This window comes from Aptenodytes patagonicus, chromosome 10, assembly GCF_965638725.1.
Source record: "Aptenodytes patagonicus chromosome 10, bAptPat1.pri.cur, whole genome shotgun sequence".
NCBI classification, from domain to species: Eukaryota; Metazoa; Chordata; class Aves; order Sphenisciformes; family Spheniscidae; genus Aptenodytes; species Aptenodytes patagonicus.
Genome location: NC_134958.1, coordinates 4,314,573 through 4,420,939, shown reverse-complemented (window position 1 = coordinate 4,420,939; position 106,367 = coordinate 4,314,573). Strand labels below are relative to the sequence as shown.

General features: G+C 42.6%; 4 protein-coding genes across 8 annotated transcripts; 3 read left to right on the top strand and 1 right to left on the bottom strand.

The window, feature by feature from the left end:
- The first annotated feature begins 8,525 nt into the window (after positions 1 to 8,525).
- HDGFL3 (HDGF like 3) lies at positions 8,526 to 48,177 on the top strand. Its single transcript, XM_076347879.1, has 6 exons — positions 8,526 to 8,652; positions 31,566 to 31,642; positions 34,948 to 35,086; positions 36,402 to 36,560; positions 38,159 to 38,305; positions 45,823 to 48,177. Exons 1-6 carry the CDS (start codon positions 8,569 to 8,571, stop codon positions 45,826 to 45,828), a joined length of 612 nt encoding a protein of 203 aa, XP_076203994.1. The 5' UTR covers positions 8,526 to 8,568; the 3' UTR covers positions 45,829 to 48,177.
- A 237-nt stretch (positions 48,178 to 48,414) lies between these two features.
- Positions 48,415 to 70,168, bottom strand: TM6SF1 (transmembrane 6 superfamily member 1). Of its 2 annotated transcripts, XM_076347877.1 has the most exons (10): positions 70,044 to 70,168; positions 67,661 to 67,764; positions 66,202 to 66,299; positions 65,129 to 65,232; positions 64,161 to 64,243; positions 62,643 to 62,764; positions 57,854 to 57,958; positions 55,656 to 55,748; positions 54,508 to 54,627; positions 48,415 to 48,791 (listed from the first exon to the last, which is right to left on the bottom strand). In XM_076347877.1, exons 1-10 carry the CDS (start codon positions 70,133 to 70,135, stop codon positions 48,600 to 48,602), a joined length of 1,113 nt encoding a protein of 370 aa, XP_076203992.1. In that variant the 5' UTR covers positions 70,136 to 70,168; the 3' UTR covers positions 48,415 to 48,599. The 2 variants fall into 2 exon arrangements, with proteins under 2 accessions (XP_076203992.1, XP_076203993.1); XM_076347878.1 differs by lacking the exon at positions 54,508 to 54,627.
- Positions 70,169 to 79,167: 8,999 nt separating this feature from the next.
- On the top strand, positions 79,168 to 96,635 carry BTBD1 (BTB domain containing 1). The gene is made up of 8 exons (XM_076347876.1): positions 79,168 to 79,547; positions 86,133 to 86,289; positions 87,053 to 87,158; positions 88,839 to 89,036; positions 89,299 to 89,491; positions 90,054 to 90,141; positions 94,348 to 94,494; positions 95,533 to 96,635. Exons 1-8 carry the CDS (start codon positions 79,168 to 79,170, stop codon positions 95,689 to 95,691), a joined length of 1,428 nt encoding a protein of 475 aa, XP_076203991.1. The 3' UTR covers positions 95,692 to 96,635.
- Positions 96,636 to 96,813: 178 nt separating this feature from the next.
- C10H15orf40 (chromosome 10 C15orf40 homolog) lies at positions 96,814 to 101,576 on the top strand. Of its 4 annotated transcripts, none has more exons than XM_076347874.1 (4): positions 96,814 to 96,909; positions 97,001 to 97,127; positions 98,272 to 98,399; positions 100,728 to 101,576. In XM_076347874.1, the coding sequence occupies exons 1-4, from the start codon at positions 96,835 to 96,837 to the stop codon at positions 100,818 to 100,820; spliced, it is 423 nt and encodes a 140-aa protein (XP_076203989.1). In that variant the 5' UTR covers positions 96,814 to 96,834; the 3' UTR covers positions 100,821 to 101,576. The 4 variants fall into 4 exon arrangements, with proteins under 4 accessions (XP_076203989.1, XP_076203986.1, XP_076203988.1 ...); XM_076347871.1 differs by lacking the exon at positions 96,814 to 96,909 and adding an exon at positions 97,434 to 98,047 and having other exon boundaries at positions 97,062 to 97,127; XM_076347873.1 differs by lacking the exons at positions 96,814 to 96,909; positions 97,001 to 97,127 and adding an exon at positions 97,228 to 98,047 and having other exon boundaries at positions 100,728 to 100,857; positions 101,360 to 101,576.
- Positions 101,577 to 106,367: the final 4,791 nt, after the last annotated feature.

Below are 106,367 nucleotides of genomic sequence, written 5' to 3'. Positions count from 1 at the left end.
CCTCGCTCATTAGAGATGTGGTAGACCTAATCAGCTGTCCTGGGTGCCTGGGAGGGATGGAGTTTTGGGGAAGGAATTCAAAAGAAATGAGGTTGTGATTCTTGAGAAGCAGGATATGAAGGACATGTCACGAGCAGGGAGTATAGGCTGGAGCTCTCTGAGAGACAAATAGGTGAGCAGGATATTGGGTTTGGCATGGTTAATGGGGAAACGATCGACATGTGGCTGCCACATGACAAGATGTAAGTAGGAAGGGGCAGTCTTGCAGGCCATCGCAAGAAACATGATCTGGAGGTAGTGGGTATGTGGAATGTGTGAAGAAATGTGCTTTTAAGAAGCTCTCATGGGAGCCAGCTGGAACCAGTTCTTGTGTTGCGCAGTGTGGTGTGCTGATCTTTCAGAGTACACCAGAAAGCTTAAGTGATAGCATTTCAGACCAAGTGTGGTGGTGGTGGATTCGGCAGCTTCAGTCCCTCTCTTCCAGCTTCCCTTCACTCCCTGGAGGGGAAAGGAGCGGCTGCCCAGAGAGCTGGGTCCTTCTTTGTTGGGAATGAGAGAGGGACTTGCCACATTTTCTGCCTGGCCAGTGATGACTTACTTCCCCTGCAACCCATCAGGCGCAGTATCATCCATATCCACTTCCCCAAGCACTTCCTCATGCCCATTTTCATCCTGGCATCCATCATGGTCATCACCCTCAGCATCACCATGGCCACACAGCCTCTGAGGACTCTCCTCAATGCCTTCAACTCCACTAATATCTCAGTCCTTACCCCCAAGTCCCTTTGAGCACTAGTATCATCCAGGAGCCAGGGGGATGAGGCAGCAGGTCTGGGCAGGATGAGGGAGGGAAGGTGAGAAAAAATGTACTGGTTTTGGCTGGGATGGAGTTAATTTTCTTCACAGTAGCTGGTATGGGGCTGTGTTTTGGATTTGTGCTGGAAACGGTGTTGATAACCCAGGGATGTTTCCGTTATTGCTGAGCAGTGCTGACACAGAGTCAAGGCCTTTTCTGCCTCTTACCCCACCCCACCAGCAAGCAGGCTGGGGGGCACAAGGAGTTGGGAGGGGACACAGCCGGGACAGCTGACCCCAACTGACCCAAGGGATATCCCACACCATATGACGTCATGCTCAGCATAGAAAGCTGGGGGAAGAAGGAGAAAAGGGGGGACGTTCAGAGTGATGGCGTTTGTCTTCCCAAGTCACCGTTAGGCGTGATGGAGCCCTGCTGTCCTGGGGATGGCTGAACACCTGCCTGCCCAGGGGAAGGAGTGAAGGAATGCCTTGTTTTGCTTTGCTTGCGTGCGCGGCTTTTGCTTTACTGCTATTAAACTGTCTTTATCTCAACCCACGAGTTTTCACTTTTACCCTTACGACTCTCTTCCCCATCCCACTGCGGGGCGGGGGAGGGACACGGTGAGCAGGTGGCTGTGTGGGACTTAGCTGCCTACTGGGGTTAACCCACAGCAAAGAAGCAGCAGGATGCTCAGTCCAGTGAAGCCAATGTGTAAAACACAGGTATGGCAGGAAGAAGTTGTTTCCAAGTGACTCCTGAGCAAAGCAAAGTGATTATAAAGAATTGCCATATCCTCAAAGGTACTGCTTCACATGGACTGGAGAAAGAGGGTATGTGGATGGGAGAGGGCAAGAAAGAATGTGTAGTGGTGATATCTGGAGAAAAGTGTCTTCACGGAGAAGAAAAATGCTCATGGAAAAAGAAAGGTAGTAAGATTTGGATGTGGCCTGGGTAAAAGAGGTGGAGGAAGATAAGACCCATTTTATAGGTTTGAATCACTGAGAGTTTGGTGATGTTGACGATGGGAATAGCGGAGGATGATCTGAAGAAAGCTTGTGACATCATGGGAAAAATGCTGAGAGTTTTTCTACTGATTTCAACAGAGTTGGGATGACATTCCAGTCATTCAGTTTGCATTCTGTTAAACTCTTGTTGATGCCAAGCTAACCAGGAAGAAACTCCTGACCAAATTACTGATTAATTCCTTGTTTTTCCTGTGATAACACCTATGCATCACACTGCACTACAACAGATAAGATTCAGAGCTTGGGTTGTGGAGCTGTGAATTCTAGAGCAACAGGTAACATCCCAACATTAAACCACTGCCCCTGAGAGGGGTTTTATGGTACAAAACAGTCACAATCTCAAGAGGTTGCATGCTAGCCACATTATTTCTTTCTGTTCCCCAGCTTCTGGCACTGTCATTCAGGTGACACAAAAGTGAAGTTACAAAGCTCCTTAAATAAATATGTTCTCTTGTCCATGTCGGGATGTAATTATTCATTAAGTCACATTCCAAAAGGCACTTTGATGAATGTACCAGAGGGCATATGAGAGAAAGCCTTTTCTCCAGTATTTATGAGGGGAAACTATGATGGGGTAAGTGTCATGAATCTGGCACTAAATTTATTGTTCCTGTCAACTCTCAACATATTTCTCACCCAATAAATTTCTGAGGCTTTAGATGACACATTTAAAATATTTCTCCAGAGGAGAAATGTCTGTTGCAGGTTTTCTTTCCTATGTCTTTATAGCTTTAGATATGGAGTTTCTCACCTGGCCATTTGAAGAGGCATTTTATGGATTAGTGTATCAAATGGAGATGAGAAGTCATTAGTTTCATTGTAATGAATGATGTCTCTACCAAACACTTAAAATTATGGAAACGGCAAAGTAGACTGTGCAACTTCTGTCTGACAAGATAATCTTCATATCACGGATAATGTTTACTGCATATTAGTGGAAGTACTAGATTTTGATGAGTGTTTCTCAACAAATGGCTGCTAGAACATCTCACATGCCACAAGAGAAAATTCAAAGAACACTGAAATTGCAAAGTCAGGTAGTCAAATGTTGGGAAATACTTGGGCTCAGGTTGCTGGTGCAACTTTAATTCTGCTGTCTTCTTGCAAGGTTTGTGATACAATCTTTAGTAATCTCTTTCCTGGTCGGTTTGTTTGTTTTTTCCCCCCCATAGAAAACCTCAGGCTGGTTACCACTTAGGGACTCTAGTAGGTCATAGAGGCCAACACCTTTGAATGCAATGTCAAGATTTCCACGTAAGCTGATGAGTTAACTGGTGGCATAGTAACAGATCGTTAGTCTTTGCATGGAGAAGTTACCAGCACAGAGTGAGACGTACTGGGCCACAGAATTTTTTAGACAACGTGTGGGTTTTCTTGATGTATTCTAAGATATTCTGAAATCTTTGTGTTTTTACACTCGTGACTGCTTTCACCCCTGTATCCTAATCCTTTTCTGCTTTTCTCACGTCTTTCCCAGGCTTTAGCTCCGGCTCCCCTTCCAGCTTTTCCCAGTTCTCTCTGCATGCAGGTCTGGTCACTCCACTCTGGTATACTATCTAGGCACTCGTATGAGACAGCCACGTTTTCCTCTCATGAGCTTTGCTTCCGCAGTCATCTCTGGTCATGAGCTGAATCACATTCACTTTAGCCTAGAGTGTGTTTAGTCCAGACAGAACACCTGAGACTTGTTTATCAACCCCTATTGAGCACATGTGAATGCTTTTCAGAGTCTTGCAGCTTGGCTACATTTTTATGGATATTCTTAGGATAACAAAAGGTACCTGGCAATTTGGTAATTTTACAGTTATTTCTTCTACTGTCATTGTCAGAAGAGTTTTGATTTTTAGCCACACAATCATCATGGAAAATTTAAATTCTAATGGTTAAATTATGAAAAATATACCAGAAACTGAAAACAAACGTTTGAATTGGAAATTGTTAAGCAGCATTAACTGTAGGCATCTTTTGTCTGCTGTAGCTTTAGTGGAAACGCCTGTAGAGAAAAGGAATGGCAGCAATGCATACTGGCTAATAGCATTTCCATCCCATACAAACCTTTCCAGCTAATAGTGGAAGGCTCCCAACCAGAGAGGAAGTTAATTTTGAAGTGCTCTGATCTTTTCTGCCTCTAGGATATGCGTTCACACCTCTGCAACATGTAAAGCAATCACCTTAAAGATTGTCTAATTTAATATGATTAGGAGGTTGCTGCAGTGTATAACATAAGAAGATTCATGAAACTGAGTATAGATAACTTGCTCCAGCTATGGTACACACCCTTCTCCCTTCTAAGCTTATTACAGAGGTGGCTTGAGATCCCCTGGTGAGCTTCTTATCTCCAGTAATTAAGAATATCCTAATGGGCATGGCAAGTGCCCTTCTGTGCGTGTTGGGATGGACATACAACATCATGGCCTCTTTCTGCCTGACATGAAGTAGCTCTGTGATTGCAGACAGTGCTCTCAGACATTTCTTGCACAGGGGAATGGCTCAGCTGTGACTCAGAACAATTTCCTATTAAAATATTTAACAGACAAGCACTAGCTTACTGTGGACATAAGCAAAATACTAATCATCATTATCATTGCCGACACATTTTTACATGCAGGAAAAGGAAATGCAGAAGGAAAGAAAATTATATCAGCTATAGATAGATAAGTAAAAATAAATCATTTTATTTCAGTATCTTACAGTAAAGTTGATTGTACAAATGGCTATGCTGCAGAGCATTTATAGCCTGATCTCAGAAGGGATTTGAGCGGGGAAAGCAAAATTTGTAAGGTGGCCAGGGACAGAATTTCAGAGGCAAATACAATAATATGTGTGGCTTCTACAGACACAATATAGGCAGCATCTCACAAAATGGCAAGTGCAAGATAGCAGCATGAATAGGATCCATATACAAGACAGTTCGCATACAAATGCCCAATATGTGTGTGCAAAACTATGACCATGGAGTATTCCATGCAAAACTGACGTATGTTTAAAAATTTATTCATGACTTTGGAGGGTGCTTTTGAAATTAGGCCTTTTATGTCCACATACTCTTTTCTTAAAGAGTGATCCACACTTCTGAATCAATGGAATTCTTTCTCAATGAAAATTTCCAACCAGGAATGTAGCTATTTTTCTCCTCATATGAATAGGGAGGAAATGATCAGGGCAGGCTCAAAGTTTCTCAATAGCTTAAGAACACTGTTTCCCGGGAATTATTGGGAAAGCAAAATTCAGTAGTGTGGTAGCAGCTTCAGAACAGTTACCTCAGACACCATCTGTCCTGGGTGACTCACAGTTTCACTACTGACCACACTCCTGGCCCTGCCACCTCTCTGCATGGTCCTGCTGGGCCACTGCCTTTACTCCCTTCCCCTGCTCATACTTGTATGTACTGCCCTGCTCTGGAAACGTAACACCTGTCTGGTAGGATGAGAAGTGAGAGGGAACTTGGTCTTATCGTTTTGGGGAGCTAAGGGAGAAGGAGAGAGCCATCCCTGCTGCAGATCTCCCTTGCTCAGTAAGGACATGGTGTTGCTGCCTCTGTGACCTGCTGCTCTTTGTCTGTGCCTAAAGCAGACTCAGCTGTTGACTTCTGTAGACTTAGGACCTGGCCTATATACATGTAGCGTATACATTAGCAAGCCTGCGCACCCCTCCGTTCATGCTTGTGATCTGAAGCCGCTCTTCAAGTGTTTGGAAGAAACTCTTTTCACTCCCCTTTCCCACTTCTGTGTAGAAGGGGTAGATGAACTCCTCTTTGTAATAGAAGGGAAAGGAACAGAATACAGGTGACACAGCAGAAGATCTCAGACTTTGTACGCTGTGATGAGTGGCTGATGGGGTTATGCACACTAAGAAACTCCTTTGCTGTTTGTGCTGAGGTGGTTTTCTGTGCTGTTAATGTGTGGAACGTTTGGTTTGGTTTTTCATTTATCAGCAGGGAAATTTGCTTTTTCTTCCCCATCCTTTCCCAGCATCTTAACCATGGCTTAATGGAGGAACTGTCTGCAAACTGTGTTTAAGAGTTTGCATCTGGTCAAAGCTGAGCAGAGTTCTTACCTTGGCAACTCACTTATCCTTTGCAGCCTATACACAAGAGAAAGAGAGCTGCATCCTTGCACGTCCATGGGATGAGTTTTCTTTGGAGCTCTAGTATGTGGTTATCTTCACTGCAGACTAGAAACTTTATTCACTCACTGCATCCTCTGCAGACACCAATGCTGGGACAAAAGGAAGTAAAAAAGTGGACATTTCAATTAGATGTTTCAGTTTAGTATCTAGTCACTTTGAATTTTGCTATTCTGACATTAGCAATACATTATTGCATGGATGTGTATGTAATGCGTACAGTTTCCTTTTGGAAGAAATTGGCATACATCCTGCTCCTTTCTGATTTAAGGTCACTAAATAAGTTACTAGAAAGAGCTATTAATATCTGTAGATGAAAAGCAAATAATGTATTAAAAAAAAAAAGCAGCTCCATCTCTCTAGTAAGCATTCTGGAGATAAGGCTGGTTTGGGGAGATAATAGAGGTATGGGAGGTAAGACACAACACATAGGATTATTCTGGACAGACCCGGATCAGAGTCCACAGCTCCTGTACTCAGAGATTTTATATAACTGAAATGAGGTATCAATTTAAAAGGATGCAAAATCCTATCTGATGTGAAAGTGAAAGTGAGCTGTTTGGCCACATGTCTATACTGAAGGTGGCTGCGTTGGCAACCCTGTCACTGATCTTGGTACTTCAGGAACAGATAACAGCATTGAGCACAGTGCAGGCTAATCATCTAAATGTTTATCCAGCTTCTTGGATTTTTTTTTTCCATTGTTAGTCTGCTACTGATACCTGAGCTAATGATTTTACAGCAGTGCTTCTCCCAGCAGAGAAGTCCTTATCCTATTTTATGACCTGGAGTGACAAACTTTATTAACTCAGGTACTATGAACAGCAGTGTTTGGGTACCAGAACCACGTCTGGGGACACCATAAACAGTAAGAGTCTTCTTGGTCCTGTTCCAGCCCAGGAACAGGTGCTAGAAGCGGCATTTATTTCTCTTCTTTCTCTGCCATTGCCAGCCCTTACAGACTGGTAGTGCTCTCTATGGTCCATCTACTTCCCTCCCGAAATGTGACCCTACAGCCTTCAGCCACCTCTTTCCTTCTTCATCAGCGGGAACTGCCTGCAGCCAGGTGCTTTCCTTGGGACTCAGAGCAGCGCCCAGCCAGAGCTGTCTCCCTAAACCCAAAGGGGATAGTTGCCATCTTGCATGTGGGAATGGCTGGGCAACCCCCTGCTACAGTCTCAGCCAAACCTGCAGAAGAATCCTAAACTTCCGCTTGTAGCCCAGCTTGCAGGTGCCTTCCTAGACAATTGCTCCTCTGGACAATACTTCGATATAATAAATGTCAGTAACAATCGACTTCTGAACATTACAACTTAACTGGTAACAATATGGTAAAGCCAGCAATATCTGGGGTTTGGATTTGAGAGTTCCCAGTGCTTCCTTTCCACAGAGGCGCACGTCTGTAAAAACTGGCACCGTCTGGTAAGAGCCAGGTCCCAAACACCCTCTGAGGGGAAGCCCCTGTTGTGTATTTAAGCAGATCCCAGCTCCAGGTCTTTGTGGCTGTGGGGTTTTTTTGAGTTTTAGGCTGAGAAGGAAGGTGTAGGGGTTGGCTGTCGGGAAGAGGCTGGGTACAGGAATTTGGAAAACCCTGTGATCTGGAGCCAGGCCTTTCCCCGGGGGCCTGGCTGGGGCCGGGTGTTTGGCTGCACGGGGAGGGCCGGGGTAAAGCCACCCCCCCGGGTGCAGGCAGCGCTGGTGCAGGGGAGGCCTGTTGACAGGGTGCGCACCAGCGGTGCTGTGGGGGCCAGGGCACCCCGAGGAGCCGATCCACGCTGGGGCCTGGACCTCCACGACAGGGGGAGGCAAGGCAACCCCCCAGGCCCAAGGGCCGGGAGCCTCTGGCCAGGGGAACTCGGGGGCCCTGCTGCAAAAATCAGCCGGGCTCAGCCGGCTTCTCGTCGCCCAGCCTCCATGTCGGGCGCGCATAAAGAACCATGTCATGCTTCAGCTGGGAAGGAAGGGCCGGGAGGGACTGGAGCCGCTCTCTGCTCTCCTATTTTCATAGAAACCGATCTGTGTACCTAGAAAATAACAGGAAGGGAAAGCGCGGGGGGAGGCGCGGGCGGGGGGGATAAGAAGATCCTGTTTTCGGTCGCTGCCCGAGGAGTAATTCGGAGGAGACGGCTCCATATTCCCGGGGCCGCGGCGGCTGCGGCGGGGATGGAGCGGGCGGCGCGGGCGGCGTAGCCAGCTCGCACGGGGGGGCCGCGGGCAGCGCCGCGCCCGCCCGCCGCCGCGGGGTGAGGGCTCCCCGGCCGCCCCCGCCCGGCCAGGCGCCCCGCCGCCAGCCGGCTCCCTGGTACCGGGGGCTGCTGGGGTTGTGTCCAAGGCCTCCCCCTCCCCCGCGTACACACTCACACACACACACAGACACACACACACACACTCACACTCACACACACACACACACCCCCCATCTCCTCCTGCCGCCGCCGCCGCCGCCGCCGCCGGAGAGATCGGGGATTGCCCGCGGCCCGGCCCCGCTCCCGGCTGCGCCCCGTGCCCGGGCGCATCGCACCCCGCGGGGGCTCGCCCGGCTGCCCCCGGGGCGGCGTGTGCGGGGCGGGGGGTGTGGGAGGGCGGGGGGACACACGGCAGCTCCCGCGGCGGCTCCCGATGGCTCGTCCGCGGCCCCGAGAATACAAGGCTGGAGACCTGGTGTTCGCCAAAATGAAGGGGTACCCGCACTGGCCGGCCCGGGTGAGTACCGCGGCGGGGGCGCCCGGCCCCGGCCCCGCGCCGCCGCCCCCCTCGCCCTCCCGCCGGGCGGGCAGCGGCCGGGCCGCGGCGAGCCTCCGCCGGAGGCCCCGGCCCCGGCCCCGGCCCCGCCGGACGGGGGGCCGCGGTGCGCGCCCACCCCGTTATTATTGTGCATCTTTTCTTTGATCTGCAGATTTCTCCCCGGCCCCCCGGGAGGAGGAGGAGGAGGAGGAGGAGGAGGAGGGAGGGAGGGGGCGAGCGCGGGCTGTACCTGGGTTGTTGTCGCGGGGAGGAGGCTTGGGGAGCCGGCAGCCCTGCCTGCATGACAGCGATGCTGTTTATTATACGCCCTCCCTCGCCCCGGCCCCCCGGCTGCCCCGCGGGGCAGAGAGGCCCCCACCTCCCCCCGCCGCCGGCGCCTGGGACAGGGCAGGGCATGGCGGCCGCCTCCCCCGGGCCCAGCGCGGCCCAGGGCCCGGGCGGGGGACAAGGCCTCGGGCCGGGCCTGGGGACGTGTGTGGGGAAGGGGCACGGCTCGGGGCAGGGCCAGGTCTAGAGGGGGCATGTGGGGAGGAGGCGAGGCCTGGTGGCACGCAGGGGGAAGGGGCCGAGGCCCGGAGTCAGGCTGCGGTTGTCCCCAGGGTGGCGGGTGCACGGGGAGCCCGGCGGTTGGGGCGCCGGTGGGAGCGGCAGGCATGGCTTGGTGTGGAGAGGTTGGGTGAGGTGAAGCAGGGCCTGGCTCTGAGGTGTAGCGGTGTCCATACAGGGTGCCGGCATCCCTGCGGCTCAGCTGCCGCCCCTCCGTACGCAGGCTTTTTGGGTGCTGGGCCTCCTGCTTTATTTTGTCTTTTACTGTGTTGACTTTCTTTCATGGTCCTTTGTCATTTTTTGTTTTACGCCGCCGTGATATAACTGAGGTGGAAAGGCATCGTGGGCATTTGGCAGTCAGATAAGCGCCCCATTGTATTTAAACATCCATTTTTGGTGCCACTGTACTAACGCAGAGCAGAGCTTTCTCCGGGGGGTCTGGTACCATGGCACACTTACACGGCCTGTCCCTTCCCTCCTTTTTGGTCACTGTTGTGTAAACTCGCTGTGTAACACGTGTTGTGTGAACTCATTGGCGGGCTTCAACCAGTTAGAGTCTGTATTTACTTGTCTTCTCCAACCTTACCAGGATGATTGGGTCATGCTTCATGCCATCATTTTCTAGTCAAGGAAAGTTGCTGGTCTTTAAAAAGAGCATGAAGATAATGAAGTGGTGTATGCAACATGCAGGAAAACATAGCTGGGGCAGGATAAAATGGACTGGCATTTAGCCTTACCCTTGACAAGAGAGCCCAGGAAAAGGATGGGTGTAAGTGGTGGAAAGTGAATTGAAAGGTGTCCTGAGTATAACTGAGGAAGCAGGAGGAGTTGTGTTGAACAGCAGACACCGGTACAAGGAGGGAAGGCCAACACCACAGGCTTAAGTGAAGGTTGGTGAAGAAGGAATAGTGAGAGGGTGCTAAATATCTAGAAGCATGTAAATAAGGTGGTGCATTCAGTTATTTTGGCAGACCAAGCTAAAATTAGCATGCAAAAGGCCGAACTTAATCAACACTGTGTTGTGGTTTTGTTATTCTATCATTATACAGGTTGGTGGATATACTACCTAAAAAATGGCAATTTATGTCAGCAGAACAGCATGATCCACTGAAAATTGACTTCTTTCCTACCTCTGTCATGGTTTAATTTACTGTGAAAATTTTAATGTGAACAGTTGAGACCACTACCACGTTGAAGCATGTTAATCCCTTCCCTTTTTGAGCCTTTATAACTCCATTTGTTTACCCAGAAGCAGAACAGGTCCTTTTGTTTTAATGGCGTTTCCTTTCCTTTAAAAAAATCATTATAGGCCACGCAGCTGTTCATAGCCTTTGACTGGGTGTCTAAATAGGTATCTGAATGGCAATAATATCCAACAGAGTACATCTTCACTAGGAAAAAATAGGTGGGCTGCTAACATAGCTTACTTCCTTTCTGCAAACTAACAGGATGTAAAGTTCAAGTGAAGACAAAGCAGTCTCTAGTTTTAACATGATTTAGCAAGCGGAGGTAGAAACTGTGGAGAGCCCAGAGTCTATGATTGGGTAGGAAGACAGCAATCAGGCGAGGGGAGCGTTAGTAGTGGGTTTTAGTTCACCTGAGTGTCAAGAGGCACAGAATGTGCTCCTGTAACACGTGATGCAGTTATGTACAACTTCATGTTGGATCAGGCTGATGTCTGCCTGAGCCTAACGTATTGCTCGTGAAAAATACAGTTCATACCATCTTTACTAGGACTTTTCTTCATCTTGGTTGCCAAGTTTTGCCTGATGCACACTTCCTTAAGCGAAGGAAAAACATAGTGAGGACGCTAGTCTTTATTTTGTTTCCCAGAAAACATTATTATATTCAAATAAGAAGAAAAGAAGTATTTGAGTTGAGACTGCAACTCAGATACTCTGATTAACTGAATGCCTTTTATCCAGGGGATTTGCTTGTTTCCAGGTCCTTGAGTGTTTGCTACCTACATCTTTATTCATTATGCAATTAGTGTGTTTGATCTTTGTATTCTCATGTAAAAACTTATATTATTCATGCTAATATACTACCTTAATAATACAAGCAACAATACATTTAAATGGCAGTGTTATTGCCCCTACCAAATGGTGTTTTGCATCTCTGAGACCTTTGGCATGAATTTCCTGTCTAGGGACAAACTTCTTAAACTGTGTTTAATAAAGCTGAGAAGTGTTAAAGCAGGACAGAAGGACTCTGCCTACCCGTTAATGAAGCACGCAGACATAACTGACCTGGTTCAGAATCAACCGTGTATTTTTGTGTGCATGGGTAGCATCGTACAGAAAATCTAACTCGGGTCCCAGAAGCAGTCCGCCTGCGGTAGTGCAGATCTGCACCTAGCTCAGTTACTCTTGTCTCTCATTAGGTATAATGCTTGTGGGCTCAGCCAGCTCCATGTGGCACAACACTGCAGACATACCCAGCGTAGGCAGCAATCTCTAGACCTAGACCATTAGCCTTCCACCCCCTCTCCTTGGAGGTATGTTGATCTAGCGATCAGCAAGAACAAAACCGGCGAGCCTGACTTTCATCACTGTGAGTAAAGAGAGAGAAACCGTGAAGAAAGTGGCCAGATAGTGATGATATGCCCAGGGACTATTGAAAAATTGTCTAATAATTGATGGTGCGTTGTAGCAGCCAAAATGCATTTAAAGTTTCTTTGTGGATGGGTGTAGAATTAATTTGAAGAGGACCAAACTTGCCACACTTAGCCAAAACAGTAATGGCCAGTAAATCTTATCTTTACATACCCTGTTGAAATAGAATTGGTGAATAAAACCGCTCTCTTCAAAAGATGCTTTTAGATACTTGGTGTCTGAAAGATGTCACTTAGGTCTTATTACCTGGACGGGCTGCTTTCATTTTGGTATCATGTTTTCTTGGGCAAAGCCAAAATTTCCTTTAGCTTAACTGGAGGACAGTGAATAGGTTTAGGTTTTAGGCCCCAAGAATTGTCTTGAAGCTTAATTAATAACAGTAGATAAAATACTAGCAGCAGTTTGGTTTAACATGGTTTTTATGTTAGCCTGTGATGCCAGTTGTCTTCAGATGCTCATCAGAAATGCAGAATAAATACCAACTGGCCAGGTCATCAGTCGCTGTAATCCAACAAATAAGCAATTGTGTAGCCAGGGTGCATGCAAAAATAGAGGGAAGATGCTGTTGTGGTTAAAATATAGGAAATAAGGATTCAATTCATTCTACGTTTCATGAGCGGTCTTTGCCTTTGAAGCACTGTGTCTTAGTTCCCTGTTTGTAAAAGACAGTTAACAACACTTTTCCCTTTAAAAAGGTGTTGTGGAGACAAAATCAGTAACGTTTATGAGTTGCTTGGCTACTGCCATGATAGGAGCTGTATTAGCACACATAGGCAGAAAAATCTCTTTCTTCCGATACCCTAGTTTATCTAGGATAGATGTCCTGGTTTATTGAGAAATTGCCCCTTGAATAGTCACTCAGATGAGATAAAAGGGAAAAACTAGTGATAGATTCAGAAAAATCAATAATGGTGTTTGTTTTATGAGTGACCCTGAAGAAACAATAAGCACTTAGTTGCTGAAATTAGCTGCTGATTTAAAAATAGGAAGGAAACTGTTAATGCAACTGTAGAGAGCAGAGGAAAAAGTCTGGAATGACCTCAATAAAATAAGAGCGTGCCATGGCTGATGCCATTATTGAACAGAAATCTAGGATCATACAGCTGGGGAGACAAGAACTATATTTGGGTAAACACAAGTAGTTTGTGTAGGGGTGGTAAAGTTGATTTGGGACAATACAAAAGAGATCCAAGCAGGTAAGACAATGTATTTTAGTGTAAAACACATGGATGTTTAGAGCTATTTAGAACATTTTGTGTTGGGAGGAGAACGCAGCCTTTAAAGTGACGGTGCCACACTAACTATTATGAAGGTGTATTTACTGTTTTGTGAAGGTGAATTTCCTATTTTCTGTGCTCCCGTTTGTCTTGTCCAGTTCCTTTATTGCTACTCTGAATTAACACCTACTTGAACTGCAGATTTGCTACTTAGCTGACAATCCTCATATGTGAATATCACTATTAAAAAGCATCTGCCAATAGCAGTGGCAAAATGGTATTTGGGGCACTTTGTATTGTATTAGAGGCACTATATGTATTAGAGTTGCAAATGGGTATGAAATTTTCACTATAATGCTTAGAGTAATACATAGTAAATGCTGTCATTTTAATGGGAACTAGTGTCTGTGGCAGGCTGAGCATCATAAATGTAAGGATTACATGATAATTTTTAGCTGAGTGCGTTTTTTCAGTGTTGTTGACTATGTTCCCCATCCAGCAAGGCAGGAAAGTAAGGCACCTTAAAGTATGAACTAAAGTAATCCAAGGGAAGGGCTTAAAGGTAAGTTTATGCTTTGTTAGACTAAAGCCTAAAAAGATAGGGCTAATAACACTATAGTATTATAGTGTAATATAATATTAGAGACTATTAAAAGAAATTACTACTGCCAAGTGACAGAATTCCAGAAGACTGTCAGTGTCAGTAAAAAAATTAAAAAAGATATAGTTTGGACACCCCTACGCAGGCATTTTAGTAAATAAACCTCTCTCTCCCAGTTCAGTGAAGTACGGGTGGAGCTAGTGGGTTGACTGTGGTGAAGCTCTCAGTGTAGGACCAAGGCCCATGTTCTGACATAGTTTGGTAGAATACAAGATACTTAACCAGGAACAACTTCAGTCAGTTATAATTGCAAGTATGACAGCTTGTAAAAATGAAACTCTCAAACACATCGTAGAAGAAAGATTCTACATTTTAAGTGTTTGATATTTAAAACAGACCATTTGTTTTCTTATTAGTGTGAGGATAAGGGAAGGTAGGTTTTCCCTGGCAGGGTTTATCTTTTTTGGCAAAGAATGACAGACAAAAATCAGATTAGATCCAGAAAACTTCAAAGGGTCCATCAGAAATAGACAACAGATCTTTCTCTGTGTTTTTCTGCCAAAACCCAGTCTGCAGTCTTTTGAGCTTTTCTCCTTGGCCATTTGGGACCTGTCCAGTCCTTCACCATGTGCTTTTCTCCTTTTTGGCCTTTGGGTTGCTCTGTTTTATGACCTCACTTTTGCTGTGTTACTAAATATGAGTCTCCTGTGACTTCTCCTTTACCAACTCGGAGCTTCTTCCGTCTCTCTCCCTCTTTAATTATGTACCTCACTCATACATCACTCCTTGGAGATCTGCAAGCAATTTTTCATGGCAGGTCTCTGTTTGTTCCTTTCTGAGACGAGACGTGATTTGCTGATCACTGCAAAGGTCTGTCTTAACCAAGGAACTAATGGTGAAGTCATGGCTTCTTCAGGCAGCACTCCCATGACTTCTGCTCTGGTGCCTCTGAAAAGAGCACATTTAAGGCAGTGAGTCCTTTATGGAACTGGTTTTTACTTTCTAAACCTTCTGCACCAGGTTGACACATGTTGCTTAGATAGCATTTAAACTTTTATTTGCAGATATCTGGTCATATTTAGAGTAGGTGTGAGTGCCTTTCCAGTGACTTCATCAGCTCATCGAGTACTGTTTCCTTCATTTCCTAAAACAAAAATAACAAGGAGTGAAGTGTGAATTCTCCTAGTGTTCGGAAGGTGGGAAACCTCAGCAGCTGATGGTCTTTCTCCATGCTCCTGCATTCTGCTTTAAGTGTGACTTAAAAATAGATTTCATCTGAGATTGTAGCATAAAATGGAGCAATTTTTTATACATAAAGTTGAACCACAGCTTACAGTAAAACCTTTCCAGTTGCTCTTGTTCGGCAAACGAATCATTTTGGGGCCAAGATGTTCTATGTTTGTTGTTAGCGCAGACAGGGATATTTGGGAAAACTTCTTTAAAATTCCGTTCTTTAAATCTCTCTCCTTTTTAATTAGTTTAAATAACTAGCCCCAAAGGTGCAAGTCTGATCTTTTTGCGTAAATGACAATAGATTAATACATTTTCTCCTGCAGTGTCATGGTTTTAAGTCCAAATGAAGCTAACCCAGAGTGAAGACAGTTGTCTGAGAAGTTTTGAGGCAATAAGAAATTGAAGTTTTTCATACCCATACCATACAGGCATTTTGTTTTTATATTCTTCCTTGTCATTTTGAAGCCACTGAATAATTTTCATCAACTAATCTCACGGAAATCATTTGATATATGTTTGTCTGAAGGAAGGGTGCCCCTTTCAGTGAAATCCGTAGCCTGTCAAGTCAATCTGTATGTTCTTACTGCAAAAAGATACAAGAAATGTTAGTTTCCATTACGTTAATTGACAGAGTTCTTCTTTTTATTACTGTATAAAGAACCTTTTAGGACCCCAAACTGGAATGAATTTTTTTTAAGCGTAGACAGCAAAACGAAGGCTGAGTTTTCAGTCTTAACTCTTCATTTCCTGGTTTCCCCATCATAATAATGCATTAACGAGTCTTCCTGCATTTAGGGTAATAAAAATCTTGTAGGCAAGTGATTGCTGACAGTAAGTATATACAATTGTCATTTGAGGATAGATGAAAGGATTTCCTGATAATACTGGGGAAGCGATGACAATGTAGAGAGCTTGGACTGAACTGTTTGAAATGGTGTTGTCTGAGCAGTAAAGACCTTTCCACTGTATGCTTGAGAGGCGTAAGGGAGAATGAGTCTGCCTGAGGCCTCTCAGTAATACTGTAATTCGAGTGATAAATATAGCAACAAACACTGGAAAGTAGCCTGTGTGGAGCTGGCAGGAAGAGGTTGTGGAGCCAGCCTTTTAAAGGTGTTAGGAATTAGCTGAACATCAGTACTTCGCTGTATCTTTAGGTACCTTGGTACTTTTCAAGTCTTCCCCCTGTGTCATCCGTATCTCTGATCTCTGCATACCATGGACGTGTGTGTGTGTATACACATACCTATTCTGTGCATAGATATAGACACCCCCATAGAAAAGAGAGATGCTTAAAGCATAGGTGTAGCACATTGCCGTGGTAGCACATCACTTGGCTCTGGACTCCCAGCAGAGGCAGCATCAACAAAGAAGGGCCCAGTAGTTTGGCTGAAGCACAATAGGAGCAACTAGAATAAACAGTTATTTGAAAGTTTCCAAGAAATATTTGGCAGACAAGTGAGTATCATGAGGTAAAGCTTCTAAAATGTAAAGAAGGAAACAGATCCTTGCTTCCTCCTCTTGGGAAGGTCTCTGCATTACTGGCTTTGCACATCTGAGATTGTTTCATTCATTTGTGTAACAGCCAGTTCTAAACTTGATACAGAAATTGGAAACAAACTGCAGATTTATTTCCAGTTTTCCTTTCTTCTGCTCAGACCATTTGACATGACAGTCTTGATAATCCTTACTTTTACCTAAAGGGTATATGAGACCTGGCTTTGGTGGTGGTGGGTTGTTGTTTTATATTATTTTTTGTTCTAGAAAACAAAAGGAAGGTAAGAAATTTGAGTAAATACTACAGCATCTTAAGATAACAATGAACTTCCCATGTTATGATGTAGTTCCTATCGCCCCGTTCTGAAGTTCCCCATCCTTCAAATGGTCTCAGGTCAACCCAAATATTAACTTTGGCATCACTGCTGCTCCAAAAAGACACATAATGTTCTTGAATTTCAGAAGGATTTAATCTCTGTCTCCTGGCCTTTTGTAAAGCCCTGCTGAAATCTGAAAATACCTTCAGAGTCAACATAAAGGGAGGAGACAACATTGTACTGTGCTCTGGGTAGCCCAGAGTTAGAAGGGACAGGTGTCCATAGACTTTGGTCTCTGCCTTAGAAAAGTACATTTAAATCTCTTTCAATTTCCCATTAGCAAACTGAAAGGATAATTAGCATACATCTGTAGCCCTGAAAATGCAAACTGGAAACAACTGTTTATTTTGCCTTGCAGCAACATGTAAAAAACCTAGAGAGAAGCTGTTTGCCAGCTCTAGTTTGGCTGCTTGAATAGAAGACATCACGTAACAAAAGAGGAAAAACAGGGCAAGGAATATCATACACCAAAGAATTTTTTAAGACCATCAGTTAACAAAGCATCCTTCATACAGCAGAGTCAGTAGGGCCGGAGAGGAAGGAAAAAATTCCAGACCTTAGAGGTATCACTGTGGTGTCACCGATGTCAACTAGAAAACAGTGTGTCAGCCTTTAAAGTCAGTAACTTTGTACTCCTTGGGCTTGGAAAGCACCTACCTGTGAAGCTACTTACAACACGTAAAGTAAAACCACACTGAGGCAATGAGTAGAAACTTTAAGTCTGGGAGAGCTCGAGACACAATTGCACAATAATGCAAACCATTTCTGGGAATCAATCCCATATCAGACTGGATTACTAAATGTACTAAATATAAGTACATATTGAAACTTAATAATAACATAGGGAGTGACCTTACAGAGATATGTAGCATCAGTCTGGAGATGCAATCCAGGTGGGAGAAGCAGGAAAGTACAGATAGAGGAGCAAATGCTATAGTTGCAAAGAAAATTCTGGAGTTACTGTCCTTGCCTTGATTATGTTTATGCGTTTTGCATAGAAAGTCATTGGATACAAGCAGCTCTTTTTGCTAGTTTTTCTTTAGCTCCACAAATCTTAGATTTTACAGTGTTCAAGCCTCTGTGAAGGGGATACTGTGAACCCCTTCTTTTAATTCCTGGAGGATGGGGTATCTTCCTCAGCTGGAATCTCCTCCATTTGAAGAAAACAAGAATCCAGGTTTCTGTTCCTGGCTGTTACCCTAGTCCCTAACCTATTGTTTGGTAACTAGGAAGCAGTTCCTCCAGCTCCTCCTCCCAGTATCCTTTGGGAAAACTTCAGATGTAGGGCACTTACGGTTCTCCTTTTCTATGGCACGTATCAGTATCTTCCCGTTGCAGCAGCTGTGGGGTGGGGGGGAAGGGAGGAAAGCCCTGACTGAGTGGCGTTTAGACTAGCATGTGCCGTAGGTTGGCCATCCTGGCAAAGCAGCATAAGATGATGCCAGAAAGCAGAGGACTGGGCCTCAAAAGGAGGTTTGTGTCCTTCCTTCCCTCGAGGAGTTTTGCCTTTCTCTTTCCTGCTGCTCGTGCAGAGACCACCCAAGCGCAACGGCTGAGGGGGGCTCCAGAGCCAGCAGGCATGGAGGGGCGTAATTTGCACCCCATAGCAGAAGTGAGGCCGTCCGTGCATGGCCTTCCTTCCTTGGGATATAATTTATTTTTCGTCACTGTACGTAAATCAATCCCTCCGTCCCCATTGATTGCTTTTTGGTGTGTGCGTTGACATAAATATCTGTGTATTTTTCTCTAGCTTCCTTCAACTTGTTACCAGCCTGTATGGTGATGTCCTGCACAGGGCCGAAATAATTTTCCTGGGTGCGGTCACACCACGTGAGGGTTCTCTGCCAGCTCTCTGGCAGGATGTGTGTTTGCATATGGGGATTTCTGAATATTGCCTTGACCTTTGCAGCACATTGGTCGTTCAAATGTAACTTGTGGTCCACTATTGGCTTCCTGTAGTATTGCTGCTTCCAGCTTTCTCTCTCTTATGTTGCCAATCCTTTTTCCCAGATGTGTTAGCTTTTTCCTTTCACAAACTAAATTTCGGTTTACTTGCAGCTCGTATTTCTCACAGACCCAGGACTCTGCGAGTCAGTTGTCATATTGGTTTTACCATCACTGGGTGTAGTGGAGTGACTGCATATTTATACATACATACATATGAGCGTAAGAGACTGTCTTAATATTCGCAAAGGTTCCCAGCTTACTGTCCCAGATGCCTCTTCCAGAACATGGAAGAAGGTGGTAAGTGAGGCAGATCCTGGCAAGGAACACACCTAAGCAAGGCATCTCATGCCAGGCACTCTGCCCTACTGTAGTGGCATCTTTTGTCATCTTTTTCTTAAACTAATTAGTTGCTGGTTGGTTTTCAGCCCAGATGTCACTGTTTCCATCTGAGCCAGTGTAAATTTGTATTTCTGTAAGGATTTCTTCAGACACAGTTATCTGGAATCCAATTAGGTATTGTTCATTCAGGATTAATCACATGTGGAAGTGTTTGCAGAATTGAGGTTCCTGTGTTCTTAGCAGTGTACTATTACCATTGTGTTTCATTATCCTCCAGCAGGCATGGGCTCGGGCATTTCACGTGTTCTAGGAGTAGCCCTGCACAGATCCACTGCAGGGCTGGAGGCTTGCTGTCCTGGTTGTTACGGAATAGCGGAAGGAAGATGATACCTATCCCATTAGTTTGCTCTCTAAAGACCATGTCCCAAAGGCAGTGAATGAGTTCGACTGCATAAAGATGCCTTGATTTCAATAAAACTGCTTACATGTGTGCTGCCGTGCCTGTAGAAACATAAAGTAGGATCACAGCCTAAGGGAGAAGGCAGACGTTCATCTTAGGAAAAAATAAAAGGTGGCATTCCTTACTGCAGTGCCTCTCCAAATACCAGGGCTTTTGAAAGATATTAGTGGTGCAGCAAACTCAACAGATAATTCTTTTCGTATGGTGTCTGGATCAGGTGATTCACATATGTTCACATTTTCAGGTACCCCTTTTTGCTGCTTTTTATCAGGAGTTCTTGTTCAAAATCTTCCTTTTGTGCAAACTTTATTTTTCTTTGTCACAGTCAGTATTTCTATCACAGCTTTTAGAAAAAGGTAGCATAAAGTTATTAAGCCTTGTGGTTAGAATTTTAATTTCTGCAGATATATCACCAGTAATAAGCTTGTTCTATCTGTTAATATTTTGTTTCCTTTGCATTTATTTGAAAGACTCTGCTTTGGAGCTTTTTATTGTTGTTAAGGGAGTGGGTTAGTTTTCTGAGCAGGTTTTTTGAATTGGTACTTCTGGTAAAATGACAAGAATTCCTTGTTAAATGATGAAAACAGATTAGAGAAGACACATTTGTCAGACAGGACTCTTCAGCATTAAAATGCTGTGAATGTTTTCTCCTTATCTTTTGGAAGATGTTTTATGCCATCTCCTGCCTTACAAATGAATGGATTCACCTGCGTATATAATTGCCACGTTATTGAGCTGGATGGGATCTGATCATACAAAGACAATGGCTTTGTTTATGCTGCCAAACTGTATGCCCAGCTGTGCTTGCAGGATCAAGCCTCTAGCTGTTAAGTTTCTAGAAGCCCATAATAATAAAGATTTTAGTGGCAATATGTTAGGAAGAAACACCAGCTTCTTTAGCAGATGTGGGAGCAAGGGGAACAATTTTTTAATGAGAAGCTTATACTTTTTCTGAAACATTTGCTGCTAGATGAAGGTGTTAGTTTAGTTGTTTGTCAAATGTCAGCAATACAGTTGACCTGGTATAATGACAGGGGTGTCAGGGTTGTCTCCAAGGCAGATTTATTGAAAAGGACTGCCATCATGAATGCTACATGTGAGACTGAATTGGGGATCTTGAGGATTAAAAGCAGTGTGAGCTAAAACTCTTTGGTTGTGGTGCATGGTTTGGACACGTCATGTGTCATCACCAGTGCATTCAAAAGTAAAAGCAAGTGACACTTAGAATTAAAATTTTGAATACTGCCTGAAAGGCTTTTGGTTGGATTTTGTTGATGTGTATGTGTATGTAAACACTGTATCTGGATCCCAGGATAGATTGTATGTGCGGTGTTCCCTAATGTCCTTCCTAGTTCCAGATACATGTCTCATTAACCAAGTTCTCTTCTATGTGTAATTGCCTTTTCCCAGTTATTTGCACAATGAGTCAGAATAATATGCTGTTTCTTTACAGCTGCTTTTTAAAACAAAATGGTAACCTGATTTAAAACTTTTTTTTTTTACTGAGCTGCCAAGGGAGAGTGCTAAGCTCCCATGCTTACTATGGATGCCATTCCTGATTCAGAGGTAAAGAGTGTTTTAAAAATTTAATATTAATGTATGCGGGAAAACAGCTATTACAGTTCCACACAGGTGATTTGTCCCTTGGCAGCCTGTATCCTTTCAAAATCATCATTCCTTTAAAATTAATCTTCTGATTACCCCTCCAAGTCCGGTATAGAAATGAGAGAGAGCGATGGCCAGAAGCCCTTGGTGGTGGTTGGAGAAGGAAAATTAGAGAAAATCAGAGACTTTTGGAAGAAAGCAGATTCTGGAGCAAACTCTGTGACTTCTGTAACGTAACTGCAGCTGAGTCACTAGATTTTGTAGGTAACGTGTTCATGGAAACAGCGTATTCTGAAAGGTTATTTGACAGTAACACAAAACATTTACACATACCTCATACACAAATTCAAGTTAACTTACTGGATAGAAAGAAAGGATGTTGTAAAGTAACTCTTAATCCTACAGGTATATAAACATGTAGGCAACTTCAAGCCCCTGATTAATCCATGTAAATTGAAAGAAAGTACTCACATGCTTAAAACTCATAATTAGTGTTTGTGATGTAGAATATATTTTTGAGACTAATGGGCATGCCACCCTAGCAAGTCTGGTCACTACCATATTGATATATTCAACTTGTCTCTGACATTAATGCCACTTACAGCTCCAAAAATACAGCTTTTTGTCTTTCATGTTTTTATTATTTCATTTGAGTAATTTTTTTCTAACATGGTTTAGTAATTAGGATTTAAGTTTGTAGGTCTGCATGTACATAATGGAGTGCTTTGAATATTTTTATATGAAGAGTTTCATTCCTGTAAGCCGCTGCTTGAGATTTTTTTCTTTTTTTGGAGGAAAATGTTCATTTCGATAAATAAGGTTGATAATCTTTTAGGAACTAAGTAAATTTAAGCAACATTACATTTTTGGTCAAAACTAAATGAAAACTCTCATTCTGAGGTTTTAGAAGCAGAAAAACAGGCAGGTGGGGAGGTGTATGACTTGGCTTGGAAAAACTCGTTCCTGACTCGCTTTAGGCAGACAGATTAAAATTCTTAAGAGTTTAACCTAGACTGAGGGACTTTGCAAAGAAGGTATTTGACACCGTAATGACAGCTCCTGGAAATCTGAGCAGAGATTGAAAGCAAACTCAGTAAAACTACCAAAGTTGGATCCTAGTGCTGCGCAGAGATCCCTGTGACTCCATGAATCTCTTTTCATTCCGTAGTTTTAGTGACCCGGTCGACACAGGCAAAAGTTCCGTCTTAGCAAAACAGTCTGAGGGTTTAATTGGTTGTTTTGTGCCATAGATGGTGGCTAAGGCTGCGGGAGAAATGGACACAATTATTTACAGACAGTTGTTAGGTTTATAGCGACCCTAGGCTTCCTACAGATGCTGAGCTCTTCTGCAGGTACGAGTTTGCAGTTTGTCAGCAGAGTAAACAGGAAAACCTGCCTTTGAATGAAAAATTATTGCAAATCACTCCATTTCATTGGCTTTGCAATTAGATTCCATTGCTTCTCGTTCCCCCCAGGTTGTGTACACGTTGTTGTATGTGTTATTTGCATCACAACAAAGTAATTGGCCTGTGTGCCGGTGATGGTTGGTGATTATACTTATCCCATAGCCCCAAAATCCAGACTGAGGCCTCTCCCCTGCCGAAGAGTCCCAGTCCACTGTCTTCACGTGAGCACTCTAAATTTGGTGCTCTGAGCTTGCCTGTGCTTCTGCAGTCCTCAGCGCCAGGGTGTAGTGTCTGTTCAGGGACCTCCACCATACTCGGTGCCTGCAGAAGATACCTGTTCGTGTGGCTTCTGCTCTGTGTACACAGCTCAGCTGGTGCAGGCTGCCTGTGCCTGCAGAAAGGCGGGTAGGTAATAGGTAAATTAGTTTATGATACTGTGAAACAGAAGTTAAGGTTTTGAAGCAGTTGCTTAAATCCCGCGAATAGATATTCTGGTGTGAACACGTACACTCAGGTATTTAAGACCATGAGTCTTTATGGTCGGTGGGTCCACAGAGCAACATAATGAAGACAAATACATGCTTAGCTGTGTCTCCATTCCCTCTGGAGGACTGGTCAGGACACTCATGTAGTCTCATCTCTGCTGCTGCACCCAAACCTCAGAGGGTTGCAGGACACTAAAAATGTTCTGTACTTTTAAGGGACTAAAGATTTTGTGTTCTTCTCCCATGTATCAGTAAGCATTTTTTTTATGCAGGCACTTGTTCAGTGACAAGGAGTGTTTCAGTCCTCTGATATTATACTCCTTAGCTGCAACTGACAGTAACAAAACAGGTCACAGAGGAGACAAGCAGCAAGGTTTTCTGTACCCAAAGGCCCAGATGATAGTTGCAACCTCCAGAGTGTCAAGGTTGAATCCTCCCTAGCAGGAGCCTGTGGGCTGCAGCAAGTGAAGCAGATTGTTCCCTTCTTTGTCTCTAGTATGTTCGTGTTCACCCTGACACAAACTGAAGGCTCGTATTCTGGGACCTGCAGTCTCCATCGATCGCATTTCCTTACTCAAAACAATTTTAGCCACAAGCTGTAGTGTCAACAGGGTTTTGTGTACTTTGTGGGAAGCTGGACCAAATATTGTACAGGGATGCTCGGTATTCTTCAGCCTGGAAATATTGTGCCAATCCAATTTTTTTAACTGACTTTTTGGGAAAGTAAATTATATTGAAAAAAAAATAGTAAATTAAGCCAGCCAGGTCTAGGAGACTGCAATCTTCCAGAAATTTGCTTACCTTTTGGCATTAAGTGTGCTAATATGAGTGTAAGGACTAGCAACACTTCTTTTAATAAAAGCTTGAACAGTGGAATATGGAGCTTTGGCTATGTGGAACAGATGAGCCTCGAGTATAAAATTTGGTTGTGTGTATTTGACCAAATGTCAACGCTCTAGGCAGGCTGCATCTGATTGAAAAGGTTTTGATCAAGTTGACTGGCCAAAAAATCCTCTCTCATGAATGTAACATTTTTCCTTAAAAACAAACAAAATCAATGAAATAGTAAAATTCTAGTGTAAATATTGGAAGGCCAGAAAATATTCCTGAGTCTAATGAGTTCTTATACCATTCATTCACTCTTTGTAGCAGATGTGATATGGAAGGTGGCAGGGTTTATCTGAGCACTTTGAGGAGGAAGATGATACGACTTTTCATGTCGCTTTGGCTTATGAGAAGAGAGTAGCAGGAGAGAAATACGGTGTTTGTGAATGTGCAGTCCCTAAAATTTCTCATTTGTTGATGTCTTGACTGGTTAATTAGTTTTTATTTGCTGTATGTCTTCCAAACACATTATTGTACGTGCATTTCTTGCATGCTTTTATATTTCAAGACAAAAATATTTGTAGTAAGATGATAAAGTAGGATAACCAGATTTTGTCATCAGAAACTGCTTTCATTTGGTATTAGTGGGCTCACTATGGTTTGCCCAGGTGGATGTACATTACAAACAGTATTTTGATATCTGAGGAATAATTCAGACAAAGGAGAATCAAGCTTCACTATGCTTAAAGGGAAGAAAAGTAAACACAAAATGCCCAGAGCTGGCAATATTTCTTGAAAATGAACAAGCTCTCCTCACCCATCCACAAATAAAAAGTAATTTTGTGAGCCGTGAAACTTAAGAAGTTTATTTTTCTCTGGCTTGCCTTTATGTGGATTCCCTGTTGTCTGATGTTTTGGTTGAGCCTGCATTGCAAGCTGTCTCTCAGCATATGGACTACTTTTCTGTCCACCTTCTGATGGACAGCCTATTTATCACAAAACTTGGGGAAACTTAATATCCCTGTGGCGTTTCTCCTTTTGTCTGGTTTGGCAAAATTGTCTGATGTCCCTGAGTTATTGCAGGTAAGAGTTGGACTGAAAATAGTGTGATCACATCCTTTCCTTTCCTCAGGGAACAGGCTGGGGAAAAAAAATCCTAATGGTAGCACCATTGCTTCACTCACAGTGGCAGGAAAATACTTCATTTGGAGCAAATGGAGCATTTTTGCAGCAGTCTAACTTTGGAGTGTGCTCACTGGGAGGATCACAGTTTGGTAACCTGAAATCCTCCTCTGACAGAGCCGGAAGCATTTGTTACTAGTAATACCTAGCATTTTAGCAGTGGTCCTCAAGTGCTTTATAAGGAGAACAGTACCATAGTCCCCATTTGTAAAAGTGAGATTGAAGGAGATGCAGTGTAGTGGGCAAGGTCATCCCAGAGGCCAGTGGCAGAGGTAGGACTAGTCTTTGTATCCCCGGAGTCTCCTCTGACAGTCTTCTGTCCAGCAGCCGCGAAAGCTCACAGAGGACTTGAATCACATTAATAGATCTGTTATCTACAAAGTCATGCATATAGATACCAGTCACGCAGAACTAAGCTTTGGCCCCATTTTCATACTGAAGATTAAAGCAGCTCTGCAGAAAGTGTATTTCAACTCTCTGTCTTAAAAATATGCTGCTAATTAGGGATGTAAAGGGGCTGAACTCAGCTGCAAGACTGCTGATCTTTCCTAGTGAGACATTGCCTGCCAGCATTGTTTGGACTCCAGCTAACCCTTCATTGTCTTCTATCTCGTTGAGGTCCTGAGCATGCACAGAAAAAAAGGAGGATTGATGTCTTTATATTGTCATTTCTGGCTGTCTGCAGGATACCCTTCAGCCATTTTCAGCAGTGCTCAAAAGTATGCTCTGCTGTTTTTAATCTTGTTTTGCTTTTGTTTTTGCTGGTGGCACTCTTCCATGCCCAGAGACTTTTTTAATTTTTACTTTTGTAGCTGTGCAATTCCACCTTATTAAGTTGGATTCTGCTTCTAGTCTCACCCTTCACAGGGTTATCTTTTCTAATGGGTGAAAAAGTGCATATGCTAGCGTTCCACACTAGGAATTCTAGTATGTGATGTACATCGGGGAAGGAGTTGTGCTCTGCTTCAAGTATCATATAGTCCTGATAAATGAGAGAAAAATTCTGCACTCTCCAATCAGCTTTAGTTGGATTGCTGTTCAATTTAAGTACTACAGAATTTGAGTCACAGTTTTTAGCTTGGAGGAGGTTGGATTTTTTTTTTTCTTTTCTTTTTTTTTTTTACATTTTAGAATCCTCTGGGGAAAAAAAAAATTAATATTTTACATTTTATAGAACAGTATTTTAAATAATAGTTTAGAAAAGATACTGCCATACTGCTGACTCCCAGTAGCATTAGCTATTAAAAAGCATGTTAAATCCATCTGAATAAAAATGTTGTAGAAAAGCAAAATATCCTATTTTAATAATGGATTTTGAAGAGTATTGCTTTTATCCATCTAGAGTTTTGCTAATAAGCTAAATGCAAAAGATCAAGCTGCTTGCATGTGTTCGGCAATAATAAGCAACTTGAACTACTTTCCAGCAAAAATACTATAGGCCTTTGCTCAACTGCTGTGCAGTGACTCCAGGGATTTCAGTGGGAGATACTGATCTCTGCAATGCTTCTGTGTGCTTTTGCCAATCAAAGGCATTTACAGTACGTCAAAACAATCAGTGATTACTGCTCTGCAGTTTTAATTCCCTCTTTTTGCAAAATAAAAGGACTTGTTCTTGTGCTTTCAGTGCCCACATAAGCATCTCTGTATGCTGAAGCAAAGCTTTCTTGTCTGTACATGTGGACCTGGTAGGTATTTTTGCACAATGCCTTTTTTTGCAGTGTAAAATTCTGTTGGAACGTAATGGAACAGGGTCTGGTCCGAAAGCCACCCTGACAGCCTGGAATTCCTGCTTCTGAACAGCAGCTTATCCACAGCACAGACATTTTGTGATAGCCGTACAACATGACACCTGCTGTCCCTCCAAGTGGAAGAAGAGGCATCTGGGATGCCCGTCTGCCTTGATGGGCAGAACTGCCCTTCTTGACTGCTGCGATAACATAAACCTCCACAGAAAGCTGCTTTACACAGACAAGCAGAGAGACAAAGCTTGCCGTTTTCTCTGTCTGTTGGAGACATGTTTCCCATTTTGCAGGGAATGTAGAGCTCTGCGGAGCAGAACACCCAGGAGGGGGTGCAGCTTCCTCTGGTTCTGCACCAGCCCTCCCAGGGAGCTCCTCCGCCTGTCTGGAATATGCCACGTTTTCCCACAGGCAGGCAGGGGGATGATTTGTGCTTCTGGGAGCCACTGTTGTTCTCAGATGCCAGCTCTGCACTGTCCTCCTCGCAGGGCTGCGGCTTTGCAGCTCTAGTCCAACCCACTCAGCCAGTGCCTCTCTCCCCAAGGTCCCTAACCTCATGGCAACTGGGAAGAAGGTGTTGCAGTATGAGTACTGCCGAACCCAGCCTGTGAGAAACAGTTGGAAATACTACCTGAGAAGCCAGCAATTACTCAGCACCACTGAGAGCAAAATACTCAGGCTGTGTATACATCCCAGCCTGTAAACTACAATGTAAGGAGACAGATTTCTTGCTTGCACGCTGGTAGTCCCTAGCAACACCATTTGATAAAGCCCTGCTCTGGTTTGAGAGGTCCAGGCTGAATTTTCTGTTCAGTGTTCCTGACCCTAGAAGCCTGGCATTTGTTTACCAAAAAAAAAGCACAGTTACGTCTTTAAAGCTCTGCTGCTTGGTTGGCAAACAAATGCTGGGAAGTGCAGCTCTGCTGAGGTTGTGCAAAAAGAAAGCAATTGTTATTCATTAAGCAGATGACAGCAACGGGAGCAAAGGGGATAAAACTCGAAATCTGAAACCACCTGCTTTAATTTTAGCCATAATTGAAGCGGCTGCCCGTGATGTTGCTGATGCATGCATCACATTTGCACGCCATGCACTGCTTTCACTGATTTCTGTGGCAGCAAGCTCCAGCCCACTGCCTGCTCTGGTTCAGGAGGGGATGAATCTCCTGTTTGATTGCAGGTTATAACGGGCACTTTAGAATCTGTTTGTTTCCTTCCAGGAGCAAAATGCAATCGCGGTCTGGCTCTCTGATAGACAGATGCTTTAGTCATTACTGAGGTTTCTGTGACTACAACACTGTGTCCTAGTATGGGTGCACTTATCTCTTTTGTTCCTGGTTTGAAGCAGTGATGCTTTTCTCGCTCTTGTCCTCACGCGCTCGGTCTCTTTCTCTCCCTCCCTCTCCCTCTGTCTTTGATCTTGCTGATATGGGGAAAAATATCAGATCCAAATCTTCAGCATATTTAACCAAAACATCTTGTAGGACGGGAATAAATTGTGACTGAGTGCAGCATTAGGGGGCTGCAGTATGGTTGCTTGTACTGCGTGCTTTCTGTTACTACAAAACAGCAGCAATCGTCAAGGAGGGCCGGGGTTGTTCTGCAGCTAAATGAGCACTTAGGGGCTCAGCATCCACAGAGGGCTAAGGTGGTTTTGCTGGGAATGGGTGGACTGTGCAAAGCTCTCCTCTCACGGTCTCTAGTGCAGGGATTCGCGTGAAACAGGTAAAAAGGGAAGAGATCTTTCCTAATGGCAGAGGGGGTCTCCTCCTTCACTAAATTCCCTGGAGTTTTTGCCGCGGAGTTAAATGGCCATAAGATAGCACTGTCACTTCATATTCAAGCTCATTACAGTACTAGCGGCAGAAGCCTGAGAGTTGGGGAGGGGAGCTCACAGCAAAATCGGTGAAGGCAGGAAAAGTCTTGACCTCAGCTGCACAGTGAAATGTTGGAGCGGGAGCATTAACGGTCTATCCTTGAGCTGTTTAGTGCAGATTTATACTGCATGTGTTTGTATGTGTATGCCAACTTTCAAAAGCTATGAAAAGCTTTTTTATGGTTTCCTGTGATGATACATAGTCAGAGAGGATACTCGGATGAATAAAGAAATATGCCACGAAATGGGGAGCAGGTGAGCTGCGTGACAGATGTGCGTGCTGTCCTTTGTCGATTTGGTGCTGCGCCTTAGCTAACAGTATAAAGTGCTGGGAATACGACATGAGGCTTAACTCCACTTGGGATGTTGCTTAGGAGAAGATCCTCACTGCTTTGGAGCACAGCACGTTGTGTGATGTAAGATCCCCATTCCCTTCTGATCAGCGTTCCTTACTAAGCATGTCTTCATTCCTCCGCTTTACTGATCATTTACAGCTGTTTGCTTTATTTCATGAGAAATTCTTAAAGGGCTGAGACAGTAACTGGACTGCACTGTTCTGTAATGCAGCCCAGAGCTGGCGCCGCGTTTCAAGCAGCCAGATGAGATTCTCACTCAAGTCCCAGCAGACGTTGTTCGTCTCAGTCGCGGGAGTCCACATTTTTCTGGGGTCTGGTATCTCTCTGGACATCTTCCTTGTCGTAATAAAGAGGAAGATGGCTATGGCATCCAGACAGTTGAGGTGTATTACCCCCGTACTTGGTAAAGTGCCAGCATGGCCTTTTTTGGTCTGACGCGTAGATACTTCCATCTTTAAGGAGGCATAAACTGTATTGCAGAGCGGGACATATGATCTCCCTGACTTACTATCAGTTTGTAAAGTGGGTTGCAGTGTTTTTCCCCTGCAGTCTTTTTATCACTGTTATAGTCTAATACCTGTATTTAAATAATGAATTAGTGAGCAAATAACATTGTGGGCACTTACTTAAAAACAAATAGAAAATAATGAGTTCTAAAAAAATATCTTGGCAGTCATTCCTCTATGTATTCCTAATGATGAAGAGGACACTGAACAGCCTGTCATGTCATTTCAGTTCCTTCTTACACACAGCTGAGCTAAAAGTGAATGCATGCTTCCATCTTCCACCAGTGTGTATCTTCCTTCTATGTGCATTTAAATAATAGATACTCCTTTTATTTATCAATTCATTAGCTTTGTTAAGTAAAAGAAGTTGAGTAATTGCTGTGCCCGCAAGACATGTGACACCTCTGACCGTCACGGATTGTCTCCTGCAGACCGTGCTGGGCAGTGCGTGCACGGTGGCACATGGCCCAGCATGCCAGAGCCCCACCATCCACACCCCTGAGTCGCGCCGCAGAAAAGAGACAGGGAATGGTTTGGAAGTGCTCTTATATCCCCTGATTTTGGCGTAGCTTCAGAGAATGCTCCACTTAGACCTAAAAGATAGGCATCCATTTCTTCTGCAGAAAGGAGTCCTGTGATGTTACAGCTCCACATGTGGCTCTGGTTTCTCTGTCCCCAACGGGTGTCCTTGCAGAAAGACCAAAAGGACTTAAATTCTTATAAAAGCTCACACTCCTTTGAGAGCTACGTAGCCAGCAGATGCTTTACAGTGAAAGAGAACATCCTTTGAAAACAATCTGGTGTTTATTAATCAACAAGAATTCAGTGTTTGGGGTCCTTCGGCAGGAAAGGAGAAGGAAAGCACATGTGGGCCTGGCCTCCTGAGTGAAAACATGCAGGTTCCATCCCCGTTCTCTGCTGAGGAGCAGATTTCGTATAGCATTGGTATGTCAGCACTTTGCCCTCAGTTCCAGTGACATTTGGCAGGATTCAGTATGTTTATGTTGAGATTGAGTTGCCTAAGACCCAGGCAGCAAGCCATTCACCTGCTCTCTGGTGTTGCCCTGTGGATACCTAGATTCGTTAGGCTCCCTCTTAACCAGAGTTCTCTGGACACTTAATTTTAGACGCCCACATATGCTCAGAAGTGCCATTTCTGGGAAGGCAGGCACTTAGATCTTATTTAAAGCTGTGCTGTGTTTCTGGTTTATGTGGGTAGGCACCTGGACTCTGTTATTTCTGTCGCAGAGGACTGAAAAATTAGATATGGACAAGACTAAGTGATGGGCCTAACCTCCCGCCTCGCGACCAACACTCTCACTCAGGCATCAGAAGATGGGTTCTAGGCACTGCTCAGCCTGAGAGGTTTGTCCCAATCCCGGCTATATCTCAGGAGAGCACCCTCACCGTCCTCCCTTAGCTGCTCTGCAGCTGTATCTTGAGAAATATGAGGCCAGGGATAAAATGTGAAAGACGAGATGGAGTACAGAAGGGAGTGGTGACCAAAACCAGTTATTAGGATGCTGCAGGGGAAGGAGAGTCCAAGGCCCTCCTCCCTGGTGTGCGTTATGCATTTTGCGCTGGGTACCACCATCTCCACCAGGAAGCACCGATGGGAGATTGTCCGGTTTTCCGGCTGCAGAGCCTCAGAGATGCCATCTGTTCCCCATTTGTTGCAGAAGTTATTTAGGTGGCTGTGTGAGACAGATAGGATTACCCTCTGGGCTTCGGTGCCTTTGATGAGGCAGCATCTGAAGTTAACACTTAAATTAAGCAGACTTGATTTTATTGCCTTTGTGTATTATAATGCCCATGAAATCATTAAAACTTTTTGTCTGCTGTTTGGTCTTCTGTCATCTCCCTGCAGTGTTTCTGTCATATGCTGACTTTGTATGACCTGCCTGCCTGAAAAATAAGCAGCCGTCTTCCCTTCCCCACCCCAGAACACAGTGGGACCTCCCAGGGGTGCGGGATACCTGCACTAGCACTTCCATGGCCTAGCAGGGATTCTTGGGCGAGGGACACCACATTTGGGAATAACCCTTTTTCCATTTCTGTCTCACAGATTGATGAACTCCCTGAAGGAGCCGTGAAGCCTCCAGCAAATAAATACCCCATCTTCTTTTTCGGGACTCATGAAACGTAAGTGAATGAACATGATCTTTTCCTTTGAAAATGTCTTCTTCCACTGCAGCTAACGTCATCTCCACTGATTTTATTGGAACAAATCCTGACTGAAGCCATTGGGAGCCTAGAGATAGGTCCTACGAACCCAACTCACTTGTATTAACACATGGAAGTGAAACCTGAAAGTAGGTGGGAATGCTGCTGCGTGGATGGTGTATCACGGTCTCAGCATAATTAATAACCAGTGCCGGTGTTTCCCGTAAAGAAAAGTGTTGGCATAAATTTATTAAGGGGTCATCTGAACTCAGATGCAGGGGCAAAAATTTTTTACTTGGATGTACATGATAGCAGAGATCAGGCTGTTGTATGCGGACACGTTTGGGTTCATGTCCTGTGTGAGAACTCGCTTGGTAGTTTGTAAAATGAAAGGAAACAGACCCCCGAGTCTCATGCAGTCCTCACATAGCTTTAAAATACATGCATTCCTGTGAGATTTGTGCTGGGGATATTGTAGGATGGAGCTCTCAGAAGTGATGGAAGAACTGAGCTGGCTGAGCTCATAGGAAAAGAAAGGAATCAGAACAGAAAGGGTAAGTTAGGTCTCGTAGTAATTCCTACAAAGTACGGAGTTTCAAAATTATAACGTACATGTCTCTATTTTAAACTGTGCCTGAGGTAGTTAAAAAAATAAATCACAGTTTCCATTTTGCATGAAATGTTTACATGTTAAAACTTTTCCTTCCCCACTTGCAGGGAATGTGTTCTCTAGAATTCCTTAAAAAATGGAAAAAATGAAATTCTGATGACATTTTAAATTCAATTTTAGAGGTCTGACGCTTTATTAAAAATTTATTGTTTATTTTTGAATTTTGACATTATTCCAGAACATAATAAGCCCCATAGCTCATACGTCACATTTTATTTTAAAAATCTTTAAAGGCAGTTTCTGCTTAATAAAGATCAAAATAGCCTCTCTTTAGTTAAAATGTTTCTTCCTATTGCTGTAATGAAACAACCTGATATTTTGATATATTGTGATCTACTACTACTGTCACAAAATAATCTAAAAAGAATAAAGTTCAAATAAACTTACAATGCTTTAAAATCAGAAACCAAAATGTAATTTTACTTTTTTTTAATGGAAACATTTTTCTTGAGAAACATTTTGAGAAAAAAACTCTGACCACTTCTATTCTGAAATGAATGAATCCCAAACTGCTGATCTCTTTTGTTTTGGATTTTGTTAGCCCATGATCTGACCGTAACATCTGAAACAGGAAAACAGTTTGTAGTTACTACCTTAATAAGTTAAAAAGCATAACTGTTGAAAATGAACCGTAGATTGCAGCTCCTTAGTTTTATAGCAGAGCAGTGGAAACTGTTATACTCTCCCAGTGGCAATGAACCTATTTCAAGCAAAGATGTAGCCAATTTTTCAGTGTTTACTATACATAAAAGGCTGTAGAAACATTTCCATACCTTACTGTTGAGCTAAGTTAAGGTAGCTCATGGTAAGTTTCATACAGTTTTCCTTTGTTATTCGTGTTAGAACTGTTTGTATGTATTTCTGGCAACAAGGAGACATCTCCTAGTGTTAGCAAAAGCATAGACAAAATAATTTATTCAGATCCCTTGCTCTATTGCAGCCTTTAATATTAACGAGACATCTGTTTGTTAGTTTGGAAATCACTGTTTGGCTTTCAGGTAGAAATGCATTCTTGGCTTTGTAATTATATAATTGAGATATTTCTCAAAGAGACAACTGAGTGTGGATACCATTCTGTCTCCTGTGTAGTTAAAAGGAAGCTCTTTCCCCAGAGACTTGTCATCTGATGCCTTTAGCCACCAGTTGGCTCTGTACTGGCAAACTTCTTGGCCAGTGGGATGATTTAAGTGAATGAAATTTTGCGCGTTCTTAAATGCTGAGAAGAATCAGGGCATAAATCGGGCATTAATCTGAAATAATGTTTACAGCAAGGAAGAAATACAATCCTGTGATTAAGGTATTAGACTGAGACTGAAGAGAGTTGGGTTTTCCTCTGTACTCTGCTATCGGTTTGAGTTTGACCTTGAGCAAATCTCTGTGCCTCAGAAGTCCATCTGCAAAAAACAGCAGCTTCCCAACCTCGTGGTGATGTTACGAGAATAAATGCATTGTAAATGGTGGAGCTCCAAGATCCCGTGGTAATGGAGACCACAGAGTTAACGTTAATTGCAAAGATCATCAGGAAAGTAGGGCAGTGATTACAGTGAAGGACACTGTGACTTGCTCAGCTCCAGTCATTGGTGACAGTCTTCCGTGTGGGAATGAACTGTTTTTAATTTAACTTACAATTAGCCATCCCAGTACCATGATACAGAGCACAGTAAACACACTGGATATAGATACCCGATGAAAAGGAAATTATGCTTTCTTCAGTTTTATGTAAGAAGAATTTTACTGTAAAGTATGTAGAAAAGCAGGATAAATTGCAGCTCCTCTATTTTTTTTATTATTTTTCCCTGCATTGTGCTGCCTGTGCCTGAAATTAGTTGGCCCAGTGCATAGCTGACTTATGCAGCAGCAGAGCACAAAATCCCTCCTTTGCTGTGCTGTCTAAAAAACAGTTTGGCCACAAGCACCCTGTGTGTCTCATTGTTTCCTTGTATTACTCATCTGCCTATATTCACCCATTGTTTCTTGTCTTATATGAAATTATAAGATTTTGGGGAAAGAGAACGTTGTTATTGTGTTTGCACAGAATCTAGCATGGAGGGGGCTTATTCCAAGAAAGAAGCACCCGGGCTTACTGGCAGTATAGATAATAATAAATGCCACTGCTTTTTCTGTCCAGTAGTACAAGGGGTAAGTTTTGGCTCATGGGTTCTAGGCACTCCTTACATGCTTTAACTTTTCACATGGTATTTTTAGGCCTTTCTGGATTTGTAACACATAGGATTGGAAGTTTGGTCCCTTGCTGTCGCAGACAATTACGTCATACAATCCGTTTCATAAACTGTTCAAGTGCCAGTTCCCAGCAGTTGTTAATATAATAAATGAGACTCGTTTTAGTTGTTTCTAGAGACACCCAGCACGATTTTGCAACATCAAACATCAGAATGGTGGGACAATCCACTAAATCAGACTCACAGCAGTAACTCAAAGCCAGTGTGTTAAACAAACAAACAAACAAACAAACAAACAAACAAATAAAACTGAACAAGAAATGATGGAATGAGCAGAAGAATAGGGAAAACATTTGCACTGTTAACGTTTGTGGGGTTTTTTTGAAGAGGAGGAATTTAAGTCTTTTTTGAATGTTACCTGTGTTAAAATGCAGTGCGTTCCTGGGGCCCAAAGACCTTTTCCCGTATAAAGAATATAAAGATAAGTTTGGGAAGTCGAACAAGCGAAAAGGATTTAATGAAGGCCTGTGGGAAATAGAAAACAACCCTGGAGTAAAGTTTACTGGATATCAGGTAAATGACTTTCACTTCAGTTCCTCCTTATCTTCCTTTTCTTCTTCTTTGAAGACTTCTTGTCAATGTAAACATTGTATAAATGATGTGGAAAGTCCTGGTTTTGGTGGAGCTAGAAAGTTTCAGAGCTTTTGTAATTGTGTAATGTAAAGACAACTGTGGTCTTGCACTTTGTGACAAATTGAACTTTAATTTGTCATATGACATGAACATACTGCAGAGCCCTTTGCTTTCTGTGATATTCTGGGGTGGTGAAGTGGAAAATTCTGCAGCAGATTTAGTTGAATTAAAAATGGAAGGTTTTATTTATTCCCGTATAAACATGAATAATTTCTGACTTCTTCTTTCTGTTGATTATTTTTATATCAGGTTCAGTGTATTTTACACAGACCTTAAGGTCACTGCACTTTTGATTTTTACATCGGTAATGTATAACACGTAGCACACCACTGCTAAAGTTGTGAGGGCTGAGAAGGTGGAGGTTTAAGCTGCTGTTACGAGATAGTAGCTGCTGTACAACAGCTCTCCCTGTTGGATGTCCAGAGCAAGAAGTCAGTGAAGCTGGAGGGGGAGAAGAGTAGTTGGTGGGCTGTATAAAACCAAAGAACTGTTCTCATTAAAAAAATGTGGTCCTTTGAAGGCAGAAATCACCTCCAAAAGAAGGCAAACACCTATTACATTATTAGCAGAAAACCTTACAAACCAGAGAGATGGACCACCTGCAGACAAGCTGCCGCCCCTCTCAGTTCCTGTTTCATATTTTCAGCCCTACAGATGTTTTGCATACACTTGGGGATTTAAAAAGATCTAGTGAATAGTCTGTGGGAGATAGACTGTCAAAGAGCTCTCAGCCTTCTGGTCAGTGTTTGCTTTTTCCTGACACAGAGATCTTGCCCTTTGCGGGGGTTTGTAGCAGCCATCTTCTCTCCTGAATAAGCCTCTCCTGTTGCAGCCAAAGTCTAAAAGTTTCCATAGTTTTGCCCAAAGTAGGACATGCCAGGTCTCTCCACTGAGCAACCCTTAGTTCTCCGGCAAACACATTTTTGTTATCGGATCTTCTGTTTCTGTGTAAACCCTTCAGAACATGCTATCCCAGAATCTGCACCTGATAACTGTTTTCAAGTGATGACTGAGAAAATTGCCTTTGCAACCCTTTTTCGTGATAATTGCAAGAATAACCTGAGCTCTTCCTGACTATAGCGATTAAAGCGTAAGCTGTCTGTTACCAGTATTTCTGTCTTCAATACAGAACAAAAATTAAGTAATAGATTTTAGTGATATTTTTGTTGTTTATGTTATTGTTGTTATTTTAAAGGCAATTCAGCAACAGAGCTCATCAGAAACTGAAGGAGAAGGAGGAAATACAGCAGATGCCAGCAGTGAGGAGGAAGGTGATCGGGTAGAAGAGGATGGAAAAGGAAAAAGAAAGAATGAAAAAGCAGGCTCAAAACGGAAAAAATCCTACACTTCAAAGGTTATCTTCTGAGTTTTCCCATTGTTACCCATGTGCATTTATAATTAGAATACCGTCCACCTCATGGCAATCTGTTCTTCAGCATTTTGATTCCAGTACCATAACGATGGTGTTCAAACAGGGAAAGGGAAGTGCTCTTGCTTTTGTAGGCAGCCTTGGTGAGACAGCAGTTGAAATACCCTGCCCTGTTCTAGCGCCCACGCTTTGAGAAGGAGGTGAAAGTATGGGAAGGAGTTCAGAAGGGCTGGAAAGAAAATCCATGCAAAGATGGATTGGTAGGTTTGATCCTCTTAGATAGGTATTTCCCCACGAAGAGCAAAAAAGAGCCTGAGGAGTGTGCCTCCTGGGAGACAGGAGTTCAGGTTTGGTTCCTGTCTGGGAGAATTCAAGCTTCCCTCTCCTGCCTCCAGTGCGAGTGCCCCAGACGCCGTGCTAAAAGCTACGGTAGGGTCAGATGTGCTCAGCTGCTCCTGTTGCAGCTGAGCGTAAAATACTTCCGTACAGGATACAGAATGGGAGGGAGGAAGAACTAATTCATTAAGCAGGGAGTAGGGCACTCAATTTGTAGATAAAAGACCTGCATTGTAGTACCTGCCTGACCTGTTAATATCTAAGTAACAGTGAAGATGAGGAAGCTAAGAGTAAAGTGGCTCAGACTGCCTCGTAATGGCTGGTGAACGAAAGCACCTGCGTAGTGGCAGCTTTGGGTTGAGATACACTTCTCACTTGTCACCTGGGTGAAAGGGAGCGACGTTATCGTCATTTCCTCCAGTTCTGTGTGTGCCTCCAGGTCTGTACTTTGCTTAAAAAATTGTGGAAAGTGTGGTACAGTCATGTTCATTCACATTCGTGTTATTCTCCTCTGAAAGTGAAAACTAAATGAAATGAAAAGAAGCAAGCAAACGATCTGATCCAGGCTCAATTTGGGAGAGAGCGGGAGTTTTTGCGGTTCATCCACTGAACAAAATGTATTAAGTAATTTCACCCCCTTTGTGTGTTTTACATTAGAAATTCAGGTCTGGTCTACCATCTTCTTTCCAGAAGACTCTGGGCAAACAGAGGATTAGGCAAATGGTGGCTTAATGCCACAATTTATCCTTTTGTACTGTAGAATTGCATAACATAAAGGGAGCAGAAAAGATGTATTGGTTCCACATGGCTTTAATGTTAATATATTAAAGCTGACAGCACTAAAAAAAGTATGGAAAGCAGCTCTGCTAATGTTACTCTCATTTTACATCTCTGTGTTTAATCAAAACTTTTGTCAAGCTGGCACCATCTGTTTCATTAACTAGCAAAACCTACAGGTGACCCAACACTAATACCCATCTCCTATTACTGTGTCTGCCTTACAGTCAATTGTGCTGCCAACCTGTGTTGAACACAGAATTTCTCCTCCTGCTTCACTGGTGGCAGGAACTCCAACTACTTCACCTGAAAAACGCTTTTCACCCCACATATCCTCCCCAATAGTCACCTTGAACAGGGAACCACACGATCAGACGGCATTCCACATACATTTCAAAAGTGTCTTTCTATGACTGAAGCTCAGTTTTTACTTTTAACTTTTTTTAAATTTAAATTTTTCATCATTTTAGAAATCCTCCAAGCAGTCACGGAAATCTCCTGGAGATGAAGATGATAAGGACTGCAAAGAGGAAGAAAATAAGAGCAGCTCTGATGCTGGGGACGCAGGCAATGACACAAGAAACACTTCTTCAGATTTGCAGAAAACCAGTGAAGGGGTAATCTTCTGTTAATATAATTCACTTCCCATGCAGGTTGCTACTGGGGGATTTGGAGCTAGGGGTGAGAGCATTGCATTGCAGTGACCTGTGCATACCACGTGCATCTTTTTACGTTGCGCTTCAGTGCTCAGAATGTGTCTAGAACAGAAACATGGGACTGGTCCCTGCACTGGTACAAATTCTGCTCTAGAGAAACCACTGAATGAGAAAAGATATTATAAGCATTATTTTTGTTCCAACACTTGCGTGGATGTCAGCTGAGAGGAACTACTGAAAACCATGAGCTGGAATGATGCAAAATTGATGCGAGAGCAGAATCAGACTGTTTGCGTAATGCATTCTGGCTCACTGTTTAGTGGGAGCCTGCTTATCCTTTCACAGTTGTTTAAAATTTGTGCAGTCCCACTGACTTCTTTGGAGTTCATGAGGGTTCATGTGCACTTTACAGACTCTGCATCCCGTGGGGTTTAGGGCAGATTCTGCTTGGGGTATGACCTTCCAAGGAGGGGACATACAGTCTGCTCCAGAGCAGGTTCACGTGATCTCCTTGTATGTTTGTGTCAGCTGTGTGTTCGTATCAATTTTTTTTTGTTGTGACCACAACAACAGAAAGGAAGGCTGCTGAGCAGGGGAATTGGCGTGGGAATTGGTTAACCGTCAGCCACCTTTAACAACCATTACTGTTTCTGAGCCTTTGGAGCAGCACAAGCCTCCCTGCTCCTGCACTTACAGCTCCAGCTCAGAACCAGTTCTTGTGCAGTTCCCATGCCAAGGCTCTGCCACGTGGCCAGCAGCCGGGCTGGGCTGTCACAGGAGCTGCTGAGTGACACGAATCCCCAGGTGGGGGAGGAAGCCAGCCAGCACAGGCTCTCATCTGACACTGCCGAGGTGCCTTAGCACCCAGCTGCGTCCTCAGCCTCAACCCTTTCTCACAAAACACAACCTCTGGGGAGCTGCTGTCGACTCCCGCTTAAAGACTCCTCCCAGAGCTCCCTTTCCCCTTGTCTCTCTCTGGTACAGTGTATGTGTTTTGTGGCTCTTCGCCTTACAAAGACTTTGGTATGTGGCTCGTGGGGTCAGGAAAATAATATCCCATAATACCCGCTCCCATTCACGCTGAACAAGCAGCTGGCTTGAGCCAGAGACTGACACAAGGAGACACGTCTTCCCAGCACCTCACCCACATGATTTGAGAGTCCAGGGCTGATGAGTGTGGCGAGCGCGTAGTGCATGTGTTGCCCACGTTCTGGCTAGTGAACCCCGTGACACTTTCGTATCTTCAAATAGGTATTTGAGTTAGAAAACTGGCCATAAGGTCCATCTGAGGTGACAAGAGGTTCAGGAGGGCAGTGACAGGGGATATGTCTGTGAACTTTGGGCATGTTCTCCATGTAAGGACCAAATGCTTACTGAGTTAGGTCAGTCGCAGATTAAGTGGCTAAAAAGTCACATAGGATGTTGGCTTTGTGGCCGGTGACATTCCTATGGCTCTTCCTTCTGTATGTGACATGCTTGTAACCGCTGGGAGGTGGAGTCCAGCATGCTCGACCATCATGGTGCTCTGCAGCATTTCCAGGATTGCAGATTATTTCAGCCCCTGTGCTGAAACATCGTCAGCAGTCTCTGTGTCCTTCCTGCCAGCACCAACTCCACAGAAATACTGACAGTCAACATTGTCATACCCATGCGAGGAGTTGGCTCTGCTCTGACTTCTGCAACCCCAGCACTCGGGCTTGACCTCACACTTGAACGACCAGTCTTTAACTAAATCTTGGATGCTTTTCACATTAGGGGAAAGGTGGAGTTTTAGTAGCGTGTACTAAAGAGAGATGGAGAGACGGTTTTAAGGGCAGCTTGAGATAAAAGCACTGATAAATTTGGAGAAATTCACATCCTGATCCAGATATTTCACCTTGGGCATTTCTGCCGCAGAAGCAGCATTTCACATGTAAATCCTCTTTTTAGATTTTGTCAGTAGTGCAGTTCTCTTTTAGGACCAGGAGGGGACACTCTCTCTCCTGGCATCCTCAAAGCCAGACCAGGTGTCTTTTTAGAAGGTATGCCTTCATCGGACACAAGGCACTCAGGGAAAGAGTAATCAGATTGTTTTTTTCCCTTGGTGTTAAACAGCCAGTCACACAGCGTGTGTCTAGATTGACCTCCTGGGGTACAGGGCCGGCTGTCCTGCAGCCACGTCCTGCTGGACATCCAGACTGGGAGTCTGATGGAGGGCGTTGAGCTCCTCCACCCCACTCACTTGGACTTGACTTCTATAGAAAGGAAGGTCGAAAAAGGCCAACACGTACCTGCAGAGCTGGGATATGGTCCTCTTGTTCACACGCGTGAATTCAGAAGAATGTTTAGGTCTGCTAAAAGACACCATCATAGATGAGATTATGGTCTCTTTAAAATCATCTAGCTTGTGAGAAGAGCACTGGACCAACCACACGCAGTCAGAAGACGAGGGGCTTCCTCCTCGCCAGTGTGCAGCACAGGAGCTGCACACCCACCGACTGCGTCGCCCTCCTGCGAAGCCGGCCAGGCTCGGGACGTTCGTCTGGCCATGAGATGGCGCCGGGAGCATACCGAAACGAACAGCGGGGTGCAACCCTGCGCCCTCCCCTCGAAGGAAGGGTGCTGGGGAAAGAGTTTGTTTCAAAATAACTTGTAGAAAAGTACCATGAAGGCAAAGAGACAAGACAAACAAGAGTTCAGAGCCCTGATCTCAAGGATAGGCATGTTTCATTCCCCTGGTTTTGCAACCGTGACCGGCAGCTTAAAAAGATGCCTGGTAGCGGAGGCGGAGAAGGGCTGTGGAAGGCAGGTGGGCAGAAGGCCGCGGGCTCAGCTGCCCTGTGTGTAGTGCTCCCTGCGGGCTGCGTCCTGGAGAGCCTTTGGCTCCTGTGCTCTGCACCTCCTGGGTCTCTGACCACGCAAGAGTTGCCTAAAGGACACGAGCAGCTTTTCTCTTAATAGTACTACTAATAATGAGGTAGTGATGATGTTTTATGATGCCTGGACTGCAGGCTGAAGACACATCTCCCCTCTTCAGACCAGAGGGAACCTGGCCTTTTAATCACACTCTTACCCTCAGCATTACGGGCATCTTCTTGAAGGGTTAACGGCTGAAGTCAAATGATTGCAGGAGCATCTTCACCTATATTTTTTAATGAAATTTCTAACCTCCGGGTGGTAGAGGAAAGCTTGAAAATGTGAAGTGATGGCTTCCTAAAGACTCAAAACCCAGAGCAAATAAAAGTACTTCCAAAGCTATGGTATTTTTTCAGCCAATTTCATACTGTTCAAGGGCTCAACTTGTGATAGTTTTTTTTTATACCTGGGGTTGACAAGGCTGCTTTCTTTTCTTATCTCCATCCCTTAGTTTCTCAACTGTTCTTGAGGACTGCAGGCACTCTCAACAGAAGAGACATTAGCTTCCTCAGACTCAGACACGGTTTATAACTGTGTCCTGCCACTACCCGTTTCTCAAGCTCTTTCCCTCACTGCTGTTCTTTGGCTGATTCCTTCCCCAGAAAGATGCAAAGCCTGAACCTCAGGGTTTTATTATCTAATATTAATTAACTAATAATGTATTAGCTAAGACAGCCCATCCCAGAGCTTGCTCAATTGTCACAGACACCCCCCATGACAGTCCTCTGCTGTTAAATACTAAATTGTTTTGGCTTTCTCAAAATACCACCTCAATAGAATATTCCGGTGGAAAGGTATTCGTGGCTCTGTGTTGTTTACTTTCTATGGTGCAAAATTAGCTCATAAATCGGTGAATTCATGGCAGCAGATTTACATTCCACATTTAAATCTCCGGTGACTTGGGTGTTTGGTTCTTGGCTGGCATAACTGAATCTTTATAACTGAACACCTCAGTTGCTTTTCACTTTTACTCTCTGGATACCCATATAATGACGTTTGAAAGCTGGCTGTAGTCCCTGCCCTGTTAGAGAGTATTTGAATGTTAAGGTCAGCACTCGGGGTATGTGGCAAGTTTTTCTTTTGGTATTTGTTATTTTAGTTACAGTCCGGACATTGTGTTGGTAAATGAGGCATTCTCTTTGTGTACGGATGCATGCCGTCGCCTTTCAGGAGGTCAATGATTTTACCGAGTCTTTGAAAAATAATAGATTTGTTGGAAATGAAATACGTTTTTTTTGCTCCTGGTACGGCCTGAATATTAAAGGGGGGTAAAGGACTGTGATCTTTTTACTCACGCTGACAATCAGTTACTAACATGGGAGTCTGTGGATCTATTTGTGGAGGCGACTGCTTGCCAGCATGAATAAGGGGATCAAAATCTGGTCCAAAATTACTGCCATCTGATACTATTGCAATTGGGAGAACATATTTAAAACAGCCTGTGTCCGGGACATACTTTTTGTTGTGATGTTCTTGTGGGCTAGCAACAATTCCGGTTATTGCTGCGAAAGACAAGTGTTATGGCCAAATTGGCCAGAGAAACACAGGTTCATTGTGTCCTCCTGATGTGGTTTTGAGACGTTTGGTTCCTTTGCTCTTCCTTCTTTACTTCTCAAGAATAACACTGGTTACGCTGCATAACAGGTTTGGGGTTTTATCAACATTAAAAGCGTAGCATTTAGGGCTCTATTCAATGTAAAAGCATTTATGTGGGCATTTTTCCAGAAAATGGGAACAGAGTATGTATTCCTGTCTGAATTTTTTTCAGCGATTTGAGGTAAGTTAAAATCTACCCCTCCAAAAAGGTAAAACATTTGTAAAAATGTGTTTAACTATTGCACAGTAAAAATTTCTGTGTAAAAATCAATAGTGGCGTACTCTCTGGTGTAAGGAGGTGTGGGGTTTGCTGCCTTCACGTAGCTCAGGAGAACAGCACTGCTAAACAGGGCGATGGGACGTAACTCGGGAGAAACATGTCTGAATGCAAGTGGAGATTAAAGCAGCCGGTATAGATGAAATACACTCTTTGCACCTCTGTGTACATTGAATCCTGTAACCATTTAGACCTCAAACCGACATGGAGTAACAGTGATTGTACAGAGCGAGTAAATAATTATCCTTCTGCCCATCCAGCAAGAGCTTTTAAAGTACAGGACGGCTGAGTCAGTTGCCAGACACTGTCAAGGAAGGAATTTTCAGTGCCAGAAAAAACAAGGCAACTTGTGGATTTAGTTTTATTTCCTGCTCTCTGTGTTCTCTGTCCTTAAATTTTATTGATGACTGAAATTTTTCACTCGAATCAGTCAGATTCTGTGCTGTTTCTTTTGTGTGCAGCAGCGTTGGTCAGTGCGGCACACGTTGTACCATATCTTACAGTAAAGCCGAGAGACTTGTTCAAACAAAGATGATGTGAGTTGATCTGTTTCTGAAGAGACGTGAAACCATGGAGACCACGGAAACTGCTCAGCTCTGCCGCATCCTTGTTCAGCGGCCGCCGCGGGAGCCTGGCAGCGCCTGCTGCCTGGGTAGGGGAAGGAGCCGAGGTCCCTGTGCAGCCCCGCTGGCCTCGGGGGCTGCCTGCATCGGGGGAGAAGAGAACTGCTGGCTTCTGGGGCACCTGGGAGTGCGCCTGGGAGGCAAAATGTGTGTTATGCTGGAAGATGGTACTGGAAACTGAAAATGCTAGAGGATGATTTGCATACCTGGCTCTTTGTCGTCCCTCCTGCGCCCACTGTGGCCCAACGGACCTATCTGTGAGACAGTGGGGAGTGGAAGTATTAATATTCCCAGCGCCCCACGTGAGAATGGTGCTTACCCAATCTTCTGGCCTTAGCCCAGAGGGGAATCGTTGTTACTACGTGCAAAGGTTTCATACTCCGAAAGGACAGCTTTCCTTACTGGATCTGAGAACGCTACCGTAGGGACCGACTGTTTCACCACCCATCCTGCCTATCAATCAGTGCTGGGCAGCAGCTGTCATTAAGAACTTTAGCAGAAGGCATGGTTTGATTGACTAATCATTTGTAGTTGTTTTAATGGGTGTCTGCACTTCCCTCTGAAGGGAAAGAAACGGCAGCGAACCCCTCCAAGCCACGTCTCCAAAGCATCTGTAAGTATAATCTCATTGACTCTTTAACAGGCGAGAGGTCAATGGAAGTGCGGTGCTCTGGATGAGCAGCGCATCGTTACACCTTTTGGGGGGAGGCAGGGCTCAGGCAGTTCCTGTAAGCCATCATTACATGCGTGAGCGTTTTATAGTAACCCCTTATCGTGTGTCGTTAGTCAGGATGTACCAGGACCTCCCACACGGAAGGTGCCGGTTTCCATTACTTACTGTTTGCAAACCCCTTGTCGTAGGAGAGAAGAACGACACTGAACAAACACAGCCCTTAGTTCAGAGCTGCAGCGAGCAGACTGGGATCCCAGACTGCTGAGCGGGCACTTGTATGCTCTTATCCTCTTGGGCAGAGAAGCGTAGTCCGCTGTAGCCGTGGCATCACACGCAGCAGGTATGACGGGCCAGAGCGGGAGAGAACTTAGGCAGCAAACTGCTAGTGCAGGGATGTTAAAATGTCTTCTTTCCATATTCTCCCCCGGATCCTGTGTAAAATGAAAATTCCATCATCCCCAGTGGATTTAACCTGTCCCCCCCCCACTTATTCCTTGACATGGATTTTTTTCCTTGGATGGTCACACCAAATGCGGTACTAATTCTTTCATGCTGCCTGTGTGTTGTGCTTCTTTCCGTCCATCGGGGCGTGGGTGGACAAGCATTCGCACTCTGAGTTCTTTACAAAGGAGAAGGGACGTCTTGCTCGGGGTCAGGTAGTCGCGCAGCGTTGCATGTCTTCATGTTGTTGGACAAAAGCAGTTTGTCCCTGTGCCTGTAGGTGAGTTTTGCCGTCTGTGTTTAATATGAAGAAACCGAGACTTGGAGACGCTTGCCATGATCGCATGAGGACAGTCTGACCCTGTTCCCACTGATGGCAGTGGAAGCAGGAGCTGACCTTGACTCAGTCACGAAGTGGGAGTTTCTTCCTTTTCATCACCCTACCGTGAACCCCAAGCCAAACTGTTTCCTTTTCAGAAGCAACACTCAGATACGTTAGCTACGAAAACCGTTTATCTTCCTTCATCCTTGCTAAGCGTTCCTTTGTTTGAAGAAAAGGGTGTTCTCATCGCAAGGCGTTCAGGAAGACAGCAGTGCCTGGGCTGCTGCGTGAAGCCAGTCGGTGATGTAGCGTAGTGGAAAAATGGGGAATTTGGTTGCGTGTGAAGTATACCACAAGATTCGTAACTAAATGATTGGGGGGAACAAAAAACAACCCACATACATGACTGGAGCTGCTTGTTTGAATAAAGCCCTAAATGTTTAAACTGTATTCTTTAATATTTTGTAGCGGTATGTTTAGTTGCTGTAACGTAAGCAGTTTTCTCTAGGAAAAAAAGTGTCTGTTGGAACAGACCAGGTGGTTACTTGTACCTGTGACTCTGCAGTGCGGGAATACGGCATTAATTAGATCAAGTATGGTGCAGCGTGCTCTTTCTTACATTAAATGGGATTATTTTTTTTTCTCTTTCAGACTTAACCAACATAATGACTGCTGAATATTAAGGGAAAACACAAGAAGGTTACATGTTTGGTTGTCTAATATTCTTGGATTTGATATGAGTCACCACATCTGTTCATTAGTATCATCAACAGCATCCCAGTTTGTATGCACATTATTCACATTCCTATCTGTTGTGTTTGCAGAAATGACATTTTACCCTTTTTTCTAAGGGTTACTTTTTGATTTTCATATTATTTGGTTGCATGAAGTTGCCCTTTACCAGTGGCTGAGGTTTATGAAGATACCGCGTACTTGAACATGTTTCAGATTCCTTTTCTAGATAGAAAAGGTGTAACTCCAAATTACATCGTTCTAAATCAGCAGTTTTTTAAAAAGAACTAAATCCTAGAAATGAGTCCCCTCCATACAATAAATACTACAATATCTTCCACGTACAAACATAATTTCAAATTTCCCTATATCCATGCTTTCTTGATTTTTGATCAGTTGACAACATGAAAGAAAAATTCTTCTTCAGTTGAGATCACCGCCAAGTTCAATAATGTAATAAAATACCTTTCCTTATTAGAAGTACCTAGCTAGTTATACTCTTAATACTTCTCAAAATCATGATGTAATGTACACTATCTGACTTAGTTCCTATATGTGGAGTTAGTGAAAGTCTTTTTGTGTTTCTTTAGATTAATACAAGGATTTTTTCCAATGCCAACACAATTTGAACTCATTCGTTTGGATGCTTTCCATTTTTAAGCTTACTGTGATATAGAACCCTATGGGAAACCAAAAGAAAACACCAATTTTAAATAATGAAAGGCTTAAAAAAGGATGCTGTCATTCTGGCTTTTTTTTCCTTTTGGAAATAGAACTAGACTAGTAAGTAAGCATTCCAAATCCATTATTCTGTGTACATTATTGTTGCTATTGTGATAATAGAGATTTTTATTTATTTTTATGCCAGCTTTTATTGTGAAAACATATTTAGTCTGGTTTTATCAATCCTTGTTATGCTTGTCCTTGGAACATCTTTTGCGTATTCAAGGTTTGTAGTTGACGAGTTTACTGTAAAAAACTAAAAAAAACCACAACAAAAAAACAAAAAACAAAACAAAAAGAAAACAAAAAAATGTATTGTTTTTACAGAATAAATTTATTGGAATGTGTATTGGGAGTAAGGTTTGAGGTTGTAAGCAACTAAGTTAGCGTCATATTTGGCTTCATACGTGTAATAATGTGAGGTATTAATGTAAGTCAAGTATTAAAGCAAAACATTCTGTTAACATGAGTTGACCATAATAGATACAAGTGCAGGTGAGATCTTTATTTTTTCTGTACTTTGCCTTTTCTGGATAACAGGAGGTTATTAAATTCACCTTGAATGTATTCAAAGTTTCTTTAAAAACAGTAGAAGTAACATCGGAGGCTCAGATACCTGTTTGTGAGCCCGCACGTCCTACTGCAGCCCAGCAGCTCTGGGCTTCTTTTCTCGGGAGGACGTGCTGGGACGGAGCTGTCCCGAATTCTAGCGTACGTGGAAGGAGCCCGCACCAGGGAGGCCGGGTGCTGGAGGAAGTCATTGCTAAGTTCCTTTTCGCCAAGAAGCATTGACTGAGATGTGTTGTGGCTATTTTGGGCCTGGAGGTTTAAAACCGTGGGTTCTCTCTTCCGAGCGCTGCTGTGAACTGCACCTCAGCGTTCAACGGGGGAGTGTTACAGCATGAATTTCTTGCCGCTCTGAAAGGCCCCTTGTGCAGGGTGCAACGCGCATGCGCATGAGCTGATGCTGTCTCGTTAGTGATTAGGTTTAAAAAGAAAATTAAAATTCTCTAAATCAAAACAGCCGAAAGTCAGCATCCCAAAATAAAGTGTTTCCGGTTAAAATGTATCAGCTAAATTCATCTGTGAGAAGGGCGCTAACTGTGCCGCTTTTAGTACAAATACACGTAGAAGTCATAGCAATAGCTGTAAGTGCAAACAGAAACATAAACCACACAAACCAAGGTCGCTGTGTTTGCTGCTGCTTCTTTATGACCCGACAGCATTAGCAAAAGTAGCTGCAGAGAAGAACACGGCCAAAAACCCCCCTCCTCTCTGAAAACGCACGCTACGGTGTCAGGCCTGACTGCTGAAGGCAGCGAGCCCTCCGCGCCCAGCTCAGAAGTGCTAGTAAGCACATGCTTAACTTCAAGCAGATGAGCAGTCCTTGCAGAGGTGAATCCTTAAAAGAATTAACAAAACTACATGATTTGCTTATCATATATGGAGTCTTACCGTAAGAGTTGATTGCTTCTTAAAAGATTTCTTGGGATTTTTAACAAGGCTGACCCACAAACCATACTTTTTGACAAATAAAACATGTGCATGTGACAGAGTTATGTATGGTAATTTTTCACACTTCAAAATATTGACCTTCACGTTCCACAGTAGCTCTGTGTAGGGACTGCTAGCACCGACGTTCTTCAGTGTGTGGAGGCTAAACGCTGACATCATTATTATTATTTAACTTCATGCAGTATTTCTCAAACTGTCAAAGCGGCTTACTTAAAAATAGCTATGTGAACTAGCAACTCCGCTGCAGCGCAAAGTCAAAATGTTGAGAAGTGGTACTGAAGGCAGTCGTCTTTATTTTCCCTTTTTGAGGAGGATAAACAAAACAGACTGTGCAACTTCACACAATTGTGCAATTTTACACATCTTACACGCTTCGCTTGGGTTCCGTTTGAGCAGTTCCGATTGCATCCCAACCCAATTATATACCCAGCCAAAGAGAGGAGCTGCAAACAGTTGTGCTATTCCGTTTTTTCTTCTTGTTTTGTTTTCATAAAAAACTCTGGCTTGTTGACACACCTGTAAGCCAACAGCTGGGGAAGAATCCCATAGATTATGTTCAATATCAGAAAGAACTGTTTTGCTTCTTCAGGGACTCTGTAGATGTAAGGAGTTCGAGCGTGAAGAGAAGCACCAATGTGGGAAAATTGAGCCTGTGGTGTGTATATAACGTATATATTAAAGAAAGGTAAAGTTGATGTATATTTTGGAAAGACAGCACAATCCGCATGCAAGTATGCATCTCCAGTGACATTTTCCAAGCCAGCCCTTTTATTCCAGAATTATCCGCCATCCTTTTGCACAGCGGCATAAAAATACAGTCTAAACTGAGGTCATTAATATCTCGGTATAAGAGGCGGAAGAGGAACTGTCAGTACCATGGTAGGAGGTTTATTTTACGCGCACGGTGGCGCTGATCTTTACATCAGGTATAGGATTTCACCCTCGGCTTACAGGTGATTATTCATGCAACAGGGCCCATGACCCTGCCCCGGGCGCATGGCCGCAGAAGTGTGCGCCGCCGCAGAGAGCCGCAGTGCTAAGCCTCAGCCCAGCAGCGGGGGCAGGACCCGCAGCCACCTACCTAGGAACGTGGTGGTTGGCATCGGGGGGAAGCAGACACTCACTCCGAATAAAGTTAGAAAAGAAAATCTTGGAAGCTGTGTTAGTTCTGGTTTGGGGGTTGGTTTTTTTTTAAATCTTAAACCCAGTCTTCCAGATTCTGATCCCAGAACTCCTGATGCGTTCAGAAAACGTCTGCAATATTTGGCTTTTGGGCTGGGGGCGGTTCTGAAGTATAGGTTACGTTTACAGTGAAGGTTATACGCAAAGACAAGCTTGCTGGGCCGCAGCGTATTTTTAGCGTAAACAGACATTTAAAGATAGAAGCGTCAGGATAGTCGCTGTCTTTTGTCTCCATCTGTTACCTGCTATTTCAAGCCACAGCTCGTTCACATTAACTATTGTGTGTCCAATTTTTTTTTACTATTATTTAGTTAGTTAGCAGTGGAGGAGATCTGAGAAGATAAATATCAGTTTGATCTTAAGCAGAGCAGGAGAAAGGGACACTGGGATTTTAGTAACGCGGAGGAGTACACTATGGCCAAATCACGTCCTCTGTTCTGGCTTCAGCAGGAGTTATTTTGGACTCGCAAAGAACGCAGTTCTGCTCACGGTTAGCGAAGTAGAATGTGAAATACAGTGCAGGTGTTTTAATACGCAGCCCTCTAGCAAAAGGTTAGGTTGAGACCATACATCAAAACAGAAAAGGAAATCAGTTTTCAGGTGATTGTAACCACCTCCACTTAACAGGGAGAGCTGATCTAGCAAACCTGAGTCAGGAAGCGGAGTAATCAAAGAAATCAAATACAAACACACTTCAGCAGAGTGCCACTTAGCATGTTTCTGTAAATAGCTGTTACACAGTAAACAGATGTTCAGGGGCTCGCTATCAGCAGCCTTTTTATATCAGCCTCATAATTCAGCCCATCTCTTGTAGCCTGTTTGTTCTCACCTGTCTCAGGCAGGAACTGCCTTTGGCACCTGGGTGGTCTTGCTCAGATCCCTGCTACCTTCCTCGCCTTGGGAGCCACCTCAGCCCAGGCAGCCGGAGCGGTAGCGCTCAGCAGCAAAGACCTCGTGTTACACGAGGTGGCAGTTTCCCAAGCAGAGAGCCAGCCACCGTCAGGCTTCAGGTAGGAGGTTTGGGGCTGTCTGATGTTCACCTAGGCACTAACAGCCTCCTGGTAGTGTTTTAGAGCCTCTTCTGGGGTGAACAAGATGCTAAGCTATGTGCTTCTCTGTGGAGGATTGCAAGGCCTGCCTGTCTCCAAGAGTGGCCAACTGTGCATCATAGTAAGTTGACAGTAAATTCATAGTAAGCCTTGTCAGAAAGAGCTGTGAGGGACTGCTGCTGCGAGACCCAGAGCTCCCGCAGCCTCCTAGATGCCTTTGAAGATCTAAGCCTTATTGTGTGGTCTTGTCTCTTACAAGAGTTGTGGCACGTTAGTGAGCTTTGAGCATTGTAAAAAGAAAGAGCAGAAACACTTTGTTCTATTTGTAGCCCATGAAGACTTTTACTAGCTAATGATGCACCGTATAATGAAGTTGTTATTTATTAGACTTGTTTTTCAATATAACACATTGCTTTTTCCTTTCATTACCAGGGAGGATATTTAGGTTTGTTAAAGTCACTCTTTTTTTTAAATTTGATTTGCCTCTGTGGAAATTGTGTTATGTCTTTAATCTCATGTGTTTCCTTTCCATGACTGTACTCTGCTTCTACCTTTTTTTTTTTTTTCCCCCCTCCCCCCGCCCCCCCTTGGGGCAGGGTGTGTGTTGTAAAAGCAGCGCTCTCACTCACCGGTAGCCCCGTCCTGCTCTTCTTTCAAGTACCAGGCAGACTTGCACCAAATCCATAATTTTAAGCAGCAAGCCGAGAGCTGTTAGTTACTGCACATGGCTCTGCCTGTTGGGTGACAGGCTGGCATTGTGGTAAGTGAGAGCAACCTGGAGTCTGTGGTGTTACCTTGCCGGTCCTTCGGCAATAAGGACCTCCTTATCAGGTCCTCTCAGCAAATAAGCCATTCCTTGGCACTTTCTGTTACTGAACCCTTTCTAAGTGGATCATTTTGATGATCGAACCCCTAAAACTGGGCTGAGAAATCAACCAAACGAGATGCTGCAGGTAAACTTCTAAGGTGGCCTTATCTGTCTAAGATACAGCCTTTGTTAACCTCGAAGCCTCGGCCAGCCTGCCGATCAGGCCGGCCAACAGCAATTGAAAGCTGCCTGGTGCTGGACGTGGCACTGCTCAACTTGACAACTGCGATTTGCATATGCCTGCTACTCATTAAGCTGCTTGTCTCTATGAAATAATTTGGGTTTGGATTTTTTTTTACAATATTTTTTGCCTGCAGCCTAATCATAGGCAGTACTTGGAGTGTTTCTTACCCTGCAGTCAAGAAAGCCCTCCAGCTAGGGACAGAGAAGGGCCTGGAAAAAGGTTAGGAGTCCTTCTTCACTCCATGCCTTCTCTCTAAAACCAACTAAAATCAAGCAAAGACTGTAACTGATTTTGGAGGGGTTTGGACCAGGTCTTATGAGCCTAAGGAAAGCCATCAAATAGAGTGGGGAGAGAGTAACCTAGAAAAATATATTCCTTGGGTTTAGGTTCTCTTGCAGACAAGAGGCACTGCAGAAACTAGCCACTAGAAATTGCAGGGTTAAGGAAAACACTTAGATGGAGAAGGAGTAAAGAAAAACTTTCTACATCTGAGAGAGTAGGGAGGGGAAGTGGGCTATGGAGAGTTGGTGAGACAATGGTTTTGGGTAGCAGGGCCCTGGCTCTTCACCCCTTCTCATCTGGCTCACTTGCATAGGGAAATACCAAGTTAATCAAGTTCAGAGGCTATTCCAACCCTTTTGTATGATCAAAGCTCCTGGTACTTTAGTCAAGTGACATTTAAAGAGCTCTTCCTGAAGCTTCAGAAGGCCCAATAAGGGTCACAACCTGGTTTTGGAGTCTGAATGTTAGTAACAGAATAACTCGAGCTGAGAGCTATACGTAATTCTGAAAAACAGTAAATATTTCTCTGTATGTGTGAAAGGCTAGGCATTTTTAGAGGTTCTTTGTTTAGATGCATCACATGGTATTTTGATACTTGTTTTTGTAAAAAGTACATACTTCATAATGATAGAAACAAAATAATTAAAGTCTCCACAGTCCCCATCTGTAGGAGCAGTGTTCATTCCCGGGGGCAATGCCCACTGTTTCCATCATTACAGATTTACCTTCTTTGGACCTTTGTGCATAATAGAAAGAAAAATGTGTTTCATTACCTATGTATGTTTTAATTACCAATTGCAATGTTTTAGCTTGAGGAAACGTTAGACAAACCTGGAAACGTGTTGTGCCTCAAAATAACCAAACCCAAAAATAATATAGAAGGGAGTCCTCAATTCATTGTCACACATGTTTTTCATCCCAGGTTGCTCACAGTTCACCAAGTCAGCTCAATTAAATCATGTTCAGTTGTGGGATGACTGAAGTTCATTCTGCAGTGCATTAAAGTAAAAACTACAAGAAAAAAACCCAACCCCTCTCAAACTTAAAGAAATGTTTTTTGAATCAGGACAAAATGTGGGGAGTATGCAGCAACATGCAGTTCTCTTAGTCAGTTTCTGTCAGCCCGCAGTTTTTGCTTGTTCCTAGGACAAGCTTTAAAGAGTAAAATGGGACACTTTGAGTGTTAGCTTTGGGTTACCAGTAGCTTTTCTTCTCCTTGTCTAACGTGTAAATCAGCATTATCCTGAAGCCAAACCACAAGGGACAACAGAGGGGTTTTAAGAGGTGTTTTAGACTTCAGCAACAAAATGTTGCATGTATTAATCATACAGCTAAAAGGTACAAAGTGCCGTTAAAGAAAGTGTGTGTTATGGGAAACATTTAAAAGAAAAAAAAAAACCCAAACCCAAAGCGAACCCCAACAAACCAAAACCAAACCAACCAAACAAAAATTGCCTCCAACCTGGGAGGCTGAGCCTTTTGGTAAGTTTGCAGGATTGTGATAGCACACTCTGACTTCAGGTTTACTTTTCCTTCTGCTAAATAATCTTTGAAGGAACAGTTTCTTTCCTGACTGTCTGGGGAATTCATGAAACCTGAGTAATCTCTCAGTAGAGAGAGGTTCCTGACACTGGCTTGCCTACTTTAGCTAGCTTGTGCTTTTTTTAGATTAGATTTGGGCCAAACACAGTTGTATGATATTTATGATACCTTTTGAGCATTTAAACCTCCTCATTAATATGTTTGCCAGATTCTGTTTTGATATAATTTGGTGATTCAAAATTCTCTAACTGGTGTGTTTGGAAAAAAAAGAGTCATATTCTCTGTGATAGCTGCTCACAAATAGAAAATAAACTGTCGTTCCCCCCATCCTTACTGGGCAGTTAAGCTGGATTGCAGTTTGTATCCGTGGTTGTTATCTCAGGCCTGGGGAACAAAGCGTTGGTCTGTGTCTAACAGTGGTACTTGAATTACACTTCTTGCTGTGTCCCTGTGTTCTCATTATTGTTGCAGGATTACGTGTGTATTTTCTGCATTGTCTGGATGCTCAGAGCTCATTTCATTTCCTACGTACAGTATGAACCAATTGTCACTGTCTCAACTGTTAAATGGTCATCTATATGTCATGAGAAGTCATTTACTATTCCTTTTGAATTTTTTTGTTTGGGCCAGTCTTCTCATACCCGTCAGCACCATCTAGTAATTAACTCCAGTTGTTTATTTAAGAGAATCGGAACAGAATGAGTTAAGAAAGTATGGTCATTGGTCTGCCTCTAGCAACATGAGCATGTCCTAGTCTTACTGTGGTTTGTGGCCCAGGAGGTTCCCAGTGTTACATCAACATCATCAACTGATACTGTTCCTTTTGTGTGACTAGTAGATACTTTTTTTCCATTTACCTTTTTCAGACTACCTAGTTGGCCAAACATGTCATGGAAACAATACGTATTTTACTGTTTTGTTGTGGTTTGGGTTTTTTACATGATTGACTGTTACAGCTTTAATACAGGCTTCCTTCATGGTCACAGCTAAAGAGTTCATGGTGCTTAAGGTTTAAATGAGCCCAGTAAAAAGATTCTGTAGAAGGAGAGAAGTCTACTAAAGCAAGAGTGCAGTCATTAGAGACACATGGGTTTGATTCTCCACTCCCTTAAATTAGTTTTCTACAGATATAAAAGGTGATCTGAGTTACAATGGCATAAAACCCGCATGGGAAGATCAAGCCTTGGGCCCCTTATTTATTCTATGGTTCTCTACTTAGTAGTTTGTAATTTAAGAGTGAACATTTTACAAAGAAATACCTGAGCTAGTCCTCCAGCATGTATAAGGGTTAAATCGGGCATCCAGGAACAACCAGGCACCAGCAGGCCATACAGAGCAATCACATAGTATGGCACAGAGTAGAACATGTATGCCAGCATCTGCATTTTAAACAGAAATATTAGTTGCTTTGCAGTGTGAGGGAGATGCATTTAAAAATTAGCCAGCTGCTGACTGAGGAGTTGAGACTGTTCAAAACTGCACTCCTTACAGCAATGATTCCCAGGCCTTCTTGCAGCTATAACTTGCTTGAGAAAGAGTTTCACACCCGGATGCTGTTGACTGGATCCACCTACCCTAAGGCCTCCACTAATACTGACAGCTGCTGTCTCTTTGGCCCATACAAATCCCCTTCATCTCAGGACATGTCTTCCAACCCCTTGCTGTCCTGAGACCATGCCAGTAAGTGTGGCTTGACCTAATTCAGTGCCCAACACAACATGGGTGTCCATTTCTCAAGCTCCACTGCACTTTCAGCTGGGAGGTGTGAGATCTACCCAAGCCACCCCTTTCCCAGAAAACAGGTCCAGCAGAGATTTTTGGTTTCTGCTCACTGCCTTGCTCTTGAATCCTCTTACCGCTTCAGGTCCTGCCCCCATGCAGCAGCCAGGGTTGCAAAAGAATGGCAACGTTGCAAATACTACAAAACTAAAGCAAAACGTTCCCTCCTCTGCAATGCTTGTGTAAATAGGGTTTGTGTAAAAAAAAAAAAAGTGTCACGTTTCAAGGAGCATCACTGGTGACAGAAGTGTAACATGAGCTTAAGGACTCTAGTCCTACTACACCCCTTTTTGCTCCATTATTCCAGACTGAAAGTCTACTTTGCCCTTCTAAGGAAGGGGAACGATCATAAAAAGCATGCAGATACATTTCATGGACTATATTAAATGAAGCCTGAGTAATTAGGATGTGTAACTCTAGGTAACTGATTTGAATCCAAGTTAAGTTTATCACAACAAAGAGTTGGTACCCTGTAATGGCTGTAGTAGAAAATATGAAATACCATTTAACTTGCCGTGAACAAATACTTCCCTTACTGATCTTGTCATCTGTGAAACCCACGGCTTCATCTTTGTGCCAGTTAACAAATCACTTCTTAACACTCCATGCTCCACAGTCAATGCTTTACCTGAAGCTTAGGATAGGCAGCAGGATCTTTTATGTAAGGCTCGTGAAGTTGAATATATAGCCGGCAGAGTTCAGCAGGGCAATCCAGAGCAATCTAAGAAGAATTTTTAAAACTTCCTGTGAACAAAGACTTTGTTCTAAAACAAGCTAACCTGATACCTGTTACCAGCCCTGAAGATTCGCTAGTGATCTGCAGCACTGCTACCCTGGAGGCTTGCTCAAAATCTATTGCAAAGGTGATCCATTTGATCACCAATTAAAAAGCTGAAATGCAGCCTCCTCTCGGCTCCTGCTCAGAGGGTTTGTGAGGAAATGCTCACAGCCTGCTTTAAAGATTTTGACTGGAAAAGAATTCAGTCAGTTGGCTATGCTGTAGTAAAAGCATAATTGCTATTGATTTGCTCTGATAAACAAGACTTTGATCCCAGCAAAAAAACTTTCCAATGGAAAACTACTCGAACAGTGGAAACTTCAGGTTAAGCACCCAATTTTAGGATAGCAAGCTATGGATGTAGTCCAGGAAAAGGGTTGCATTGTGGCAAGGTAGCAGTGGAGAGCAATGCAGAGAGACAGGTGTTACTTAAAAAAATAGTAATTTTAAAGAGAGTAGCAAAGGAGAGATTATCGGACTTTACGTTCCTACAGAAAGAACAAAGTTCCCAATAAACATGGAGAGACCCAGTTACAAAAGTGGTTCCTTTTCATAGTAGCCCTTAAAACTACCTCAAAAAATACTATTCTAAAATGAGTTAGCAATCTGTGTCAACGGCTGTCACTAAGTGTTTTATGGCAAGGCATCGTTAATGCCTAAGCTACAGGACTGAACAGTAAGTTTTGCACAACTTCATTTCATGTGTATTTGTTGTGTGACTTTGAGGGGGAAATGCAGAGATATACAAACAGTGGATAGTCCTCCCTGTTCTTCTCCAACATGGGCACCCAAGAGGGAGGTCTGGGTGGGCTATAATGGATTATGTTTTATTAGCTTTTTCTCAAAATCATGGTTACTGCAGCTCACAGATGTTCAGTTGATCTCTGTATGTATAAGGCCAGTAAGCAGTTCCTGTCTGGTGAAGGAAATGTGTAAGGAAATGCTCACACTTTCAAAATCAACAAAAAATTCCTCTGAGAAATGAAGTGGGATTGCAGAACCAAGGTAGATGTTGGAGCATGAGATTAACATTTTGCACAGCGAAATTACAGGTAAAACAGCTGATTAACCTGCATCAGTGGTGCTCTGAAGTAGCATGATCTATAAGAAATTAAGCAGTCTGTGACAAGTTAGGAAAAAAAAATATTTTTTGAGGCAAGCATTCGGAGAAACAGCAGAAGATGAGAGAGTAACGTGAGCAGCAGAACTACAAAAGGACAGTCTGTGCTAGGTAAATAAAATGTTGCTTGGGTACTTATCGTCAGCTCTTACTTGAATTACTCTAGACAGGATCAGATCTACAAATCAAACAAGCAGGCAGTTGTCTAAGACACCTGAACATTTGAGCTCTGTTCACTGAATGATATACAACTTCCCTTCTGCTTAAGAGAGAAAACGCTTTAGAGCTGGTAAAGGACTAGCTTTGCCTACTACTGGCTTTATCTACTTTAAGCATTTTCAGTACTGATTCATTCCCTCAAATTTTAATTCAATCAACTATGCTTAAAAAGCAAACATTTTTTAAAAAATCAGCTCTTGGTAAGTAGAAACAACATGTGTTGTTCAGGTAATGTGGGCAATTTATTTTTTTCCAGGTGGAAATGTTCTCCTCTATCTTATGCAGTGTAAATTAACTTGGTTTCCTATATGATTTTTAACTATGCATCTCTGTTTAGAAAAATATGAATACAGATTTAATTTAGTTGGTTTGTCTCCATGTTCTTGGACATAAATGTAACACCAGACCAGTGAAAACAGTTTTAGGTCATGTTGATCTGCACTTGGGATGCTATGTACTCTTGTGATTGCGCACCTACTTTCTTCTGAAAAACATACTTTACACAGGGCAAAATGGAGAAGCAAAGCACTGCTAATTATCATAAATAATCAAATTGTCCTTTATATATTTAAGGCCTATTCCAACCCTGAAAGTCACAGGATTTCCCTTTACCAAAATGTGCATGCTTTTTCACACAGACACAATGATTTCAAATTTAAAAGTTTGACTGAAAATTAGAGGCCAGAATATTAAAATATCTTCAACTTACCATGCCCCTAAAAATGCAAAACCCCGTTGCTAGAATAAGGTATGCAGCTAACATTAAATCTATTGGTCTTCTTAAGAGTCCTTTCTTCTGGACTTCCTGAACCACCTGCAACACAGAACGTGTCACAGAACATGTTTAGTAAGTACATCCCGGTTCCACATGACATGTATTTAACTCCAGATCAGTCGCTACAAGAAGGGTGAAGCGGTGAAACATTATGATAGAAGCAGTTAGTTCTCAGTTACGTTACCCTATTTATCCGCTGATTTCAGAGACAGAAAGATTTCCACATCTAAAAAGGTGACTTCAGACTTCATAGGATGTAGTCAGGAAAATTAATCTGAACAAACTCCAGAAATGAAAGGATTCAACTAAAGCTGTTTCCATACAGATTAGTTTACTTTCAAAGCAACCTAAATCAAATGAACACTACTAACTCTGAAATCACGTAAGGCTTTAAAGCAGCATAACTAACTTCAAAGTTGCATGTTTTGTTAATCGGAATGCAGTCGTTTTCCTGAATGTCCCTATGTAGAAAAGCTTTGGAAACGTAGGTTTGTCTCAAACATCTGAAGTTGACTCTAGTACACTTTGTAAAAGGATTGTTTGGAGGGACAGCATAATGAGAGTCCATCTCATTATTGACAGTGAATGCTGGTTTTCAGCAGCCTGTGACACTATGGAAATTAATGGAATATCACTGGCATAAAATAAAAGCTTTTCTGTGGCCAGCTGAGTTCTCTGCTGTGTGAGCAAATAATATATCTTAATATGTAATGCAGAAATAGAGAATGAAGTATGTGTGTGTATGGAGCGTGTGGTAAGTCCTCCTTTCATTCCAGGAAATAATTGTGTGTAATGCTACTACTCCTTTCATTCTTTTATTACTGTACACTATGGATTCCTCTGACAGGCACTGAAGCACTTCTCAGCATCTGGATCTGATCGGTTCTGTGCCTCCTTTCCTCAGCCTCAGAACAGAATCCCCCTGCTGCACTGCGTGGGCAGATGTGAGGGGTTCACTCTCCACGGTAGCAAAGGCCAGATAACATGGAAGATGGCTTGGAGGAACCAAAGTCATCTCTTTGCCTGCACGGTAAAACTTGCAAGACCCATCGAAATAATTCGAGGTACACTTTAGCACTGTGTAGTCACAGACAAAATTATAAGCACATCAGAGCATCTGTTCAGAGGGAAAACTTCTCCATTTTTATGTGTTACTCATTTCCTCTTCCTTTTTATTAGCTGTGTGTTGGCATGCAGACAGCAAAAGAAAAACTTAATTTCCTTCCTGTTATACACTTGTGGAATTGTCTCCACAGCACAAAACAATAATTAGGATATAGGGGCACAGTTAGAAGCACTCAGGATCAAGATACTCACAATATTGGAGAACTGATCTTGCAAGCACAATTCCTGGGTAAGAACGGCAAGATCTGAATTGTAGTTTAACAAAAATAAGGCTATTTTAAACACAGAGGCCATCCCTTTCATAAAACTATTTCTTTTTTCTTTTAAAGGATCTTTTTCGGGGGGGGGGGGGGGGGGAAGGTGACACCTTTGTTTTTCAAACACAACTAACAGGTCTGTTTTGGCAGTATAGTGTCACTTCACAGTATTTGAAGTGCTAGTGTAGGAATGTTTATACTATTACCTGCAAAGAATGTCTATATTCTAATATTTATTCCTATGAAAGACAGAGGCCTCCCATGGCTGCTGAGTTGCAAGTCATTTTCAGATGTAGGCTACCTAAGGATGATGGAAAGTGAGGGTTGAAATATTTTCTTTCCGCTTTTGTCTAAGTATAAAGCTTATATATATGTATTGTTCCTCCTTTCCAAAGATATGCTAAGTGAATGTGCATATTTACTGTGATCACAAAGCTACAATAGAACTTTGTACTTAGAGGTTTTGGAGACAAAGCCAGTATTAGTGGAAACCTTTGGTGCAGTATGAGTTTGTGAAATTGCCAAGGTACAGAAAACTCACCTTTTTTTGCTCTATGCATACATTTATGCAAACAAAATGAAAATGCAAAGCTTAAAAGCAGAAGCAAGAATCTGAAAAGTCATTATGCACTTTGCTGACAGACCTCAGCTACATCGTAATTTTGCCTTACCCTTTTACACAGCAAAGTCACATCAATACATGCTAAAATGAATTACATGTTAAGTACACTGGCTGAGTAGAGCTGACCTGCCACATGTTTCCCATTTATTGCAAACAACATTGAACTCTGCACAGATCTCGCCAACCCTGCTGTTTCTTTTGTGTAACAAAGAACTGTGTAGGCATGCTTTGCAATTTCTCTCACTTCCAGGAAAAAAGCTATTTTCCATAACTTCTGAGAGGCTCCTTGCATGATCAGTTTTAAGGAATCTGAATACTCTTGTGTGCTGTTCGTAGAAGTCAGTCCCTTCAGAATTCATGTGCAAATCTGAATTTATGTGGATTAATTCTGTTAATGAATTTTAAATTACATTAAACTTCTCTGAGCTGATATACTTGTAGATAAATCTGCTGGGCTTTGTAAATATTGCAGCACAGCTTGGTTTGATTCTAAATGAGAGCATAACTCCATTCCTCTCCCATGCACCCACCTCTGTTAGAAAACACCCAAAACTTGATTACCTCTTCTCTGTCCCAACAGTGATTTTTTTTTTTTAACTAACTGGTTTATAATAATATAGCAATGAATACCTTGGCCAACAGAATATACCCTGCCTCCATTGCTTTCATGTAAGTATTTTTCTATATACCTACACTACCTACCATGTTTAAAAACATTATTATGTTTTCTTCCTAAATCTTTTAATACCAGCTCTAAATAATGATAGCTAAAAAAAGTTCAATTTTACAGCTAATTGCAAGTGATCTATTGAAAGAGAACTAAATATTTTCAGGACTTACAATTATTAGCTAACTGATTAGTAGCATTATACACAATTATTTCCTGGAAACAATACTTAATTTGGAAATGGAAGCGTTGTATAAAAAATAAGAAAAATTCATGAGGAGTCATGTTAAGACTTAAAGGCATTTTAAGGTACACAGTTATTGAACCCAGGTATTTATGCTTGGATATGGAGCATAAATTAGCTGTGAAGATAAAATACCACTTCTAAAAGAGAAATTACTTAGGAGGGGTAGGAGGCCCCTGTGAAAGGAATCAAGGCTTTTTCTATCACCTTCTGCACAAGGAAGCTGAGGCTTACAAGAAAGGATTCACTAAGAAGTGCAATGTTAAATTTTCAGACCACCAGCTTTTCATGCACTCTCTTTTTGAAATAGAATTTAAAAACTAAGTTTCTCTGCAGTATATACCAAAGCAAAATATCAAACCTAGGTAAGCAGTTTAGCTCCTGATAAGCATAGGAGACATGGCTATATTTCAGCAAATAAGCAGTCCATTACGTATTTTCTATAATAGCAATTTCTGTGGTGGTCTCAGTTTGTTTTCCTAGTACTGAAACCTTCATCCATCCTCCATGCAAAGGATGTTCTCACTAATATATACAGCAAAAATTGCCATCACTATCTTTAACTACACTTAACTTCTCCACCCTGATGACTGAAGAATGTGGTTTTGGCTAGAATTAGTGACGTCTTTAAGTAAATCAGCTCAAATTGCTTTGGGATGGGACATGTGGTTTCCTATAAGCCTATGCAGGAGGGTAGAAGCGAGTTTGGCACCTGAAGTCTCCCCCAATTTGCGTTTCATAGGGATTTGCCCTAAAAGTGGTGATTTTGTAGTGGTTCTTTAAACTTCAGGAGATATGAACATCTGTCTATACCCCTCTTTCCTACTGAAGAATTGTGGATGGATGGCTGAATGTTATCTTTCATACATTTCTTTCTTTCATACATTTCTGGGAAAATCTGTCAGTGCATCATCTGCTGTTATTCTATGCCATAGGCTACACCCCTTGCACACTGACTGCCTAGCAGCTACGGAATAGGATCTAACTCCTTCATCTGTGTCTATGTTTTCAGTTATGGAATGAACCTGACTGAGACTCAGGAGCTCTTGTGATGCAAAAAATATTAATTGATTATATTACAACTGGTATGGTGTGCTGTGGCAATAAACTGGCTTGCTTATAGCAACAAAGAGTTTAAGATCTGTTCTGTGCTTTGTACTGCAGGGATTTTTTTTATAACACAGTGCATAAACTATTGTTGCATTTTTTGATTGCTCAGTTAATCTTATTATAGCCCAACTAGTAAATTCAAAGGCAAAAGTCTAAGGAGTCTTAAGTAAACATCATTTTTACAGATTTTTTATAAGTAAAAAGTGTGTAAATAATTTTCATATCATTTAATGTACAATGTCTTACCTCTAAAATCTAATATTGCAGAATGCACATGCAAAAAATCATTAAATTACATGAATTCTGTAAGTCATCTGCAGAAGAATCCTTTCCTGCAGAGCTTCTATAAGGATTTTGTGGTGCTTTATGAAGCTGGTATATGTCAATATTTTCATCAGCTAAGAAACTGAAACAGTCAGAAACTGCATAGATAGAGGGTAGTAACACAATTACACCTAAAAAGGAGTTCTTTACTCTAAACATGAGATTCCTTTGCTTTTTCTTTATCCCACCATAACGAAATGCTCCTGCAGTATAGAATTTTTTACAGTGTCTACACAGCCTGGCAGCAATTGTTGTAACAGTGAACAGTTACAGTGCATTCCACATGCACTGAGGGACCTATAAAACTCAGTAGAAACAGCAAGCGTATTTCAGTTTTCCTAACAGTAGCCAACACTTAAATACAATAATGTTACCTTGACTGGAGTGTCGTGAGTCACTGAAGGTTGGTTATAAATTCGGAACCCAGCCCATATGGGAAGGCAAATATATGGTACACTTAAGAAAAAAGCAGGACACACTTTTGTTCCGTATTTGCCTGTTAAGAAACAATTATAAGATGTATGAGGGTTTGTAAGCTGTGTTGCAGAAGAGTTAAAAAATATCCTATGTAAAATCAAACCTGAAGCAGCTATGGTAATGTAAACATAAAACATTAGAAATCACTGTGAAAGCAACACACAAATCTTGTTGAAAATGGTGTGCTCAATAGTGGTAGTCACAGGTGCCAGAGAGCCTATCAGCCATTTCGGAAATGAGGGGGGTTTTGAGTGGACGGGAAACCACCTCAGTCACTCTGCACTAGGTAATCCTATAGGATAGGACAGCTTTGAAATCTCTTAATGGAATCTGCTTCAAATAGAGACATCCTTCTTTAAAAAAAAGGAAAAAAGGAATGCATCCATTTTTTAAGATCTGATACTGCATTTGTTTTCCAGCGTCCTGATTTCTCCTACAGGCCTGTACTAATATTTGAGGACAAACCATAAATTCAGAGAGCTATCCTCAGCCCAGGTAAATCGGGGAAAACCGTGTCTCTTATACTGGCTACTCTCTTGTGTCAGAAAGGAAGGCAGAAGGCATGCCTTTGAGAACAAGTTTCTCAGCCTTCCCTAGAGGAAAGAGGAAGAGATATTGTCACATTGAATCTGCTGACTGTTTTCTCTGTGGTGCGTGTGTATCTACAAAGGAGAGGACTGGACTGGCCCCAGGCTGCACCATGAATATTCCTCCTCTGGCATAAAAAGCGGGGCCATAGCGAGCTTTTCTAAAGCTGACTACAGGATTTGGACACATGAACATTCTTCTCAGTTGAACGCTTGTCAACTTTGCCTCAATTTAAGCTTTGCTAAAAAGGAAATCTTTAATTGAGGGGGGTGGCACTCTTAAAGGACCACCTGCCAGTCATAATGATGTAAAATTTTCTATTACAATTCTCAACCTCTAGCAGCACAGCTATGCACTGATTTATGTTAGAAATCTAGGAATGTTAAATTTATTTTGAAAATAGTGTAACTTCCAGATTTCACTTTTAAAGGTGATTTGGATGCCTCTTGTAAGCTGCTTGAAAGTCAGACTATTAAGTAAATTGGAAATCTTATGCAAAATAAGATTTATATTTTTATGATACTACGACAGTTCTTGTCTCATTGCTTAAATTAAACCTAGTTTGGATGAAAACCTTATGGGTATAACAAAATACTTTTTTTTTCCTTGAGAGCATTGAAATTGAAAGGTTTTTTTTCCCTGGTCTCCATCTTCCCTTCCTCATATTTAAATTTTGAAATATCTTGCATGTCTTTCCTGATACTCCTAAAATCCCTTTTTCATATTATTAGAGAGGAACCAATACTGCAGTAAAATATAGATAGCCTAATGCTGAATTTAGAAAATGTTTCATAGGAAAAAGTTAGTCATATAAGTTATGTCCTTACCCACAATGTTTCCAGGCATAAAGACAATGATGCTCATGATAATGGAACCTAGCCAGTAGAGGCCAATGGTTCTATAGCTTTGTCTGTTTAAAAAAGAAAACAAAACATAATTTTTGCACCATCCCTAAAAATCCCCTACCCCAAATCACCCTCAAATATTATACTAATTGCCATGGTTGTATCTTAAGTAAAGGTTTTAAAATCTGTACCACAAGTCAACAGTGGATTCTTGCCTTTGAGAGGGGGATATGGAGAAATCCTACATTCATGTGTGGGAAGGTTATCACATGAACAGTACAGGATTTGTGCATACTCAGTTATTTGCTATTATGTTTCACTCATCTGAAGGCTGACTGCGTGTTTTTGCACATCACAGGTTGTACAAGACTACAAAAGAATTAGTTAATAATTAATTTTGTTCTGTTAATGCATCTATTACCAGCGGGTACATTAGCCTCTGGAATTTAAATACTTATTTTCTCAAACTCGTTATTCAACAGCACGAAACGTAAGAATCTCTAGAAATAACCATTTTTTCTTAAACTGCATGATACTCTCTAACATGGGTGAGAGATCATCATCATCATCATGTTAAGCAATGCGTTATTCCTATCATAAATATGTTATTTGGAAAAAAAATGGTTTTTCACACATGGTTTTAACGTGCATCATCTTTAAGCTTTCCTTTTAACTAAGACAAAGCATGCAGATGGGCTATGCTCTCTGCTGCAGGGTAAGGACAACAGACTACAAGTCAAAGCATTTGCTGGGCTTATTCAGCTGAGAGCAAGGGTAACTTGGTGAGGGTACAATTCCTGAAAGTAATGAAATTTTAATAGCGTTGCTTTGGCCTAAGACATGAAACAGTCCTGAAAGGAAAATCTAAATACTGCATGGAAAAGAAAGCCCTTTGTAGGTTATATGAGAACGCAAGCAGTGTAAATGGTACACAAATTGAAATTACTTACTCCCATGCAATAGCTGCCACCATCAACAGATACATCAGGTAATGAACGGAGCCATCCCAATAGCAGATCACATGGCCGTACGCAGTGTTCAGATATGGTTCGCCCTAGGGAACATGTATTTTTAAAAAGATACAGTGATTAGAGGAAGAATAACAAATAATTAATAAGAACAGCAGGAAACAATTTCAGAAGAGTAACTGATGTTCTTTCAATCCAGAGGTACAGTTTTTGACTGACAATACACGTTTCCAAGCACAAACCTGATTTAGGTAGGATCAGGTATAATTAAATCAGCTCTCTAGTTGCAAAATAGAGTCCAAGATGGAAGGGAAAACCCCTATGTATGACTGTCAGTATTGTTCTGCTACATCATGGAAATAGTGCTTTCCCATATTTTAGTGATAAAGGTACAAAATAAAGATACATTTAACATGGAACAAATAAAGATATATTTAGCAACCTAGAGATCTACAACAATATTGAATATATTGATGATAATGTATAACCCTGTAAGGTCCAACTCATTTCATGCTGAAGTTCATGGAATCTTTTCAATGACTTCAGTGACTTTCATATCAAGCTCTTACTGAGCTATTTTTGGTGGATGTTGATATTCAGCAGCCAACAGATTCTGCTGACTAGGCATCTGGCATCATCATTTTTTAACTCTAATTCCTTTTAGTAACGTGATTAGGCAAAAATAAAGGAGCGATTTTGTTTCCTTCTTGGTAACACATTTAGGTACTGCAGTACTCATCCGCTCCCGAGTATCTATGGCTTCCTGCAACCATGTACAGTCTATTCAATTCCCACAGAAGTTAATACAGAGCAGCATTACTTCAACTAAAAGAAATAACGTCAGAGCTTAAAAGGTATGCTCTTTTTTTCCAAATGAATCAGTGATTTCAAGTCAACGAGGGTTTTGTCCGTAACAATAATGAAACAGGTCAATGACCAAATTCAAGATGACCCTTTTGAGTGTGTTAGTGGCTGGTTTTTTCTGTGACAAATACTATAACAAGCTATTTATAGTAAAGATTTTGTTTACATTTGTAAGCCAATCAATTGTTTACCTCTCTCAAGTAATGAGTCATGAATCCATCAATAATTCCATCCTGTTCCAGTCCAATTATTAGATTCACTACACTGGTAAAGGCAAATACAGCATAAACTGTAATAAGATAAAGGGAAAAGAATAAATTAATAAAAGATTTGGAATCACACAGTTACTTCACAGTCCAATAAATTCAGTCGGGCAGATACCTATTGAACTAGATGCGTCTACTCTGAGGTCACGGATATTTGACATACAATATGACTTTCCCACAGAGCTTAATATTTTTCAGTCAGTGGTTAGTCGACAAAGTTCTTAGGAAGCTTTTCTTAGGAATGTGAAATCCTGTAGAGCTGGAGGCACAGCCTCCATGAAAAATCAGCGTCTGCAGAAAGGACTTTGTAGCCTTTCAAAAATCTTGGTCACACAAAGCAGACAACCTTGAGCGTAGTCATCTCTTGGAAAGGGGAAAGGACAACCAAAAGGAGGCGGAGAGGGAAATGTGACTTGCCATTTTTGGAGGTGAGCAAGGCAAACTGCATTAGCCACGGCAGTCCATAAGAGACCTATCTGGCAAGTTAGCGAGTCACTCCTTTGAGACAGGAAATTTATTTGCGGTAGGTTTATGTTATTTATTTCCTTTGACTTCAGCATGAACTGAGAGTTCCCAGCCTCACGCGGAACACTGGGGACAGACGCCTACGAGTTGTAATGAGGAGCAAGACAGAGGGCAAATACAGGTGGTTTGTACCCTGCTTTGCCTCTGGGCCCATCTTGCAAAATTTCCAGCTCAAGGGAGCTGTTGGGCCAGCCACAGGCACAACAGCAGTGTTTTTTCTTCTGGATTTTTGCTATAAGGTAATCTAGACCTAAGGTTTCCTTTTAAAAAGTAACCAATATCTCTATTGTTTTATGGCAAAGTACCAATATAGAAATGCTTGCATGAGACTGCAGAGAGCCTGAGCCAAGAGTTGGGGAGGTTTCACAAAGGTGAGTTAACATAGAAACCTAATGAAAATGGGAGAATTAAGGAATTCAATCATAGGAAGATCCAAGTCATGGAGGCTGTTGATCCAAAATACCATAAAATCTCAAATGAGTCCACTCAGGATGAGATACACGAGAGATCTACTGTGGTGCCTAAGTCCTTCTACAAAGAGGATCTTGACAGAGCAGGTATGACCGTATTTCAAACACTTTCACAGCCCAACTCGAGTGTTACTCTTACTCTTTTCACATAGGAAACCTGGCTTGTCCCAAAGCTGGATCTCCTATTTGAGAAGAATAAAAAGGTTCAAAAGAAGCATTATTTCTCCTCCTTTTTCCCCAGTCTTTCTTTCCTTCTTGGCTCCTTAGCACCTCACCAGACTGGGTTCTGAAGCCATGCCTTAAATGTTCAATCTGAAATAACTGTCGTATATTATCATTCATATAAATTAACACTTTCTGAATTTAGCTTCATTGTTACCAAGACATACCATAAAACAGCGGGTCTTTTGGTGGTTTTCTTTTGACAAGAACACGAGCCAACAGAGCAATAAAAACCAGAACCAGCAATCCAACTGCAACGATTGCCCAGGAACTGTAACAGTATTAAAAAGAAAAAGAGTTTAAAAGAAAGCCAGAGAAAAAGACAGAATTTTGCTTCTTCAGCTTTTCTTATCAGCTATCCTCAAATGCACATACTCTTAAAGTAACTTTTAATACTTTAAAAGGCTGTTTTTAAAGTCCATCGCCCAGCCTGTCATAGTATTCATTTTATAGTTTTGCAGAATTTATGTGCCTGTCTTTTTACATGTGATCATCTAAAAAAAGAAAATACGAAAATAGCTAGATAAACAACATATCCAGGAGTCTAGATTTGTCTGACTAAAATCAGTTTTCATACTGGTATCCGCAAAAATAAACAAAAACGATGGAAAACTTAAAGGCCAACAAGAGGTGAAAGTCACAAACACAGGGATTTCAAGGCCAAAAAGGATCATTAGGGACATTTAGTCTAACCTCAGCAATAAATTATCTACTCAGGAAATTACATACTGGCAAATAAAACACATCAGTCCCATGGCATAGGAGCGGCAGCGTGGAGTGCTTATGATGGAACTAGGTTTAATTTCCAGTTTTGGAAGTGCTACCCATGGTCTCTCCAGCCCTATAAGGCAGGATCGCTTGGGGGGGGTCAGTAATCAACACAGGTGGGCTCGGCAGAAACGACCTTTTCTTTGAAGGCGGGGCTATAATGATAGTGCATGTAAAGTGGTGGTGGAGGAAAGCGCAAAAATCTTTGGCACAAAGCAAATTTGTCTCCTTCCCCAAGAAAACGCAAGTTAAGAAAATCAGTTTGAAATTGGTTTATAGCTCTAAGTGCGTAAATTGTATTTAGTTCTCTTTAAGACAGACTCTCCTTCTCAGTCTTCACTTTTGTGCTTGTATATGGGAAAAAAAGGAGGGGAAAGTCAGGCAAAGTCCAGAAGCATAAGCTAAAAATATTTCGTACATGATTTTATACACAGTATCACCCTGTGCGTCAAGAAAGCAAACTGTGTACAAACAAATAATACTGTGACAATTTCAGCCTTAGCGAAACTTGACTTAAAATTATTGCAAAAAACCTGCAAGATCAAATATTTCAGAATAGATACACACATACTTTCTGACTCAGGATGAGCAGTACTAGCTTGCTGATTTATTTTATGGTTCGAATCTTCCGCTAATCTGTTTCCCCAGTGATGAATTTCTTCATGCCATTACAGCTGTTAACATTGCAGTGACTTTTCACTGCGGTCTATCAATTTGAAATAAATATTGGCAATGAATCAAGTAAGTCAGCACGTGTTATTCGGCATTTCTCTAGCAGTGAGAAACAAAAAATTAAGTTATCGGCCAGAAGGAGGAAAATGAGGAAGGAACACATGTAGCAAAGCCTTAAAAACATGCAGCAAATATTTGTGCAGTAAAGTGGCAAAACACCCCAGGCTGTGAGATCACAAAATACCACACGGACCTTTAAGTACATTGGTTTTTCCATGAGGAAAGACTTTTCTTTTCTAGACCTGCGGTTTATCCTGGGATCCTATTTTTTTTGGCAGAGCGAGGGCACATGGACATTTTCAGTTAAAACTCGCACGTCTTACGGGGTGCCTGAAGCGTGCGGCTCGGGAGCTTTCTGAGGCTGGTGCGTTCTTCCGTTCGTTTTTGAACGGAATTGGATTTTGTTTGTGAACGCCTCGGCAGGGCAGCCGGCGGGAGGCCGCAGAGCCCCGGGACAGCCCCCGGCGCCCGCTGCCCCGGGGTTCAAGGCACGGTGCGGGCGCAGCCGCTGCGGGGCCAGGCGATACCCTCCGGGCTGGTTTGTCCTTTCGGTGTTACCAGCCAGCCCCGGCGCTCAGCCGCGTTGGCGGTGACCCGAGCTCCGGGGACACCGGGACACGCTTCAGGTGATGCGAAACCGGCAGTTTTGAGGGTCCTGGGGTGAGCGGCCACGCTGGGCTCCCGAGCCAGGAGCCCCGCTCACGTCTCCCCGGTCGCATCCCGGCACGGCTCCGGTTAGAGGACGCGGGCGGGACCCGGGGCTCTTTCCCCGCTGGCCGCCGCGCTCGCTCCCGCCCGCGCCGCGCCCCGCCGGCGCCCGGCTGCCCGCGGCGAGGCCTGACCCGCGCCCTCCGCTGCCCCGCTCCGCCTCCCGCCCCGTCCCGCTCAGCCCCGCGGCCGCAGCTGCCCTCTCCCTGCGCCGCCGCTAAAAATACCCGCCGGGCTCCCCTGGCCGTCCGCACCTCCCTCACCCCCGCCGCCGCCCGCCCGCCCGCTCCCGTCCCCTCCCCTCCCCGCAGGGCGGGAGCCGCCCGGCCTCGCCCGCCTCACCTGCCGCTGGCCGCCAGGCAGTTGAAGAGGTACGTGACGGGGATGGCGGTGAGGGAGAGGACGAAGACGCCGGTGGCCGCCGAGGCGCTCATCCCCGCGGCGGGAGGCGGCAGCCGCCCTGTGCGCCCCGAGGCGAGCGCCGCGCCCTGCCCGAGGCGCCGCCTCGCCTCAGCCCTTCACGCCCCGCGGAAGGGCGCCCGCCCCATCGCCGGCGCGCGCCCGGCGGCGGGCCGCCCCCTCCCGCCCCGCGCGGGAAAGGTTAAATCCGCCTCAGAAACCGGAGCCGCCCGCTCTGCCTCCGGCGGCTCGGGGAGGGCCGCGGGGCTCTCCGCCTGCCCCGGGGCTGGCCCCGCTCCCCCTCGCCCCTGCCCCGGGGGTAGGGGACCGCCCGGAAGGCGAGGCGGCGCCGAGCGGGGCTGCCGGGGGCGATGCCGCGGGCGTGGGGCGTCGCGGAGGGGGCCAGCACCGCGGCGGCGGGGAAGGGGGCTCCTCCGGTAAGCGCCAACGAACGACAGCGCCTGCCATAACAGGCGGAGGGTCTCGAACTGAGCGTTGCGAAAGAGGCTTCAGAGGTTAATTGATAACTAATGGCACTGCCGGACACGGCAGGTGGATGCAGTCCTGTGCGCGGTGTCTTTTCGGAAGCGATCCGTTTTGGCGAAAGGTGGTAGACAGAAAAGGGGTTCCCTTGATCTGGCTAGTGCAGCAGTCTCGCTAAGAAACCTGTGAGAAAAATTCTCGCATCTCTTTGCATCAGAATTTAGCTGGGTTAGTAAGAACAAGGACTTCAGCACTTTAAAAATGTTTTAATTGTGAACTTACCTGTTCCGTTTAAATGTCAAAAAAATAATAAAAATTAGGCGTATGTTTGAATTTATCCATCAGCATTTTTTTCTGCCTTCAAACTTTGTTTATACATGGGTATCAACACTGAACTGCCAGTGTGCAAACGGAGGCGGAATGAGTCTTGTGTGCAAGGCAAACAGAAATGAAAACCGCTATTCCTAGAAGTTACCGAGCATTGAAATGCAGGCGATTTGCAAGAGAGAATGATCATCCCGTGTTGCTCGGGGGAAAACAGCAACTGCATTTCTAGCACGTCAGGCAAGCTCTTTCTGGTAGAGGTCAGGAAGTATTAACGCTGTTGTAAAAGCACCCATCTGCAATTACGCGCACAATTCTGACTCCCTCGTGTTGAAACGATACAAAGGAGGGCTGCTAAGGTGGCTGAGGAAACAGGGCACCTGTCCATCAGGAAGAGGCTGAAGAGCTTGGCGTACGAGTGCTCTCTGTAAATACTTGAGGAGTTAACACCAGGGAGAAGAAAGAACTCTTTAATTTGAAGGACAAAGCTGTGAAGAAACTTTCAGCAGTTTTTGGAAACAGATTTTTAGCTATGAGCAGTAAAGGGTGTTTGAAGTCTTACAATAAGAGTAGTGACTTAAAAAAAAAAACCAGAGTCCAGTTTTAAGACATTATGTGGTAAGTTCAAGCAATGGACTGTTGATATAATTGCAAGAAAGGAACTTGATGACCCAGAACATATCTATGTCCTATATATTATATGCAAACAAATTCTTGCATAGTGATTTCAAGTGAGAAAGGTCTAGAATCTGGCCACAGATATACGAATGGGTTAAACCATGCTCAACCAAACTATCTGGTAAAAACATGATGCAACTCCTAAAAGTAATTTAGTCCACCCAAGTGTCAAAATTGCCATTGGATGAGTCAGGGCTAAATTTACCACCTCCAAATGCCTACCTTTCAATGCACAGCCCGTTTACTTCTCAAGCTTTCAAACGTATAGGCTGCTTATTTGTATGCAGCTGCCACAGCGCGGTCTCGAGATGCATGTCTCAAGCTTCGCTTCTTAGTTCCCGTGTCCGTAAAGTCAAATGCTATACGGGAAACTTCTTCCTTACCACTCTGCCAGCATATTCCAGCACTGATTTGCAGCGGGCTTGTTAATCAAGTCCTGTTTCAGCTTCTGAGTAGAAACTGTCAGGGCACATCGTGTGGTAGGCGCATAGCAACTCACCTATACGGGGTGCATTGCTTGAGTCTACTGTGTTGAGATCTATCAACTTTCGATTAAAAAAACAATAATTATGAGCATCTGGTAGCAGAAAAGACCTCTGAAATGGGATGTTTGAAGTGTTTGTTCAAAAGGACATGTTTTTTCCTTTCATTTTCATCTCTCATCCTGTGAAAGAAGCACTAGAGAGCCTTCCAGCTCCATCGTTCCTTTCCATCTCCTGACAGAGGAGGCCCCCAAGTCCACCCATGATAGTGTTGAACATGTGGATTCTGGTATTCCACCCTTTCCATATCAGAAATCTTTATTTCTAGGAGCTACACATCCTTCTAATTCCAACTTTCCTTCTCTGTGCCAAAATATCCTGGCTTGTATTTCAGCCTTTATAAAGAAAATAACATCCCCAGCATTCTTCTTGACTTTATTTATATAGTTGACACCAATTCTAGAGAAAAAGGGAAGACTTGCTCAGTTAGTGCAGCCCAAAACCACTGATCAACTTCCCCAACAGCAAATAGTTCAAAATTTGGCTTTAAGTCAGAGATTAAGTCAAACAGCAAACTATCTTGCTGATCGAACAACACCCTCAGTTTAAAAGCAGGAGTCCTCAAAAACTAACACATGCATTTCTTGAAAGCTTTGAGTGTTCTTGTGCGGGAGGAAGGGGAAAAAAGAACTTCCACTTCAACTGTATGTAACACCACCCTCTATTCAGGTGTACCAGAACAGCGATATAAAACGAAGGTAGGAATAGGGTGCCTTTAACGACATAATTACAAATCAAAGTGTTACATGAAAGCAGTGTTGATAAGCTGCTGCCACCAGAATAAGTGTAATCTCCCTGCTTCCTGTCGCATACTCAATTATATTCATTTCTTGATGTTGCAAAAGCATTTTTTCTTTTTGCTGAATTTTATAAATGGCAACATCATCACGAGGCACGTGGATGCCATCACTTGCAGAAAATCATAAAACTATTTAACTGTTTAGCAATATTAGATGTCAGGATAAGATTGAAAAACACGTATATCCTACATAAACTGCAGTGAAGCTTAGGAAAGCAAAATGGAGTAATGAAAACAGGAAAATTAAGACTCCTTCCCACACAGAAATTGTCAGAGGATCATATTTATTGACAACATGAGATTCCTAGAGTTCTGATCCTACGTCTCATCTGAAACACAGTCCCTTCAGCAGCACGGTATCAAAACCAATGATCCTTCACCACACGGTAACATTCCTGTGCCAGAAACTACGCGATTTCTGTCTAAGTGGTCATTTTTAAATAGGTAGCCCAACTCTCTCTCAAATCACAAGTATCAGCCTTATGCCACGTAACAGATCCCCCACTGGGAATCCTGACCTCGGCAACAAACCAGCTCCACTTGTGTGGCCTCTTGGCTGGCAGTACTCAACTCACAAGCAGTATGCTCGGGCTGATGTTTGCCAGCTTCTCGGTTAGACCATTACTGGATCAATAATCAGTATTTGTAATAAGGAAGATGTTTCTCTTCATTCTCTCTACTAAATGGCGGCAGATCAGTCTTGATGTCAGGACTAAGAAGGCGTTTGTAAGTGTGCCAGCACAAGAATACTGTGGAGGACATAAAAGTTCTTATTTATTAATGGTCAGCTTCAAAGTAGGAGACTAACTGGCTATTAGGTCTTCGTGTCTACTTTTAGTCTGGGAAACAGCTCTTATCTTTAGTAACTGCCTGTTAAATCCCAACAAATTGTAGGGCTTAACATTATACTGAGACATAGCTGATTTTATTTTAAATCAGGGAAATGGCATTGATCTATACAAATATAGGTAGGTGAACCTTAAGCAAGCACATGCAGATCAATGCAAGGATTAAGAGACGCTATTTATAGCTCATGGAAGCATTGCTCATGTGTTCGCATATGGCTCTGCCAAGCAGCAAGCTTTCATTGCATTATGATGCCAGCTACAAAATACCACCCTGGTACAAAACAACTCGTGTCATTCAATTTTTGTTGAACTAAGCCAATACGTTCTTGAGCGCGTACTTCCTGTATTTGCAAGTGAGTTTTTAAGGCGAGGGAAGTCAGTAACCAATAGGCAGATGAAGATGGATTAAAAGGTGAATTAAAAGCTTCAGGTTTGGGACTTTTCTTAATTTGTTAATTTGCTGAGGGAGCAGCTTAGACCACAGATAACTGCAACCCTCCAACAGCTTTAAATCCAACCTGTTCTACTTCTGAATTTCTTGTTAGTTGAGGGCGTAAGACCTAATAAATGATGCCGTACTGTAAATCACAGACTGCATGGTGCACCAGAGGCAATATAATGCAGTTCATATGGTATGCACTGAGGGTCAGGAGGCCACGTGCTAACGATCTGCTGAGGATTTGGGGGGGTTCTCCAGCAGCAATCACAGCACCGAAGCAGCATGCAAAGAGGAATTAGTGATTAGTGTCCGTTCCTCTCACAAAATTGAATATCGATACCTCAAAACTGGAGCTGCTTTTTGTGCTACAGCCTGTCTATTCACCAATGAATAATCTTAAGAGGGAAAGAGACGTGTCAGAGTAAAAGTAGTAGGCATTATCGTAAAAGGGAGTATGTCAATTGTACTATTTGACTTAAACTGTAAATGGCAAGAGTGTGGCTTCTCAGTAAGAATCTTGTTAATGGTGTGGAAATTGAACTGCTAGCTAAATACCCTGGTAGAAACGGAGGAAATGTGCGCTCTGTCTGGAACGCTGCTGTGCCTCAGCACATTTAGCAGGGACTGAAAAGTAAACAGCTTCACAAAATAGTCGCTGCTCAATCATAAAGATATGCTGGTAGTAACTAACAAAAGAATTTCCCCTCCTTTGCTTCTCCAGCTATACAGTAACAGAACATTTTTAATTATACAAAAATAGGTCAAAGTATAAGATTTTTCACAGAGCCAGCCATGTCAGTGTTTGAAATCATGTGTGAAATAGGTATGTGGTGAGTAAAATCTTCTAAGGCTTAATTAATTGCTTTTGTTTTGTAATTACTTTCAGAAAAAAGATGTGAAGAATGTTGCTGTTGCCATTTGTTGTATATTTTTGAAATACATATATGTGCGGGATGAAAAATGAAAGAGCTACCTCCACAACTGGAGTGATTAAAAATTTCCATGGGATGTTTGTATCAGTTAGTTGTACACATTGCTAAGTTAGGATTCTGAAAATTTTCACAGAAATATTTTGATTAGCAGGAATGTTTATGGCAACAGTGTACTGTAAGCAATAATTACAATATATTAACAGAAATTAATGTAGAAATTATGAGTATTATCACTAAAAGTGGGAAAAGTATATCAATATAATTGAGGGCACAAGAGACCTAACAACCTTAATACTCCGGGACAACTAACCAGCACAGCTGAAAATGCACAATAAAGTCCTCACATACAAGAATTACGTGTAGAAATGATAAAAATTATTATGAATTTAAAAATTCTGGGAAAGTTGCATACTTATTGTGGTCAGTTTTAGGTTACAGTTGAATTTATAACAGAAAAAATACCAATTGCTCTTATTTTGGCTTTTTTATCAACATTATATAGGCACTTTACAAGACATAAGAAAAAAACGTAATCCCTGCCCTTCAGTGTTCCTCAGATCTAAGACTCTGAATTTGTTTTCTGTGCATGCGTGGATCCAGTGCTGCAAAAGCTGCAAGGTTACGTTACCTGCATCACAACAGTACAGGTTAATGCAAACCAGAGGGAAGAAAACAAAAATAATCACAATAAAAAGCCCAAGGAGATAACTACTGTTGTTGTTATTATTATTATTATTATTAAGCATTGTTATTACAAATTTACACATTTGAATAACTTTAATGCTACTAGTAATTCAGTCACAGGAATGGTAATATGCACATCTGTCATTCACAGCAACGGCACGGATCAGATGTAGGGGATTTTAAGAATCTAACTGAGCACGGAAAGGAAAAGATGTCATCAAATGGCCCCAACCAGGAAGTTTAATCAGAAACAAATCTGTGATTTACTCTGAATTATTCTCTTCCCTCCTGAAGCAGAGAAAGGATGCTAACCGCTTATGAGAACAATTGCTAATCACTGTAAAAATATGTGCCAGCTCAAAAACTCCGATCATAACAACAAACAGCTCCTTAGAACATACACAAAGCTGAGTTCATGTGGGGAAAAGAAGGAAAGGGAGGAGAATTTAAATAATTTCAGGAACAAATGATTGAAAACAATATGCTTTGTAACTCAAACCCTTTTGATGGCTCTCAGAACTGGCCCCGTTTTCACTGGCAGGGAAGGCCAGGGCCGCTGAGCAGGCATTCCTGTGTCTCTGGGACATCCCTGGCATCACAAGTATCTCAGAAATCCCTGCAGTTTGATCAGGACATTCTCTGGTGGTTCTTCAGTGTATATAAACCCACTTTGTCCTCTCTCTCCCTGCTGACAGGCAAAGGAACCTCAAAACTTGGAGAGTTCTTCCTTCATGAATTTCCACAGCAAAAAGGCACCAGGTCAGCACGAGCTTGCTCAGGCCATTATGTAGACCTTGAAAACGAGTTGCTCAAAAGTGTAGGCACTCCCTGACCTTCTGTTTTGCTGGCTGGTGATCAGGACAACCTTCACAGCTATATAATATAATACTGTTGAACTTTTGTCTGCAGCCCTTGATTTGTAGCCATTCTGTTACATGAGATCAAACAAAAAGTTCTTCTTGGGCCAATTTGCACTGCTTATGTTATATAAATATTTTTCTCTATATTAATTTCTGCTGTATTTCCTAGACAAAAACTGAACATACTAAGAAAGCAAACAACGGGATGGCATTTTAGTGACATTCACATGTAGTCCCTTTTGGGAAAAGCATTGTGTATTATTTCTGATCTGGACTGGTGAATACAATCCCATGACATCACATTTAAAAATGGCTATGATCCACCTACTGATAATGCCAAAGAAAAACCAGCTGACTTTTTTTTTAAGAAGGAAGGTGGCACGAAGATTACAAGGTGAAACAAATGTCTGAGGCTCATTGTCTACATGCAGAAAAGCCCAGTTTCAAAAGGAAATCTGTTACTTAACATTTTCTTAGCTCTCACTTTCAAAACTGTTTAAATTAGTGCATTTGGCTTTTAGCCGATCAGATCTGATGGGCATCCAGGTCGCATTTCTCCTTTTCTTTGTCTCCTTTCCTTTGTCTCCTTTCCTGTTTTTCTTTTCTTTTTTAGACTTTTCATTTCTCTCATCTCATTTTTATTTGTTTCTTTCCCCTCATTTTCTCTCTCAACTTTCTTTCTCAGCCCATCTCATAGGTCTTTTCCTTTTTTCTATCTTGCATAGCTTCGTCTTCTTATCATCCGTGAAGCTATCTTACATACTGTGTCTGCCCCAGCCACTCTCCTTTTAGTTCTTTGGCGTACCTTTCCCTCTTTTTCCCTTAATCCTCTTCCGTCCTTGTTAACTTCCTCTAGTGTGTTACTGACAATACGTTCACTTTTTACAGACACGGTTCTCTGTAAGCAGAGCAGTCATGGCTGTTGGCTCTCAGCTGACAGACTAACCTGTGAGTAAACACAGAAAGGTAAAAGCAGAAAGACTGCAATGAGAGAAACTCTCATTAATACCCAGATCGTCCCATGACTGAAAAAAATACCCCCAGAAAACTATTTATTTTTGTCCGTGGTGTCACCGCTCCCCTCATGATTTTTTCCATCTCCGTCCCTAAGCTATCGGAGGGAAATCTGGGCTTCTTCCGCTTTCCCTTCTTTGCGCACCTTGGGACAAGAAAAGCGCAACGGTGATACCTTCATTCTTCTAAGTCAGCAGTATGGCTTTATTTTTAAATATAGCCTCTGTGCAAAGCTACTTGCTGCTTTCTGGTTGGTATACTATGTCTTCTTGTGCCCTTTCCCGCTGTAGTTTACCCCGCTGAAATCGCTTCCATCTTGTTTAATGTTCTCTAAAACTTGTTCTGGGAAACGGACCACATTTGCTTGGTCTCGGTTTTGTCCTAATTATAAACCTAAATGCAGAGTGGTGACATACTCCATTCCTCTTTTAGCCACACGCTTCCATAAATGCTGACAAGTCAGGAGCTATGATAAATAGCTTTCACCTCCAATTGCTGCTGTATTTACAGCAAAACTCCAGTAGGTGGCAAAATGATCCACCTTATTTTTCAACCGACAGTGTCTGGTTTGACAGGACTGTGAAAACGCAAACGTACCTTTTTTTTCTTTCCCCTTTCTTTCCCAAAAGCCACCAACAGTGCACTAAAAATGATCCCATTTTGCTTGTCAGAATTTGCCAAATTAATTCACCACCCTACACTCCCTGGTGCAAGGACGTTAAATTTGATGGCTGCTGCTTTAGGCACAAAGCCCGCACTGCCTCTCTGCTACATTCACTGTTGCTAGTTTTGCTTTGTTCTCTCCTCAGAAGCTTAAAACATGAACTGTCGAGACAGTGTGAATGGATTTCTTTTGTATAAGAATTGTAACGTACACGTGCCAACAGTCATTAATGTTTCAACCTTATTTCAGAAATAGTTAAAATAGCTGATCAAGCTTTGTTCTGCCTGTTATTGTAAGGAATCAGGTATTATAAAAATGAATTTGCATTTCACGTGCCTAAGCAAGATTTATTCATTCCCACGTGTAACGATATAAATTTCCGCGACTGTCGCAGCGCTCTGTGCTTCGCATGTCTGGTTTTCCCCGTTCCGCGGCTCTGGAAGCGCACTGCCACCGCACCCGCGGGTATCCGACGCCTTTACAAAACCAACAAGCGACAGAGATCCAAAACACGGCCTAGAGGATCCGGCCGACGCCTGGAAGACCGCGCTCCCGCCCGCGGCGGCCTCCCGCCCGCGCTCCCCCTCAGCCGCCCGCGCTCCCCCTCAGCCGCCCGCGCGGCCGTTGGGGAAGGGCAGAGACGGGCGGCGACGGCTTCGCCCGCGAGCCTGCGCGAGGCAGAGGCGCATGCGCGGCGCAGGGGCGGCGAGCGGCTGACGTCGGGGCGCGCGGCGGCGATTCGCGTGCCGCCGGCGGACGGAGCGGCCCGGCCCGGCCCGGCCCGGCCCCTCAGGGCGGCGATGGCGGCCGCCGGCGGCGGCTCGGGTGCGCCCGTGGAGACGGCCGCCGCCACCGCTACCGCGGAGGCCGGCGCGGCGCTGCAGCGGGAGCCGCTGTACAACTGGCAGGCCACCAAGGGCTCGCTGCGGGAGCGCTTCGCCTTCCTCTTCTCCAACGAGCTCCTCAGCGACGTGCACTTCGTGGTGGGCAAGGGCGGCCCCCGCGGCGCGGGCGGGGGGGCGCCCCCCGGGCCTGGCCAGCAGCGCATCCCCGCCCACCGCTTCGTCCTGGCGGCCGGCAGCGCCGTCTTCGACGCGATGTTTAACGGCGGCATGGCCACCACCTCGGCCGAGATCGAGCTGCCCGACGTGGAGCCCGCCGCCTTCCTGGCGCTCCTGAGGTCAGGCCGCGGCGGGGCGGAGGCGGGCGGCCCCGGGCACGGCGGGGGGCTCCTGGGCCGGGGACGCCGCGCAGCGGGGCGGGGAGGCGGGTCTCTCCTCCCGCCGGCGTCGCCCGCCCGCGGGGCCGGGCCGGGCCGGGCCGGCGGGCCCCGCTCGGCCGCTGGTGTCGTTTCCTCGCTCCGCGGCCCCTCCTGGCTCCTGTCCCCCAAGACCCCAGCCTTTTCCCCCGGGCCGCCCTGTTCGCGTCCGTGGAGGGGGACGCGGAGAAAACGCGTGACCGCCTTGCGGGCTGGCCCGCAAGGTCAAACCGCCCCGCGAACACGCTTTGGTTCCTTCCTGCTCTTTCCCCTCCATCCTTTCCCCAAGAAAAGTGCCCTAATTTTAGGGCGGCTGATTGTCCTTTCGGAAAAGCGCTTTGATAGTGGTGGGTGTCTGGTTTGGCTTTTTGATTCCGGGTTTCTTGTTTTTTGTTTTTTTAAGTAAGATGATGGGAATTAGTGACTCCTCCGAGCGTTGCAACTATCCATCCGCCTTCTAATAATGGCTAAGAAGGGGCAGAGGCCGTTGTACCAAGCTTTTCATTTCATTTGATACTTACTTGGAAATTTTATTCATCTTGCTGTTCGCTTTTCTTTTTCAGCCGTGGTAATAAATTGTGTCTTTTTACCAGAGTAATACCCATTGTAATCACACTTATTTCAGATCCTTTTGGGTGGAGAGTGAACATGCAGCAGAAGGCAGTAACTTAACTGATTTTTACACACAAACCACCCAAGTGAGACCATGAGTGCAGTGATGGCAAAAAGTATGTAAAATGGGTTAGTGACTTCTAATTTGGGCAGAATAGGATCTGCTACTTCTCATGCTCGCAAAACTGATGAGTTTATCTACCATTTCTTTTTACTCAGAGTAGTGGTAAATAAAATTTATGGTGTTCATAGAAACAATTACTGATAGTTTCTTTGTGCATCAGGCTGTGGTGGCTGTGGTGTGGTAATATGACTAAACTGCTTAACCTTAAGGTTTTTCTCAAAGAAACTCCTCTGCTAGGCAAAACCTCTGTAAAATATACAAAACAGATTTCTGTAATGAACGTTTGGGAAACAAGTAATATTATTGACTGGAAATAAAGATGTAATGTCTCAAAGCTTTCTGTAATGGGAAAAGCTCCAAAGTCTTAGCAACTTTCTCTTTGTTTTGAGGCCTAACAGATAAGAACAGTGAGAAGAAGTCACCTAGTGCTTTTAGTGATCATGGACACAGGAGTTGCAGTAACTGATTTGAAAAAAAAAAAAAACCAAAAACAAACCACCATGCAGCAGCAATGTGTCTCTGTTGCCATTAGCAAATGAACTGCATTTATTTTGTGGATTCTTAGCAAAGAGGGAGTAGCAAGGTAAAGAGTTTGTGTAGCAGAGTGGGAGATAATGGGAAGTGTCTTTCAAGCAAAATGGTTTCAGAGGTTAAAAGTAAATGAATGTGCACATATATGTGTTTGTATATATGTGGAAAAAAACACCAGACAGTGAAAAGTGGATAGAAGGAGAGAAGTTTGTCTGGATAAAAACAAACACAGAAACAGGAGAGTTCTAAGTAAAGATAAGAAGGATGGTATTTGAAAACTGTAGAAGTGAATGAAGAGACGTTGTTAGAAGCAAACAAAAGCCATCTTGTGTTGGTAGAGCTGCTGGTACGTAATGGCCAGGGGACTTACGTAGGTAAACTGATTATACTTGTATCTTGTCTCAGTATCACCAGACTGATGAACTGTTGAAACATCTCAGATTTGATGTCGTCTTTGGTGTGAAATACGTGGCAGCTTTTTAGGACATTCTTCCATATTATATGTATATTTTGAGCTTATATTGGAACAAATATAAATTGCAACACCTTGTTAAAAACATATCTAAGGAGAACTTCTTTAATACAGAGCAGTACTGCACTTCTTCCATGCTTGTATACGCTGCTTTTAAAGTATACCAACTATAAGACAACCTGGTTTTTTTCCTGGTGTTGGCCAGAAAGAACAAGAATTATACCTTGCACTGTCGGCCTCTTTTATCTGTCATTAGTAAATTGGTCAGATAATGATGGTTGCCTTTTATAAGACCTTTCTTTAATCTTTGCAAAGACCAGTTTGAGGTGTATTGGCTAGAAATTAAGTTGGGATCTTTGAATACACATAGCAAATTAACATCAAGGTAAAGGAAATGTTTAAGTGATGCAAAAACTTTTAGGGATAATTTACTAATTATTTAATGTTCCACAGCTAGTTTTCATTTTATTTACTCATGTGGTTTGTTAGGCCCTATCTGTAGTTGATGTGTTTCATAAAGATCTCCTGACAAATGCAACTTGTAAATTAAAGCCAAAAGAAAATATTTTTTTGATGAAAATTTTTCTGATTCCCTTAAAAAATTCATTCCATCTGTATCTGTCCAGTGAGACTGAGTGTCATTTCTCTGTCCTATGATGTAAACTTTCATCAGTGTTAGTGTTTTGTCACAAAATAGATGGTTGTTCAAGAATTATGTTTATGGGGAAGAAAAAAGTAGTTAGAAATTGAACAATTTAAACATCTGATAGTCACCAAGTTAATGTGACGTCTGTTTTTTGATTTTTCACTTGGATATATTTGTACACAATTTAAAATCATCTACAGTTGCTACCTTTTTCTGACAGGGGCCTCTAAAATAATAAATTTGTAGAGTTAAAGTATTTAAAAATAATGAACTGAAACTTTAATTGATAGTACCACTGTAATTCCAGTAATACATTTTAGGGTTTCTCTTTTCCCCTAGAGAAAGTTGGGTAGTCCTCTTTGTCTGTGGGCTAAAATCTTAACTGTAAAGGTGGGAAAAGGGGAGGCTTTTAAAATCGGCTGGGGAAGGGGAGACAACTTTCTTAGCCTTTGAGCTTGGCCAGTTGTTTTCTTAGAAGCGACTGCGGTGTGTGTTTTGGCTTATCATCCAGTATTCCTCTTGCCTGAAGAGTTTTCAGACATGAGCCAGAGGAGTTTTTTAAAAGCAGCTGACTACTTCAGTAGTTTGACAGATAAATACTTAAGAGCTGAAATAATATCATAGTCACAAAGTTTGAATCTGCTTCCCAATTGAACAGCTTTTTTTTGTGCGTGTGTGTGTTTCTAATTGTACAAATTGAATAGCAGTGATCAAGAAAATTAAAGTTGTCTCGGTAGGGTTTCATTTTGTTGTTTTTAATAAGATTTTTTAAAAATTTCTTTCACATTTTACAGTAATTTAACTTGTCCTTTCATCATAGTATAAAGGAAAGTGACGACATGGCACAAATTTAGCAGCCCATCTTCCAAATATCTTTGCGGAGGACTTTGGCAAGCAGTAAATAGAGGGGTAATCATGACTAACTGGAAAAAGATTCCTGTAGGCTTTTATAATGGTGAAAATACTTCAGCTGTTGGGAAGATGCTAAAGACTAGGGGAGAAGGAAGTGCTAACCTGAGAGTAAGGAAAAGTGGCATAAAATTTATGAGAGGCTTATATAAAGTGAATGATCGAGCAGTCACTTGGAAAAATTGTTTGTTCTAGTCACTAGAAGTGTTCTTCCACGGTGCACACACACACACACACACCCATCCTGGATGACAAGAAAATCAGTGAATATCTGAAGAGCAGGTTATTTCTATGTCTCTTGCAGGGGAGGAGAGGAAGGAAGAAGGCAAGGGCGAAGGATAAGTGATCTTGAGCCCCGCTGAGTTAAGTGGAGGAGGAACAGTGGTGTGAACATGAAGGTGTGCTAGTTCAGGCGTGCCACAAATGGAAGAGTTAACACAGAGACAGAGCTCTTGGCACGTGAGCAGAGGGATTTTTAGCGAGAAGACACACCTAGAGTTCCTCTTTTATGAGTCGATGAATGCATCATGATCATCTATCTGTATACTTAAGGGAAATAGGATTATACAACATCCTAGAACAATGTATTTTATTACTATTTTTCGTAGTTTTTACAGCTACCTTTTAACTTTGTAAATTCACACTTTTTAGTATTTGCAGAAGACTACTGCTTGGCTTTGAAAATCCCAGAAAAGCATTGGCATCGTCAAAAACTTGAAATATTATAGAGAAAAAAATGACAGTGTGACTTTCTTAGTGTATTTGGACACTTCTTGTAATGAGTTTTCTCAGTTTCAAAGTATGTAACTATATCGCATGTTCTGGGACTATGAGTTGTTATGCTCTGTGGTGATTGATGTGTAGAAACAGATAATGAAGTCAACAGGGTGAGCTTGAGATGCTCTGCAAATTTTAGCTTCAGAACTTTAATCACTTAAGTCCTGTTAGTTTGTCATCGACGCACTTTCAGTTGAGGAGTCTCTCTTAACGTACATCCAGCCATACGGCGTGGGGGGGATTGGAGCATAGAGCCTCAAGTGTGTCCTTTATGGGATGAAAAAGACTCCTGTAGCTCATAGATCTCACGTGAATGAAAAACCTGCCTGTGTATGTACTGTTACCACGTTTGAATTCCTATCATTTGGCCGTGTAATTGGTTTCTGATCATATGAGGAAAAAGCCTGCAAAATTCCTGGGAAAGCAAAGGTCAGAAATGTGCGATTTGGAACTGCACCTGATTCTTAAGAAGGTGTAGTAGAAAGTGAACCACAAGCCAGATAAGCTCCTCTGCTGGGTCAGTTCAATGGCTTCAGGTTGGACACACTTAAAGAATAAAATCAAAATCATGTTCCAAAAATAACTTGGTGAAAATTTTTTTTTTTTTTTTTTTTTTTTTTTAGGGTTAGGTAAAATTTATAATGTAGTTTGTGTGGTAATACTGCTTTTTTTTGCAGCCTGTTAATGTTCAACTCTTATATGATTTGGACTCCAAACTCCTATAAAGTCATAAAAGGAAGGTTAGGGCATTTTGAAACAGATTTTTTTAAATCTAAAACCAAAATCTAAATGCACCGTTCTAGTTCTTTAATGAACTACTTGTCAGTCTGGTATACAAAACTGTACCTATGAGGTGTTAGTTTCTTAAAACTAAATTTGTCAGTGATTGTGACTGGCAAGTCAGCCCATCATTTTCATCAACAGATAATAGTTTATAGCTTTCATAAATCAGTTCTAAATGAACCGTATGGAACTTTTACTAACAAAAATGTTAGCATTTAATTAAGCTCATCCTTTCTAAGAGCTGTTTGATGTAAATCCAGTTTAAAGAATTAATCTAGAGCATCATTCACGTTTCCTAACTGATACGAAAGCTGGCCATTTGAATGGATTGGAGTATTGTAATGGTAAATATGTACCTGTTGGTAAGTGGCAGCACGTTTAATGTTGAAGGCCATATTTAGTTGTGTGTTAGTAATTACTGAGAATTAGAGTTTTCTTGGAACATAAGAAATATAAATAGTGAAGAGCTTTAGTTGAAACTGTAATTCTAGGTTTCTATTACTTAGATCTCCCCATGTTGCAAACAGGTTTGAGTCCATTACTTTCACAGCTTTCTTCTGTTAAATACAAACTAGTTATTGTTACATTAAAAACCCTTCTAAACACACCTTCTGCCTCTGCTTGTCACTTGCCATTCATTTCCAGGAGGTTCTGAACAAAAAATTCTACAAAATATAAAGGAGAGACTTGGTCTTCATTGTGGAGGTCTTCATTCCTGCATTTGCTAATGTGCCCTCGTTTATTATGTTTAATCACCTGTGTGTTGGGGGGGGAAGTGAGGGGTTTATTTGTGTACCATGAATTTATTTTTGTAAATCACAGGCTATTCTTGATTATTATCTGAAAAGCTGATGAAATACTGCTAAGATTATTTTCAATGTCACCTGTAAGAAAAGTTATTTTTAAAAAGTCATCTTTTCCATACAGAACCGTAAAATAAATCTTATCTTGTCTGGTCTTGAATAACAGCTGCTCAGGAAACAGGTTTTTTTCCTGGTTTTGGTGGACACTTCTATCTTTTGGTTCACGGCTTATGCTAAAACCTCAACCAATCATCTAGCCTCAAACAGTGGAGACAAGCCAAAGTGTTTTGCTATGGCAGGAATAGAAGAGTCAAGGTCATCTGCTAGAATATTACTCCCTTTCCTCTCCTCTGAACACTACAGAATGGTAACTTTGACATAAGATGTTATCACAGTATAAGTCCTTGACACTGTTCTCCTCAGGGCGGGGAAGCTAGTGTGCACTGTCAGTGAATTAAGTTCAGTAATACAGCCATAGAGGGTTATGCATTGATATTTAGAGATACAGCTCTTCCTAGTGAATCAAAAGAGCATGCATTTGTATGTTAAGTAATTCTGCAGCTCAGCTGTTGTTTACAGTTCGGTAGCTATGTATAATTAGTACAGCCAGATCAGTCTTAGGGAGTAATACGTATTTAAAACAAATGTATGCCATTAGGTTAACGTAATATTCTTTCTTCAACCCTTTAACTAGCTTATTAATTTGTAAAAATGCTACATGGTCAACTGTTGCACGTTGACAGTGCAAGTCTCTGACCTGTTTTCTAAATGCAAAGAGACTGTTATGTTGTGCTTGACTGCCCCCCTCAAGATACGTTTTTATGATCTGTATTTGTGTATTGATTTCTAGGTTTCTTTATTCAGATGAAGTTCAAATTGGTCCAGAAACAGTCATGACTACTTTATACACTGCTAAAAAGTATGCAGTCCCAGCCCTGGAAGCACATTGTGTGGATTTTCTAACGAAGCATCTCCGAGCAGATAATGCCTTTATGCTGCTTACTCAAGTAGGTAAATTTAAGCTTAGTTTTGATTTACTAGGAAAATCAGTATTTAAAGGGAAATGACTAAATATTACTTCACAGTGGGTTTGCTATCACATAATCTAATGCATGTATGAAAATGTCTTGTTGCTCTGTTAGCATTTTTACAGACTCAGCTCTTATTAATGTGGAGGAAAAGCGCTCTCTCTTCCCCCTCCCCTTCTCCCCCCCTTCCCCCCCCTTCTCCCTGCCCTTTCTTTTTTCCCCCTCTCTCTCTTTCTTTCCCCCTCTTCCCCCCCCTTCTCTCTCCCCCCCCCTTTCTTTTTTCCCCTCTCCCCTTTCTGGTATTTTTTTGTCTTTTTTCATATGCAGTGGACTGGGACATTTCAAATGGAGCCAGTTTATTCTACAGTGTGTTTGCATGAATCTCTTAATTGTTTTTTGTTAAGGTTGTGCTTCAGTAATAGTGAACTTAGCACAGTCTTAACAAAAAACAATTAAGGAATTACTAAAAAAAAGTACACATCAAATCCACTATAGTGAACTTAGCTTTAGTAATATTGCCAAAACTACAAACATAAGTGCGAAGGAACACTTGCATGTAATGAATTCTCCTTAATTGTGTACTCCTTTGAGAATTTAAGTGCTCTTTAAGGTATAAGCACAAAGAGTACTTAGATAAGTCAATCTATTTTAATTTAGATCTGTACTAGAGTAAAAATACTTGCTTTTTAAGATTAGTGTTTTGTCAACTTTATAATGAAGATGTATTTCTTTACCTTTTTAGGCTCGTTTGTTTGATGAACCTCAGCTTGCTAGTCTTTGTCTTGACACAATAGACAAAAGCACTATGGATGCAATAAGTGCAGAAGGCTTTACTGATATTGATATAGGTAAGTTACTTCATGTGTCCTAAGCATTAAACTTCTGAAGGGAACTGTAGGGCGCAAGAAGGCTTTGTTACGGTAACCCAGGAGAGTTCGCCTCCCCCATCTGAGTATGTAGAGTCTCAAGCACATCTTATCTCCTTGTCACGGTAACCTGGGGTAGTTTGCTTCCCCCCTCATCTGCACCCACCTTTGCACAGGCGCCAACGCGACGGCCAGCTGTGGGTCTCAGAATTTGGACAACACCGCCTGCATTACATCAGCAAGTTTGCTAATGAGCAAAACAGGACATTGCATGTGTATGATATGTTAATCAGCGCAAGTTTTGTTGTCCACCCCTGCAGTGCTTTCCTTTGGGCTTTACTCCCAAGCAGGGTTCCACTGTGTTAGGTCCTCATTTGATTAGTGTCAGTATGCTGGGGCTCCCACCATCGTAACACTACGCTTTCATTAAAGCCAAAGCTTTCACTTGCTGAGTGTTGTGCCTCATCCCTGAGGGATCCACACCCACTTTTCATGCGCAACAGGAATCATACTGTTCTGTTGCCACATGGTACTTCTCTATTCAGAGTTGCACAGATCAGGTACAATTTATGAAATCTGTTTAAAAAAAAATAAAAAAAAAAAATAAAAAAACTGCTGGTTTCTATGTTTCATCTTTTATGAAGAGCTAGCAATGGTAAATTTGGTTAGTTAATTTCTATAACTATATTAAGTTAATTAATAATATAGTTAATTTCGTAACTATATATGTCCAAGATTTTACTCCAATTCAGCTAGACTGTGTGAAAAATTCAGACTGAAGGAAAGTATTCCACCTGCTTAAAGAAATTGTAAAGTCATCATTAACTCTTGTTCAGTGGGATTTGTACCCAGACTGTGAGTGTTCATTTCTACTCTTGATAAGTCCCAATCTGTTCTGGCTTTCCAATATGATACTTTCTATGACCGCAAACATGCCTTGCTTAAATTCAGGGCATATAAAAATTCCCAAAGAAGACAGAAGATTCAGAATATCAAAACACTTTTTTCTCAGGCTTGTGTTCTACGATAAACTGAGAATTTTTGCATATCTGTTATTCATAAAATGCTAGAACAACTAAGAAATACAGGAAAACTTGCTTTTGTAAAACATGTGAGAGTACCTTGCCTCACATCCTGTATTCCACCTTCAAGTTTTGTGGGTGGCAAATACGTCAGTGTTTAAGATCACTTTCATGTATCTTTAAACTGGTTTTGTGCACACCACTGCTGCTTGTGTCTATAGTTGGTCCAGATTGGCAGGTGGCTGCTCGGATGAGAATATGACAATGTCATCATGAATAACTTGTTTTTTTAGTAGTGTGCATTCACCACTTGATTGCTTCCAGTTTTGATCTTGCCCTAGCCCTGGAAATTCTTTGGGGTATTGGTTGTCACTACGTAGATTATATACAGTCACACTCTTAGGAATCAAGAAGAAAGTTCATATGCTGCCTTCATAGCAGGAAAATTATTTTTTAGTTTGGAGTTTATACACCATTGGGAGATTTCTTTATACATAAGATAAGACAACTTATCTTTGATGTCTTATTATGAACGTTCTTAGTGTTTACTTGCTTGACATTTTAAGCTTACTTAATGTGTAGCACCGTTACTGGTTTGGATGAAAACTGATCGAATTCTGTTAACTTTTTTTCTCTTTAGACACACTATGTGCAGTTCTAGAAAGAGATACCCTTAGTATTCGAGAAAGTAGACTCTTTGGAGCTGTTGTTCGCTGGGCAGAAGCAGAATGTCAAAGACAACAACTGCCTGTGACATTTGGAAACAAACAAAAAGTCCTTGGAAGAGCTCTTTCCTTAATCCGTTTTCCATTAATGACTATTGAAGAGTTTGCAGCAGGTGAGTTTTGGGGTTCTTTGTCTTACTGTTAGACCATACCTCTGCACTGTTTACCTGTGAGTGTTTAGATGCTTAACACTCTATTCTGTTGTTAATATCGTACTAATAAAAGTTGTGATGCACAAATGAAAGCAAAACATTCTGCAGAACACACTCTGGCTGTTGGAAAACATTGTCATCTTCAGTTTGTGAATACGTGTGGTGTAAATACAACAGTTGGAGTAATTCTTCAAATCATCTTAGAAGCTGTTTCTTTTCACAGGCCCTGCTCAGTCTGGAATCTTGTCAGATCGGGAAGTAGTTAATCTCTTTCTGCATTTTACTGTCAATCCTAAACCTAAAGTAGATTATATTGACCGACCGAGATGTTGCCTTAGAGGAAAAGAATGCAGCATCAACAGGTTCCAGCAAGTGGAGAGTCGCTGGGGCTACAGTGGAACAAGTGATCGGATTAGGTATGGCTTTTGAAACTATTTGGAGGAGAGACAGAGAAGTGTGGGAAGAAAGGGAACATATTACTCAACTTTGACTTTTTGGCATAAGATACAGTAACAAACATGCTGGTTCTGTTTAGGCATGTTTGATCTTTTCCTTTTTTTGAAATAACTTAGGCTGTTACGCACATAAAATACAAAATAGCAAAGAACAAAGTTCAGGAGGACTGGGTGTGTTCTAGAGTGATTGGGTTGTTAGCTGCATATTCCTTTTTAAAATACCAAGTCTTGGTCTGTTTTTATTTTGGAGATATTCAAAAGAATCTGGTTATTTTTTGTTTAGTGATACTGAATCTCTTGGGGGATTAGCAAAGCTTTAACCTATGAAGCTGATACCGTACAAAGCATTTTTCTTACTATTGAAATCTAAATAGAAAGTGTTATTGAAAAAAATATTCATGTAATGTCATTTTCAGTTTACTTCCTTACTCTTCAGTGTGAGTCTTCTTCCTGCTTGACTGGAAATAAGGTAACACACCCATCACAGTTGTTTAAATTCCTTTCTTGGCTTGTGTCTTATTAGGTTCACAGTTAATAGAAGAATTTCCATAGTGGGATTTGGATTATATGGATCTATTCATGGACCCACAGACTATCAAGTTAATATACAGGTACAGTATATTCTGTTTAAATAGGCTTATGCAGAAACTACGCTTGTAGTACTTGCAAAAGGTTTGGTATATTTTTGAATTGAGTAGGAGCAATCTGAGAGGCCAGGAATCTAACCTGTGTTTTGTCCCCAAAGGTGGTCATAAGCAGATGACTAGGGAAAAGTAAGAACAATATGAAACTCTCTTCCCTTTCTGCTGTATTCTCCTGTCCTTCGATCATTTTCAGTATAGGTGTTTCCTGAGACCGATTTGGTTTCTCTGTTTAGTAGCTCCTGGTGAATCTCTCTTCCGGATACTTGTTCGGTCTAACCTTGAATTCCTGTAAGCTTTCTGCAGAGGAGTTTCATAGCTTTGTAATCTGCTCAGTTGTGCACAAAGTCTGTCTTTCAACGAAGCTTCTAGTAATTCAGGAAAGAGATCTTGGATTTGTCATCAACAGCTCTGTGAAATCAGTGACACGACATGTAGTGACTGCTAAAAAAGCCCACTGTGTCATCAGGAAGATAATGAAAACAAGATAAAAGCTGACATTGTGTTGCTGTATGAAAGCCAGGTATGCCCACATCTTGAGTATTGTGTGCAGTTCCCAATCGCACCCAGTAGAATTAGAAGGCAGAGAAAAGGGTAATTAAAACAATTAAGAGGATAGAGCTGCTGCTTTATGAAGGGAGACCAAAAAGGCTAGGACTCTTCAGTTTGTAGGGGAGAAGGCTATGGGGAGGTGTGAGCAATGCTTCTAAAATTGTGAGGGCAATGGGTAAGGTAAATGCAGAACTGTCTGTTATTCACCAAACCCCAGAATATTAGAACTAGGAGACTCTTACTGATACTAGCAGAAGATCAAAACAGATAAGAGTATTTTTTCAATGCAGAGGATACTAAACATACTGCCACAAGAAGCAGATACTGTGTTTTGAATTTGGTGGTATTTGAACACGTTCATTCATCAGTAGCAGATCCATTAGAAAATTCCAGAAGGAACAGAAGGGGGATGTGCACTGTAGCACCCCTAGTAGAACAGTTGTGGATGCTGGGGGAACGGACAGCAGAGCCCAGACTTGTGTGCTCAGCAACATCTTCTCTTGCCACTGTTGGAGCATATTGACCATTTGTCTGACCCAGTTGGGTATTTATTACATTCTTAGCTCGCCTGGTACACATACTGGGGATTAGAGGCTTGTCCTTGCCCAGAGCTTTTTGGAAAGATTGACATCTTATTTGCTACTGATTCAGTCTTAGGCAGAAGGTTATGTGTTACTGTTACCATAACTTCTGTAAAATTGAAGTAACTTTAGGTTTGCGGAAAACATTGTCCCAGCGTGGGAATCTCCCCGGTTTCTTCTGCTGGTAAATTATTTATTTGTATTGCTGTTCTCCAGGCTCCTACGTGAAGACCTTACCCTGCTGCTACTCCTTTTATATCTTCATGCTGTTTAGCCCACCGGAGAGTCTACAGGGCTTTGTGCTACTGCTGTGTTGAAAGAATGATTTAACACTGGTTTTGATGCTTTCAGATAGCTGTTCCTAAACCTTCTTTTGGCCTGCTTAATTGTATTTTTTACATTTTAATCTGTCGGTTTGAACCATTCTATTTTAATCTGTATACAACTTCATATTTCTATAGGATGCCCTTTTTTGTTTGTTTCCAGTAATAGCCTTTTGCTGATCAGCCCTGCCAGCTTTTCTCCTCTTTTCTCAAGCCTTTCCTAATAGGTGGTATGTACCGCTACGGTACTTGGGCATGTGATGTACTTCAGTAGTCCGCATGCTTCTTATAAGGATTTGATTTTCTTAATTGCTCCTTTTAGCTTCTTTTGAACAAGCTTCCTCATTTTTCTCTTTTTTGAAATTTAGCACAGCTGTGGTGGATTTGCTTTTGTTGTTCATGTGGGAGCGTTGACTCTTAAGTATATTATGGACACTGTTACGTAGTGTTTCCATTATGAAATTTTGAATCTGATCCTGCTCATCGCTCAGTACCAAATCAAGGGTTGCGTTTCTTCCTACTGAGCAAGTGGTTAGCAAGCTCATGAAACAGTCAGCGATAGCATCTAAAAATGTCACCCCTGCTTTGTGTCCTGATATGACACCTGCCTGGTCTGAGCGGGTAGTTGAAGACACCACTAAAATTGTATTTCCTGCTTGTAGCCTGTTTGATCTCTTTCAGCATGTTGTGGTCGGGATTGTCTTCTAGTAATATTGATCCAGCGCTACATTTTTGCCTTTTTAAGTATGGAATTTCAGTCCATTTGAATTCTCTTTCTTATTGAGATTAGTTTTGATTTGATTCGAAGCTTTCTAACAAGGTATTAGCATTCCTTGACTGGCACAGTTTTACTCTGCTGTGTATTTCATAACCTGGCACTATTGCATCACATTGATTTGTTCGGTGAGTGGGAAATCTTGTGAAAGAAAGAATCTGTGACTTCATTTAGGATCAGAAATTCCATCGTCCCCGTCTTATTTCATAGACTTCTAGCATGTGCTGGAACTGCTGTTTTGGTTCATTTCTGGGCATCCTATTTAAATGACAGTTTGTCTTCTGTTTCCTATTTGATGATTACCATTCTCTGACCATCCTGTACTTAAGCATAAGAATTTTGTCTCTCTCTTCAGAAAAAAATGTTGTACCTTTCCTCGTGTGATGTTCTAAAGAGAATGTTTCTGGAATGAGGTTTTGAAGGAATTCGTTGGCTTTTCCGCATTCCTCAGTTTAAAAGCTCACTTGCAAATTCCTCGATTTGAAGTGCCATCAGTTTGGTTTTCTCAAACTAAACATCTGTGTAAACGAGTGGCATAGTGCACTAGACTGGATATTTAGAACAAAAGAGTTGGTACTGAGGAGCTAGCAGCTATACTATACGTATTTGGGGATTTTTACTTTGCATTAACTCTTGTTTGATCATCTCGGCTAAATTCCTGTTAGCAGATGAGAGCATTCGGTGTGCTCCCTCAGCATGTTTGCTGGATTTATTTCACGTGAGAAGAATTTAGTTCTTGCAGGGCAAACCAAAGCATATTAAGTGGGAACGATCAAGAGATTCACTTGAAAAACATGCTCCTGATCCAAACTGAAAGGCTAACATACCTTTATGGTTCAGATGAAGGCTATCCATCTTAATACATGTTCTATTTATTCTGGAAGTATCCCCAGTTCCTGAAGAATCTGAAACTTTCTTGTCACGATCTTTTCAGACAGGTGTTTAAGTCCTGTGTCTCCACCTTTCTTCTTGGACCTGCATCAGCACTAGCAGAGCTTCAGAGCATTAAACATTTAATACTTGTCTTAAAATAGTGATAATGTATGTTGCAAATATATCTTTTATGTGAAAGGAGCTTGGGACTTCAGCATTATAATTAATATTTCTATTGATTGTGGCTGGAAAAAAAAAATTAGAGCACATTTTGCCTAGAAGAGGGCTTCATGTCATTTGTGCAATATTAAAAATTATATGGCAATTTAATAATAAAATATTAAAATTTATAGGATTCTTGTTAGTGCAGTAATCATGAGAAGTGTTAATGTTACTCTAAAGCTCCGATATCCAACTTCTGCAAGAGGTGTTCGGCAGCACGGATCAGGGTTACTATCCAAAATGAGAAGTGAGGTATTTGCTATTACTATACCTTAGTGATTCCTATTCGCCACTAAAATTGAAGGCAAAAGAAATAATGTGTAGTCCGAGTGTAATTTTTATACTGAATCTACAAGAGAAATAAATTGTATAAAACACAGCAGCGCAAGTTCCTGTTTTCTTTTAAGAACGTATCATTGACTGCTTACGTTATTTGTAAAAACTTGTTTTCTGAGTTCGCCACAGCCAGCGAATGTGCTTCCCTCATGTGGGCTGTGTAGGTGTACAAAGATGAGCAAATCTAAGTACAGGATTATATGTAGTATACGAAGGTCAGAAGCTGAAAGTCTTAAGAGCTATTCTTCATCTCCCAAGCAAAAACTGTAACCTGGTTGGAGCAGTGTTGAATCTAGCCCGCAGATGGGACAGCCGTCGTTCGGCGCGCTGCTGGGTCAACCCTCACGGTATCAGGAAATCACACCCACGTTCCAGTTCTGAGCTTGCACTGTCCTTGTGATTAAACTGGGTGGAGTAGGCAAGTGTTTGCTTGTAATATTCTAATATGCATATACAGTAAGAATCCTTCTCAAGCTTGTAAACCTAAAAATACTATTTTCATGTTTTTATACAGATAATTGATTATGAGAAGAATCAAACACTAGGACAAAACGATACTGGATTTAGTTGTGATGGAACGGCCAGTACATTCAGAGTTATGTTCAAAGAACCTATAGAGATTTTGCCAACGGTTTGCTACACAGCTTGTGCAACGTTGAAAGTAAGAATGCCTAACAGTTCAGAAGAAAATGTTATTTTGATGCAAGAGTTGTTCTTTTATCTGTCTTCTGATGGTGTCATGGTTTAACCTCAGCCAACAACTGAGCACCAACAGCTGCTCGCTCACTCCCCCCCCCCCCCCCCCCGGGTGGGATGGGGGAGAGAATCGGAAAAGTAGAAGTGAGAGAACCTGTGGGTTGAGACAACAACAATTTAATAATTGAAATAAAATAAAATACTACTACTACTAGCAGCAATAAGAAGAAGAATATACAAAGCAAGTGATGCACGATGCAATTGCTCACCGCCTGCCGACCAAGTCCCAGCCAGTCCCCGATCAGCGGCCCCCCCGGGCAGCTTTCCCCCAGTTTATGTACTGAGCATGACGTCCCATGGTGTGGAATGTCCCTCTGGCCAGTTGGGGTCAGCTGTCCTGGCTGTGCCCCCTCCCGGCTTCTTGTGCACCTCCAGCCTGCTCAGTCGGTAGAGCACGGGGAGCTGAAAAGTCCTTGACTAGTGTAAGCACTGCTCAGCAACCACTAAAACATCGGTGTGTTATCAACATTGTTCTCATCCTAAATCCAAAACACAGCACTGTGCCAGCTACTGGGAAGGAAATTAACTCTATCCCAGCCAAAACCAGGACAGATGGGAAAGTGTCTTCTAGGTCTTGAATTTATTTTAAGTTTAGTGCTAAAGAAGGCCGTAGTTAAACTCCACGGTAACTTTTAGGACTGCTACCTCTCTTCTGTGCCACGGCACAATTCACAGCTGGATCCTTTGTGCCTTCCCACTTCCTGCCTCGATGTAAGAGTGAGAATGAGTCCTAATGGAAGTCACTGGTTCCATGTCAGCAAAAGCACTACCTAGAATATTTAATCTGGCAGCTCTCTATCAAAATTTAAGTTTGATTTGTTTTATCAAGGATATTCTAACCACTAGCTAGAGTCAAGAAAACCGAAAGCTTCTTTTTATCGCTTTTCGTATACTAGTGCTGGCCGCTTCCATTCAGTTGCTAATCTCTTCTGATGTTTTTCAGGGTCCTGATTCCCACTACGGAACAAAAGGTTTGAAGAAAGTGATCCACGAATCTCCTACTGCTAGCAAAACATGCTTTGTCTTTTATAGTTCACCGGGTAACAACAATGGTACATCAATAGAAGATGGACAGATACCAGAAATAATATTTTACACGTAATTTCACGTGATCATCTCGAATGTGTCAGTGTATCGGTGGACTTCAGCTCACTATTGGCGGCAGTTAAAAAAGTCTGTGAAATTACATGAATGTGTAAAAACAAAACTAACTTGTTTGAGAGGTACCAGAAAAGCTATTTTCTCTGCATCGTTATTGGCAGAATGTAATTTAGCTTTTCCTCTTAACAAAACGTCAAGTGGAATACGTACTCTGTATATTGAAAAGACTGGTTTAAATAGTACCTTGTGATTAACCGCTTTGTATTTTCATCCCTTCATTTCTCATGTAGTAAAAGTCATTTTTTGAACTGGAAAATCCTTATGCATCATGAACTTCTTGTGTACGTTTTCCCCAGCCTGTCCTCAAAAGACAGTAAAGCTGCTGCTGTAGTCCCAGCTTACACTTCTTTCCAGAATGACCTTGGAATGGCCCTGTGGACGTGAATCGCTACTATCTTATTTTTGAAGTACATCAGCGACGCCGGATTCATATTGCTGTCATCTTGACTTTTTGGATGGGCTGTGGAGAATTAATGGACTTAGCACTGCAGACAGCATCTGCAGCTGCGCTGAAGAAATACGAAGTCAAATTCGGCAGTAAACAGATCTTTCCCGAATCTCTCTGAATTCAGAAGGGCTGTTTTGGAACGTGGAGCTGGTTATGGAAACAGCCGCTGTACAGACACACGTGCCTATGAGAAAAATGCATAATGTGAAAATGAGAACGCAAGGCTTGTAATGATGTTGTTTTATCGTTGGTATTCTAATACCAAAGAATTAGTATGAGCTAAGGGCTTGCTGGCGTGCGGCGCGTTTCACAGATCGCGTGCAATGACGGGATGCAGTGGCTGTACCTAGAGAGCGTTGTCTTGCAGTACCTACCACCCATGTACCACCGTGTACGAGACTAAAGTAATAACGTGAGAACACGGTGGGTTCTCAAACTCCTCTTTTCTCTTCCCTAATTCCTCTTTAAACGCCTGATACGGTGACGGCCGCCTCCCCCGCCCCCCCGCCCCCCGGGCCCGTTCCCCGGGGCCCGGCGGGCTGTGAGCGCAGCGCGCAGGCGCGGCCGGGGGGGGGGGCGGAGCCTGGCGCCTCGGGGCGGGGCCAGCTGGTGTTGCCGGAAGGGCCGCGCCGCGCTATGCTGGCCCTCGCCGGCTTCCGTCGGCCGCTGGCGGCGCCGGTGCGGAGCGGCGGCGGGGCCATGCCCCGAAAGGTGCGGGCGGGGAAGGCCCCGGGGGGGGGAAGGGGGGAAGGGGGGAGGGCGAGCGGCGCCCGCGGTGACCGCGCCCGTTCTTCTGTTTCAGGGAAAAGAATCCGGGAAGGGGCCCGCGGGACCGGGCGCCGCCGCGGGACCGGTGGTGGCGGCGGGCGACGGCTGCGTGAGGGTGGCGGTCCGCGCCAAGCCCGGCTCCCGGTGCAGCGCCGTGACAGGTGGGGCCGCCGGCGCGGCGGGTCTGCCTCCCCTGCCTGCCCGCGCCTGGGACGGGAGGGGGGATCTCGGGAGAGCTCGCCCGCCGCTCTGCCGGGCCGAGGGCGGCGGGCCTGGGGCGCGGGAAGAGGCGGGACGGCGTTGCCCCCGCGCTGTCGGGCGGCTCGGGGCGCTCCGGTCGCTTCTTCTGAAGGGGGGGCGCGGGTGGCCTTTCCCGCCCCGAGGAACAGCCGGCCGTACCTGGGAACGGAGCGGGAAAGCTGGTTTTTCTAACCAACGACTCCTGCAGCTTATCTCTATCCCCTCAGCCGTAAAAAATGAAGAAAAAAAAAGAGAAAAAATCGTCAGAAAACTAAAGACAGTGGTAATTTCACACTTTTCTTAAGCCAGGAGGAGCTCTCTCACGTTCCCCTGTAGGTGACGCCAGGTGGTGCAGCGAGCATGATGTAAATTCTTCTTTTTCAAAATGTTTTTGAAAGGAGTAACGGCAAACGCGCGTGATGAGCGCGTGATGAGCGCTTCCGTTTGACGGGTGTCGTTCCGTGCCTGCCACTGGCGTCCCAAGAGGTTGTGCGGTTTTATTCGAACTGTAGAAGTTTGATGCAATAAAACGCGTCCTCCCTCTACAAATCTGGACTTGCTCGTGCACAAATTGGAACGGCTTTTTGTACGGATGCGTGTATGAGCCCAACACGGCGGACTGTGGCAGAGTATCCAGGCTCAGTTGGCAACGCAAGGGAATTGCTGATGATAGCGCGGCTCTCCGGGCAGACTTATTTATCGTGGGGTGACCCGATACGTGTTACGCTACGTGCCGCCAAGCTGGACTACGCCTGCAGCAGAACGGGCAACACAGAGGGGGGCCTAGAGCAGCGCCCCGGTTGTGTGAAAACTGGTAGTTCGCGGCTGCACGCCGATACAGGTCTGAAGGCTTCGCTGCTCTTTGTGTCGGAAGATTATCTTTGTACTGGCTAACAGTTTGAACTTCAGGGAATTTGTGAAGTGTAAAAACGTTACCTGCTAATCTACAAGTGTATTTGGTTTTAAATTAAAATGCTTTTGAAAGCATAAACATTCATTTTTAGGAGACAATAACTAGATGTTTTGAATATTTTGAGCATAAAATCCTTAAAATGTTTGTTATAGATGTGACAGCTGAGGCAGTAGGTGTAGCTATCGCTGCACCTCCGTCAGAAGGGGAGGCAAACGCAGAGCTGTGTCGCTACCTCTCTAAGGTGCTAGAAGTGAAGAAGAGTGAAGTTATTTTAGAGAAGGTACTTCCTTTTTTTTTTCCTTTCAGTCTTGCCCTTCTGCAATTTAAATTCAAGGTTATCATAGAATCATTGAGGTTGGAAAAGACCTCTAAGATCATCGAGTCCAACCGTCAACCCAACACCACCACGTCCACTAAACCATGTCCCTAAGTGCCTCATCTACTCGTCTTTTAAATACCTCCAGGGATGGGGACTCCACCACTTCCCTGGGCAGCCTGTTCCAATGTTTCACCACTCTTTCAGTAAAGAAATTTTTCCTCACGTCCAATCTAAACCTCCCCTGGCACAACTTGAGGCCGTTTCCTCTCGTCCTATCCTACGTTTTGAAACGTACTCGTTGAGTACAGGGAGCTGCTCTCCAAGTTCAGTCCAAAAGACACTTTAAAGGTGTTTAGTTGAGTTGATGGAATGATTCACTGAGAACAAACCTAGTGTAGGAAGAACCACAGCTGATCTTGAGATCTTTAATCAGAATAGTTCTCATCATGATACGTTTTCCAAATTTGTGCAGTTCATGTTTTCTGTGTTCTGCTAAGATTCTCTTGTTTTCATGTCACATGCAGTTCACAAAACTTGGGCTTTGCAGAGAATGCGCATTTTATTAATAACTTTGCATTCTTTTTTTTTGAAGTAACTTCTGTATTTGAGTGAAAGTTTTCTGACAATCAACTGTCACACGTAAGCAAGAGCATATATAAGCACTTGGATTATAGTTGGGCCTCAAGAATTTCTGTGTATTAGAATTTACACGCCTGGACTTTGGCGAGCGGAAACTCTTTGTTTTATTCATTGCACTGAATAAATAATTTGTTTTATTAATTCATTGTATTTAAAGTCAGTCTTTCCAGCCGTGTTCATTTATAGTTTATGAACGGGAGAGCACAGTGAAAAATTGTGCTTTTTATTTTTGTCTGTTGGTTTAATGTAGTAGTTGTAGAAGTCTGTTAAAGGATAGTGGTAAATGGCAACGTGATCAATGCATCGAGCACTGTGTTGCCGGGAGGTAGAGATGCAAAGATTTGAGGCTTGTTTTTCCTGAATCATGGGCAAACTGCTTAATTTGTTTGTCAACATTTTAAGATAACACTGTTTTCCTGCCATAAAGGGCTGTTCAGGTTTAACTAGATTATTCTCATAACTGCTAAGCAGAGTTGAACATAAAAGGGGCCAGCGTTGCCTGACCTTCTTGACTCGGTTGTTCTGACCTGCGGTGTCCGAATAATCACATGCCAGTGTTTGTTCTTCAGAAGCCACTGTTTGTTCTCAGTGAAGCATTGTTGCAAAGTCTGTATTCTACCTGTGGCTTAGATTTTTCCATCCTGATCTGCTAGGTGTAAACAGCAAGTGATTTTTGGTACTGGTTGCTCTCTTATGTGCTACTTGCTTTATGATAAGTGATAACATTAACAAAACCAATCCGAATCGGGAAATCGGTGGGAAATGATCCAGTATAAAACTGGGGTTACCAGATTTCTATGCAAGGGCCTTGAGTTTCATCATCAGCTGGCTAGACTGCTTCAAAAATCTACTTTTAATTTTAAATTTCATGCTATATTTCTGTATAGTAGAGTTAAGGGCTTTTTTTTCTTCCTTCAGGATGTCCCTTGTGGGCTTTTCAAACTTTTTGCCAGGCTGGAGATTAACAAGCAACTTGTTTCCCATGTTTACTGAGTACTAGCAAAGTTGTGTCTTCGGGCAGTATGAAATGAGGTGGCAGGTTTGCCAGTTCCGATGTGAAATAGCCTTTTTTTCAGTAATGCAAAACCAGGTCAATAATATTTCAAATAACTGCTGTACGAAGCTTGAGTGTCTTACAGGTTATATACAATGTGATTTCTTTTCATTTAGTTGATATTATCGACCTGAGAACTCAACTTAAGAGTAACTAATACTCTGTGGGAGACAACTCTGAAGAAAGATCTGGAAGTACATGGTTATCAAATATACATATATATACACACACCCACTTTTTAAAAACAAAAATGCAAATTAGTTGGAGTCTTGCTCCTAGGTGATACAGATGAATTATGGAAACTTACCGCTCCTTGCTTTTCATTCTAGCCTATAAAAAGAGCATCAATTTAGGGCATGCTCTAGGAGCTGTATCCAATTTTAAAAGGAGAGTAGGTAAGACATTGTTTTCCACCTTTCAGGTAACTAGAAAGGCCATTGATGAGCTATCTCTTACTGCTTTTAATTCTGCATACCCACACTTTAAGAATTATTTTTAAAGTACCGGAAATGTTGGCATTACAGTGAGATGTTTTTGGAATGTGTATTTGGTGGTGATTCTCTGAAAGATGTTTTTTTTGTGTGTGTCTAAACCAGGGTGGTAAATCGCGTGAAAAAGTGGTGAAGATTTTGGTATCGATGACGCCAGATGAGATTTTAGACAAACTGAAAAAAGAAGCTTCCGGTTGACCTAAGGCAAGAGCGAGAAATGGGACAATGCATCTTGGTAAATGGACTGATATTCTTTCTTACGTAAATCTAGTCCTGTTGAGAATGTGGGTAATGACTAGGGAAAGATGCTTCTCTTCCCCCGCCCCCCCTTGTTAATATAGCTGCTGTATAGTTGAAGTTTTTGTGTAGGTTTGGTTAGAAAAACTTGTCTTTACTGAGGCTCCGCATCTGCTTCTGTCACTACAGACTTTTTTCCCCCTCTGGAGAGTTTCCCGTTGGTAAGATTTGTCCTCTTCCCTGGTCCCTAAACAAATGGTTTAGAAAACTTGTTTCTTAGTGAAACAAACTTTGGTTACCAAAGTGAAAGGCTTGGGGTGACAGGCTTCCATGCGAGAAGAAAAGTGGTACCAAAGGATGAGTCTGGATGGTAAAGACCCTAGAAGAATGTTCTCTTCAATATCTAGCGGCAGGTACTGGGTGCAGTTTTGCGCTATGAGCACATATGTACATCTAAAATAAACGTATTTGAAGCCAATGTACTGTTGCTGATCACACAGGCAAGCGAAAAGCAGAATCACCTGAATAACTGAAACAAAACCAGAAGTTTGCAGTATGAAAAACGGATCCAGAGCCCAGTGGTTGCGTACGCGGTGTCACATTGTGATAGTCTGTAATTCGTTTCCTGAAAAGCAGAGATACGATCACGTATCTTTGCCAAATGTATGTCAAGTGTAATGGCTGTTTTTAATAAAAGGGGCAAAAACTATTATCAAACTTTGTTTTGTGTTTATATTTTTAGTCAAAAAAGATTGTTTCCTAGCAGTCACTTATTAGAATGTTATTTTTAAACAGAACTTTTTTGCAATCTTTCCTTGGTTTAAAAATGAGTAGTATTCCAACTCATAGAGAACCCAGCAGAGTCTCATGTGGAACAGAACAAGGAGTCTGAAACAAAATGGGCAACTATATTCCAGTCTCAGGGCTAATGAGAAGAAGGCTTAACTTCTCTCTATCGTGCTCCAGAGGTCAGAGTAAGATTTAACTAATATTTCACAAAAATGTGTGTGATATTGTACATGTCTCTGGTAGGAGTTTGCTTTTTCATCTGCATCCCTGCTGACGTCTGAAATTGTCCTATCTTTACTATGGTTGTCATTTAAATATGTGTGTGTATATAGATATAAAAATGTAATGCCTAAAGTAAAAAAGAAAAACTGTTCTGAAGGTTTGTTTAAGGTTTGTCATACCTTCTCCTGGAAAACAATGTTATGAGTGCAAAAGTTACAGCTAAATTTCTTTACCAGCTTCGTGCAGTGCAGACTTCATAGTTCATAATTCAGTTGTTCATGGTCAAAAATCTTTTGCTTTGGAAAATTCTTTCTGCTTCCTGTAATCCTAAATATTGCAACAATTGTTCTTAGTGCCAGAGAACTGGTGCTCGTCGAGATGACAGCTCCTTCAGGGTGACTCATTTTCAGAGATGTTATGAAAAATGTTACTTTCTTGTTTGGACGGTGTTTGGAGAACTAAGTCTAAATTACGAATGCTGCTTGCTTCATGGTTTGCGTCAGGGCTCCTTATTTTCTAAGGCTGTTGTTCAGCCATGCGTTGCCTCAGTTGCCGTTCCTTACTTAGCCTTTTCGGTCTGTATAGACCAGTTTTGTTTTACTGTTCTGTCAGTTTTGGTTCACGGCTCCTTGCTGTTTCGTCTGGTCTTGCCCAGCAGAGGGGTACCGTGTCTTGCAGAAAAATTAAGGCAAAGCAAGCCAAAACTAAAGTGTTCACGGTTGGGGTTTTTTTTCTTACTTCCTAAACTACTTTTTATTGTCGGTAGAAAACAGCAACCCAAAGACTTGAGGAATCCTGCATTTGTAAGTGGTATTCTGAGCTGGATGCTGCAACAGCCATTATAAAGATTTCTTTGGAAGCTAATGCCGTGTGTTACATGATATGTATTATATACTATATTGAAATAATGTATTGCACTTTCCCGCGACTTCAGACCCAGATCGAGGGAGGGGCTGGGTAGGCAGATACAGCCTCTGAAGTACATTGGTCTTCAGTGATGATTACCTACAACAACAGCCAATTTAATCTTTCAGTTCCCTCTCTGTCCTGTCAAACACGGTCTGCCTGGTGTCTTTGCGAGCTTCTGCTTCAGAGGTTTCACCTTTCCTAAACACCTTCAGCTGGCATTCGGCATCTTTTCTTCCTAATCAGTGAAAGTAACTGGAAGACAAATAGGGTGCCTTCGGTGTATTATGCTGTCATTTTTCTGTAAAGGGAGCCAGGCACATTGTCATATTCATCACCTGTCAATCAGGAGACAAGTACTGTTCAGCTAGGAAGTTTATTAGTCCTTGGGGAGACAACCACCGTGCCCTCCTCCCTATTGCATTTCTGTTTTCTATTGCATTTACAAGGGTGTGCGTGGGGAGGGGGGAGCCGTTTATATAATACTAATTTTGCGCTTGGCCAAGCCAAGTACTTTTTCTTTCGTCTGGATTGTAATATGGCATTTAGGACTCACTTTAATCTGTCCAGTTCAGTCATCGTACAGTATTTTTTCAAAACTTGTTGCAGTTGGCTGGTTTTTAGCATTGCTTCTTAGGAAGCAGAAATGTTATCGGTGGCATGTATTGAAGCCCTAGCTTCTGTTGCTCAAGGCATCACTTAGTTGAGGCCTCAGTGATTGTGTAAAAAAGCCATAGCAGATGGAAGCCACAGTAGCAATCAAAGCAGAGGGATGGAAATTAAGTTCTCCGGGTAGCAGTGCCCTGTCTCACTTAAGACTGCAACAGTGGACTCGCTAGCAGTGTGGCAAACAAAGCCTTTATGTGCTGGGAACAGAGAATTTATTTAATATGAGTAACCAAAATTATTTTAGAAGGGTAGTATAAATAACACTGGGGTGTTGCCGTATCTAATATCTGAGAGCCTCTGGTATCAATGTTTTTCATGCAGTCTTCCAATTATATCCATAATGTCTTGGTTGTGGATACGTGTATCCTGGTGAAATGCCTGGGAGGCAGGAATTGCCGGTCCATTGTGTATCAAAAGTGAGGTACAGAAGAGTTAAGCAGCTTGCGTGACCAAACAAGTCAACGCCAAAACTGTGATTTAGGCCTGGCAGTTTCAAATCTTGTATTGAAATCCTAACCTGTCAGCTATCTCTTCGTGAACACAGCGAAATATCTTTCATTCTATTGAGAAAATTGTGGTAGAAAATATCCCTAACTCTTCAGCAGAGTATGTTTTTAGTAGAACAGAGCTTTGTGATATTGTAGGAGGCTTCTTCCAAGAATTTCAAAACACTTTTCACGTCCCCTGTCTCAAAATAAAGCTTAACTCTTACTCCTAGACCAGTTTAAAAACATAGTGGTGCCAGTTGCTACCCTCCTTTTAATTGTTGGTCCTTGCTTGTTCTGGTTGTGGCTGGGATAGAGTTAATTTTCTTCCTAGTAGCTGGCACAGTGCTGTGTTTTGGATTTAGGATGAGAACAATGTTGATAACACACCGATGTTTTAGTTGTTGCTGAGCAGTGCTTACACTAGTCAGGACTTTTCAGCTCCCCGTGCTCTGCCGACTGAGCAGGCTGGGGGTGCACAAGAAGCTGGGAGGGGGCACAGCCAGGACAGCTGACCCCAACTGGCCAGAGGGACATTCCATACCATGGGACGTCATGCTCAGTACATAAACTGGGGGAAAGCTGCCCGGGGGGGCCGCTGCTCGGGGACTGGCTGGGCATCGGTCAGCGGGTGGTGAGCAATTGCACTGTGCATCACTTGCTTTGTGTATTCTTCTTCTTATTGCTAGTAGTAGTAGTAGTATTTTATTTTATTTCAATTATTAAACTGTTGTTATCTCAACCCACAGGTTCTCTCACTTTTACTCTTCCGATTCCCCCCCCCATCCCACCCGGGGGGGGGGGCAGTGAGCGAGCGGCTGTTGGTGCTCAGTTGCCGGCTGAGGTTAAACCACGACACTGCTTTATCTGTGTGCATTAAGCTACATGATTACTCAACTACTTGAAATCCTACTCTTGACTCAAGCACCGTCCTCTTTTCCTAATGCGTTGTCTGACCAATTTCAGTAAAATCTGTGTATTGGTGATTTAATATCTTACTGCTTACAGACCTGGGCAGTCAGTGCATTTTTTTGTATGATTAAGTTACATTAGCAAAATAGAAGTTAACTGAATAAATTCTATGCCAAGCAGTCTTACGGCATAGAACATTCTTGGTCTTTCATCCACTCGGTTACATTTATTTTCTAAAATCCAACTTTGAAAGTAGGTATGTGGTTTCATTGCAGTACTCTAATATGCTAATTAAGGATATTTAATTATACCCTCTGAAGGTGGCCTCTTTGCTCTTTTACTTTCAATCCACTCCATTTATCATCTGCAGCGCGTTCCTATCTCTCCTTTTAGTCCCAAGTGTTTCGAAATCCCCATTTCCTCAGGTATCATCAGTCTGAATAATCCTGTATAATTGACAACTTTGTCAATAACCGGCAGTGGCAATTTACCAGAAAGCACAGTTTAATATCTTCCTTCTTTCAGCCTCCAGGAGGACAGATACACCTGATCTTTCTGCTCATTACTTCACATGTCTCGCTCTGCGTTTCCCCTCTCATACCGTTTATTTGCATATGTAAAACTTGAACCAGCTGAGTCCCTTTTTTAATTTTTTTTTTATTTCAACCTACTATATTCCCCTCTTAATGTTTTTAATGTCTTTATCTCAGGAGGATGATTCATTGCCATATTAGCTATTACAAAAATGTGCTCCCCTGTCTCCTTCTGGGAACAGAGTGCTTCACCCGCCTGTAGAGCCCATCGTGGCTGTCGTTCTGTAGGAAGGCTGCTGCACTTGGGGCAAAGCGCTGTTAACGTAACCACGGCACGATAAACGGTCAAGAAGCTGCTGAAGAAACGAAATACTTGCCTGAAAGGAGGAGTCTGATATTTCTGTAAGGTACTGGGAATTCATTTCTTCCTGGTCCTTTATATATTAGCTTTTCAAGTAGTCGTTAGTGAGCCATGAAGAATTTTGCTTTCATCTATAAATGCTGCATTTATTTGGTTTTGCGTTGTTGCAAGAGCTGGGGAAGTTAGAGTGGTGAAGTAGTCTGCCATACCATCTTACTACAGCTCGAGGCTCAGGTTTTGGAATGTTGTTTAAATAACATTTTGAGTTTCCAAGTCTGAAGTAAGGCAGGTGGAAGGGGAAATATATTGAGCGTCAATTTAGCAGTTGGTCACCATAGAAATGTGCTATAAAGAGAACAGTTAACCATGGACTTAAGGAGAAAAGAATGTTGGAATTAACAACAGAGGGTCGAAGCCTCATTTTGTGCCGCTCAGATAAAGCAGTTGTCTGCCTTCAGAGGATAACTGGGGTTCCAAAGTGTAATTCTGGGCTGATTGTCATTAAATTGCCTTTTTTCTCTTGCCTAGTACCTGCGCAGTGCAGATGGGAAGGGCTGCAGCATGTTGTTCCTTTGGCCAGCTTTCATTGCTGTGGTGTTTTGCAGACCAGGATGCATTGAGGCATAATTTA

Coding starts and splice junctions, on each gene's coding strand:
- HDGFL3 (XM_076347879.1), top strand. CDS start 8,569: ATGGCTCGTCCGCGGCCCCGAGAATACAAGGCTGGAGACCTGGTGTTC. Junction 8,653..31,565: donor ACCCGCACTGGCCGGCCCGG/GTGAGTACCGCG, acceptor TCTGTCTCACAG/ATTGATGAACTCCCTGAAGG. Junction 31,643..34,947: donor TTTTTCGGGACTCATGAAAC/GTAAGTGAATGA, acceptor GTTAAAATGCAG/TGCGTTCCTGGGGCCCAAAG.
- TM6SF1 (XM_076347877.1), bottom strand. CDS start 70,135: ATGAGCGCCTCGGCGGCCACCGGCGTCTTCGTCCTCTCCCTCACCGCC. Junction 67,765..70,043: donor TGCCTGGCGGCCAGCGGCAG/GTGAGGCGGGCG, acceptor ATACTGTTACAG/TTCCTGGGCAATCGTTGCAG. Junction 65,233..66,201: donor TGACTCATTACTTGAGAGAG/GTAAACAATTGA, acceptor CATGTTCCCTAG/GGCGAACCATATCTGAACAC.
- BTBD1 (XM_076347876.1), top strand. CDS start 79,168: ATGGCGGCCGCCGGCGGCGGCTCGGGTGCGCCCGTGGAGACGGCCGCC. Junction 89,037..89,298: donor TATTGAAGAGTTTGCAGCAG/GTGAGTTTTGGG, acceptor TTCTTTTCACAG/GCCCTGCTCAGTCTGGAATC. Junction 89,492..90,053: donor GGAACAAGTGATCGGATTAG/GTATGGCTTTTG, acceptor GTGTCTTATTAG/GTTCACAGTTAATAGAAGAA.
- C10H15orf40 (XM_076347871.1), top strand. CDS start 97,807: ATGAGCCCAACACGGCGGACTGTGGCAGAGTATCCAGGCTCAGTTGGC. Junction 98,048..98,271: donor GCGGCTGCACGCCGATACAG/GTCTGAAGGCTT, acceptor TGTTTGTTATAG/ATGTGACAGCTGAGGCAGTA. Junction 98,400..100,727: donor GTGAAGTTATTTTAGAGAAG/GTACTTCCTTTT, acceptor TGTCTAAACCAG/GGTGGTAAATCGCGTGAAAA.